Consider the following 123104-nt stretch of genomic DNA (forward strand, 5'->3'; position numbering starts at 1 on the left):
TAATTCTTTCCGAGCTGGTGTGGTGAAAATTATTATAAAAGCGTCAAAACTAGTAATTGCTCGAGTGGGGTGACTTATCTGTTTATACTTCGTCTCTACTGTAGTCTATAAACAACTACCATCGTGTAAATGTTATATTTTGTAGATACTAAATGACAGTGACCTACGTATGACAAAGTACTTGAAGTTAACGGGGTGTGTTCACTTGCGTATATGAGTTGTACGTGTTTGCAGTTTGTATGATAATATAACTGTTATCTCTGTTTCAGACCAAACGGGCTGACATACTGTTATGGTAAGTATGATGTCTTGTTTACACCTACTTACATTATATGTTGGTATCGTGTTATCAAAATCGTGTAATTATATTTAATTGTGTGGTTGGACAAGCCGGAGTTATTTGGTTCACTTTTTGTTTGAGATTATAAAATAAGTTTATCTCAAATTAGGTCGTCAAATATATCTTTTATTATAGAATAATATAGATTGATCTCTGAGGGTTGAGTCGACGATACTGTCTCACTATAAGTACTTCCGAGTTCCGATAGAATTAGTAGACAGTTTTCAATAAATTATTTATCAGTGTTGGTATTTTAGGGAAACGTGAGTAATTTAAGGTTTATAAATTACAAAGGGATTGAAAATTTGAAACCAAGCCTTCTATTAAGCGAAAACCCAACTGAATTACAGTTTCAGAAATACTTAAGTACGTAATATATAATACTTATGTTACACTGTAGGCGGTTTTGCCTACAGCTGAATCTAGATCAAGGGCTTGTCCAACAACGCGCGACTAGCTCAAATTGAGAGATTAAAGACACACAGACACACACAGACACAGACATATAGGTATTGGTAACACGGATCATAGGAACTGAACCTAGTATAAAACCCTCACCAAAATTAAATTTAAAAGCTTCGCATATTGGTTCATATCGTACAAGCACCATAATTTACCTCTGCAGAAATTCAAGTTCTGTTCGGATGGCGACTGTCCGCTGTGGGCGCTGGCGGCGCTGCACGCGCTCGGCAGCCTGCCCGCCGCCGTGTTCCGCGCGCTGCTGCAGCACATCGTGGACGAGCTGCCTGTGAGTACACAAGCCCTGCTCGGCCTGCCCGCTGTGGGCGCTGGCGGCGCTGCACGCGCTCGGCAGCCTGCCCGCCGCCGTGTTCCGCGCGCTGCTGCAGCACATCGTGGACGAGCTGCCTGTGAGTACACAAGTCCTGCTCGGCCTGCCCGATGTGGCCGCTGGCGGCGCTGCACGCGCTCGGCAGCCTGCCCGCCGCCGTGTTCCGCGCGCTGCTGCAGCACATCGTGGACGAGCTGCCTGTGAGTACACAAGTCCTGCTCGGCCTGCCCGATGTGGCCGCTGGCGGCGCTGCACGCGCTCGGCAGCCTGCCCGCCGCCGTGTTCCGCGCGCTGCTGCAGCACATCGTGGACGAGCTGCCTGTGAGTACACAAGTCCTGCTCGGCCTGCCCGATGTGGCCGCTGGCGGCGCTGCACGCGTTCGGCAGCCTGCCCGCCGCCGTGTTCCGCGCGCTGCTGCAGCACATCGTGGACAAGCTGCCTGTGAGTAGGTATAGGTACATAGTCTTGCCCGGACTTCCCTACTGGACATAACTTCAGACTTCTTTATGTACGTACTTACCTACATAGTTTTTGCTGTATGTGAATTTTAGAGGAAATAATAAAGTAGCTAAAATTATAGCGTTTGTTTAGTATGCTAGAAGTATACCTAGTATCGAGAAGTCTGTAGACTGTAGTCCGAAATAAAGTTACAATACTGCTGTTCACACGGAATATAATATTTTAAGACAGTTCAATTCAATTTTAAAAGACGCGACTAAATAAAGTTGCAAATGTGTGTTTATGGAATAATAAAATATTCACACAAAGTGTATTTCATATTCACGCATCCTTTTTTCTGCCCTGTTAGAGTTTTATAGCTACATTCATTCATATGTATATATATAAAAAAATACGTTTCTATATAGGTATGTTTCTTTTGTAAATAGTAATATAAATATTTCTGAGCAACATGTTCAAGAATAGGTAGACGCATGCATTTAGTTACATAGAGGCGGAAAAACGTCCTTTCCAATTTGACCACGCTTTTTGTGAGAAAATAGCATTTGGCTTTTTGCTATAACTAAAACCCACTATTCTTCGTCACAAGGTAATTTCATTGTGGATCTTTTGAAGATTCATGACCTTTAGTGATAAGTACAACGCACTTACTGCTTATTTTGCACTTACAACTTAATTACTACTTTGCTTCGCACATTTGCAGTTATATTTAATAACTAAGTAATTTGAACTCTCGATTTGGTGACAATGGAAATATAAATACATTTTGTTCAAGATTTTTCTCATAATTATATTTTATCGTCAGGGAGGCGAATTTTGAATTTCGATCGCTCGATTTCGTCACTCGAAAATCGGTAGAAATTGGAAATCAAGTGATCACTCGTGACCTATTGACCACTCGTTTCCAATTCTATTAGTAGAATTTAAATGCCTAGTAGTGGAGATATTACTGAACGAACTACACTAAATCGAGCGGTCGAGTTTTTAAAATTGGCCCCCAGTTAGTTGATTAGGTATAGTATTCGTACCTAAACTTTAAAAAACCCTATCCTAAACGATGCTGTAACTGTATGTAGGTACCATCGCCCACACTGTTACCTAACTGTCCATCGGTGAACCTTATGCCTTTTGTAATATGGTCCACCGATGTCCAGTTAGGAATGTTGCTGTTTGAACGGTCTGTATAAATTTAACATGAGTTTATGTTTCTAGGAAGACGGAATCATGGATATATTAAAGGACACTGGTTTATGTAAGTAACATTTTTATAGTGGTAACATATTTGTGTTTGTTTATAAAATAGTTATTTACAGTACATATGGTTCTATTTTCCCGAACTAGTGCGTAAAATAGCACTTTTCATGCGTATGTCAAAAGTTTAAAGGGCAAGGGGTAAATAACTATTACGATACATGTGCGGAAGAGAAAAAATTCGAAACGAATGGCGATAAATTAAAATACGACCGAAGGGAGTGTTTTAAATCGAAACGAGTTGCGAATTACCTATTCGCACGTGTATCGTACAACGTTTTACAGTACATATGGCCCTTTAAACTTTTGACATACGCACGGAGAGTGCTGTTTCCCGCACTAGTGATGCGGGAAAGTAGGACCATATTATGTACTGTAAAATATTAATCGATGTATGTACTTTATCATTGTAATTTGGACCATCTAAATAGATAATTTCCACTTGCATAAAAACTTTGTATTCATAATTTAAACGTACATACTTATTTTGTATGTATGCAAGGAACATTAGTGACGACATGAGTTCGCCGAGTTGTAAACGCACAGTGGAACTTGGCACCTATTGTCATAAAACTTAGGCTGTGCGAGTTAGTTCGGGTTTTACAAAGTTTCCGCGTCCCTCATGAAGGGACTAATTCACTCTATCTGAAATGCGTAAAGCCATTATGAAATTGTATTATCCTTTGATTGAGCCACATATAACACTATAGATTATGGCTTACATCCAAAAATAAGTGCTGAACAAGATATGGGTAAGTTTAGCTAGGTACGTTTCGTTTATAGAAATTGATAAACAAAATACAGTGAAACATCGATAGCATGAATCTCAAGGGAAACTCCAAAAACTTCGTGTCAACCAGGTTTCGTCTTATCGAAGGCATCATCTTAGGTTCTAATAGGTTTTTATTCATCTTAAAGAGGTTTCCAGTTACAGAGGTGAAATGCTTGAAAAATCGTGTTTGAGAGGTAGGTAATTATAGAAACTCAGAAAGTACAGTCATTATTGTCTGTTTCGAGTTACAGAAGTTTGTTAGTAAATATATAACTTCGAGTTATAGAGGTGGTAAAACAATACGACTATTTTTTCGAGCTGTAGAGGTCAAATTTCATTTTTCGAGTAGAAAATGTACTGAACAGTCGCGAAGGGAGTCGCTGGCTAGTGGCTACTTCGTCTTAATGAGGTTGAATATTTCGGGTTATGGAGGTTTTGGGCTCTGAAGGGAAGGGAATAGCATTTTATTTCGTGTTAACGAGGATTTCGTCTTATCGAGGTTCCAGTTAGCAAGGTTCCACTGTATCCATGATACACGTGCAAGTCAATTAACAAAAGGTTCATTTAGACGGTGCGAGAACTCGCATGCGAGTTTCATTAGATTGCGGTATTTGATTGGTCGGCTGAATGTAACCAATAGTCCTCAATGCAGAGGCGTAGCTAGAGGATATGGCGCCCGGGGCAGACACCAAATTTGCGCCCCCCCCCCCCAAACGAAATTAACTAACGAAACGAAAGGGTAATTTTTTTGCTTATTAAAGTTTACTTTTAATTTAGACAAATACAGTGTACCTATGTTTTTTTAGTACATCGGTTGCTAACAAGCTTACGATCCACCTGATGGTAAGCGGTCACCGCATCCTATGGACGTCTACACTCCAGGGGTGTTACATGCGCGTTGTCGAACATTTTAAAACTTATAAACTTCTTTTTTGGAGATCTCCTTAGACTCAAAAGTTCAATATCGCTTGTGAGTTTGGGATCGTAGACTATTCATAGGTACAGCGCGCCTTTGGACTGATTTGAAGGGTCCAAGGTGGCATCCAGGGGCTCCTGCCCAAAGGTGACAGCATTACTCAACATATGGGATCAGTCTACCCCAGAGTAAAGTAACGCCTTCCTTTATTGAGCACACCGAGTTTTTTTGGATACGAGCGCAGCCTACCCAGCAAGGTGGCTACGAAATTATTGGACGTCACTGATGGAGATGTCAACACCGATCGAGGCTCCCAATACTCCCTGACATGGGAAGGGAGTGCCTTGAAAAATGAGGTTTTCTTAGCGGTAAACGCGTAAAATTGAGTCTTGGTGGGGTTGAATTGGACTAGGTAAATTGTCCCGATCCCACAACGAAACTCTGGATAGAATGCTCTCGATACCTGACACAGGTTTTTCACGACATTCTAGTATCACAGACCGAGTGATGTTGGCACGGCATGTGTTATACAGGGTGGTCCAAACTCCAAACCTTGACGTCCAAAAATTTTTTTTACATTGCTCACGCTGTGGGCTATTAGAATAGGTATATATGTTAGCCGACTTTTCGTAGTTTTCGAGTTATGATTTTTATTACTTTACGGGCACAGTACACCTGCCAGTTTTGCGGTCGTGGTTGCCGCTCCCGTATTGGCTTATACAGCCATGAAAAACGTTGTCGCCCTGCCTGACACTGTTTGTATAGTCTGCAATAGACTGAAAGGCCTATGAATGAATAACTTTTGTTAAGAAATTCCGGGGTGAAGCAATTAATTTATTAAAAAAAACTATTGAACATTTTTTAATGTTTTTTTTTTGTAACATAATCTTTGACAAACGGCGCAGTTGCTAAAAAAAATCCGCATCCTCACTTGGCTGACTTGTTTTTTTGTTTTACGTTCAAGCATGTCAAGCTTAGATGTTTCCCTTACCTAAATAAATAAAAAATACAAGCGATTTCAAGGACTTTTGGTTATTTTAGAAACTGCTAGACCCTAAGTTTTTTAAAAGGTCACAATTTGTCAGAGTCTCTGGTCAAAGGAACTGAGGTGGAAAGCTTCGAAATTAGTAATTCATTAAAAAAATCCTCTTTTGTTATTTCTACTATTATTTTATGGGGTCACTTCCCCATCGCTATTTCATGTTATCAGTGCAAATACCACAGATGCGAAAAATACTTTATAAAAAGTATTTAAATACAAAATACAAATACTTCCTTGGTAATACTATTTCAAATGCAAAATACAAAATAGTTTTTGAATTTGTATTTAAATACAAAATACGAAATAGGTATTTTCAAAATACTTTTTTAAAATACAAATACTTTTCAATAAAAGGTACCCTGAGTAGTGAATACCTAGTCTGAATTAAAAAGTATTACTCGGAATTTCCGAGTTGAAAAGACTCTCTTTATTCTTTGAAATCAATCCTCTATCTAAAGTGCAAATTTCTAGTTGTTTGCTCATATTATCCGGTAGGATGTAGGTAGGAATGATGGTTTTTATCGGCCAACTTTTAAAAGCATTACTTTGTAATGTTTCACAGCTAGTATAATGCCTCTCGTTAGTGTGATGAAAACGTTTCGTTTGTGTTTCACCAGGGCAGAAAAGTTTGTTCTCCTCTCGTGCCTTGAAACCCTCCCAACACTCAAGATTCCACTTTTTTAACCACTCGCTACCCTTGTGGTCATGTGCGACGTTACTAAACAGATTCAACAGTTCCATGTTAAAAGAATGAGAGAGTTGCCAGGATTGTAACATCAGAAGAGATTGTAACTCCTACCTACATTACCTACCTACTGTAAAGTATTTTGTATTTTGAAAATAAAAATAGGTCCCAAAAACTATTTCAAATAAAATACAAAATAGTTTTCTTCAAAAGGTATTTAAATACAAAATACAAAATACGTATTTTGCATTTTGTATTTGCATTTTAAATACAAGTATTTCAAATAAGTCACATCTCTGGCAAATACCACGAACAATTATTAGAAGGCATAAAACCAAAGCAAAGCTTCACCCCGAAATTTCTTAACAAAAGTTAAAAGTCTCGAAAACTACGAAAAATTGGCTAACATACTCGTACATGGAGTATATTCTGATAACCCACGGCGACTAGTCGGCGAGGATTCTTAAAAAAATTTTTGGGCGTCAAGGTTTGGACCAGCCTGTGTACAGGGTGGCTAAAAAATAACTGCATTTCCGTTGCCAGGGAGGTTTTGGGATTATACTGAGCAACTTTTACTATAAGAGTCCAACCCCTAAGTCGCGAAAAAAAATTTGTCAGTTTTCTACATTTTGGCTGGTCCATTTTCTATGGGAGGGTAAACTTTTTTTCGCGATTTCGGGGTTGGTCCCGTAGTAAAAGTTGCTCAGTATAATCCCAAAACCTCCCTGGCAACGGGAATGTAGTTTTTTTTTAGCCATCCCTGTATATATAGTACTGTCGTCCGCATATCGATGAATGTCGTCGATAGACAACATGTCACAGATATGCAGCAGCAACAGCTATTCAAGCAGCCGGTATAGCCAAGGTTGCAATCGCTATCGCTTCGACAACGAAAAGCATTATGATGTCTCTCTATCACTCTTCCTTATTAGTGTGACAGTGACAGTTGCTTTTCGATCGCTACAGAGCGTAAGCGATTGGCATCTTGGCTACGCAGCCGGGTTCAGTCTCCTACGGCTCATATGCGCCTGCCGGACAAAGGGCTAGCGATCCATTTGCATAGGTAGTCTCTTGGACAGTCCATAAGATGGTAACTTCGATAGGAGACCCCTAACGGAAAAGACGCGCTAACACGGGACACAACTCTGAAACACTCGGCTCGCTCGCCTTATAAAACGAAAGCATAGCAACTCCCGCCGAATATCCCTCTGCTTGATAAGCCCCCTCCAGACTATGTGCGTGAATCGCGGCGCGACGTCGCGGAGCGAACATATCGCGAAGTTGACGTAAGACTCCACACTCGCACACTTCACGGCGATTTCGCAGTTTGGTTTGCGGCAATATGGCGGAAAAGCATCAGCTGATCGAGTTTAACTGTTAGTTATCTATGACATCATACGTGATTTAGCTGTTTTTCCATTTTGTTTTATTGTAAAACCGTAAAATATAGCTGCTTAATATAATATAATCATAATATAATTCATATTTATCTTGGCACTGAGGAGCCAAAATATTGTGTAATGTGGAGTCTTGCACGTTCGCGCTTCGCGTCTCCTTTGACGCGGGCCGAAATACCGACAAAAAACGGAGAACAAGGCGCGAAGGCGTGAACAATCTGCGAAATCGACGCCACACTAGCGTTCGCGGCTTCGCCCGCGATTCACGCGCATAGTCTGGAGGGGGCTATAGAAGTTTCTGGCATAGAGTATTCGAACTGCGGGATGGTGGGCAGTAGGGCGCTACCGTCGTCTTTCAAGGTCGAGCTCGAGACAAAAAGAGTACCTAAAAGATCGGCTTTCTCTTTTACGCTGTGGGCCACAGTGGTGGTAAATTTGACTGACAAGTTTCCCTGCTGCCTTTTGGCAAGGCGAAGAGGTAGTCTTTTGCCCATTTTGGCGCCCCCCCCTTGGACGGCGCCCGGGGCACGTGCCCCCTCCAACCCCCCCCTAGTTACGCCCCTGCCTCAATGTACTCGTATCTAAAATCGCATATTCGGTACGCAATCGCGCGCCGCCGCCGTCTATAGTTCGTTTTTTTTAGCATTAGAAATAAGGTAAACAATCTTGGTGTGTCTTTTAATTGAAAAACACATTTTAAAAATAAGTTACGGCAAATATGTAACAATTATGAATCTAATACGATCATTTATATTCTTCTGCTTTCATAAGTAATCGTTTTTGATTTTTAAAAAGCGGTTTTCAATTAAAAAACATGTCAAGATCGCTTACCTTCTTGCAAGTTCTTTCTAATGCTAAAAAAAACGAACTATAAATCAGCCCTTACTACGCTTACACTGCTACATGGTGGCCGGTAACTCACTCCTACAGGTTGGAGCATATAGGTAGATCACTGAGGTAAAGTCCGATTTGAGCAAAGCATTTTGAGATTCTTTTCATTAGACATTAAATATACCGTGTCGCATACCGTTGCAGCATTTTTCAGCTAATTTATTTAGCATTATTTACATAATAGGTATTACAATAACTGTACAATACTATGGCTGTACTTTTTTAGCTAAAGCTTGGCTAAACCTCTAAACGATTTGACTTGACAGGCGAGTTGGTGGCACTCTTGTTTAGGGACCTCGAGGCTCTAGCTCATCAAAATGCTGTTAGCAAAATTCTAACACATTGTTTTCTGATATGCAGTTGAAAAAAAAGTCCATACTTTTTCTCCCAAAATGATCAACACTACGATCAATATGGATTAAAAACGAATAATCTATTTTAGCGTCTCGTGAGGAATCCGCCAGAGCTGCAGCAGCCATTCGCTGGGTGTTGCGGCAGACTTGGCGCGGCGGCTGCGCCGGCTCCCAACTAACTCGTGATCTCCTGGTACTCGGTCTGCCGAGGACACACGCCTCAGCGCTGGCCGAAGCGGCAGACAATGGCAGGGAGGCGTATGAGGCCAAAATACTGACTAGCGGATTCATGGGTGAGTGCATAACTATTGTTATAGTCTGTTGCATATTTCTGTTCCGCGAAGCTGCATTCTGTCCTAGCTCATTCGTGACCTTCTTGGGCTGAGTGAAACCCAAGCCTGCGGTTGTGCGCTAGATTGCCAAGCCGCAACATTGCCAAAAAATACAGGTAATTATGGCGTTACCTATTCATAATGTCAACTCTAACAAGCCCTTGATAATCATTTATCTGTATCCGCCATTTTGACATCAGTGCTTGTTTACGCTGTAAGAATAAGGGGGGTTACCTGTTGGCTTAGAAAGTATAAAGCTGTGTAATTCAGTCAAAGTCAAATTAGTACGAGTAGGTACAGTCGCCATCAGATATATCGGAGCAGCCAAGGCGCTCACAAATATCTGAACACGCCTTTATTGTCAAGGCGTTAGAGTGCGTGTTCAGATATTTATGAGCACCCTGGCCGCTCCGATATATCTGATGGCGACTGTATTAACACAATAAATATTTTGTTTATTTCAGTCAACAGGCTGACAGACGTAACCACGAGCCCTGGACCCGAAGGAACAGTGGACACAATAAAGCTATCGCTACATTCGGAGGATGTCACTGGTGAACGCGCGCAGGACACCTTACTGGTTCACAAGTCGCAGGTGACGACCCTGCTTAATGAGTTGAAGCAGGCGTATCAGAAAATGGAAGAGTTGGATAATGTGGAATAGACGCACTTGTTAATTATACGTAGGTATATGTAAACTAATATTTAATTAAAATTAAGCTATTGTTAATTATACAGTATGTGTAAACTCATATTTTTAAGATCAAGCTAATATTTATTTGTATACATCGTGAGCCTCGATAACCCGATAGGTTTTACCCCATATTTCTGAAAAAATATTTATCTATTCATTAAGTCATTGATCTCCATTACTTGATTTGCTTATGTTTTTAAATAAATAATTTGCCATCGGAATCTGTGGTTAAAGTATAATTAAGTACCTACTGGCGCCTAAAGTTTTTGACAGTAAATGACTCATAATATAATTAAACGACATTCCAAGAAAGAAATATTTTTATTTTCTTTCCCTGAATTACCTTAATTTGCGCATTAAACAAACAACTTTGCATAGACTGCAGTGATAAAGAGTGGAGTGCCTGTGGAATGACTTTCATAGGAATTTGTCTTTATGTGGCTCTGACACTGCAAACTCTATACAAATAGTCCTCATTAAGGCGCAATTTTGTATATTACGTCAGTGGCAAACAAGCATAAGGCCCAGCTGACGATAAGCGGTTACTGTAGCCTATGGACGCCTGCATCTCCAGATGTGTTACATGCGAGTTGCCGACCCTAGTACACCGCACCCTCGATGAGCTCTGACAACCTTACTCACTGGCGGGAACACAAACACTATGAGTAGAGTCTAGTGTTATTTGACTGCGGTCACGGAATAATTAATAGTATACTACCGTACAGAAAGGAAACTTCCTACAAAAACGAAGTTTGATAGCGGTTCAGGGTCGAATCATGCTGGCCCTTTCTAATATATGACACTATATATCCCTTTCGGCTATTTAGGGTTGTCAAAAATCAAGTGATTATCTTATCTGTGGTCGTGCACGCAAAAGGAAGTCAAGTGGTGCCAACCCTAATAATTGCTCGGAGCAATGCTGGACGGCTACCGTGAAAAATGAAAATCGTCAATTGCGGGCGTTTTTCTCTGTCACTCTAATTACGCCTTCATTGGAGTAAAAGAGAAAGATCCCCGCAATTTGCGAATTTCTGTTTTCGCGGTAGCCCCTCTGAGCCGAGCGGAGCCGAGTTTGACCGAAGTCGGGAGTTTCGCACCCCTGCTGCGGTTTTCGGTATCGTGGAGAGTAGATCCCTAGTTGGGCACACTGCTCTTTCCTTCTTTATTTAACAACCATGTTTATTGAAAGAGAGCCAAAGCTTTTATATTAAAGGTTAGGTACTTACAAGCAGTTTGCAAAACGCGATCCTGATATGATACTAGGTACTTATTTAAAAAAGGATTTATGTGAAAAAAATTACATGTCACAAATTTCATCATCGCATTTATAAAATTTATCATCACTGTTCATCGAATTATGAACTTTGTTTCCTTCTCCCGTAGACATAAAATGACTCTTGTTAGGAGATTTTATAGACGGTCGTAAAACTGTCGAAGGCGTTAACAGCGCCATTTTCTTTTTACTCGCAAGTTGCTAGGTTTGATAATTTAGTTGCCTATGTTGATTATCTAGGCACTTTACGGCTTGTTGTGTATAATAAAATCATCGAAGTTATCATCTTCGCTCAAATCAGAATATGAAATAAATAAAAACCGGGCAAGTGCGAGTCGGACTCGCGCACGAAGGGTTCCGTACCATAATGCAAAAAAAAAACAAAAAAAAGCAAAAAAAATAACGGTCACCCATCCAAGTACTGACCACTCGCGACGTTGCTTAACTTTGGTCAAAAATCACGTTTGTTGTATGGGAGCCCCATTTACATCTTTATTTTATTCTGTTTTTAGTATTTATTTGTTGTTATAGCGGCAACAGAAATACATCATCTGTGAAAATTTCAACTGTCTAGCTATCACGGTTCGTGAGATACAGCCTGGTGACAGACGGACGGACGGACGGACGGACAGCGAAGTCTTAGTAATGGGGTCCCGTTTTACCCTTTGGGTACGGAACCCTAAAAAGACTATAGTTAGTATATTGGTATCATCATCCTGGCGTCAATCCCGGCTGTGCCCCCGCGCGGGGCGCGAGGACCCGGGGTCCGCCTTCCGACTCCTTCGTGTCCACTTTGCCCGATCTTCGGCGTCGTTGAGTCCGTTGGCACGCATGTCCTCCTTAACGACATCAAGCCATCGCTTCTTGGGCCGGCCTCTTCTTCCCGTACCGGCCAGTTCGTATATTGGTTAACGATTGTACATTTAGACTACCTACTTATATTACTTTAGACCTTATTTAGACTACATCACATCCCTCTTGGTTTTGTTTGGATTTGCTGTCTTACCTAGTAGGTATTTATTTACGTATAAGTAGGTAGTGTATTATTCTATGCGGTGCGTACAATTTACTGCAAACGAAATCCATCGACAGATTACAGTACGCAAACGGCCACCGAACTTTTAGATGAAACCAAATGAAACTATGTAATCTGCCTACTTATAGCCATCTACCGAATACTGTTGTACCTAGGTTTTCTTACGGTTAATGGTAGATGTCGCTGGTAGGCGTCACTAGAAGAAAGTAGCGTTCCAAAATGAAGAGGGTCTATGTTTGACGTTCGAGGGTTCGACGTGTTGCCTCTCTGCCGCACTTGTAAATTCGTACGTAAGTTTGACATAGAAGCAACACGTCGAACGTGGTTCGGGGTAGGCCCACAGACTACCTTTCGTGCAAGAGCACAGCGGGCCTACCGCGAACCACGTTCGACGTGTTGCCTCTCTGTCGCACTTGTAAATTTGCACGTAAGTTTGATAGGGAGGCAACACTTCGAACGTGGTTCGCGGTCAGACATAGCATCCGCTCGCTCATACTAATTCTATGTGCAAGAGTTAGATCAAGAAAAGTCTGCAGCGATTTTGGTAGCCCACACTTATTTTAAATGTCAAATTGCTATTCATCATCATCATCATCTCAGCCTATATACGTCCCACTGCTGGGCACAGGCCTCCTCTCGAGCGCGAGAGGGCTTGGGCTATAGTCCCCACGCTAGCCCAATGCGGATTGGGGACTTCACATACACCTTAGAATTTCTTAGCAGATGTATGCAGGTTTCCTCACGATGTTTTCCTTCACCGAAAAGCGACTGGTAAATATCAAATGATATTTCGTACATAAGTTCCGAAAAACTCATTGGTACGAGCCGGGGTTTGAACCCGCGACCTCCGGATTGCAAGTCGCACGCTCTTACCGCTAGGCCACGGCCCAGTTTTATAAAGTTACAAGTTACAAGTTTACAGGCGTTTACTGGCAACACTTGCTCCGTTTTTTACAATTTGCGTTTTATAAAAGTACTGTGTTACAACTTTACAGGTTACAGGTACAAGTGCCTGTAGCTCAACCATAGACGAAAATACGGGAGTTTTATAGTTTTAAACTCATAATCGAACAAGCGTTTTATAAAAATATTGTAAATTACAAGTGTAGATTGGTACACTTGTAACAAAAACTTACATACGTCTTGAGTCCTGTAACAGCACAACAGCAGTTACTTGTAGACTCGTTTTCTGAGAGATTTTAAACTTTACTCTTTATTGTTAAGCACCAACGCCAACGATTGTGCCAGGGCATGCATACTTTTCCATGCACTGACCTTATCAGTTTTTGTTAATGTATCTGTAATATATAGTAAATAGGAAATAAAGTGACAATATGTTTGATACTGATTTTATTGACGATTCGTTTTATTTTATATACTTGGAAATGGAAAGGGATTATTCCCGATATTTGTCGTTGATTTATTAGCATTCGTCTCTTTATTTAAGTATTATAGTGCATTCACATTATGGTAAAGTGTACTATTCATAATTTTCGATACACAGCGTATTTATCTTTGAGCCGCTACCGAAACGATACATGTAAAAAGGTGAAAGAGTACTTATTTACATGTTATTTACTTATTAGGTAAATATTTCATGAAATCTAACTTAATCTGAATCTGAAAACGGCCCAAAAAGTATATCCTTGGCATGGATCGCCGCTCTCCCACTCGATTTTTCCTTCATTTCTGGCCATTTTTCCAGTAATTAATATTTTACAGCAAACAATATTAGCTACGCATTATTCTTATTCTATATTATTATTATTCTACAACATTAGCTACGCAGATGATATGGTGCTGCTGTGTCCATCAGTCAGTGCGCTAGTGAAACTCTTAAAGGTGTGTGAAGATTATGCGGTCGCTCATGGTCTGAGGTACAACACAAGTAAAAGCGAACTGTTAGTTTTTAAAGCAGGTAACAAGGCTTTTGACGAACTACCACCTGTCAGCTTGTGTGGTGTCGCTCTTAAAAGGGTGACGCGCTTTAAGTATCTCGGACACTGGGTGACCGAAAATCTCCACGATGACGTAGATATAGAGAGGGAGCGTAGGGCGTTGGCGGTGCGTTGTACTATGTTGTCTCGCAGGTTTGCGCGGTGTAATGGGAATGTCAAAGTAACGCTATTTAAAGCGTTTTGCCAGACCCTTTACACGTGCAGCCTGTGGACAAATTATACTAAAAGAGCCCTCAATGCCCTGCGCGTCCAGTACAACAATGGGTTCAGGATGCTGTTGGGACTGCCTCGTTTTTGCAGCGCGTCCGGAATGTTCGCGGAGGCGCACACTGACAGCTTCGGTGCGATAATACGCAATAGAACTGCCTCTCTGATGCGTCGCGTGCGTGACAGTTCCAACAGCCTCTTGCGCCTAGTGTTAGAGTCACCTGCTTGCGCCTTCTGGAAACACTGGGACGATGTACATATGGGCTCCAGAGGCTTAGTATATAAGTTGTTATAATTTATTAATTTTGTTATAATTTTGTATAGGTTTAAGTACTAACATAATATTAAGGGAATGTATACTAACACTATGGACATGGTCTGAATTAAATAAATTGATTGATTGATTGATTGAAACAAAAACACATCATTTAGTAGAGCACCGAGTATCTATGACAGACGTTTTTTTTAAAATAGTGATGTCCTTTACACCTGTAGATTTCACATGTAATCGAGATTGACCGTGGTTCTTTACAACTGTAATAATTTATGTGTATTTATAAAACACCTGTAGCCGTTCACAGTGCATTACAGGTGCCTGTAGCCTGTACTCTTGTAACCTGTAACTTGTAATTTTATAAAACTGGGCCCGCGCTCCTTAATACAATTTTGGAACAAACCCTTATATTGGACTGACATTTACTTTGACAACTGTCAGCTGTCACTACTAATTGTCAGTATTGTCACTGTCGTACTCGTGCTGTTGCACCTATCATTTACAAATTATTTATAAAAGCTTCATTTGTCTATTAATAAACCTACTCATTACTTTTAGAACAGTTTCGACATTACAGAGGCGCTTAAAGGTGCAGTGTTTATACTACACCGTCGCGTAATACGCATCCCAAATGCGTACAATACACAAATATTTTCTCTCAACATAACATTGTTTTACTCGAAAATGTGCAGTAAACAGTTGACTATATTCTCAAGATACGCTCAAAATATTAGTGCCGCTTCAGGATAATACGATAAAGACGTAGTAATCGCCAGATCTATCTGTGCGTCGTGTACACACATCTATTCTTTGATAAGATTCCTATCAATATTTGTGTTCGAAATTTTCGGATAAAATGTGCTAATCTATTGTGTGAAGAGGTGATAATGCGGGTTAGCATGTTGTGAAAACTGTTTGGATATATTTAAATAGCACTTGAACGTTAATTTATGTTGTATTAAGAGTTGTTTTTAAGTCAATATGCCTGGGAAAATCAAAGTGAAGGTGCTAGCCGGGCGGAACCTGCCGGTAATGGACCGCGCAAGTGACACCACGGACGCCTTCGTGGAGATCAAGTTTGGCAGTGTTACACACAAAACTGATGTGTGCAGAAAATCGCTAAACCCGCATTGGAGCAGTACAGAATGGTATCGGTTTGAGGTAAACAAAAGATAATATACCTACACACAAGTAGAACAGTTAATATAACTTAAAATACACATTTTCAAGCAAGTTCCACTGGGATTAACTTTATTCTAGCATTTTTTTAACTTAAATATTAAATAGGTAGTTTTGAATTGTATTTAGTTCTGTCATTGATTTGTTTAGTCTAAAATTATGTTTTAACTCTACATTTTCATTACTAACACTAAGTATGTCTCAAAAGCTGCCTCTCAAGTTCCACTTTCATATTTTTTTTGACAGTGTGGTAGAAATAATGGGTTGTAATGATAAATATAGAATTTAGGTACAGCAATATTAAGTGTAAATTACACTCATGTTATAATTTATTTTTTATCGTAATGATAAGAGAGTTAATAACTACACTTTATACTGACATCTAGGCCATGGGTCGGCAAAGTGTGTTTGCTAGCCACATGTGGGTCATTGAAGATACAATGGTAGCTTTTCAGCCTCCCAAAACATTAATACTTAAGATTTAGATCACTGAAAACAACACCTGTGGTTCTTTAAGATGTAAAACTAGTGATTACCACTATATTTAGCTCTTCTTTTGAAATGTTTTTCAACCCCTGATCAAGGCTACATGTTTTAGAAAATGAGGTAAGTACCTAACATTATTTTATCAATAATTCAACCATGTGGTACATGGTAATCCAAAATTTAAAGTAATTGTGACATAGAAGCATCCCACATACCACTTGTAAAAGCATTATTGTTTATGTTTCACTAAAAGCAAATTCTTTGCCAAGCCATGTTCATTCTATAACTAAAATGGCACATGACAGAGAGAATCAATGTACATACATATGTATTATGTTTGACAATAATGCATGTCATTCATTCAAATTACCTATTCAACAACTAAACAACAAATCACTAAGTATGATTTAATATTTGAAAATACTTTAAAATGATACCTATGTTACAACATGAAAAACAATTAAATATTATAGCATTTTAATTTACCAAATTTCTGTTTTTAGGGTTCCGTACCTCAAAAGGAAAAAACGGAACCCTTATAGGATCACTCGTGCGTCTGTCTGTCCGTCCGTCTGTCACAGCCAATTTGCTCCGAAACTACTGGACCAATTAAGTTGAAATTTCGTACACATATGTAAGTCTGTGACCCAAAAACGGATATGTAACGTCAACAAATGAATTTTAAACATAGGGGCTACTTTTGGGGGGTAAACCATAAAATTAAAAATCAAAGTTTTGCAAACTATGTCGTGTTACATATCAAACGAAAGAGCTCACTGTGAGAATCTCAAATATATTTTTTTTATAAATTTACGATAAAAATTTTAGCAGTTATTCAAGAAAATAGACAAAAAATGACCATTCCCCCCCCTCTATCTCCGAAACTACTAAGTCTAAAATTCTGAAAAAAATACACAAAATAGTCCTTTACCTAAAGATGACAGGAAAACTTATTAGAAATCTAGAGTCAAGCGTGAGTCGGATTTAAAAACAAAAATGCGGTTTAGGTTTTTTTAGGGACACAGCCGCAATACTTTAAGTGAAACATGATGTAGACAGCTATTGCGAAGGCCCTAGGCCGATATTCGCATAAGGCCGAAGACCCGAAGCGTCCCGAAGAGGCGTGCCTTTAGCTTCAAGCGTGAGTTGGACTGTAGATAAAAAAACCGGGCAAGTGCGAGTTGGACTCGCGCACGAAGGGTTCCGTACCATAATGCAAAAAAAAAACAAAAAAGAAAAGCAAAAAAAAAACGGTCACCCATCCAAGTACTGACCCCTCCCGACGTTGCTTAACTTTGGTCAAAAATCACGTTTGTTGTATGGGAGCCCCATTTAAATCATTATTTTATTCTGTTTTTAGTATTTGTTGTTATAGCGGCAACAGAAATACATCATCTGTGAAAATTTCAACTGTCTAGCTATCACGGTTCGTGAGATACAGCCTGGTGACAGACGGACGGACGGACGGACGGACAGCGAAGCCTTAGTAATAGGGTCCCGTTTTACCCTTTGGGTACGGAACCCTAAAAATGGGACTAGGCTGTATCTGGCACACAGCCGCAATGGTACTTGTAGTACTGATTGATTAGGTTTCTAGGTATTGTCACGTGTTTTAAAAAGCACTATACAGGGTGGCCAAAAAATAAACTAAGTGTATTCCCGTTGCCGACGTGCAACCCCGAAATCGCGAAGAAAAATTTGGCTGTTTCATACGTTTTGGCTGGTCCGTTTTCTATGGGAGGATACATTTTTTTTCGCGATTTCGGGTCCCATAGTAAATGTTGCTCAGTAGGTATAATCCCAAAACCTCCCTGGCTACGGGAATGTGCGTATTTTTTGGCCACCTTGTAGGTATTATCTCTCTTCGGCCTTCGCTTTTAAAACACTTGCGGAAGTTGTAGGAAGTGCGACCCGTCGGACGCTCCGAGTTTTAAGCTCTACGCGGAGCCACAGAATAAATAATAGTACTAGGTACAGAAGACTCACTCTCTAACAAAACACGTCTGTCACGATCAGCACAGATATAGCCGCTAGGTGGCGACAGCGCCACGCGCGGCTTATGGCAAACCCCAAAATTGGGGTCGAGCGGATGTACTTTTAGCTACCTGTAGCAAAGCGACGAAATCGCGGAGTGAGACACGCCTGGCGAAGCTCGGTCTTCAGTCTTCGCATTTAGGCACTTGTACTATTGTTCGGCATTTAATTTCCTATCTAAGCTACTTTGCATATTTGCAGAGATATAAACCACGCCAGAAAACTTCATATTACATGTGTTGAAAACTTGATTGACTCATTCGGGTTTTTCAAGACGTTTCACTCACGTTACACGTACAAAAAAAATTTGTTGAAAATTGTGTGATGTACGGAACCCTTGAAACGCGAGTCCGACTCGCACTTGACCAGTTTTTTTCTATGAATGATACGATTTTTAAGTAATTTTTAATTTCTTGTTTTGCACAAATGCAGCCTGCACCCAACCAAAAATTAGTCTATTTAATTGAATTTAAACTGTTTTAATGTTTGATTAAATAACAAAATATTTTTTGTTTCATTTAAATGGCATATATATTGTATAATTGAACCACTCTGTGCGATATTGAGTCACTACAATTTTACTACAATTTAAAGTAGGTAAAGTAAAAGAAAACTAGACTGTACTTACTAACCTAGTCTAGGCAGATTCATAATATTTGGTTCCAAAACTTGGCTCAGATACAAATGCCATATGTTTGGTTTATTTTCGTAAATGTCTGGCGACCGTCTGCCAGTAGCTCTTTATTTGTGTTCTAAACAGTGTTATGGCTAAAATACGATTTACGTATAATGGATGATTGACTTTGATGTTCCTTTGTTGGAGATGTTTACTTCCATGTAATAACAAGATTATTATTATTACCTACTTACGTAAAACTTTCAAAGAAACTTTCAAATACATATATTATTTATGATTTATGAAACAGATTTAAAAATGAATTCCAATTTGTAGTATTTAAGGGTAAAAAACACAAACAACAAACAAATTTTACGTTAAAATACCGAAAACTGTTGTAGAGCTCACCATTCCCGGGTACCCTAGAACGCAAATAAAAGTTCAAAGGTACCCGGGAACGGAAAATGTCCGGGAATTTCGCACTAGTAATATCAATCTATGCCATACGGCCTGCGAATCTTTCACTTGCAGCCCGCGAGCTATCCTGGCTATTTGTATGTAATAATGTCTGATAAAGTCACACGTATTAACAAAGTGCGGCTCGCGTCAACTTCCTTAACTACTATGTGGCCCTTAGTTCCTAAAAGGTTTGCAATATAACACTTTAAACTCTCGCGTTTTGTACACATATTTAATTACACAAACTGGTCTACCGTGATATAATTTCATTGTTTTCATTGTTTCAAACGTCGGAATTAAAGGTAATAACAATGAAATTATATCGCGGTAAACCCGTTTGTGCAATTAAATATGCTAAAAGGTTGCTGACCGCTGGTCTATGGCATTTATCGCAGGTGGACGAATCCGAGTTGCAAGACGAACCGCTGCAGCTGCGCCTGATGGACCACGACACGTACTCTGCCAACGACGCTATCGGAAAGGTCGTCATCAGTCTTGCGCCGCTGCTGGCTAGGGTGGCGAACACGAAAGGAGGAGCCGCCGCGGCGCACGGAGGTATGAACCCTTTGGCAACGAGATAAGGTTCAGTTTACCGCACGCTGCCAACGACGCTATCGGAAAGGTCGTCATCAGTCTTGCACCGCTGCTGGCTAGGGTGGCGAACACGAAAGGAGGAGCTGCCGCGCCGCACGGAGGTATGAACCGTTTGTCAACGGAATAAGGTTGAGTTTACATAAGTATTAGCCGCACGAATAGCACAGAATAAATAATAAAGATATGTGACGTTCCACATAAGGTACCTTACCTTATGGCGGCTGGCGCCACGTCGCATATCGCCGTAAATAATATTGGAGCGGCGTTAATAATAGCGTAAGCGCCAACCGCCATAAGGTAAGGTACCTTATATGGAACCTACCTTTACCCGTGGGACGTCACATATATGTATGTAATTCCGTATAAGTCTAAGAAAAAAACGCACCTCGGAAGATCAAGATAATTTTATGCTCGAATAAATGGCGCCATACCTTTGGCCTATATTCGTGTAGATGGCGATACCGTTTGAAATTTAACAATTTTAACATATATGAAAGAATATGGGTCAAAAACAGGATGTTCTAAAAATATTTTTATTTTTAGTTTTAACCCTGTGTCGAAAGATGGCAGTAAATTTACGGTGACTACAAAATTTACTATGACATTCGTACCCACAGTCCCACAATAGACTTAATTTAGTAATGCAATAATATGGAAACGGATGACGTTCATGGAAATTTAATTATTTGGTGACCCTTTTTCATTGCTCCTTAGTCCTTAGGAATAGTGACGAGCAGTAATTGTCACTTTTTAAGGATTTACCTTTTTACCGCCGTAGACTGATATATAAGACATACAAAATCGGGCTTATTTCGCCGCGATCTGATAATAAATAAGACGTATGATAATTCGGCAGTAACTGGCCACTGTTAGTAATTGGCCACCCTAAACTAAAATGAATTCTATTTACCTATAAACAGAATTCATTTTAGTATAAGGCGGCTAGTTATTGAAGGCTGGCCAGTTATTGAAACCTTACTTATACTAAATTGAATTCTCTATGTAGATGAATAGATTAATTTTTAGTTTAGGGTGGCCAATTACTAACAGTGGCCAGTTACTGGCGAATTGCCCTAACTTCGTACCGCCGGCGACACGAGCAAGGTAAATTCTATGGCGGTTAAAATTACTAATCATATTGCTTATTTACAGGAGCCATGATGTCAGGATGGATCCCGGTGTTCGACACCATGCACGGGATCCGCGGCGAGCTGAACGTCATCGTCAAGGTTGAGCTGTTCTCGGACTTCAACAAGTACAAGACTTCCAGCTGCGGCGTGCAGTTCTTCCACTGTGAGTGCCCATTCCACCTATGAAATGTTACTACTACAGTCGTCATCAGATATATCGGAGCGGCCAAGGTGCTCACAAATATCTGAACACGCCTCTATTGTCAAGGCGTTAGAGTGCGTGTTGAGATATTTGTGAGCACCTCGGCCGCTCCGATATATCTGCTGGCGACTGTACGTGAGCCATACTGAAAGTTTCTGGATTCTTATTTTTTCTAAGTGGCCAGTCCAGGAATTTTCAGTACGACCTATATAAGTATACTCTGTCCCCTTTATTCATAAACGTTTACTAAAGTTGACTAGCCGATAATAAACGTTTGACCCTTTCCAACTTATTGGTATGATGGAATGGGACAAACGATTATTATCGGCTTGTCAACTTTAGTAAACGTTTATGAATAAGGGGGTATATCTTTAGGTATTTAAATAAAAGTAAACAAAATCTACCTTCAAATGGCTCCTTAAGCCAGTTGAGTTGAGGGTAGATGTAAACATTAAACACGACTAAATAATGCTGTGGCCAACAATACTTCTTCTTCGTCTAGCCTTTTCCCATATCGTTTGGTGTCGGCTCTCCTCGTCATTCTTTGCCAGGCATATCTGCTCTGGGTCGTCGAGACGTCTACTTGGGCTTTCTTAAGGTCTTTGTTTATGACGGACATCCAGGTCTATCTATGCCCGATCTTTTGGGGCCGATGTTGATGTTAAGGACTCGTCTAGTCATGTGATCTTCTGGCCTCCTCATGACATGGCCATACCACTGTGACCAATAATACTACATCTTGTCAGTAGAAAAAGGCGGCAAGTTTGAAAAATGTAGGCGCGAAGGGATATAGTCTTATAGGTACTGTATGTATCTGACCATGGCGCTTTAATTCCAGGGCTTGATTTTACTCGCTAAACTGAGCTACTTTTACTATGGGACCAACCCTAAAATCGGGGAAATTTTTTTGGCTTTTCCGTAGAAAACGTCGACATCTCATCAGCCAAAATGTATGAAAAAGTAAAAAAAATCGAGTTTTCGGGGTTGGTGCCATAATAAAAGTAGCTCAGTTTAGCGAGTAGAATCGAGCCCTGGATTTAAAGCCCGATGGTCAGTAACATTCAGTAGAAAATTTGAATTTCGCGCCTTTTTCTACTGACAAGAGTTGATTAACCATCTATATGTTAAAATTACTATCCAGGTCCGATGATACCGCCCGGTTACAAAGTCACAGCTATACACGGGTTCGTTGAAGAGCTGGTAGTCAATGATGACCCGGAGTACCAGTGGATTGACAAGATCAGAACACCGAGGGCTTCCAACGAGGCGCGGCAGGTCGCATTCATCAAACTGAGTAACCAGGTATTAACAAAAATAATGTTTAGAAACATTTTGTTTAATTTGTACTTATAAGAACAATTGTGGTGTCGCCTGAGACAAAATTAGATTTCTACACTTTCTTTCCCAGCTATATAAATAAATAAATAAATAAATATACCCCGTAAGGCGATTTTGGCATTATATGTGGATCCTCAGGCCGTTCCAGTTTGCGAGCGGGATATCGCTATGACCATGCATAGTAGGAGAGAGATATTCATGTCACGCCACAATAACTCTGGTCTCACTACCAACAATAGGTACCGTGATATACTATATCAGGAATTTGTGTGTCAATACTGTAAATAAATGACTGTATCATATTTAGGTACAACGATTGGTAGGCCTTAAGGCTGCCGAGTTGGGAGCCAACGCAGTTGTGGGATACCAGCAAGACTTCGATCTGGAGGGCGAAGCAGGCGTCGTTGCCAGAGCCATCGGTTAGTATTTTAATTTTAGATTAACCCAAATACAGCCGCAGTCGCACTCTGTTACAGTTCAATGTGACCCTTCATGCATATGTAACGCAGCTCATGCTTCCTACGCAGAGAGCCACAGATGTGCAGCATTCGCATTCGGCCAGGGGCCCGTTTGTCAAAAGCTTGTATCTTGTAATACAAGTGGAAGTCCCTTTCTAACAAAAGCTAAAAGTGACATCTTCACATTTGAATTAAATGTTGAATCAACAGGCACAGCAGTCAGCATCACCGCGTCGCCAACGGCCAACCAACCTCCCAGCGTGCCGCCCTGCTCGCAACAGTGAGTCTTATGGTCATTTAATATGTGATCCAATACCAATGATCGGTTCAAAAATGGTTGATGTTTACAAAACCGATACCTAGTTAGGAGTCAAAAATCGAATAAACAAAAATGGTTGCTCAAATGCACATTTTAATAATTGAAAACATAATCAGCTAGTAAAAGCACCGCTTTAAATGTGCATTTAAATGTCGTTCCAACTAAAAACAAACTATAAAAAATGAAATGTTTTAAAAATACTCATGAATTTATGTTTGCATGGTGTGTTGTGTCGCTTCATAACATAGACAACTCAATAAGTACTTGGACATTTTAGCGACCGATAACGAAAGTACGACCGATCTGAACGAATACTTCCAATCTCATCAAGAAGAGCTACAGAAATTACTGTATATACTCAATCCGAAAACATCTTCAATGCTCGACGAAACTGAGAATATTGAAGATGATGAGAATGAGAAAAGTTTCGAGTTATCAAGACAAGCCAGCATCAAAGGATACACAGGAAATTATTCTATTTATCAAAATGAATATGGCCCTCATGATAGCATGAGGCACTTGTCCGAGGATCAGACAGATTTGAACAGGCTTCTGAACCGCAATGACGATTACAATGATTCTATGGGGCCCTTGAAAAAGATAAAACAATTCAAAACCAATATATTTAGACTCGGCAGTATGAAATCACGAAAATCTGATCAAGCCGACGATACAATATCTATAAAGTCCAATGTTTCCGATACGTCAAAGATATCTTTATCCGATATAAAAAATGAGTTCAAAAAATTAACAAGATTAAAAACGCCCAAATTGCGGAAAGCTTTTGCTAATAAATCAGATGAAGGCATTGGTATGGCGTCGGTGCTCGCTAGATCAGTTATTCACGCTCAAACGAGTCTCGCACGCATCTCTGAAACTCAAGATTCTGACCCTTCTCCGAGCTCGACTTTAAGACGGACCAGTGAATCCGAGCCCGCTATTAATGTATCCGATGAAGAACAAGCTAACAGAGAATCGGAATCGTATGATAATAAATCTCTCGGTAGTGATAAGAGGACATTACCAGCTATAAAGTTTTCATCTTTGAAAAACGTGTCCACTGACGAGGAAGCAGAGCCAACCGAGGGTCGTCAGCGAAAGTTATCTGAATCTTGTCCGTCCACTCCGGTAGTTGCTAGAAAAAATCTTCTCAAGCTTCCTGGGGATGTTGGCTATTTCGGCTCAGTTTCGTCTGCCTTGTCTGCAGATAGCTCAGAAGCATTTTCTAGTTCTGAAGAAGATGACGAGAGCTCCATTAAAACAGATACTGAAAAAACATATGAAACTACAAGTTCAGTAGTAAAGTCGGTCCTTAATAACAAAGTGAATCCAGTTTTTATAGCACAAATGGATAAAAAATTAAGTGTGTTGGAATGTAATACTCCTGATCTTCAAGATGACGAAAATCAGCAAGTCATTGAAAGCGACACTAGTCCACGAGAATCATCTCAAGATACTCCTGAAGCAGATGAACGTGAAGATCGTCACAGCAATGATAAGAAAACAGAAATCTTGCCAGAAGCGTCGACCAGTGTTGAAGAAACCCACACGTTTGTAGAACCGAAATCTCATAATCTCCATTTCAAATTTCACAACCCATTCTCACATAAGAAGTTATCACAGAGCATCAGCGCCCCATCGTCTCCCGTAGAGAAGAAGGGCTTTGTATATCGCTCCTCATCCAAGATCAAACGCCAGATCTCCAAAATATCCAAAAGCAGCATGATGAAAAGCCTGTCTCATTATTCCTTGTTGCCGAAAAGAAAACACAGCGACCCAAAACCTGCTTTGAGCCAACCCGGATCAGCTTCTGATGTCCCTTCTAAAGCACCCAGCGAAACCGTACTAGGATCCGCCTTCCTGTCATATTCCGACTTACTTAGTCTTGACAAGGAAGGTATTGATACTAACAATCGTCTTCATAGAAGTGATGAATTCACGCATTCAGGGGTCTCTATGTATATTGGTTCTGAACCTGTTTCCAGGGCTTCTGTGAGCGGTCCATCTTCTCCTAACCATGGAAAAGACGATTACCATCCACATGAGCATAGAACTTTCAAGAAAAGACCAAATATTAATCCAAGTGGCTTGATTGCTACTGCCATGGAGACGATTTTAATTGATAAAGTACAGAATCTGCTAGTACCGGCATCGCCAAACCCAGCGCAACAGGACGAAAAGAAGTTCTTTGATGATGTCAACGAAAAATTAGAGAAAGTCGAAGAGGCGAGAAATAGAAAGGTCTTTGAAAATGAAACTATAAAGGCAACTGATACTTCATCTAAAGATAATGTAGAACATATGACAGATACAAAGGAAAACACACCTCAAACTATTTCTGACGGGAATAATGTTGCAGGTGATTCGGAACCTAAGCCACAGGAAATGTCTGCAGACATTTCGAATAAAACTATCAAACATTCTGAATCGGAAAAAGTTGAATTAGGTGACACAAACTATAAGAAACTTGTCAGGCAGGATAGTGTACGTTCAAACGAGTCGCATAAAATGTCCAACGAAACCGACTTTAACCTCGTTTCATCCGCTCCACCCGCGCCTATGTTGCAACACTTTCATCCGGTCCTTAGCGGCGTGCCCAAGTTAGCGACCATCCCCTCATTACCAGAGACTAGTGTAGACCAACCCGAGAGTATAGACACCGACGGTATATGTCTATGTAATGATAAGTGTGAGTGTAGCGACACTAACAAGGCTAGTGTGTGTGATAACTCGCATGCAGCGTGCGATGTTGACAGGGACAGGGAGCGGGACAGAGAGAAGAATGTTGAGAAGGGTTCGCCGAGGCACGCTCGGCACGAGTCGTACGGCAATCGGGACGGGATCGGCTCGGCGCAGGCGCACGCGCCCAACTCGTCGCTGGAGGCTGCGTCCACGCCGCAAGGGATTCACCGTCGCTCTTCGGATTCTGATCTTAGTGTTACACCAAAGGGTTAGTTAGTTTGTAACTTTTTCTATAAACATAAATTAAATCGTGCCTATCACGAGACATCTAAGAATACTGTCTACCTCACTTTACAAATCTCGAGGTCGATTTTTAAACTATATTTTTACAGCCTTTTTAAAATGATATTAAGTCTTTAAGATTTGAGTCTTGACTAAAGTTTAGACTTCTGAAGTTGGATGAAATAAAATCCTTACGAAGACTTCTTAATCTTCTTATTGAGTGATTTCGTGTATAAAACCAGGTGGTTCACTAAATGCGTCAGTCGGCAACACGGGCAGCGGCGGCGGCGCCATCTTGCGGCCCTCCATGAACAGCAACAACCTAGAGATGCTCGAGTACCCGTTCCTTACTATGTCGGAGTATCCTCCAGGCTTCATCGTTCACATTGGTAAATATCGGTTTTCCTAGGATAGCGGTGCGGCCATATAGCGGCCGTCTCCATACTAAATAATACGGCTAAATACGGCATGTCGTAGTATTTGTATAGAGACGGCCGCTATATGACGGCACCGCTCTCCTAGGAAACCAGTGCATAAGTGACGTCAAATCTATTGAACAATGTTATGAATGATGGTATTATGTTTAAAGTTTTCACTACTGTATATTGTTCTAGTTTTACAGTTTTTACACTGTAAATTCTACATCTATGTAAATTCAATTATAATATCTGGGAGACCGAGCTCGGAAAACATACGAAAACTCAAAAATTTGCGTTCTCCCAGAGATAAGACCTAGCTAGATCGATTTTTTGCCCCCGAAAACCCCTATATAGCAAATTTCATAGAAATCAGAGCCGGTTCTGAGATCCCCGAAATATATCCTCCTAATGCTCTAGTTTCCTAGGATAGCGGTGCCGTCATATAGCGGCCGTCTCCATACAAATACTGCGACATCAATATTTAGCCGTATTATTTAGTATGGAGACGGCCGCTATATGACGGCACCGCTATCCTAGGAAAACCGATCATAAGTCCTGAGTTCCTTTAAAAAGAACAAATTAAAATCAAAATTCGAACTATGTTGGAATAAAAGAAGGTTCCAAATTCAAAACTGCATGAATGACTCTGGGTCTTTAGGAGAATATAAATAAATAAATTATACTATAAGAATTGCTCGTTCAAAGGTATAAGATTATGATGATTTGGTTTCCCAGGCGGCACAGTTTGCGCCCGCTCAGTGAAGCTGATGGACGGCGGAGGCGAGAGTAGCTCTCGCGCGGCGTGGTGGGCCGAGCTGCGCACCGAGCTCAGGGCGCACGCGCGCGCGCTGCGCTGCAACGCCGTCATAGCGTACACCGAGACGGCTGCTATATGGTAACAGAATTACTATAGATGGTCAAGCAAATCTTGTCAGTAGAAAAAGGCGCGAAATTCAAATTTTCTATGAACCGATTTCCCTTCGCGCCTACATTTTTCAAATTTTCCGCCTTTTTCTACTGAAGATTTATTGAAAAATATTTACAATATTTGGTAGTAATTTCACAATTTGCTAAATGTTCTACTAGTTCTGTAGATGAATTCAAAGTATTGTACATAGATAACTATAATCACGCCTATTTCCTATGAAGGGATGGTCGCTAAAGTATTGTAACGATTCTTAAGAAAAGTATATATTCAGCAGTGGATATCTGTCTGAATGGTTTTCAGACTAGGGATCTGAACCGGTTTTTATTGGCAAAAACGTCGGATTAACCATATTTTTCGAATTATTTTACCCTCGAAATATAGGACTCAGTTGTGTTTTTAGGTAACATCTTCGCATTATTACATTGCTCAATTAGAAATGAAGTAATTGACAAAGAACGAAACATTCTGTTTTCGTTCCCATACAAACAATATCCAATCCGTGATTAAGACACTGTTCTTGTTTTGTAGTGAGGATGTATGCGTGTTATCCGCATCTGGCACGGCCGCAGTGATCGACCTGGAGTGCGGCTGGGAGCGCCGCGAGGAGGACTCGTGCTCGCTCGCACACGTGCCCTACTCGCCGGGCGCCGGGCCCTACCGCGCCGAGCTCTCCGTCTGCCAGGGCTGCAGGTATAAATAGCATAGTCGTCTATAATCTGGCACGGCCGCAGTGATCGACCTGGAGTGCGGCTGGGAGCGCCGCGAGGAGGACTCGTGCTCGCTCGCACACGTGCCCTACTCGCCGGGCGCCGGGCCTTACCGCGCCGAGCTCTCCGTCTGCCAGGGCTGCAGGTATAAATAGCATAGTAGACTGCATAGTTCCGCACTAGTTGTAAGGCTTGGTAAGTTGGTATGGTTGGTCAGAAAAGGGTAACCAAATTTAGGTGAGCAGGCAGGTAGAAGAGGACGCTAAATACAGGGTCATTTTTGGACCGTAAGCCATATTGTGCGAGGTGATTAGGTAGGCCATACTGAACAACTTTTTCTATGGTAGCAACTCCGAAATCACAAAAACTTTTTTGGCCGCTTCATACATTTTGGTCGACTGGATGTCGACGTTTTTTATGGGAAGGCTATTTTTTATTGGGATTTAGGGGTTAGTTCCATAGAAAAAGTTGTTCAGTATGACCTAACTTATCACCTCGCACAATATAGTTAAGGGTCCAAAAATGACCCTGTCTATTATCGACCACTACGATTCACCTCGCTGGCCGAAACCAGAAATTATCCAGATATCGTATACGCTGCACCAATGTCGCGCCGTTTCTGTGTGCTTTTTAGAGCCAGTTTATCCCAAAACTTCGTAAGCTCCAATGAAAAAACAATGGTCATAATGTCAGGTCCCAGTTTTTTCTATTGTATAAATTCAGCGTATGTTCCATTTTCACAGACGCGCCCGCGTCCCGGCGGTGCTGCTGGCGACGTGCGCGATGCCGGGCGCGCTGGCGGCCTACCGCGCCGCCGTGCCGCTCACGGCCGTGGCGGCCCGGGCGCGCCGCGCGCCGCCGCAGGCCGAGCCCGGCGCTAGGGACATCTCCGACCAGCTGCCCTTCCTCGAGTACGAACTGCACAAGCTGCTGCTGGCTAAACTGAGGATGCAGGTGGATGAACTATCTGAATCAGATGTGATATTAGTGTCCCTCTTAGGGTCGGTTGCACCAAACTGTTCGTATCGTTAAAGAGTTCGCTAAAGTTTATGTATGGAAAGTTTAATAGTAAAGCGTCGGGGCGCGCCGGCTGACGTTGATCAGTCTGTCAAATGTGGTTGGTGCAACTGGCCCTTAGTATGAATACTGATGTTAAACATCTTTGGTTAAATAGGACTCCATTGAACTGGGATGTTCCCTAGCGGCTCTTCTCTTTAGTAGTCGCTAGAAGAATAACTTTAAGTGTAACATCGCCCTTCTTCTTCCTATAGTCTGTATCTCTAGGTAATTAAATAAAAGTAAACAAACAATTTGCACCTTTTCGGGTAGTTATGACATTTATTGATTAACCAACCAAATACAAAACCGCCTGGATCAGTCACTGAACGGCGTGACATTAACCTACATTATTTAATCGCGTAATGTTTTAATTTACCCTCAACTGGCTTAAGTAGCCATTTAAGGATTATCTTTGTTTTATTTTACTTTAATACCGAAAGATACAGAGTATAACTCGAACCTAATTTCCAGGGTGCGAACGCTCTGTTCTCGTTGCAAACTCAAGTGGCAGTAGGGGAGCGATGCGTCATGGCGATCGCGAGCGGCACGGCCGTGCGGATCTGCGCGCTGCCGCCGCCCATGCCGCCGAGGATTAAGGTACCTTTGCCTTAATACGTACGTGCAGTCTTATACGTACAGTAATACAAAAGTCGTCCCTTTTTTAATCTGGCAAAAAGTCTCATATTACATATAAACATATACAGACTAACATTGATGTTCTTTCAAAATATACGGACGTAGAATCTGTGATTTACTCGTAATTAAATATGGACTAAATCCCCATTAACGTAATTATTTATTTCCTAGGCAACAGAAAACGACAAAGAAGCGTTAGAAATTCAGAAGGCGTTATGGGACGCCTTCACTGCCAATAAGGCAGCGAACGGATATGACGTTGGTAAGACAAACTACACTCTAACTCTAAAGGGGCCCACTGATTAACAGTCCGCCGGACAGTTAATCAGTGGGCCCCTTTAAGATGTACAAATTACTTTTAATACATTTTCGTAGTTATAGTTGGATAAATATAATATGCATCCATTCGGCATACAAGTTGTTCGAGAGATTGGTGCATAGTGTATATAGTTTGTCTAACAAAACAAAAGTAAAACCCAATACAATTCTACGGCTATTCTATGTAGTATGTATGTAGTTTTATACCGTAGGTTTTGATAAATTGAACAATTCAACTTTCGCTATCCACAGACACTAGTGCTAAGTGTACTCATATAGCCAAAAAATAAGGAAGTATTATTTTCATATACAGTCCTTCCCGAGATGAGCACGAATGTCGCCCTAACCGAAGCGGACGGTGAGCGCGGAGACGAGGCTCCAGCGCTCGACCTGTGCGCCGACAAAGACGCCTGCGTGCTCGAGCTAGATGAGGCGGAGGACGTAAGTCTAGAACAATATAGAATAAGGGCTGATTATCACGAACGGCGCCCTAACCGAAGCGGACGGTGAGCGCGGCGACGAGGCGCCGGCGCTCGACTTGTGCGCCGACAAAGACGCCTGCGTGCTCGAGCTAGACGAGGCGGAGGACGTAAGTCGAGTGTTATTCTAGAACGATATAGAATAAGGGCTGATGTTCACGAACGGCGCCCTAACCGAAGCGGACGGTGAGCGCGGCGACGAGGCGCCGGCGCTCGACTTGTGCGCCGACAAAGACGCCTGCGTGCTCGAGCTAGACGAGGCGGAGGACGTAAGTCGAGTGTTATTCTAGAACGATATAGAAGAAGGGCTGATTATCACGAACGGCGCGCTAACCGAAGCGGTGGGTGACCGGGTAAAGAGGCGCTAGCGCTCGTTCTTTGTGCAGCCATCAGACTCCTTTCGCTTGTTTGAACGATGTTGTGCGATTAGAGAAAATGTTAACAATAGTACGCAAAACTAACAACTACTACTTGTTAAAAAAAGAAACATAGGATAGTTAAGTACCCGTATTTAACGTACTATTTATATCATTTGGATAAAAAACCATGAATCAATTTAAATGTGACGTAATGCGATGTAATTTTTGACAGGTGGAGACCGCGAAGGTGCTGGCTAAGCGTCGCCCGCACATGCAGGTGTTCACCAACAGCTCCAGAGCGCTTCCTGGCGCGCCACCGCAGGCATTTGCACAGGTATGTTTCAAGGACCTATCTCGGGTCAAATACTTGATAGATTTTTTTCGACTTTTGCAGAAAAAAAACATTAATCGATTGAAATTTTGCTTTGTAAGGCACAACCGTTAAAAGCCAATTACCGTTTTCGGTAACTACCTATTAAACCTGTTTTTTCATTACATACACAGGTGTGGCGAGCTCGCCTCCAGCTGTCGGGGCAGGGCGGCGCCAGCACGGCGGGCGAGCGGCACGTGGCGCGCGCGCTGGACGGCGTGGCCTACAAGCTGCGCCGGCTCAGGCCCTGCGCGCTGCTCGCGCCCAGGATACAGCTCGAGCTGCCCGAGGTATGTATAATATAGGTGTGGCGAGCTCGCCTCCAGCTGTCGGGGCAGGGCGGCGCCAGCACGGCGGGCGAGCGGCACGTGGCGCGCGCGCTGGACGGCGTGGCCTACAAGCTGCGCCGGCTCAGGCCCTGCGCGCTGCTCGCGCCCAGGATACAGCTCGAGCTGCCCGAGGTATGTATAATATAGGTGTGGCGAGCTCGCCTCCAGCTGTCGGGGCAGGGCGGCGCCAGCACGGCGGGCGAGCGGCACGTGGCGCGCGCGCTGGACGGCGTGGCCTACAAGCTGCGCCGGCTCAGGCCCTGCGCGCTGCTCGCGCCCAGGATACAGCTCGAGCTGCCCGAGGTATGTATAATATAGGTGTGGCGAGCTCGCCTCCAGCTGTCGGGGCAGGGCGGCGCCAGCACGGCGGGCGAGCGGCACGTGGCGCGCGCGCTGGACGGCGTGGCCTACAAGCTGCGCCGGCTCAGGCCCTGCGCGCTGCTCGCGCCCAGGATACAGCTCGAGCTGCCCGAGGTATGTATAATATAGGTGTGGCGAGCTCGCCTCCAGCTGTCGGGGCAGGGCGGCGCCAGCACGGCGGGCGAGCGGCACGTGGCGCGCGCGCTGGACGGCGTGGCCTACAAGCTGCGCCGGCTCAGGCCCTGCGCGCTGCTCGCGCCCAGGATACAGCTCGAGCTGCCCGAGGTATGTATAATATAGGTGTGGCGAGCTCGCCTCCAGCTGTCGGGGCAGGGCGGCGCCAGCACGGCGGGCGAGCGGCACGTGGCGCGCGCGCTGGACGGCGTGGCCTACAAGCTGCGCCGGCTCAGGCCCTGCGCGCTGCTCGCGCCCAGGATACAGCTCGAGCTGCCCGAGGTATGTATAATATAGGTGTGGCGAGCTCGCCTCCAGCTGTCGGGGCAGGGCGGCGCCAGCACGGCGGGCGAGCGGCACGTGGCGCGCGCGCTGGACGGCGTGGCCTACAAGCTGCGCCGGCTCAGGCCCTGCGCGCTGCTCGCGCCCAGGATACAGCTCGAGCTGCCGGAGGTATGTATAATCCCACCCGCTCCTTACCTTTTCTTTTTCCTCCCGTTATCGCGGCATTTTGCCACGGCTCATGGGAGCCTGGGCTCCGCTTGACAACTATAATCCCAAAAATTGACGTAGGCACTAGTTTTCACGAAAGTGACTGCATTCTGACCTTCCAACCCAGAGAGGAAACTAGGCCTTATTGGGATTAGACCGGTTTCCTTACGATGTTTTCCTTCACCGAAAAGCCACTGGTAAATATCAAATGATATTTCGTACATAAGTTCCGAAAAACTCATTGGTACGAGCCGGGGTTTGAACCCGCGACCTCCGGATTGAAAGACACACGCTCTTACCGCTAGGCCACCAGCACTTCGACCCGGTCCTTACCTGCTTTGCTTATAACTAATTATTGGCACCTGAACGTGAGCTAGTCCAACGCTTTCTGAACGATCTCTCCGAGAACGCGCCTTTGTTAAGAATCTCGATGACACATTTTAGACTGGTTCTGTAGCGTTGGACTCGCTGGTACTCAGTAACCGTAGGGATCACACTTCTATGAAATTATGCCGTATAAACCGTTTTTTTTTTAAATACTATAACGCATTTTTGTCATACAGGATGAAATCCAGCTGGTCGTGTCCGGGGCCGCCATCCGGCTGGTGGATCCGAGCAAGGTGGAGCACAGTGAGAACGGCCACCCCCCGCACCCCGCCGAGGACGACGATATCTTCGCCCTGGACGAGGAACAGCTCTCCCAGGAAAGAGGAGGAGGAGGAGGAAAGAGCCAGGAGGAGGAGAAGACCGTCGTTCCGGCGAATGGACAAGTTAGTATAACTTACAGTGGCGGTACTTCCATACAAGCCCAAAAGCCGGGTTTGCCTTAGTTGCCTTACCGAAATTACGAGTAACAAAATATGATAATCCAGGTGCCGACGACGGTGTCGCTGACGTCGCTGTGCTACTGTTCGGGCGCGGGCACGGTGCGGCGCGTATGCGCGCTGCGGCTGCTGTTCGTGCGCGAGACCACGGCCGTGCGCGAGCTGGGCGGCCTCAGCGGGTTCCTGCACACCTTCACATGCGAGGTGACTCACCTACCCGGGGTCCTATGGGCTGACGATATTCCAGGTGCCAACGACGGTGTCGCTGACGTCGCTGTGCTACTGCTCGGGCGCGGGCACGATGCGGCGCGTGTGCGCGCTGCGGCTGCTGTTCGTGCGCGAGACCACGGCCGTGCGCGAGCTGGGCGGCCTCAGCGGGTTCCTGCACACCTTCACATGCGAGGTGACTCACCTACCCGGGGTCCTATGGGCTGACGATATTCCAGGTGCCAACGACGGTGTCGCTGACGTCGCTGTGCTACTGCTCGGGCGCGGGCACGATGCGGCGCGTATGCGCGCTGCGGCTGCTGTTCGTGCGCGAGACCACGGCCGTGCGCGAGCTGGGCGGCCTCAGCGGGTTCCTGCACACCTTCACATGCGAGGTGACTCACCTACCCGGGGTCCTATGGGCTGACGATATTCCAGGTGCCAACGACGGTGTCGCTGACGTCGCTGTGCTACTGCTCAGGCGCGGGCACGATGCGGCGCGTGTGCGCGCTGCGGCTGCTGTTCGTGCGCGAGACCACGGCCGTGCGCGAGCTGGGCGGCCTCAGCGGGTTCCTGCACACCTTCACATGCGAGGTGACTCACCTACACGGGATCCTATGGGCTGACGATATTCCAGGTGCCAATGACGCTGGCGCTGACGTCGCTGTGCTACTGCTCAGGCGCGGGCACGGTGCGGCGCGTGTGCGCGCTGCGGCTGCTGTTCGTGCGCGAGACCACGGCCGTGCGCGAGCTGGGCGGCCTCAGCGGGTTCCTGCACACCTTCACATGCGAGGTCACTCACCTACACGGGGTCCTATGGGCTGACGATATTCCAGGTGCCAACGACGGTGTCGCTGACGTCGCTGTGCTACTGCTCAGGCGCGGGCACGATGCGGCGCGTGTGCGCGCTGCGGCTGCTGTTCGTGCGCGAGACCACGGCCGTGCGCGAGCTGGGCGGCCTCAGCGGGTTCCTGCACACCTTCACATGCGAGGTCACTCACCTACACGGGATCCTATGGGCTGACGATATTCCAAAATAAACAAAAACCGGCCAAGTGCGAGTCGGACTAGCGCACGAAGGGTTCCGTACCTGTACGTAAATAACGGCAATTGAATCATGTTTGTTATATGGGAGCCTCACTTAAATATTTATTATATTTGTATTTGTTGCTATAGCGGCAACAGAAACACATCACCTGTGCAAATTTCAATTGCCTAGCTATCACGGTTCATGACTTTCATGAGATACAGCCTGGTGACATACAGACACAGACAGACAGACAGCGGAGTCTTAGTAATAGCGTCCCGTTTTTTACTCTTTGTGTACGGAATCCTAAAAAGTAAGAATCCACACAACACAAAAATGCGACCCATTCGATAATGAACAATCTATTAAAATCGCTGTTACTTACTAATGCTGATATGTATTGGTGGCAGGTGCTGGCAATAGCTCGCGCGTACACGGCGGCTTTGGGCGGCAACGCTCTGACGTCTTTCTACATCACGCAGCTCATGCTTCAAGACAACGCGCACAAGAACCAGGTACTGTTCCAACTTACTTACTATGGACTTACGCTCGCTACGAGCTTGACGCTTGACTCTAACGTATCTAATTGTCAGTCAGTGTTTGACTCGTACGCTGCGTAAAACATCACAGATGTAAGAAGATAGAAACAGGTTTATATTATAGAACGAAACGCTACAAATAATATACAATGTTACTTCGAAAATCATTACCTTTCAGGTTACCGTCCGAGCGTTTTAATGTTTAGTCGAGGGATTGCAGGACAGTTAGCAGCCTAGTTCATGCTACATTGGTTTCAAATTTATTAATTGTGCGTTATAAACACACAATATAAACAATTGCCTATATGAACTAAGGGATAACGAATGGTGTACATTTTAATAAAATAAAATAAAGTCGATGTAGCAAAATTGTATACGAACATTTCAAAAAAGCAACAAAAATTCATAAACTTTTTTTTTGCAGGGTCAATGTCTCCTGTCTGTAGGAGGCGACGTGGTGCACATGACGTATTAAGATGTTTTTTTATTAAATCTATGTAGATTAAAAAAACTTTAAGTAAAACCGTAAAATTAAAAGCGTAGTTATTTGTATGAAATCAGAAAGTTTTCTCTCTGGAATAAATTGTAATTTTCACTGTCAAATTGTACAGTGTGCTTGTTTGAAACAGCATTTTTGAAGCTTACAGACTTTTATAGTATCAGTACGACCATGACGAATATAATTTTCTCTTCTACTTCTTTATGATATTCCTCATGCGTTTTATTAAATCGTCCTATAATTAACCCGTCAATATTTTTTACTTCAAAAATGCAATGGAATCTATGGTTTAACCGGGCCAACGGAGTGTGCACTCGGGACACATGTTTCGTAAATCCTGTCAATTAGTAGTAATAGTAATTAAGAAACTGTATTATGTTATATTTATGTGCGACGGTATGTGAATCGTTGTTTTAAGAGATTGAGAGAGACTGGTAAAGTTATTATAAATGTTTCTTCAGTCGGTTTGTGTTTCGTATAGGTATGTAAAGTCCTTAATTGGTAATAAGCGAGACGAAACATATTTCCATTTACGTATTTGTATTAAATTCGGTAATATCCTATAAATAGACAAATCACCTAGGTATTCAGCATTGAACAAGCTTCTTATCGCAGCGATTTTTGAAACATTTTTCTGAAATAAATAATTGAGCTTGATTTTTCTTTGGACGTATGCACTTTGTTATATTTTTTTAAATTATATGTGAGGGCTATCCTATTATTGAAATATCTTAGTTATTTACAAAGTTATATTATATAATTCTTATTTATTAAGTGTTATTTATATATATTTACAAACCCTATATTTTAGTTTAATGCTTTCCACAGGTTTTATAGTTGAAATTACGTGAGCGGTTATTTAAGCGCAGTTTTTAATATAATTTTAACTCTAGGTACCCAAACAAATGCATGAAAATGACAATTAGAATAGTAACTCTCTATATTTAAAATTTACTTATAATTAGAAAAAAAAAGGTTTTCTTTAATTATAATTGAATACTTTCATTTTATATGGCATGTAAATTTTCCATGCTCAGAGTACTACTACCTACAACTTGTGCTGACGCCATAAGGCGTATTGTTTTTCTTTTGTGTACCTACTTGTCTTTGAATTTTGGTGCTATTTATTGTATCTGTCTGTTTGTGTTATACAAGACAAAAGAAGTTTTTGCAGTTATTTAAATAACAATGTATTTGTAGTCTACTCATGGACGTTACATGGCGGCTACAACAATTATTAGAACAGATACGTACCTATGTCGATACTAACCCTTAACATTCAGGGCTCATTTAGACGATGCGAGAACTCGCATGCTAGTTTTATTACCTACATTGCGGTTTTTGATCGGTCGGCTGAATTGGACGTAACCAACAGCAATGTAACTAAAATCGCATGCGAGTTCGCGCGCCATCTAAATCAGCCCTTATAGATTCTATTTGTAAAATTTGTAAAAATCATCGTTTCTTGATCCTGGGATTTGACTGATGCTTCTGGACACGAAATTCGTATGTGTTTTTTTCACAATTGACCGTAGGTATTTATGCAGAAAACGACTAACTAAATTTTTTGTCAATGCAGAAAGCGACCAAATCCCCTGAGTTAAGGCGTAAGTCACTTTGACAAAAATAAGTTGGTAGCTTTCTACAGAACTACGGTCAATTTAGGTACAGTCAGCAGCAGAAGTTGCTAAGCGGGCGAGGTGTTCTAAATTACCTTGACGCGCTCTTATTCTCTTAACAATAAAGTCGCGTCAAGATCATTTTGAACACCTGGCCCGCTTAGCAACTTCTGCAGCTGACTGTACAGGTTAAGGATAGTGTAAAGTGACCGACAATCATGCTGTTCAATGACAGTTATTAAGACAATGATATTATTAACTCACATTTATAGACGGGTCTAACGCGAATTTTATTCAATTACCTTGATTTACCGACGTTTCGACACAGGTTTCACTGGTCGTGGTCGCGGCTGACTGATGTCCCAGCACAATGTCAAAACAGACACAACGCAAAACGCGAAAGTTTAAAATATTATAATGATATTATGATACCCCCTTATAATACTCGTAGCTTGCAATTAGAAACTTGCAATATTGTTCACGTAATCAAATGAAGTAATGCGGTTATTTTGGATTGCTGACTAGTCGAAATATTATTTATCAGTGATCGATAATAGGTATGTATACCGAAATATGTTTTCCTTTCCACTGTGTATAAGTTAGTACTCTTCTACGTACAATCGTACATGTATTTTCAGCCAAACTGTTTCGTATGCTATTACAGATGAACTGCTTATACATTCTCAAGTTTCTCATATCAGGCCGCGTAGCCAAAATGACAATCGCTTACTCTCCGTACCGATCGAAACACAACTGTCACTGTCACACTAATATGGAAGAGTGATAGAGAGACATAATGATTTTCGTTGTCGAAGCGATAGCGATTGTAACCTTGGCTAGGCCGGGCCGGCAGTATTCTCAAATAATATTAATATACTATGCTTTTCATTCAATATTGAATACTAATTAGAGTAATTAGGGAAATTCGATTCAAATTTATAGAGTCAGATGATTAAATCACTCGAAAAAATCGATACTTATTTCAAGATCAAATGATCAATTAATAAAAGCAGGTTGACTTTCCGTCGTAATGAGAGCCGAGCCCTGGAGGCGTTAATTTACGTTTGAATACACTTCCATGACACTGCCTAACTCTAGTCTTAATCTACTTTGTTTGGCTGTAAAAACGTGTTCATGTTCCTCACAAGTGTATTGTTTTTATTATGGTATTTGTATTCTAGGAAAATACACAAATTATACAATATATTTTTGTTTTAATTACTATTTTACCTGATTATCGTGTTAAGAAGTTACTGCCACTGTATATGTTTATATTGTTCATCACATATCAACAAAAAACCATATTGAAGTATATAGATTAGCAATGATCGTACATTTTCCAGCATTTTTGGTGCAGCGGGATGGTGTTAACGGAATTGGTATGAATAATTTCAACCCTAATGATTAATTAGCGTTAATTACTTTAATATTAACCTTAATATACCATTACATTTGAAATTATTAACACCACTCCGCTGCACCAAAAATGGTGGAAAATGTACGATGTCTGTAGATTAGATTGTTATGGATTAATCATAGTACTTATATATATAAAAAACCGGGCAAGTGCGAGTCGGACTCGCGCACGAAGGGTTCCGTACCATAAAGCAAAAAAAAACGGTCACCCATCCAAGTACTGACCACGCCCGACGTTGCTTAACTTTGGTCAAAAATCACGTTTGCTGTATGGGAGCCCCACTTAAATCTTTATTTTATTCTGTTTTTAGTATTTGTTGTTATAGCGGCAACAGAAATACATCATCTGTGAAAATTTCAACTGTCTAGCTATCACGGTTCGTGACAGACAGACGGACGGACGGACAGCGAAGTCTTAGTAATAGGGTCTCGTTTTACCCTTTGGGTACGGAACCCTAAAAAATACACAGCTTAACTACACTACTATTTTGAAGGAAACTTTATTTGAATAAAAATCGCTAAGCTTGTCATAAATATGTATTTATTTAAAACATCATTAATAATTATATTTACTCTTACCTACAACGAAGTGCGACAAAATGTTGACAACAATATCGTTACTTATAATAACACAGCGCTAACATTTAAATTGGAGAGAGAGGTCGCTAGTCGGATACCAGACATAGAGTTAGTATAAATATTTATAAATGTTTTGGACGAAGGAGCGTGTCGGCGGGTGTCTTAGGCGCGGGGCGCGCGGGGGCCGCGGCGTCAGCGGCGGCGGCCGAAGCGCAGGAACGAGTGCACCACGTCTTGTCGCTTCATACCGGAGTCCAGTAGCTGGGGGTAGTCGCGCACCAGAGCTGGACAAAGAGACAGTCAATAATTTATCTTCAAGCACAGAGGGGTATAGTTAGATTTTTTTAAGGCGACCAAATGTTACTTAGCCTTTCCCTTAATTCAGACATCTTAATAAATTATAATGCGGTTATATATTGAAAGAGTGTATGTTGAGGAGTAAGGATAGATGGAAAGTTAGCCCTGGAAAAAGTTGTACAATTTTCAGAGCAATGAAATGCCTGTAGTTCGTTTGTAATACTAATCTTATCCGGGTGCCAGGCAGCTGTTGGTCGGTGAAGTTCGAGGTAGCAGCCGGCCTAGCCAAGGTGACAATCGCTATCGCTTCGACAACGAAACGCTTTGTAGCTCTATCACTCTTTCAAATTAGTGCGACAGTAACAGTTGCGTTTCGATCGCTACGGAGCGCTAGCGATTGGCATGTTGTCTACGGGGCCTGGTCTACAAAGGGGCTTTAAAATCAGTGTCTTGCTCTCAGAATCGCATTCCTTTTTGGTATCTTAAAAGCTAAGCCTAAGCATACTAAAGTCTGCGACTACTAGACTTTGATGTAAGTTTAGATCGTTAGCTCTTATGCTAATGTGAAATGTTTTCTCGTTGTCTACATGACAGGTATTTCTCTATATACACACCATTGCATCCGAACGAGACTGAAGTTTCGTAGAGAAGTCGGATATTGGACAGCGATCTTAAGAAAACAAAAGAAACAACTTATAGGTACTCTACCTTGGTACTCCGGCACCTGCTCTCCCGCCGCCTCGGCGTACAGCTCGAGGAAAGTGTTGAGCGCCTGGCAGAAGCGCGTGGCGCGTGGGTCGTCCTCCACGGCGCTCGAGCAGAGCTGCGCGGGCGCCGCCGCCGCGTGCGCCACCGCCAGCGCCGCCACTGCGCACAACGCCCATACACGACACGCGTCACCTCTAAAAAAATATTTAATATTTTAGTTAATATATGTACTGCAATGTCAATAACAGATCCTAATAACGGATAAGGGCGAGTCATAATTTTAAGGCGGGGTACCACCAGTGTGCGGCACAAGCATTTTTGTAGGTAGATACCGACTGAATATACCTTTAGATTAAAGACTGAATAAAAGCAAATATGTATATGTGACTGCCTCTAATTAGAAAATTGTAGTAGGTACCTATCAATAAAGTACGAAAATCTATCGATCTAATTGTCAATACAATTGGCTAGGCGATGATTATTTGTCAAAGTATCAATCGATCTTATTCGCATTACGCTCATTAAATTTTGAGATCTATATTATTTAATTATCTTAATTCCTACCTACTTATATTTTATAATTACGAATATTATTGTGATACATGTCTAATGTTCTACCAAGTGTATAATTTGATTAATTAGATCTTTAAGTTCAAAAAGGTGACGAAGATTCCATATTCATTATTCATCCTACTCGTACTTCTCCGTTTTGAGGTTGACTAGAAGAGAATCAAATGTCTTTGTACTACCTACCAAGTACTGCGTTAAGTTTTTCTTATATATTTCATTGTTATTGCTAAATGATAAGTACATATGAACATACAGCCTTAGAAATAGGTACATCAAACCGCAAGAATACATCAGATATAGTAATCCATTTTATATAGCTGTAATAAATGTAATAATATAATAAAAATAATAGCTGTAAAGACTATTTCGTAAATAAGGTTTTGAAATACCGAATCACTACACTATCTATGTGTGAGTCAATAAAATGAACACTCCATTATCCAACTCGTGTTAGGTATAAAGATGCTTTGATAAATCTGCAGAAACAATATTTCGTCATTTTTGCAGGATATGGTTCCATATTTACCAAAGTGGAATAGTAACGTATTATACAACCTACATATCTAAAACCTGGAATATAATGATCTCGCACCATGTTGAGGAATTTCACTGGAACTAAATTATTTAATTCAGGTGAATGCAATATATGATAATTGATAAAACAATATTTATGATTACGATAGTCTTTAATCATAGCTAAAACATTTATTACGATGAGCGATATGTAGGCCTCTAGGTCTAAACGCTTCTAACAAGGCACAATAGTTGAACACTCCAATTGCACTTTACTATAGGACGTACAGGTAGATGGGTAGGTAGGTACTTATTTGTTTTGTGGCCAATACTTAGTAATTTCACACTTGTTCAACATTTTCCTCAATCATAGTAAAGATACTTTAGCCAACGTAGCTTAGAACTCCGAGTGTCAGCGTCTTGACAAAGGTCATGCGTTATCGCTTCTCAGGTCAGTTCGCGTAGGGTGAAATAAAATTAGGATTTTTCCCACACGCCCGCCCGTGCCGCCCTCAAAGGAGCTTTTACGCAAAAAGAAACTACGTACATAAAGAATAACAAAGAATGCAAAAAGCATCCGCATTTCTTTGAGGGAGTCTCCAGTTACATAAAGCGCAGAATAACAAGGATATTATTATACGATATTGCGTATCAAGAATATAGTTATTGCATTTTCCTAGCTTTAACTACTAGCCGAGAAAACGTAACAGTTATAAATAATATTGTTTTATCACCCGATGATACCGAATATTAATAATATCTTTATTTGTAAACGGCTCTCCCAAGTTACTCCTATTTTATCCCCTGCTCTTTCAAACAAACTCATATGAAATAAAAAAAACCCACGCATCTAACTAAATATTGCACATACTTGGCTTCCAACATTTTCCACACATTGGTACATTTGGGTGAAACCGATCCGAAGAATTCCTAATATTACGTGTTATATTGGAATGCCTATGAGTAGAAACGCAAAACTTATTGCCTTTTACCAACCTTCTTTGCATTTAATTTATACGACGTTTTTGGGGACCCTCGAATATTTTCTTGAAACAATTACTTTCTTTAACACCTACCGAATCAAAGCGTAGCTACGCTACGTAATAATATAACAGCTTTACAAGCTAGAATGTACCTAGGGTAGGATTTATATACAGGTTAACTTTATAGAACATAATTAAACAATATCTTCTTTACTTAATCATCCCCACAAACAAGGCCGAAAAAGGACAACTCGGCGAGATAAGCTCAGTTTGTGAGGCTTTGCGGCGGCGTTATGCCCGAATTATCGCTAATACGTCCGAGCCGATTCGTCTGACACAGATATCAAGTTATTTTCGCGGCTTATCAAATTATGTCTGCTACAAAAGGCCCGATTCGGCTTGAGAAAGTGACGTGACGTGGTCATCATGCCCCTACTTACACGATCGGTGGCGATGCCACGTCAAAAATATCAAACATTGGAGGGTAAATAGTAAACAATATCCTGCTTCGCCACTAACAGCCATTGGAAATCAATTTAATTGTTTACCGGAGCATTTCACGCCAAGAGAACAGGGAAAAAGTGAAGTGAAGGTCTGAAATTCGGCAAGTAGGTAGGTACTCGTACATATATAAAGTATTTTTGAAAACGGTGAATTTCAAAGACGTGTCTTAATTATGCTTTAAAATATTTAAAAAAAACCTACACAAAATAAGATTTACCCTGCAGTGATTTCTTTCTTACTACTCACTCCAAATCCGTCGTTATAACTAAGGTAATTTTTGAGCAGGATACCTAGTTTTTACTTGAACTTTTGACCGGCGATGAACTGGACTGGACTGGTCTGGACCGGATTGCCCAATCACAATCCGGTCCAGACCAGTTCCTGTAATTAGGATTGAATTGGAAGCCTCTTGCTCGGCTACTTTTTCTTAGCTTAGGCCCTTTCACAGCAGTTGAGTATCTAATGTAAGAACTATGAAATAACTGGTAGATTCAAATCCCTGTAAGGATATTTATGTGTCTTTATCAAGAATATCTGTTACTGAATTATTATAGTATTGGCTTTGTGCATAGATTTAAGTTAAATAGTAGTTGAACCTACGAACTTTTTCATTTTGCCACCTCGAACGCGATCTTTGGAAGCGCTGGTGGCCTAGCGGTAAGAGCATGCGACTTTCAATCCGGAGGTCGCGGGTTCAAACCCCGGCTCGTACCAATGAGTTTTTCGGAACTTATGTACGAAATATCATTTGATATTTACCAGTTGCTTTTCGGTGAAGGAAAACATCGTGAGGAAACCGGACAAGGCTTAGTTTCCCCTCTGGGTTGAAAGGTCAGATGGCAGTCGCTTTCGTAAAAACTAGTGCCTACGTCAAATCATGGGATTAGTTGTTCAAGCGGACCCCAGGCTCCCATGAGCCGTGGCAAAATGCCGGGATAACGCGAGGAGGAAGAAGAAGAACGCGATCTTTGCAACCAAACGAACCTCGCAATTAGCCAAGTACCTACCACGTAACACGTAAGCAACTGTGAACTAGGGTTGCCAACCGTACTATATTATATAGTATTGTACTATATTTTGGCTCTCTGTACTATATACTTTTGGAAAAATATACTTACTAAATATAAATACTATATTTTCGATTAAACGTATATTACACTCATGTTTAGTATTTTATCTAATGTAGGTACTATATTTTTTTGAAATGTACTATATTTTGATGCCTTATTCTAGAAAATACTATGGGCCCGATTCGGATTTTGAAATAGACTTATATTAAATATCTTTTAGACATCACCAAGATATATATATATATACGATACGATATTTAGATCTCACCTGTCAAATTTGACATTTGCGCGATTCTGGAGATACTCTTGAACGATTTCCACAGGATATAACTTTCACATCTAATTCAATTCACATCTAATAGATATCTTACTCTATGTAACGTAAAAGTGACATTGGTTGCCTGAATTGCGCTGCAAAAGAGAACTAGTTGATACCTAAACTATAACGTATCTAGAATGGATCTAGTACGTGTCGTCTCTTGTGAATATTTTGAAGTTCGAATACGGCCAAAACGAACCAAAAAAAAGTTGGCAACCCTACTGTGAACACAAGCGCATATCTTATAAATACATGAAATTAGAATTTGCCAAAATTCCTATCTGATGAATTTCCTATGCTGCCCGCCTAGCCGAATGGTGCTATCTCAAAAACAAATTACTTTGAAAATGGAACTGTAAGCTATAGAAACTAAAGTATAAGTTAGCAATGTTTTCCACTGAGATAGCGCTATTTGGCTTAGGGTGGCAGTACGGGCCAATGTAGTGTAAAAATGCAAGTTTTAATGGTTATTTGGACCTCTATAAAATAAATTTGTCCTCTATTAACCCTTTGAACGCCAGGCGGCGCGCGAATATGCCGTGCCCCGGACGCCAGGCGATCGCGATTTGAACTTTACGGAGTCTCGCGTAAATCCCTATTGAATTGGCGAAGCTGACGGCTGTAGCCGTCGTTGGCGTCCTTGGCAAGACTTTCCGATGCCGTCCACACCCGTCTGTGGCGGCCAATGGGTTAATGAGAACCTTTATAATTGAAACAACCATTTCTTGAACGTCGTTAATTGGCACGACCTGCTAAAATGAAGAACCTGGTTAATTCACTCAAAATTGCTGGCCCCTTGAGATTCCAACTATCCAGGTACCACATACCATATATTACCATATGTACCATATATTATGAACAACTTTGACTAAAGTACAGTATAGGTACCTACATACAAAATTTATAAAATGGGTCACCGCCATAAAATATTCAGAGCATATTCCAATCTACTTAGGAGTTTAATATCGGCGTTATGAAGTACACTCAAATTAACAGTAATCGGGCGTGAGTATGCGAAGCACAACAGGGTGCCTAGCCAAGATGCCAATCGTTTGCCCTACGACAACGATACGTTATCTGTCTCTTTATCGCACTAATTTGTAAGAGTTATGTACCTAGGTATTATAAATATATGGCACTTAATTCTTTAATTTTTTTCTATAAAAACATCTTCGATGGCAAAAGAGTGCACGGTATGAAGACAACAGATTATTCAAATATGATCTACCGTTAAGGTGCTTTATGTTATTATAACACGGGGAACACCGATCCGTTCCAGTGTTTTCAAACTAAGCTGGTTCCATGGAACCACATTCTAAGATTTTCTTTCTTGAAAGAAATGAAACTATAAAATACTTGAGGCAAAAAGATTTTCATAGAAACTGGAACATATTGCTTAACGGGTTGATTAGTTAGGGTTGGACTTTAGTAGGTATGTCAGATTCGCAGTTTCGTATAAGTATACCTACTAAAATAATACGACCTTAAGTTTACCATGAAATATGTTTGAACAATATTTTTAAATTACTTCTTACGCAGATATGATGCAACTGATAATGCGTTTCAACGTCCTCAAATCAAAACAAAGCTATTTATAATCATGGAGGGCATGAGTAGGTACGAACACTATTTTATCAAATTAGTCATAAATTAGCAAGAATAAAGATAAATTTCAAAAAAAGAATAATCAATTTATCAAATTTATCAAAAAAACGATGATTTAATTATTTAGTATGAATATATTTATTAAATGTAACGCAACCCAACGTGCAAATACTTATTTAATTTACCTAATAAAATTACTTACTTGTCAAAAGACATCACATTTCCTTTAAAACTAAAAAACACGAAAAGTCTATTTTTAAAAATAACTTTAAGGGTTATACTTTGCAAAGCTTTATCTAATTCTATTTTTAACCGTCGCCGGTTGAACGGCATTGCAGTTTATCAATGCGATGCGTACGCGCCACCGCCGGTGACGCGGAAGAACTGGATAGGCCTTGTATTCTCATTGGTGGCATAAGCGAGAATAAGGGCTCATTTCATTTGACGACCGGTCTGGCCTAGTGGGTAGTGACCCTGCCTGCGAAGTCGATGGTCCTGGGTTCGAATCCCAGTAAGGGCATTTATTTGTATTATGATACAGATATTATTTGTTCCTGAGTCATGGGTGTTTTCTATGTATTTAAGTATTTGTATATTATATATATCGTTGTCTGAGTACCTACAACACAAGCCTTCTTGAGCTTACTGTGGGACTTAGTCAATCTGTGTAAGAATGTCCTATAATATTTATTTATTATATTTTTATTTATTTATTATTTATTTTATTATTTAGACGATGCGAGAACTCGCATGCGAGTTTCATTACATTGCGGGTTTTGATCGGTCGGTTGAACTGGACGTAACCAACAGTCCGGAATGTAGCTAAAATCGCATGCGAGTTCGCGCGCCGTCTAAATCAGCCTTATTGTCTTATTCTTAGTCTATTAAATAGTCTGCGACGTTTGAGGTTAATAATTTTTTAAGTTTAGGTTCTAAGTCAAGTTTAGTATCCTTTTCAACTAAATCAAAGATGTAGACATAGATTTCATCAAAATCGGTTCAGCGTTTATTGATTTCCCATACAATCCTACACCTTAATACCTTTCATTTTTAAGGTTTTTTTTTTGGAATAATAACTATCCTATGTTCTTCCCCGGCACTCAAACTATCTGTATACCAAATTTTATCTAAATCGTTTCAGCGGTTATTGAATCCCCATACAAATTTCCTCCTCCCTTTTCACACCCTTAAGGGATGATTATTGAGATTAAAAGTATGCTATGTTATTCCCTGGGACTCAAACTATCTCTGTACCAAATTTTAACTAAATGGTTCAGCCGTTTAAGCGTGAAGAGGAATTTAAAAAAAAAGATTTTTTTTCATATTTTATGTGTTTTTATTTCGGAATGGTGTCATTATGATATCAGAAATGAATTCGGCACCCCCGATTTATACGGAAACGATACCAAACTTGACCTAGTAGCTTAAATGATACAGATATCAAGATCAAGTTAAGAGCCCCCCCCCCCTAAAAATTTACATCAAAAATCTCGGTGGCTCCACTTCTTGAATCCATCCTTGGGTCCTAAGGACCAATCCTGCCAAAGGAAATCTCTTGTTCATGCAACGCCGCATATTAGCTCCAGCGCCATCCGCTACTAGGTAGTACATAACAATTCATACATGCTGTAGAGTGCCTATTAAAATATAGCAAAATCACGTGTCAGAAATCAAAATGGACCTACTTAACAAAAATAAAAAAACATTTGTTTTTCTGACATTAAAGGAATCTCGACCTTTAATTATAAAAGAACCCAATACATTTGTTATTTTGCATTAAAACTTTACTAAGAACAAAGAGTAACTTTACGCCACAGATGAAAACAATTTCGAAAGATTACTCGTACCTAACTCGTAAACAATTAGCCCCCTTATTCATAAAACTTTACACGCCTGATTTTGTTAAATTGTTTTATCCCTTTTTTACAAATACATAAGTCAAAATGACAGATAAGAACAAACGATTATTAGCTAATTGAGGTTTGTAGCGCGTTTATGAGGGGGTAGAGTATAAACTCGGTTCAAGCCACCATAATTCTATAGGTAAGTCAAAACAAACTGATTGTATTTCTAAATAAACGTACACATTTAAGTATCTAAAAGTAGAGTCTATCGATTACTTGCTAATCTCCAGGCTAATAAACAGTTCCTTATGCTTAAGGTAAATGATGACTTTCAGATTCCAAGTTGTCGTTTAGATGTGGAGTGTACGATATTGAATGATTCAAGGAGGATAAATAGCAATGTACAAATTGCAGAACTTTCCCAAAAAGAGGAAACGTTCTCGAGAATGTTCTCAGAACATTCCTGCAACATGGAAATTATTGTTTAAACAAGAGAATATACTTGAAATAAAGTTTAAATAGGCATTACTTAAAACAAAATGTTATTATGCATATATTATTGTCTTTTACAGTTAGCTATTTTGTTGATGTGATAAATTTACCAATAAGTTGCTTAAATTCTCACTGTATATTACAGACATGTATATTATAGACAATTTTTTCCAAAAAATTTTTTTTTGTTTCATTAGAATCTAGAGGCCTCTATCTCCCGCCATGCCAATTCTCAGCGCGCTCGGACCAACTTGAAAAAATTAAAAAAAGAAGTCGGCCATTTTGATTTTTTTTAATGCAGTTTGTTTTGTCTCGGGGCCCTCTATAACATTTGGTCGAGCACCCCCCAGCTATCACGCACCGTTTAAAAGTTGCCATACAAAATAAAAGTGGCCAGTTTTCCCGCAATTGTAGCATTTTTCCAAAAAAAAAATTTCATAGGTATCTAGGAGACCCCGAAATTCCGTGACCAAAATTTCAGCGCGCTAGGACAAAATTAAAAAAGTTTAAAAAAAAGTCGGCCATATTGAAAAAAAATGGCGGCGTCAAAAACTGCTAGGGTCCCTCTATGATATTTGGTCGAGCAACCCCTACCTAAGTCTGACCGTTTGGCCGGGCCGTCATACATTTTTCTGACCGGAAGCGGACGACCAAACGTCGGAATTTTCTGGGGGTAAGGACTACACCTAAACTATCGTGAATATTCATGGTATAAACTACGATAGATAAATAAATTCCCGAGACCGAGAATTTCTCATGTGGAAAGTTTCGCAACTTTGGAAAGTTCTCGTGCGTGCATTGCTAGGATAAACGCGCAAAGCTTAACGCAGATGACAATGCAATCGTTTAGGTTCCAAACTTGCCAAATTGTAGGTTTCAATTATATTAATTAATAGTACATTATTGTCGAGGCTCGGAAGTAGCTACTTGCAGGCTGAGGATTCGTTAATGGAATCCGAAGCCAGCAAGTAGCCTTCCAGCCGAGTCATATATAGTGCTTTTCTCAAAAATGGTGCAAGAAATATAAATAGCATAGAAATATTTTACAAAACCAACGTTCTTACGTATATATTTTCACAGAAAAAAGCCCTTGCCGCCTTTTTATTTTTTTAATAAAAAAATAGAAGTGTATTTTTCTGCCGAAAATACGCCAACCTATTTGAGACAACTAAATAGTCGCGGTACTAATCATCTGTTTGGCTGTTTAATGGGCCTGTGCCTTCATTTAATATGGCCATTTCAAATTTTAAAAAGTTTGGAACTCGACAAATAATGGAATTTGTATGCAACATTGCAGTCCCAAAAGCGAGACTGCAATGTTTTTAACTTTTTAATTTTTGAGTGACCATAAACTACGCGCTTCGCCACCTATTTTTTAGACGGCAAAGTCAACTTTGCCTCAACCTTTTGAGAAAAATACTTTTGCATGCAATTACCTTCAGTAGGTATTACCTAATAAACAACTTGAAATCTGTATACGAAGCGAACCAACTTGTAGTAGGGTTGAGAAATAGTTTTGGGGGGACACATAACTTATCCAAGGTTCCTTTATGAAACTACTAGATAAGTGTGTCTTAAACGTAATTCGTATAATACCTACCTTGTGGTCCATAAATAAATGTAGGTGCTTACTCAATAAAAGTTTAGTTAAAGTTACCTACTTATCTAACCTACTTGGTAAACATTTTTGATACGTCTTTCTACAATAATTTAAATTAATATTTAAATTTAATTAAAATGTTTTGATTGTACATACATATATTAAATTTAGTATTTTTTACTAATATACCTAAATACAACTTCACCTTTGTTTAGCGTGGTGAATGTAGTGCCTGCTGCCTGCAATTCGAACAATGCTTATTAAAATGTCACAGCGATACGATACCGACCTGTCAGTGTCCACAGTGACATTTCCTCAATCAAAACCGTCACTTTTGACACTGGTATCGTTTGGCTGTGACATCTTATAAGCATTGTGCGAATTGGGCCGTTATAGTTTGTAATATGGCAGCAAAGCAAGTGTAATTGGTTAGCCCAGATTGTGCGGTTTGCGCATTGCAGACTTGTTATTACTGGCCCGTAGGTGTCCTCTTCTATGCAATTTGCGAGTTGAAAGTGTACAAAACAGACGGCGCGATTCGGGAAATGATTTAGAGATTCACTAGATATGAAATAGTAAAGATATGTGACGTTCCACGGCAAAAGGTTCCTTATGGCGTCTGGCGCTTACGCTATTATTAACGCCGCTCCAATATTCAGCCGGTGCAAGGGTACCTTTTGCCGTGGAACGTCACATATCTTTACTATTTCATATCTAGTGAATCTCAAAATCATTTCCCGAATCGTGCCGAGAGTCCACAGGTATAGACAGGATGTTTAACATAGAAGCAAAAATGAAAGGTCATTTAAATCAGTTTCAAAACGACCGCACGTTTCTTTGAAATGTAAATATTTCATAAACTTATGAAATTGAGGCCTACACCAATTATGGTGAAAAGAGACCCGTATACATGAATACTAACTAGTCATTTGCATGTAAATAAAGTAAACTGTCTGTGCGTGCTGAATAAACTTTAAAGAAGTTGCAAGTTTTGGCTTACGGTCGAAAAGGCTGCTGAAGTGACGTACTAACTTGTGAATGTCACAGTGATAGGAAATTTGACTGATGAAGCGTCAAATAAACTTATTTACCGCCGGGTGGTAGATTGGCAAATACGTTAAATACTATGCACTAGTAAATATTTAGTTGGTACCTACTCGCAGAAATGCATCAGTTTAATCTAATAATATCTATCTGGGAGACCAAGCTTTGCTAGGAAAATATATGAAAACTCAAAATGCGCATTTTTCCAGTGATAAGATCCTAGCTATATCGATTTTTCTCCCCCGAAAACCCGCATATAGCAAATTTCTTCGAATTCCTTAGAGCCGTTTCCGAGATCCCCGACATATATACATATATATATATACACAAGAATTGCTTGTTTAAATGTATGAGATTAGGTAGATAAGGTCAAGGGTAACATAAGGTCTTATTGTGTTTGAGTATATCAAATAAAGCTGTACTTTCAGCACTTTAACTTCTGGGTCATAACCGTAAACGGAACATCCAAGGTAGGTATTTAGTTTCATACTCGTACAGTTTGTTCTTGTTTAACTTTTAAAGATTAAAGTTAAATACAACAAAGTACCGTTGTTACTTTATTTTATTATCTTAACCTTCTAGCGACCCGCCCCGGCTTCACACGGGTTAGCAAATTATACACTTAAACCGCATGAAAATCCGTTCAGTACTTTTTGAGTTTATCGCGAACAAACAGACGTGTTTGTTTTATAAGGCGTAGTGATATAAAAATGTTCACTATTCTCATATCACCAATATACCTAGTTGCAGATTCCATTAGGCTCCATATAGCGAAATACTTAAATCTTTTAGAAATCAATACATGCAAGATGACATAGGCAAATAAAATATAGGTAATTATGAACTGAACCCAGCGCGGCCACTCGTGAAATGAAATGAGTTATGTCGTTATGTCCTTTATAGTTGGTACTTACTTACTAAGGCCCACTTGCATCATCCCACTAGCCCGGGGTTAAGCGGTTAAACCGTTAACCCTGCCATGTTAACGGCAACCATGGTAACTCCAGGTTTAACCGGTTAACCCCGGATTAGTGGAATGGGGTGGCCTAAGAGATTGGGCAAGTGGGCCTAAGAGATTTAAAAACTAATAAAACAAACCAGTTTTTAAGGCGCCTACAATGCGATAAGTTATTCCACACTTGTCCACCGGCTTTGGCCCGACACCTTTAATACGAAGTAAATCAGGCGACTGTCACCCCGGGCTTTATTTGCCCCACGATGCCTCCGTAGTGTCCAAATACATCCTTATTTGATTCTCTGTTTACGCACACTTGTCTGAATTAGTTGTATTAAAGCGCGTCCATCAGAATACGTCTTCGTCTGTATCAATGTCAGGTGAAATTAAATTGGTAAATAAAATGTATTGCTTAGATTCAAAGCGGTTTTCAATAAAGTCACAGTAGATCAGTCAGGATACAAAAGCTCTTAAAACTTAAAGCCATGGCATGGGTAAAGTCAGTTGCAAAAATATCTACGTCTCTTTCTTAATCTCTAAAAAGTCACTAGCTAAACAACTAACAGATTCAAAACACAATTTCAACAATATCTCAAACTTGCTCTTCATTTAAAGTCTTTGCGCGCCAAAATGTGACAGCTGCGGCGGCCATGATGAATTAGGCTGCGTCCACATTATGCGTTACCACGAGCCCTTGTTAATTACATTGTGAACTAATTGCCAGCACAATAAATATGCCGAGCACAACTCTAGCTTTAACTGTTCCCTTTCGTTTACAAATATTATTTATGTTTTTGTGTGTTTACGGCGCGACGTGATTGCGTGGTTGCCCGTGGGATTGGGAATGTGGTATTTCCTCTAGTGAACTCTAGTGTAAATAATTTTTAAGAAAAAAAAACCGACTTCTATGGGGGCCGGTGAAAGATTATTGTAGATGGTACACTATGTAGAAAAGGAGGTAAAACCACCCACTTTTTTACTAGCATTTCGCTTCTGTAAGGGTCGTAGTTCTAGCCTAACCTAACCCACTTCTCTGATAGCAGTTCAGTTCTGTGAGGATCGCAGTTCAAACCTAACCTAACCCACTTAACGGCCCATGCGGTGCGGTGTACGGGGGTTTAAGCGGGAGGGGCTAGTAAGATTGGCATCATCATACTTATATACTTACACATTTTATGGTAGGTAATCATAGTGGTTTATTTAGTTAAGGTATCCTAGTGGTTTTCCGGGTCAAGGTCCGGGTCCGAGTCCGGGTCTGAGTCCGGGTCCGAGTCCGGGTCCGAGCCCGGGTTTGAGTCCAGGTCCGGGTCCGGGTCCGAACCGGATCCGGGTATGAGTCCGGTTCTGGGTCCGAGTCCGGGACCCAGTCCAAGTCAAAATCGAAATTCGTAATCACCAAATGTGTACTATGCGTTGTTGAAGAGTTCTATTCTGGTCATCATCAGCAGTTCCATTTCATCAAATGCGACAGTTTTTAATGTAAATGCTTGATTTTATGATGAAAATACAAAAAAATCTATGCGTATGCCTTTAATATTTGAGGAGTTCCCTCGATTCCTTATGGATCCCATCATCAGAACTCGAGCTTGACAAAAATGTTGCTTAAAAACTTAACTTGCTTAACAAACATAACGAAGAGGAAAAATCGCCAAACGTGAACTATGCGTCGTTGAAGAGTTCTGTTCTGATCATCATCAGCAGTTCCACTTCATCAAATGCGACAGTTTTTAATGAAAATGCTTAATTTTCTGATGTAAATACAAAAATCTCTATACGCATGCCTTTAATATTTGAGGAGTTCCCTCGATTCCTTATACATCCCATCATCAGAACTCGAGCTTGACAAAAATGTGCATTAAAAACTTAACTTGCTTAACAAACATAACGAAGAGGAAAAATCTCGAAACGTGAACTATGCGTCGTTGAAGAGTTCTGTTCTGATCATCATCAGCAGTTCCACTTCATCAAATGCGACAGTTTTTAATGAAAATGCTTAATTTTCTGATGTAAATACAAAAATCTCTATACGCATGCCTTTAATATTTGAGGAGTTCCATCGATTCCTTATGGATCCCATCATCAGAACTCGAGCTTGACAAAAATGTACATTAAAAACTTAACTTGCTTAACAAACATAACGAAGAGGAAAAATCTCGAAACGTGAACTATGCGTCGTTGAAGAGTTCTGTTCTGATCATCATCAGCAGTTCCACTTCATCAAATGAGACAGTTTTTAATGAAAATGCTTAATTTTCTGATGTAAATACAAAAATCTCTATACGCATGCCTTTAAGATTTGAGGAGTTCTCTCGATTCCTCATGGATCCCATCATCAGAACTCGAGCTTGACAAAAATGTGCATTAAAAACTGAACTTGCTTAACAAACATAACGAAGAGGACAAATCGCAAACCGTGAACTATGCGTCGTTGAGGAGTTCCGTTCTGATCATCATCAGCAGTTCCACTTCATCAAATGTCACTCTTTTGGATGTATATGCTTGATTTGATGATAAAAACCCAAAAATCACTATATATATGCCTTTAACATTTGAGGAGTTCCCTCGATTCCTCATGGAACCCATCATCAGAACTGGGTTTTGACAGAAACGGGACCAATCTGTATGCATATACATTCAATCAAAAAAATAATTTTCAAAATCGGTCCAGTAATGACGGAGATATGAAGTAACAAACATAAAAAATAAAAAAAATAAAAAAAATAAAAAAAATAAAAAAAATAAAAAACATACAACCGAATTGATAACCTCCTCCTTTGGGATTTGGAAGTCGGTTAAAAATAAAGCAAGCTATAGGTAGGTCCCACTCCCAGAACTAGAGCGTTTTATTGCCGAATATCTGGGAGAATGAGCTTTGCTCGGAAAATACAAAAACTCATAAATGCTCGTTTTCCCAGAGAGAAGAACTAGATTAATTTTTCGCCCCCGAAAACCCCGATATAGCAAATTTTATCGAAATCGTTAGAGCCGTTTCCGAGATCCCCGAAATATACGTATAAATTGCTCGTTTCAATGTTTTAGATATAAGATATTATATTATATGACATCGCAATTTTCAAACATCAAACGGGAACTCTGTTGCCTACATAGAATTAATAAAATATATATATAAATAGAGCAAATGTGTTTGCACTTATATATGTCTAAACAAAGTTTGATTGAATTGTATCAAAGGAACGAATTTCCTCGGGGAATGATCGGACGTAGGTACCTATCGCGACCACAAACATTGCTCACAGACGATGCCGGTAGTTTTAATTTTTAATAAAATAAGTATAATTAAAATATAAAATCCAGATTTGAAGTTGTTGCAAGTTGCTGTGAACCTTATACCTAAAATTTTTCTTTTCCAATTCCAGCTCACATTTACATATAGCGGTGTGATGATATTTAACTACTAGAATTTCTATATTCATATTTTTAATTATAATATCGGCAATTTCAGTAACATTTTTTTTTCAAAAAAAAATACAACATATGTATTAAAAAACACATTAGATACTCACACGAGCAAAAGGGGCTTTAGCTAAGTCACCTATAAAAGTTAAGGAGTCTTAGTTACGTCAGAGTCCAAAAAGTTTAAGAAGTCGACAAACAGGCCTATTCGAACACGCACTGAAATCAAACCGAATTGGGATCATATCAGTTAGCTGTCATTCGCGCGATTATTTCACTCACAAGCACTGCACAAGTATAGGTACAGTACAAGTGTATAAGTATGTATATATTTCTTTACCTTAACCCATTGCAATAAGGAGAAAAAATATATACATATTTATGCACTCGACCGTACATATTAGTGTGAGCGAGACGCTCACGCGAACAACAGCTAATACCTATACTATGATTCCAATATCATTCTAATATCGGTTTGATATCAGTGCACCTTCGACTTGACCTGCCGATGTGAAAAAACTGTAAGTACACAAAGCCGTGGAGCATGAAAACGGAATATATACAAATTAGATAAAGTATGAGTGCTTTACAAAGGCGACATGCTTCCGTGTTGTTCTTTGAACAATCTGGGGGGACACAAACCATGTTTGCATACAACGTATTTAGCAAAGCGTGAAGATAAGCTATTTTATAAATGTTGTTGTGGATATCCGGTAAGAATACAAAATATTTTCGCACAAAAATTTAGATTTTTTAAAACCCAACAACCAACCTACGTAAACAAAAACAGCATTGTCCAAAAACTACTACTACTACTACTAATAAGTACTCATTATTTTTGAGTCACACAACACGACACATGAGGTTGTGGAAAAACATGACACAAGTAATTAATTAAAATTAATAATCCATTCATCGACTTTAGTCATTATATCTACGATTTGATTCCAACTTTTCCTCGTTGTTTTTTATATTAAATAGCTGCCTACCTGAACCTTGAACCTATACATAGATATGAACATGTTAATATGTGCCTAACCTATTTTTAGGACTTGCGAGGAATAACTATTTATAATAATACCATTTACAAGAGTTTGAGTTTACTTTTGGAACTCATTAGTTCCCTGTTTTTTGGTAGCTACAACCTAACTTTTGCGGTTTAATAAAATGGGCTTTCATGTTATTTGCTTTTTGACGTCATTGTATCTAATATAATAACATAAATCCGTCCTTTGAACATAGCGATATTAACTTATTTGTTTAGGATTTTAGAACAAAGTTTAATTATTTACTTGCTTGTTTTGATGAAGTAGAGAGGACTTGTTGATTTACAGACACAGTCGGCGGCGGTAGTTCAAATCGTAACAAACCGAATTGTCATACTGAGGCTAAAAATACACTATCCTTGAATTGATACTGTCTTTAAGTAAGTTACGTTTTCGATAAGGCAGTATCTAATTCATTTATATAAATGCGGCTCGATTCAGGAAATGATTTACAGATTCACTAGATATGAAATAGTAAAGATATGTGACGTTCCACGGCAAAAGGTATACCTATGGCGGCTGGCGCTTAACGCTATTATTAACGCCGCTCCAATATTCAGCTGGGGCAATGGTACCTACCTTTTACATGTTACATGTTCAAAATGTTTTGTTTATTTTTAAAATTTTAACATTTTTAGCCTAACATTAAACGCACACGAAACAGTATCGGTGTTGCCCTCGCAGACTCCGAAACTGCCGTAACGACCAATTTGCCATTCAAAGCGATGCGAATTTAGATGCCTTTGACAAGTAAATTGTTGCCAGCAGGTGATAATGGGGTAATTTCCCCTAATTTAGGGAAAATGTTAAGGTATCAAATGTTAGACAAATTGCTTTTTTAAACGTTATGTCTCATAACAAAATTTTTTGTACGTACATTTTTATGAGTTTAGGAAAGCTAATTTTGTCCACCTGTCCTAGTTAATGTAAAATGTCCTATTTATATTGATTTAATATTACCTATGTATTTATACATATTTATTTATTTATTTATGAATATAAGCTGGACTTTATGTACAGTCAGCAGCAGAAGTTACTAAGCGGGCGAAGTGTTCAAAATGAGCTTGACGCGACTTTATTGTTAAGAGAATAAGAGCGTGTCAAGGTAATTTTGAACACCCCGCCCGCTTAGTAACTTCTGCTGCTGACTGTTCAGAGTCCGGATAGCGGGAGCTGAACCTGCCGAGAAATAGTTTTCTGTTTAACTAGGTAGCAAAGTTATGGTACTTATGGTTTATCCCTCTTACTAAAATTTAACCACTGAAACTTTAAACGTAGGTAATGAGCGTTTTAATTTTAAGGCACAACTCTGCTTTCTACTGAGTGAAACATAGGTACAATTTTTCATCTTAACACAAACATTATTCATGTAATCCAAATTAATGTTATTTATACGTGATATTTAAGTCATAATTTCATAGAAATTGTACGTTTAAAATAACACTTGCACTGCGTGGGCTATCAGAAACGCTGCAGACTTTTCTTGGTCTAACTCTATTTTAATTCTCAATGGTGGATAATGGTCGACATGGAACAAACCTATTTCAATATGCTTCGCGAAGGATCAAGAATGTTTAATCCATCATTGTAGTGCGAGTGTGGTAGAAGGGATCGGCATACTGAGCTCGCACGGCCTGCCGCAGCGCGTAAAATACCTAAACTCGCTCAACCCCGAAATGTAATAACGCTCTTAAATGTGCTAGTTCACGATGTTCCTTAAGATAGATACAGCACTTATTATTTTTCAGCTTAATATAGCTATATAACTTCGTTTATATTTTACATAAATATGTTTGGATACCTAATACATGTCTGCTAATGAAAACCTTTTCCTCCAGCGTAGTTTACATCAAAGCGTTAAGTTATATAGATTATAGATATAAGCAGGTGGGCACAATAGCCCCTTCATAAAGCTGCCAATAACGGCCTGTACACACAGGCAAATCCGCTAACAAACTCGTTATGAGGATATATGTAAGACGTTTTCTGTTTTATGGATTGTTTTGAATTTTGCTATGCCTAGTGAAAGAAATATTACCATGCAATTTTTAACAAAGTATTTCTTAGTACAAATCCACATTTGACCGGTTTTTATTGTGTGTAGGTAAATAAAATTCCAAAAAAGCAGTAGGCATGCAGTAACTACCTTTTAAGGCCGAGTCACACCGGCTGGCGTGTGCGTACGCTAAAATGTTGAAGCCGCACACGCACACGTCACGCAAGTGGTGTACCGTCTCTCATAAGGATCTGTATACTACAACGTCGCACGCGCACGTGGACGTCACGCACACGCAGCTGGTGTGCACAGGCCTTTATTGTTATGTTAACGTTAAGCATTTTATGTTTCCCCGTTAGTTCGGTTTCATCTGTCACCCTTCGGGTACGGATCCAAACAAAAGCAAAAATTGTAAAACAAAAGAGCGTTTATTCACAACACTTTAAACGCCTTGTCTTCGCCTTAAACAACACCTTCTTGTAAAAGAAAAAAATATTTTCCGGGAATAATTCAAAGGCGGTGTATACCGTAACTCATCAAGTCATCATGTTTCAAAAACCCATATCATAATTATTCGTTGTAAGTAAAATTTTAACACATACATTGAAAATTATATGGAAATTTATTGCGACTTTTATAGCAGTTATATTGCCGGAATCATAACAATTTAAGCTATTTCAATAATATCAAAACGGAATAAATACAGCGCAGTTAAATTTTATGTTACATTATATGTATCTTATACCTTTAAACGAGCAATTCTTGTTTATTTATTTATTTTTATATATGTATATATATGTTGGGGATCTCGGAAACGGCTCTACGATTTCGATGAAATTTGCTATATGGGGGTTTTTGGGGGCAATAAATCGATCTAGCTAGGTCTTATCTCTGGGAAAACGCGCATTTTAGAGTTATTATATGTTTTCCGAACAAAGCTTGGTCTCCTAGATATTGTAAATATTAAACTTTCCAGGAAGGAAAGGTGACTAAGTCCGACGCTATTGAAAAATAGCAGTGCACAGTGTTCAAGTTTCCTGCCTTAGAGCTTGAAAATCAAATCAATCAAAATATACTTTATTCATGTAGGCCTAGCAACAAGCTCTTATGAATCGTAATTAATCTTAATCTAATTATCAGAACAATTTATTGATGTTAATATTATTCCATAATAAAATTGGATTATTATACATGTCAAATTTAACACTAAGAATTTCACAAAAGGATCGTCAAACATTAAAAAAAAATTGTATAAAAAAATACTAGTCTAGAATTTCTAGAATAAAATCTAAATGTCAAAAAAAGCATAAGTAACAAACAAGTAGATAGTATTACATCGGAATATCAATTTCCTCATCAATAATCAAATATACCTAATAAATAAATAATCATTTCGAATAACAATTAATCCCACGTTGTATTATCATTCATGTAGTCCTGTGTGGTATAATAAGCTTTGGAAATAAGTTTACGCTTTACATAATTCTTAAATTTATTAATAGATAATTCAGTAATATGGTTTGGAAGTTTATTATAAAATCTTACACAATTACCCATGAATGATTTTTTAATTCTATGGAGCCGAGTGAAGGGCACTGCGAACTTATGTTTATTTCTAGTATTAATATTATGGATTTCACAATTTTTCCTAAAATTTACAATATTTTTATGTACATACAGAATATTCTCATAAATGTATTGACAGTGCACTGTCATTATGTCAATTTCCTTAAATTTATCTCTAAGTGAGTCTCTATGATTCATTTTGTATATTGCTCGAATAGCCCTCTTCTGCAGAACAAAAATGGTATTTATCTCTGAAGCACCGCCCCACAGTAAAATAGCATATGCCATAATGCTATGGAAGTAACTAAAATATACTAATCGAGCTGTTTTCACATCAGTTAACTGACGGATTTTGCTCACTGCAAAAGCTGCAGAGCTCAGTCTATTCGAAAGAGTAGCAATATGGGGACCCCACTGGAGTTTAGAATCTAAAGTTATACCAAGAAAAACTGTACTATCAACTAATTCCAATTCCTCATCCTTCACAATGACACTTGCTTGCACATGCCTTACGTTACTACTAGTGACAAACTTAATACATTTAGTTTTTTTCTCATTTAACATTAAATTATTAACATTGAACCAATTTACTACTTTTGAAATAGCATTGTTTACATCATTGTAAACTTGTTGCTGTCGTTTGACTTTGAAGATAAGTGAGGTGTCGTCTGCAAACAATACTATATCATGGTGGGTCTTAACAAGGAATGGCAAGTCATTTATGTAGATAAGGAACAGGAAAGGCCCCAATATTGACCCCTGTGGTACACCCATAGAGACCAATGACCCAGGTGATCGCTGTCCATTCACATCGACCCTTTGTATTCTACCATTTAAGTAGGACTTAAGTAAATTCAGTGCCGATCCTCTAACGCCGTAATAATGAAGTTTCCTGATTAATGTTTCATGACAAACACAGTCGAAGGCCTTAGATAAATCACAGAAGACACCTAAAGCATCTCGTGACTCCTCCCAGGCATCGAAAATATGCTTAATTAGCTCAACACCAGCATCGGTTGTTGAGCGACCCCGTGTAAAACCAAACTGCTTATTATGCATCAAATTATTAACGTTAAAATGTCGTACTAATTGAGAAAGAACTAATTTTTCAAAAATCTTGCTAAATGTTGGTAGCACAGATATCGGTCTAAAGTTAGTGGGGTCAGAGCTGCTACCAGATTTAAATAAAGGAATTACTTTACTATGTTTCATTAGATCAGGAAACTCGCCGCAATCAACACTGTTGTTAAATATAACTACCAAGTCAGGCGCTACAATTTCTACTAAGGATTTGACAGCATGGACAGAGACTCCCCAGAGGTCACTAGTTTTTTTGACATTAATTGATTTAAACGCCTTTATTACATCTGAGGTACAAACATGTTCAAAATGAAGGTCTCCACAACACTCTGGAGCGTTATCTTTTAATAATGTAACAGCAGATGAGGGTGATGAATTTAAATCCTTAGTTGTAGATACTGGTACCTCGGTGAAAAATTTTTCAAATTCTGTAGCTACTTCTAAATTAGAATCTATAATTTTGTTATCAATGTTTAGTTTAAGTTCTTTAATTGTGTGTTTCGAACGACCAGTCTCCACATTTATTACTTTCCAGGTTGCTTTAATAATGTCTGAACTACTTTTTATTTTCTGACTAAGATAATTTCGCTTAGCTATATGACAATCTACTTTAAACTTCTTCGAATACGCCTTCACATGTTCTTTAAATTCATCACTCTGATTAAACCGCCGTTCCTCATATAAGGCATACAGTTCACGTCTTCTTTGATGTAAGTCCGCAGTAGCCCACTCACTAAAAACTGATGCACCACTAACTACGACCGATTTTGAGGTGAATATCGCATTATAATGATTCATAAAAGTGTGAAAGAATGAATTATACATACTATTAGGACTCATATCGGAAGACAAAAAGGGTAGCGCCTGAACTAAACTTAGCTTCATTCTTTCCACGCGGTCCGAGGTTACTGGTACAAAAGTTATTTGTTTTCTCATAGTATTTTTCCTAAATGCCTCAAATACCATTAATTGACCTAAGTGGTCAGATTCTAAATTGCTGATAACTTTTTTAGCAATAGGAAAAATATCTGTGAAAATATTATCTATACAGGTTGCACTAGTAGCAGTCACTCTAGTGGGCTCCATAAACATGTGGTTGAGATTACAAGATTTAAAAAGATTCAATAATCTACAAGACATTGTTGAATTTTCCATAATATTTACATTAAAGTCGCCGCATATAAGCAATTTCTTACTAGAAGATGATATTTTACGTAGGGCAGATTCCATTATGTTTTCAAATAATTCAAAATTACTTAATGGCGGCCTATACACACAGACAACAATAAATTGCTCTAATTCAACTGCACTTAGTTCTATAGTCCGTTCAACAGACATGGATACAATGTCCTTACGTTCCTTAAATTTTAACTGACTATTTAATATAATTAATGACCCACCATGTATGGAACTAAGTCTGGTGAACGAACTTCCCGCCTGGTGATTATTAAATTGGGGCATTAATTCATTATTATGTAACCAATGTTCAGTAAGACATAAAATATCAATATTAAAATCATTCAAAAAAAGTTCAATCTGCAAATTTTTTCCTCTAATACATTGAATATTTTGATGCACCAGGTGGATATACTTTCCATGTTTGCAGTATTTTTCATTATATTTATTTAAAACTAAATTGCCAGAGACAGAATCTTTTGTCTTAACAGCTATAGTTTAAATCTATTAAATCATTGGTTATGACTGGAACCAATTCCAAGTTCATACTGGGCTGCTCAATAGGAGCAGAATTGTCTGCCAAATTCTTGGCAGAAATGTCAAGTAAATAGGATAGCGATAAAGCTATTTGTCTTTTATAATAATTTGAAAGGCAACACTTGCCTTTAGTCAAAAACACCATAGGCATATGGTATTTACTAACAAAATTGTTAGTGTCAATAATTATGCTAAACTTACTACTATATGTACAAAGATTATATAGAGATATATTTAACTTATGTCTTAGTGGTATTTTCTGCCTCTGACATTTGCTCACAATAGGGGAATGTGAAAAAAATAATTTCATGCACTGCAAGCGAGTATAACTGTTCAAAGTATTTAATTAAATTATTTTTGTTCACATTACCCCTATTCCCCATAAGAATAAGCAGTGTTGTCTTAGAATTCATATTACTGTCATTTAAAATTTGTTTTAAGATATTTTCAAAGCTACTGTGAGGCAGACAATTGCTGATTGTACTAAGTCCCTTTAGGTAAAAGCTTAAAAATCTGAAAGAAAGTCTGAAAGAAAGGGCAAACAGCTTAGCGCATCTCGAGAGAGTCTTCTAGCACCTCTTTTCTAAGCGAACTGGGCAGTAGGTCGGTAGTCTATATGTAGGTTCTTCCTACTTTAATGTCATATAAATAAGGGTTACCTGCATTCAATTTTACCCCTTTCAACACTTAGGGCCCGATTCGGATTTTGAAACAGACATCTATTAGATATCTTTTAGACATCACCAAGATACGTATACGATATGTTTAAGATCTAACCTGTCAAATTTGACATTTGCGCGATTCTGGAGATACTCTTGAACGATTTCCACAGGATATGACTTAGTGATCCAATTCACATCTAATAGATATCTTACTCTATCTAACGTAAAAGTGACATTGGTTGCCCGAATTGCGCTGCAAAAGAGAACTAGTTGATATCTAAACTATAACGTATCTTGAATGGATCTAGTACGTGTAGTCTCTTGTGAATATCTTGAAGTTCGAATACGGCAGTTAGGATCGGTCGCACCAAACCGTCTGTCCCGTCTGTCACCGTTAAATCGTTCGCTAAATTTTATTGTATGGGAAGTTTCATAGATCTCTACTGCGTGACGTTGATCAGTCTGTTAATTGCGGTTGGTGCAACCCTTAGGTAACAATAGTAAATAATTTAATACGACAGTTTCAAACGACGGCCTGTAATGACATGGTAAATTAGTACTTCCAAGGTTTAATTTGAAGCTAGGCTCGTTACGTCATTGCGGATACTCGTACCTAATATAGTTTTCGCAAAATGTAGCAAAAATGCATCGAGTTATATCACGTACATATATTATGCACATAATGTAGTTTTGTACCACCGGCGTATTATGGATGGCTTTATCCATCTTTATCCACGTGATAAAATAACTGTCACTTTTTAACACCATGGGATAGAAAGTGACGGACGCCGTTTTATCACGCTATCACGTAGACAAGAACGACCATCATATCCGTACTGGGACCGATGTTTATTGAATTACTATATTTAAAGGCAGCATAAAATACTGATTTTATCAACACCCGTTCACGGAAATAGGCTATAAATACGTGGGAAGTGATTTTACGCAGTGACTCTCTTATAAAATCAACCCTTAAGGTATGTACGAGTTCCTGCTTATTGATGTCATAAGGTATTTTTGAAATTTCCATTTTGAATGGAGCCATACAGAAGGTCTGACGTATACAGTGCGCATATAACTCCAAAATGTTAAATAAATCCTTTTATTATTTTATAATTATTTTATTTTACGGACATTGATGTGAGTAAAATAAAAGCTTCAGACCTATTAGCTACAAACAAAATTATCGTTTGAAATAAAGCTTTTTTGTGGTGTAATGTGCCAATGTATAAAGTAAAGTGCCCTCAAAATGGATTAGTTAAATTGGAATTAAATAGGTATGATCAATATATTTAAACCTATTGCAGGAATCTATGATATAATTACTATTACTATTTACTAACCGCTCCTTTGCAGAGTTTGACACTCCTTAACTCCGTATTAGGCGTCAGAAAACTTACAACGTATCTAGGCATACAAACCTAACAAAAATTGCCAAGAAATTGGATGCCCCACATTTTTATATTCTTTATTTTTTCGAATACTTACACAGTGAATTTATTTTTTTCAAGAAGGGACCATTTTTACATTTCTCGATTTAGAATTAAATTATTGGGTAGATAGCTAGGTAGTAATAAAATTAAACTTCTAGCTTGTAAACAAAACACGTAATTACGAGTGCAATCTGGAGGCCAAAACGCGAAGGGCTGACAGATGTCGGGCGGCTGTAGGTAATTCTGTAGCAAAAACGGCTCCTAAAAATTCCGAAACTAAAACGCAGAAAGAAATTGCGTGGAACAGCATTCTGTATCTGTATCTAATTATCTAGCCGTTTTTTACACTACGAATATTTCTATAAAGGAATCTTACAAATTCCAAGAAATCATCAACGTGGAGCTTTTTAATAAATATAAACTGACAGACATAGAAACCAACACCTATTAATAGTAATTAAAACACGACACAGTGATGTCACTTGTTAATAAACCAACATTATGAATTTTAGTGACTGCAATTCATCTATCTATCTATATATATAAATGCAAGTGTCCTGACTGACTGACTGATTCATCAACGCAGAGCCGAAACTAGTACAAAAGCCAGAAAGTCGAAATTTGCACACCAGATTGTATTTATAAAGTGTACAAGAGATAAGAAGCGATTTTGAGAAATTCAACCCCTAAGGGGGTTAAAAAGGGGATGAAAGTTTGTATGGGGTTAAAGTTTTCTTTTAAGCTAGGAATTTGAAACTTCGTATAAAGATATATTATTAAAATACAAGAAAAGTAATTTCAGCGTTTATGAAAATTCATCCCCTAAGGTGGTGAAAAAGAGGTTGAAAATTTGTATGGATATCAAAAATTTTTTCGAGTGGTGGACTTGAATCTTTGTATTTAGGGTTATTATTAGAATACAGGAAAAGTAATTTCAGCGTTTTGTAAAATTCATCCCCTAACAGGGTTAAAAAGGGGTTGAAAATTTTAATCCATTACAAATGCTTTGAAACTTCTTAGAAAGGCATAATAGCCGATTACAAAAAAAAAGTGATTGAAATGTTTTTGGAAATTCAACCCCTAAGGGGGTTAAAAAGGGGCTGAAAGTTCGTATTCGGGTGTAAATTTTATTTTAAGCTAGGAACTTGAAACTTTGTAAAAATGTATCAAATTCAAATACAAGAAAACCAATTTCAGCGTTTTAGAAAATTCATCTCCCAAGGTGGTGAAAAAGGGGTTGAAAGATTGTATGGATATCAAAAAAATTTTTCGAGCGCGGGACTTGAATCTTTGTATTTGGGGATATTATTAAAAACCAATAAAAGTAATTTCAGCGTTTTGTAAAATTCATCCCCTAACAGGGTTAAAAAGGGGATGAAAATTTGTATGGGGTTAAAGTTTTCTTTTGAGCTAGGAATTTGAAACTTCGGTAAAATATATATTATTAAAATACAAGAAAAGTAATTTCAGCGTTTTTGAAAATTCATCCCCTAAGGTGGTGAAATAGGGATTGAAAGTTTGTATGGATATCAAACATTTTTTCGAGTGTGGGACTTGAATCTTTGTATTTAGGGATATTATTAGAAGACAGGAAAAGTAATTTCAGCGTTTTGTAAAATTCATCCCCTAACAGGGTTAAAAAGGGGTTGAAAGTTTGAATACATTACAAATGGTTTTGAAACTTCTTAGAAAGGCATAATAGCCGATTACAAAAAAAAGTAATTGCAACGTTTTTGGAATTTCAACCCCTAAGGGGGTTAAAAAGGGGACGAAAGTTTGTCTTCGGGTGCAAATTTTATTTTAAACTAGGAACTTGAACTTCTTGCAAAAAAATTTATTAAATTAAAAAACATGAAAACTAATTCAAGCATTTTTGAAAATCATCCCCCAAGGTGGTGAGAAAGGGGTTGAAAGTTTGTATGGAGATCAGATATTTTGTGAGAGCGGAACTTGAATCTTTGTATAAGGGCATAGGTACCTATTATGAGAATACAAGAAAAGTAATTTCAGCAACCAACAACCAAAATCAAAATCCACTTGACTTAAAACTTCATACAACTTGCTAAAAAATAAAAGTACTTATTTAATTTCAACATTGCTTGGATATAAAAATTATAGGTACGAAAGATGTAAAATGTTGAAGATACGATTCCACGCGGACGAAGTCGCGGGCAACAGCTAGTACTGACATAAATAAAAAATGTGTATGTATCCCGTCCCGTCTTAACGCTACAGCGTAGCGCGAAATAAGTAATTTCGTTAATGTAGCGTATTTTGGCGTAGTGGGAAAGAAAAATCAGTGTGCATCTTTTAGATCGGAAACTATGACTACTTACGCTATTATTTATTTATTTCATTTAAAAAATTTAATCAGGCAAATTTTGCAGCGACTGGCGGGAACATGCACAAAACCGTGACGAGTGGCGGAAGAAGGGGGAGGCCTTTGCCCAGCAGTGGGACACAAACTAGGCTATTGAAAAAAAAAAATCAGGCAACAAAGCCCATATTACAAGTACCTTGCAGATTAACAGATACATATATTTAATGATATCCACGCGTTTTCCCGATTCTTTTTTTGCAATTGTGTTATATAGGTATTTAAATAGTTTGATCGCAACAATAGAATTTCGTGTGCCCCTGTTGCTCAAGCTCAGCGCTCAACGAAATCTGGCATGAATAACCCAACTAGCAACAGGTGTCCCGGCATGCTCCGCGAGGCAATTCACATAATGCCGTATTCGAACTTCAAGATATTCACAAGACACGACACGTACTAGATCCATTCTAGATAATTTATAGTTTAGATATCAACTAGTTCTCTTTTGCAGCGCGATTCGGGCAACCAATGTCACTTTTACGTTAGATAGAGTAAGATATCTAGTAGATGTGAATTGGATCTCTAAGTCATATTAATCCTGTGGAAATCGATCAAGAGTATCTCCAGAATCGCGCAAATGTGTAATTTGACAGGTTAGAATCTTAAACATATCGTTATCGTATCTTGGTGATGTCTAAAAGATATCTAATAGATGTCTATTTCAAAATCCGAATCTGGCCCATAGGCTGCTATTACCTATTCATTCTCCTTATGTTTTAAGCATTATATTGCTCTGCACAGTCTCTTCAATGGTAATAACTCAAAGAATTCGTATTACAGGGTGATTCGCGAAATCTGACACCTGTATTGGTATACAGTCAGATCCACCATTTTATTGATTAATATGATACACACATAGATATTTTTGGCTACAAATATAATGACCACCAAAAAATACTTTGGTACCCTAAATAAAAAAAATCATGCTTACCAAAAAAAATTACTGAACACCAAAAAAATAAGGCCTAAAATTACAAAAGTACCACCGTTTTAATTACGACTGCACTTCAAATTGTATTCGAATACCAAATATATTGAATGATTACCAAAAATCATTAATGATCACCAAATCTTGAAGACCAAATTAATGCGATATTTTCACCTAAATAAACACTATGATTACCAAAAAATTTATACATATTACCAAATAAAGTAAAATGCTGCCAAAATTATTAGCCCCTCCCGCTCAACCCCCCGTACCCCGCACCATATACCTATCTAACCTAACCTACTTTTCTAGGAGCATACTGAAATGCTACTAGAAAAGTAGGTTAGGTTTGTACTACTATCAGTTAAGTGGGCTAGGTTAGCACTGCGACCCTTACAGAAATTAATTGCTACTATAAAAGTGGGTTAGGTTAGGTTTAAACTGCGACCCTTACAGAAAAGAAATGCTACTAGAAAAGTGGGTTAGGTTAGGTTTGAACTGCGACCCTTACAGAAACGAAATGCTACTAGAAAAGTGGGTTAGGTTAGGTTTGAACTGTGACCCTTACAGAAACGAAATGCTACTAGAAAAGTGGATTAGGTTAGGTTTGAACTGCGACCCATACAGAAACGAAATGCTACTAGAAAAGTGCGTTAGGTTACGTTTGAACTGCGACCCTTACAGAAACGAAATTCTACTAGAAAAGTGGGTTAGGTTAGGTTTGATCTGTGACCCATACAGAAACAATTGTGGTTACAATTTTGGTGGTCATTTACTATATTCGGGTTTACAATGATTATTTTGGAGTCATTTGCTTTAATAGGATAGCAAGATTTAAAAATTTGGTTATAATTTTACATTAAAATGGAGTTCTAATTTTGGTGGTCATTTACTATTTTTGGGTTTACAATGATTATTTTGGTGTCATTTTATTTAATAGGATATCACGATGTGAAAATTTGGTAATCAATTGACATTAAAATGGGGTTTGAAATTTGGTAATCATTTACAATTTTTGGGTTAATAATGATTAGTTTGGTGTCATTTCCTTTAATAGGATAGTAAAATGTAATAAAATTGGTAATCATTTCACATTAAAATGGTGTTATAATTTTGGTGATCATTCATTATTTTAGGGTGGTAAAGTACATTTTTGTTGGTATTAAATTTTATTAAATCTGGTGATCAGTTAAATAGCAGCCGATATTTTTATTAACTCATTTATTCCATTCGTGCTAGCTCTTGTAAATCGACCTGTGCCCTGTTTATTAAAAGCTTGTAACTTGTAATACAAGTGGAAGTCCCTTTTTGACAGCTTTTGTTAGAAAGGGACTTCTACTTGTATTACAAGTTACAAGCTTTTGATAAACAGGGCACTGCACGTACAGTCAGCAGCAGAAGTAACTAATAGTTTTTCAGGCAACTTATTTGTTGTCGTTTTTTTTTCTTAGGTACTTAAACGGTAGCAAAGTATTAAGGAGATAGAAAAGATTCGAATTCAGTTTTAAAGCATAACGTTAGAATCTTATTTGTATTATAAAGAAGAGAATAGAGAATGTTTTAATCATGGACATAGGCAACTCGAAAGTTTAATCCAATATTATCCTACCAGTCATTAACTACTTTTTCCTTTGTAGTATTTTATCCGCATATTTTCTTAACTGCGTATTTTAAGATTAAATTTAAACAGATGCCTACCTTCAATCATTAAGCAAGAAAACTTATTAATAGCAAATAATTGCAATTGACATTTTATTTCGAATAAAACGTCATCTCGACTGATATTAGAATTGAGGTCAAATCAAAAGTCCGTTGCTTTTCAGAGATATTCTAAATTTTGATGTCAATATCGAATTGAAATTGATGTTGTTATTACACAATAAGTATGTACATAATGACATTTCTACAAATAAGATATTTGTTTTAACAAAACAGTTATTCAATGCTGCCCGTAATTTGCGGTTTTTGAACGCATGTTAGTGGGTTTATGATATACGTGCAGATAAAGGACCGTACATTAATTACATTATATACACGGTATTTGAATTACATGTGTAATTCAAATACCGTGCTACTTAGTAGTTCGTTTTTCTCCTCATTAAATGTTGTAGTATAATTTATTCATTTAAATATTAGATTCCCGATTATTATAAATAGTCTGTTCGAGATCCTGAAAACGGTGAAAAATAAAGATACTACTCCTAATAATACGTGTGATACCTCATAAAATTCGTCATGATGTCTAGAAAAATGTATTCCAAGCGTGTATTAGCACACAAAAAAAATATCAAAAATCTAAAACAGACTAAAAAAAGTCTTAAAAAATGGAACTTCTTTTATATCATAGATATTATTATAATATTTAGCAATGTAATAGCCGCGTACTACGCGGATCGAATGCTGCCGGATTCAGGCCATAAACACTGATTATGGGGAAGCCACAAATTTCATGTTATTTATGAATCGTGGATTTTTGCCTCAAAGCTTCTTCCGGCACAATTTTTCCTCAAATCGTTCTCGCCTCAATTATCAAGGATGTTAAGATAAAATATAATATACTTTGGTGACACATACTATACACATTATGTACATTGAAGGCAGTTCCCTTTTTTTCAAAGAAATTAAATGGAATTATTTTGGTTGTATATTTTAATTTTAATTCTTTATCGTTTTTTTTTTGTTTTTTACTTCACTTAGTTAAACTAGATAGTACGTGTCTATTTCTGACATATTAAGTTACACTATGATATCTACCAGTTTCAGCAACACTACGCAAATTAATCTATTTATGGATTGAAAACCTTAAGTACAGTTTACATTTTCTTATATGTATCGGGGTCCATAGTCTAGAACATCTGGAGTTACCTTACTTGTGATACTGGATACAATTAATTATCACTACACGCGTCTGTCTGTTTTTGGGTTTGTTCGCGATAAACTCAAAAAGTATTGCACAGATTTTAACGCGATTTCCACCTATCAATAGAGTGATTATTGAGGAAGGTTTATTAGATGTATAATTTGTTAACCCATGCGAAGCCGGGGCGTACAAAAAAACAAAAGTAATTGTACAAAAGTAATTGTCAATGTCCCACCTTTGCAGTCCAATTACCAAAAGGCGAGATATACAGAATGTAAAAAATACGGGTGTTCCTAATACGCCTAATTCCTTATTTTATCGCCCTACCTGGTTTGTGGAGACGTGGTGGTCTAAATTCAGATCAATATACATAAGCCGTAAAAATATACTTATTTTGATTATTATAATACTTATCCATATTGTATTAGGTAGGTACCACAGTAAATAGGTACAGTCAAGTGTAAAAATATGGGTGTAGACTCTTACTGAAAAATATGTCCCATAGTTCTTAATTCGCTGACATAAGAGCTATGGGACATATTTTGGAGTGTGATTTGTGCACCCATATTTTTACACTTGGCTAAGCAGAATCCGATAAAAACAGTTCAGAGTTCTATTGCTTTTCCTAGTAGTTTTATCGTCGTCGTACGACACGTAACAATAGTTTCAAAATAATAGTTATGGTTAATTGCAGGAAAGTGTTTATTACGAGTTTTTTTTCTAGTGGAATAAAGTTAAATAAATATACCGGGTGTGGCCTGTAATACGAGCAAAAAATTAAACTGTAGGCTGTACTCCTCATACTGACCAACATTTGTTCAGCAACTTTTAAAAATAACTTGTGGTTTGATTTTTAATACACTTTAAAGTTTATTCTACGACGCAATGTATTGCGAATTTTGTTCTGTTTAAGGCGTGACAAGCAACGTCAATTACAATGATATGGCGTGGCGATGGCGTCCATTGAAGGTAATATTTATTTTGTAAGAAAAATAGGGAGTCTAAATACTTCATAATTTTTAAAAGTTGTTGAACAAAAGTGTCACCGTTTGAGGAGTACAATCTATGTTTTAATTATTTGCTCGTGTTACAGGCCACACCCGGTATACATTAATTTACTGTTTAAATAATTTAGATATATCTAAAAATAACAAGAACAAAATCATATTTAACATTAAGAGTAGTAAATTTATGTTAATTGAGAAATATGTATAATGTTCAGTGATACAAAAAAAAACAATATCTTGTACCTACACTACTACGAGTAAGGGATGTTGATGTTGCATCCATCTCAACGGCAGTCCGTGCATACAATGAATAGAACATTAATATTTATTCATGTTAAACAGAAATGAAGAGCTAAAGATATTTTAATTAATTATTTATTTGATGCCACGGAGTCTGCATACTTTAAGGCATAACTTTATAACTTTCTAGAAACTTGTTAAAAAACTATAATGTAAATGAATATGAAAGTTTGTTTGAAGTAATATTTTTCTATGCATTAACGCATTGTCTGTGCTGCTTTTATTTTATAAATGTTAATTTTAAATTATTATTGTTTTTCACTCAATATGAATAAACCCGTTTTAAATTATGAAATAACACGTTTTAAAAATCATTTAGAATAAGAAATGTGGACTTACCCCATTGCGATTGCTACGGTGCTACGGGCTACGAAAGTTGCTACGAGAATGACGCGCAGAGCCGCACGCTTCCCCTCTTATATACTCGTAGCAACCGACCACTGACATAACACAATATTATATAGGACATTATGCATAATGGCAATCTTAACATAGTATCATTTCAATTCGTATTGGTTAATTTAAAGGCTTGTCCTTAGAGATTAATTGTTTAATCTATCAAGGTTTAACAGAGACTTTTAATTTTAACTCTTCGTCTAGAAGTCATTTCGGTACTTCATAACTTTTCTTTTACTACTCATAATATGTATTAAAAATACATTAAATAATAATATTTGTTTATAAGGTAATAAAGTTGTTTTAAAAGAAGATGACAGCGAATATAAGAAAATATTGACAAATTTCAAATATTTCTGTTTCGGTAGTTGAATTTGAAACTTCATCCACTTAAAAGTTAACTCCACGCCTTTACCACCTTTGCTTTTGTTGCCTTGGAAACACCCTGTTAAAAAGCATACGTATCCGATTAAGTGAAAAATCGGCCAATAAAATCATAAATAACAGTTAAGGATGACTCACGTTAGACCGGGCCGTGTCCGGCTGTCCGGGTCGGAGCTTCAGGGGCTTACTTTTCTATGTCATGACAGGTTATCATTCATGTGATGCTTTCCATACAAAACGATGCCCCGAAAGCTTCGGCCCGGACACGGCCCGGTCTAACGGTCATCCTTTAATCGTATTTCGTTGGTAAAATACTACTATCTCACTATACTATACTTAATAGGTATTTCTTTTTTATATTTTATAATTATTTTCTCTTTTAAATTTGTAAGGTGTGGTCGGGTAATTACGAAAGGAATAAAACTAATAAAAAAAATAGGGGATAATCCCGAAAACAGACTCTTATTACAACGGAAAATAAGTGATTTTTCAATGATATCTTGAATTACCCAATTTCCGAAATTACCCGTATACACCGACGAAATACACCCTATTACCTTTGGTTACCTGAATGTAAAGTTAGATACTTAATTATTATTTGTTACATTCACCTCAACTTTAAAGCAGACCACTGACGAGCCTTCCAAATGGATGCCATTACAATGGATTCATCCAAATGGACGGCATCCTAATATTAAACATTGTACGTTTTTGACATTCACTGACCGATTTTGGATTGCAGTCACGCTATTTGGACTGTTGGACGGCAGCCGTCAGTGGCCACCTTTATGGCCACACCGACATCACGCGCTTTGATTGACTATTTGGTGACAATACGGGCAGTGCCGATGTGATATGTGTGCGATATCCTTTATACGTGTATCATGTAAGCCAATTATAGAAACATATTTACCAATAACTTTTAACAACATTTAAATCTAATAACTTTAAACGAGATTCTTGTATATTTATTTATTCATTTATGTATATCTCTCAGAAACGGCTCTAACGATTTCGATGAAATTTGGTATATATGGGGGTTTTCGGGGCCGTAAAATCGATCTAGCTAGGTCTTATCTCAAAAAATTTAGTCCCAATATGAATTTTACTGGATGAAATACGTAATATTGCTAACAATATTATTAATGGTAAGTATTTAGTTAGTTGGGGTACGATATTTTTTAGTGTGTATTAAGTTGAAATAACAAATAGATATCTTATATAGCTACGTATGAATATAAACTTAGGTTAACCTCGTAAGTCCCAATGTGCTTTACAATATCCACTCTGTTTCAAATTAGAACCTTTCATAAACTAAATAAAATAGTATTTCCTTTGTTTCGTTCCTTTCTTAAACAAACGAAACTCATCCCACAAATAATATAAACAAGGTTCAAATTAAAAATAGATACATTTTGCATGGCGGGACGGGCCGCGTAGCCAAGATGCCAATCGCTTACGCTCCGTAGCGATCGAAACGCAACTGTCACTGTCACACTAATATGGAAGAGTGATAGAGAGACATAATGCTTTTCGTTGTCGAAGCGATAGCGATTGTAACCTTGGCTAGGCCGGCAGATAGGAAAAGTGCGGCACGGCGGAATCGCTTTTACCCTTTGTCTAAAACAAAAGCTGTTTCTAGATTTGCCATATTTAATTTGCTCCATTTGACTTTTGATTTTTTTTTTAATAATCATTATGTGCTCGAAGTTGTTTGCTTTACAAGTAATGAAACGTTCATACCGGGGGATCTCGCCGAGTAACAATCGTAAACAGAAACCGCCCATTGAGACTAATTTTATTAATTCATAAGCCATAATGTATGAAAATTATGACGCGACTTTTCGTCGCATCTGTCATTCCATAGCAAATTTGGCTGCGTTTCTACCAGAGATGAGCGAGGATGCGTAGCGAGGGATGTGTTTTTAAAAACCGGACAAGTGCGAGTCAGTCTCGCCCACCGAGGGTTCCGTACTTTTTAGTATTTGTTGTTATAGCGGCAACAGAAATACATCATCTGTGAAAATTTCAACTGTCTATCTATCACGGTTCGTGAGATACAGCCTGGTGACAGACGGACGGACGGACGGACAGCGGAGTCTTAGTAATAGGGTCCCGTTTTGCCCTTTGGGTACGGAACCCTAAAAACCAATAGAATCACTACACGCTGAGCGAGGAAAACAAATGAACTGATTCTATTGGTTCTTAACAAACACTTCCCTCGCTACGCATCCTGGCACATCTCTGGTCGAAACGCATTGTATCTAGCAAGAAAACTAGTACCAGACAAAGGGCCCGATTCGGATTTTGAAATAGGCATCTATTAGATATCTTTTAGACATCACCAAGATACGATAACTAATGTTTAAGATCTAACCTGTCAAATTTGACATTTGCGCGATTCTAAAGATACTCTTGAACGATTTCCACAGGATATGACTTAGAGATCCAATTCACATCTAATAGATATCTTACTCTATCTAACGTAAAAGTGACATTGGTTGCCCGAATTGCGCAGCAAAAGAGAACTAGTTGATATCTAAACTATAACGTATCTAGAATGGATCAAGTACGTGTCGTCTCTTGTGAATATCTTGAAGTTCGAATACGGCCGGCCAAGTACATATAGACTTTATACTGCCCGATTCGAACTTTAAGACACGTCAAATATTACAGCTAGATACGATATGGATTAGATATGTCCGTGTCAAAAGTGACATTTTTGTTTGAAGAAACGTCACATTTGACACTGACATATCTAATCCATATCGTATCTAGCTGAAATATTAGACGTATCTTAAAGTTCGAATAGTGCCGATAGCACAGAATAAGTAATAGTTACTACCGTACAGAAAGGAAACTTCCTATAAAACCGAAGTTTGACAGCGGTTCAGGGTCGAATCATGCTATCACTTTCTAACATATGGCACTATCCCTTTCGGCTATTTAGGGTTGTCAAAATTCAAGTGATAATCTTATTTGTGGTCGTGCACGCAAAAGGAAGTCAAGTGGTGCCAACCCTAAAATTGCTCGGAGCAATGCTGAGCCGAGCGGAGCCGAGTTTGGCCGGAGTCAGGAGTTTCGCACCCCTGCCGATAGTCATCTTATATCATCATTCTCTTGCCCTTGTCCCATTCACTTGGGGTCGGCGCAGCATGTCTTTCTCTTCCACATCTCTCTGTCGCCCGTCATTTCAACATTCACTTGCATTCGTTTCATATCATCTCTCACACAGTCCATCCACCTTTTCCTCGGTTTTCCTTTTCTCGTACTTCCCTCCACATTCATTCGTAATACCTTTCTCGTCACATGACTTTCATCCCTCCGCATCACATGCCCGTACCACGCTAGGCGATTTGCCCTTACTTTTTCTGTTATCTTATATGGCAGATGGTTAGATCGTTGAAATCATCGGTGTTTTCGCAATCATTTCGGCAACAAAGGGCAATCATCGCAACAGGGCGCCATCAATGCTGCGTTTCGCTCGATGTTAACGGGCTAGGAGTGTCTGATTGAAATACTTAACGTTTCGCAGAATATTAAGCTATAGATTTTCAGTGATGCGAAAACGTAAAGAGGCAGGAAATTTGAGACACAAAACATATGGCGCTCCGCATGAAACTTGCGAAAGAAATATGGCCGATGCCCGGGTTTTTACCTTTTATTCCAGAATCATTTTTTTCTCGTCGAATTCCTCGGGTATATCAGTAGATAGAGCTAGAACAAGAATGGTACCTTGACTCAACTCCGAGTAGATCTCACGCGCACCAATTAATATAAATTATTGGAGCCGACTCTGGATTAAAAATTTGTTAAGATATTTATCTTGTTTTGATAAGCCCTTATAAATTGCTCATTTCATATCATTAGGCATCTCGCTCACTCTTATTTAATAGAATCCATATGATTTCTTGAAATAGAATCATCCTCCATAATAGCACTCTTGTGCTAGTTGTGCTAACGAATGTAGCACAATTATTCTTTTTCTTGAAAATTAAGTATACAGACTTAACACTTACGCGCTGAATGTTAGCTGCAGGTGTCACAATAATTATTTAATTATAATTTTTTAATCACTTAGCGCCACTTCCACCACTAACCCGGGGTCAAGCGGTTAAACCGTTAACCCAGTGTCAAATTGTACTGGTAACCATGGTAACTTAAGATTTAACCGGTTAACCCCGGATTAGTGGAATGGTGCAAGTAGCGCTTAAAGGTTACACTTTGTAACCAAATATTTCTAATTTTAATGAACTAAAAAAGACTTAAATAATAAAAGCGTGTTTTAATTATAATCGGCAGTTAAAGAAACATTATCCTATCGTCTTTGTCAAAGACGCCAATTCAAACTTACACTATGACATAAATAGTATCTAAATGATCAGTCGCGCATGCATTTCGCTCTTACTTATCCGTACATGTATTGGCGCAAGCGAGACGCATGGGCGACTGACATCATATAGATATAATTTTGATGTCACAATGTAAGTACGAATTGGCCTCAAAGGTAAGTAAATCCTCAGAGAATAGTCTCCGTAACATAATATATAATTATACCGGTGTCACCTGCAACGGGTCGAACCCTAACGAAGAGAAACGGAGAGCCCGCCAGACAAATAAATGCGAGTCCATTGGTCCTTAAGTAGCTTAGGTCTGGAAAACTTCAAGCCAGCGTGGCTTGTGTTTAAAAATAACTTAACACAAGAAGCTGTTTACACTTTATTTACATAATTCTTTTAACGAATTATTAAACTTGATAGTTTTGAAGTAATTTTATTTCAGTACAGGGACGTGGTTATCTTTCTTCTCCGAATTCCGTCCACCAATTAGTAATGTAGAAATTTCACCGCAATAATAAATACGTATAAATCTAATGATGAATGAACAAGTTTCAGCACAATAATATGAGAGCAAGCGGTATCTTTCTTTTTATACTTATTTAAAATCTTATCTTATCTTTAAAATGTTTTGACGTGTAATGTATCCGTGCATTTACGAAATAAATTTTTTTAGGTTTAAGATTCTTTATTTTCATTAAGAATTTGACAATTCACTTATATGAGAACTTAAAACTACACAAATACATTTATTTTGCATGAAATTAGCGAAAGAACTAAATAATAACATGGAGGGTATTTAAACATACAGTAAAATAAAAATCTGCCGACACACAAAACAAGGTGATTAGTGGTGCATCGATCGTACGGTTAACATTCCATCTACTTGAGATGTACAAAAACGATTTGCAGTTGACAGTAAGCTAAGCTAAATAAATATGAAATATGAAATAAAACCATACAGGGGCCATTCATCGAACAATATTGTAGACTATTAGGTCACTAGGTATTATTTAAAATTGTCTTGTCATGGAAACCCATACAATTTGACAGTTTCGATTTGACCGGTTTGAAAGTCGTACTCGGTTACTTTAACCTTTAATAAACGCCTATACTCTGTATCTTTAGGTTTTTAATAATTTGTACATTTTCGGGTAGTTAGAACATTTATTGGCTAACCAACCAAATACAAAACCGCCTGGATCTGTGACTGAACGACCTGATTTTAACGTACATTATTTGATCGTGTAATGTTTTCAACTACCCTAAACTGGCTTAAGGAGACATTTGAGGGTAGATTTTGTTTACTTTTATTTAAATACCTGAAGATACAGACTATAGGACTGTTAATTTAATACCTACTTACAAGTTATGCATAACATTTCCCCACACGTCGGAAGGGAGCGTCCAGATAAAACCATCATAGATAATATAATAAACTGTTAACTGATAAGCTGACCATTAACTCGGGTGTTTATCAATTAAGCGACTGACGTTGGAAGCTGATAGATTGTACCACGTGTTTGTACCACATGTCGAATGTGAATAGTGCGTAGAATAAGCCATTAGAGCATTTAATAACCGAAGCCGCCATTAAGAGCTTATCCCTCTGCCGAAAATCTTGCATAATTGTGCAAACTTTTCTATGGGCTGACGTTTATCTGACATGGCTATTTGTACGTTACGTATAGCCATACATTTGACGTGCCTGTGCCCCGCAAAAATTGTAAGACTGTTTTGTACGGAAAATGACATCCAAGTCTCCAGATATTAAATGCTCTAAGAATAAGTCACTCCACGATGCCGACATTTGTAATTTCGTGAAAATAATTAAGGCCCAAATATTTTATTTATATTTTCTGCAGTTGTATGAATTAAACATGTAAGCGTAGCCCAAGACGCTTAACTGGCTTAAGCTTACATGTATATTTTAAGTTTAGTATTTTTTTTTTAGGGTTCCGTACCCAAAGGGTAAAACGGGACCCTATTACTAAGACTTCGCTGTCCGTCCGTCCGTCCGTCCGTCCGTCCGTCCGTCTGTCACCAGGCTGTATCTCACGAACCGTGATAGCTAGACAGTTGAAATTTTCACAGATTATGTATTTCTGTTGCCGCTATAACAACAAATACTAAAAACAGAATAAAATAAAGATTTAAATGGGGCTCCCATACAACAAACGTGATTTTTGACCAAAGTTATTTTTTTTTAATTAAAGTTACAAGACTATATGGTTGGATTTGGGGTTGAACAAATGATATTAAAATTTTACAGAAACGGTTTTTTTTTCATCTCTCTAGCTCTAAAAATAAAGATTTTAGACCCGGGTCAAATTTTAATTTTTCATTTTTTGATTTTTTTTTTGTCCAAATCGGTCCCAAAAAAGGTCTATGTATACGGAAATGCATTAATCGTTTAGTACTTAGTACTAACGTCAGCTCAAAACTGAAGTCCATTTTGCTTTATCTCTTACCGTTTTCGAGATATATCGTTCTGAAGGTACGAATTTACGAAAAAACTTTGCTATTAACTCCATCAGGCCACAAAACAGATAGGTACAGAAATCAATCTACATACAAAGCGCGCTCGAGCAACGCACACATAGACACTGCTCACGGACACGATATCTCGGACCGGTTGGGACCACTGCGAGCGGGAGTGCCATCCGCTTGAGACACGCGTCTGTGAACTTTTTTGTGCAATAATGGAAAAACAAAACAAAAAGTTATTATAACTGTACAGTGGACGGTTGTTTAAATTCAACATTAACCTGTGAAGTGTCGTTTTTTAAGCTACCAGTGGTTTCAGAGAGAATGAGAATGCGCATTTATTACATTGTACATGAGAATGCGTATTTATTACACTTTAAAATATAATAATCGTGAATTTCGCCTATCTCGAAATCATCGCAAGATATTTTCTGTGGCAAATTTGTAATATAACAATGACATTAAAATAAAAATACCTATTTGAGTTATTAATGTTATTATTAATTTATATTTCCATTCTTCCCGTTTCATCCTCAACAATAAATCAAACAACTAGATACGAGATACGATACGATAGACACGAGTGCCACTACCACGATAGTTTTTTGTGCATAAGTCATAGTTCGCAACAATCGCAACCCTAGAGCGACCGCCGAGCGTAGGTATGAAAAGTAAAGTACATACATGTGATTGACTTCTGTTCCTATCTGTTTTGTGATCAGGCGCTGATGACTTTTTGTATGGATATATTGAAATCCGACTCGCACTTGACCGTTTTACATAGATTATTTTTTTTTTTGTAATTTCGGGTTAGTAAGTTCGGGTCATGATTTATATGGTAATCATCATCATCATCATCATCATCATCATCATCATCATTTTCGCTTTCAGTCGCCCACTGCTGAGTATAGGCCTCTCTTCGTGTACGCCACTTATATACATGCATTTATGTGTACCTATGGTAATATTTAGTAAGTGACATGGCATAATGTATATTGACATAATCTGTCAAACTGTCAAATTTGTTTTTTTTTGTCAAATTTAGTGTAAAGTATTATATTTTGTCATAGTTTAGTACTAAATGTCAATGTTGGGTAATTTTTTGTAGACTGCATTTCTCATCTTAAGGGCCGGCAACGCACTTGCAGCCCCAGTGATCGCTGTGCTTATGTATTTTTGGGCGAGTTTTTGGGTTTCGTATGGGAATATTTGGTACAAAGGGACATGTTACAGTGTCCCAGTGTATATTGACATGATCTGTCAAACTGTCAAATTTGACAGTTTTTGTCAAATTTAGTGTAAGATCATATTTTGTCATGGTTAAGTACAAAATAAAATTACTTAAATATTATTATTGAATAGAATAGAATAGAATAGGTAATTATATGGTAATCATCATCATCATCATCATTTTCGCTTTCAGTCGCCCACTGCTGACCTATAGGCCTCTCTTCGTGTACGCCACTTATATACATGCATTTATGTGTATGGTAATATTTAGTACAAAGTGACATGGCATAATGTATATTGACATAATCTGTCAAACTGTCAAATTTGTTTTTTTTTGTCAAATTTAGTGTAGAGTATTATATTTTGTCATAGTTTAGTACTAAATGTCTAAATGTCAATGTTGGGTAATTTTTTGTAGACTGCATTTCTCATCTTAAGGGCCGGCAACGCACTTGCAGCCCCAGTGATCGCTGTGCGTATGTATTTTTGGGCGAGTTTTTGGGTTTCGTATGGGAATATTTGGTACAAAGGGACATGTTACAGTGTCCCAGTGTATATTGACATGATCTGTCAAACTGTCAAATTTGACAGTTTTTGTCAAATTTAGTGTAAGATCATATTTTGTCATGGTTAAGTACAAAATAAAATTAATAAAATATTATTATTGAATAGAATAGAATAGAATAGGTAATTATATGGTAATCATCATCATCATCATTTTCGCTTTCAGTCGCCCACTGCTGACCTATAGGCCTCTCTTCGTGTACGCTACTTATATACATGCATTTATGTGTATGGTAATATTTAGTACAAAGTGACATGGCATAATGTAGGTATATTGACATAATCTGTCAAACTGTCAAATTTGTTCGTTTTTGTCAAATTTAGTGTAAAGTATTATATTTTGTCATAGTTTAGTACTAAATGTCAATGTTGGGTAATTTTTTGTAGACTGCATTTCTCATCTTAAGGGCCGGCAACGCACTTGCAGCCCCAGTGATCGCTGTGCTTATATATTTTTGGGCGACTTTTTGGGTTTCGTATGGGAATATTTGGTACAAAGTGACATGTTATAGTGTCCCAGTGTATATTGACATGATCTGTCAAACTGTCAAATTTGACAGTTTTTTTGTCAAATTTAGTGTAAGATCATATTTTGTCATGGTTAAGTACTAAATGTCAATGTTGGGTAATTTTTTGTAGACTGCATTTCTCATCTTAAGGGCCGGCAACGCACTTGCAGCCCCAGTGATCGCTGTGCTTATATATTTTTGGGCGACTTTTTGGGTTTCGTATGGGAATATTTGGTACAAAGTGACATGTTATAGTGTCCCAGTGTATATTGACATGATCTGTCAAACTGTCAAATTTGACAGCTTTTTTGTCAAATTTAGTGTAAGATCATATTTTGTCATGGTTAAGTACAAAATAAAATTACTTAAGTATTATTGTTGACAGATACTGTCAAATGGGATGTTGTTTGACAGAATCTGTAAGAATCTTGAAAGTTGAAAGTTTTTTAATAAATATTAGGGATGTACCGACTAGTCGCCGACTAGTCGGGAAAGCCGACTATCCGGCCACATTTGTAGTCGGCGATTAGTCGGCGACTAGTCGGCAAAAATGGCCGATTAGTCGGCACTTTATTAGTGAAATAAAAACAGAAAAAAAAACAATATTTACCATATGTTTTATGTTTATTTTACTAAAATACCTATTTAGGGTGCATACCTACGAAAACTTTTGTTCATATAATTGACCGTTTGGTCGTTATCGTACGTTGGTGGACTGATGTTTTCCTCTATAGTCCGTTTTTTTTAGCATTAGAAAGAACTTCGCAGAAGTAAGCTTGTGGTTCCAAATCCGGCACTTTTAGCGGTAATAATTTGAAGTAAATTATATGTATTGACCATGCTACATTAGATAATTCAATAATTATTGACAATTAAAGAGCCCGATAAAAACTGCACGCTTGCTTCTGTGGAGTTCTTTCTAATGCTAAAAAAAACGAACTATACAGGTCGATCTCAACTGATTCGTGTAACTTCATGTGCCAGTTCGATAGTAATTTTTTTTAAATTCAGTTTTTGTTTTTTTAATGGTGGAGCCATGAGGAACTATTAATGTTATTGCAAAATTTAGAGACTTAGTTAGGGCACGTTGCTCGTAAAGACGCTGACCACAGGGGATAGGTTCTTAACTGGCGACTACGTACGGGGAATAGAGCCTTGGAAATACCTCCTACAAACTGTACTGACGGTATGCTCGGGATCGCAAAGTAAAAGAACTAAAGACAGAAATTGAACGAAGATTCTTGTGATAGGTCTTTGAACCTTTTAGTGAAGTAGAACACCTTTTAGCCAAGCTAAATTATGATGAATAGCGCAACCAAAGGAACAAAACTATTGTTTTTCACCTGAACTTATACGAAACTAATGATCTGGCCGACTAGCCGACTAGTCGGCCGACTAATCGGCCATTCGAGCGCCGATTAGTCGGCTAGTCGGCTAGTCGGCCAAATCAATAGTCGGTACATCACTAATAAATATGGATCTTGCTTACGCAGCGTCTTATGTAGGCGAACATCGCGCGATCCCGAAGCGAAACGGCGGGACGCGGCGCGAGGCGGCTCAATCAATCCTTTGATGCCCATAGAAGTGTCCTATGTAAGCGATGTCGTTGTGACCGCGGTGCGGCGCGATTTGATGAATGCTGATGGTCCTCGTTATTATGCTCAAGGCATTAGTCTTAAATAGTAGGTACTTAAGATAAGGTGTTGTATAGTAATCAAAGTGAATGAGGTTCAGTCGGCACGCGTTGATGTCTTTTTAAATTTTGTTTGTTTCATAGGAGTTTCTTTAGGAAATTTTGTTTTTAGGGTTCCGTACCCAAAGGGTAAAACGGGATCCTATTACTAAGACTCCGCTGTCCGTCCGTCCGTCCGTCACCAGGCTGTATCTCACGAACCGTGATAGCTAGACAGCTGATATTTTCACAGTTGACGTATTTCTGTTGCCGCTATAACAACAAATACTAAAAACATAATAAAATAAAGATTTAAGTGGGGCTCCCATACAACAAACGTCATTTTTGACCGAAGTTAAGCAACGTCGGGTGGGGTCAGTACTTGGATGGGTGACCGTTTTTTTAGATAATGGTACGGAACCCTTCGTGTGCGAGTCCGACTCGCACTTGGCCGGTTTTGTTGTTATTGTTCTGATTTATAGCGCAAAATTACCTATTAATATTACTAAAAATATTTTTTTAATATTTTTATATTTTATATACCTATTATTTTTTTTATATTAATAGGTAGAAATTGTAAATTTTTTATTCAACGTATGTATTAAAACATATTAATTACACAAACCATATATCTAGTTATACCTACAATATATATACAGTGGTACAACTAAACGAAATTAATAACTAGCTTAAATCTAAAATAGGCCCCTGAGGCATTGTACCAAGGATGCTGGCGGCATTTCCCCGCTGTATCGCAATACTGATACGTTGTGCGAGGTAGCCGCCAGCCCTTCGGTCACCAGTTACGTCAACCAGACGCTTCGCGATTTCTGCGAACAACTTACGAGCGCTGGGACCCCATGGACCTAGAGTTTCAACTCCAAATGGTACAAAATGGTACTCTCTACCGAGGCTGTTATATTTGTTACGTTTTAGAATTTCGGCGCTTTCCGCCGCCCCGCCCGCTTTTACAGTAGTCCGTTGGAGGTGGGACGGTGCCAGCGTGTCTACACAGGTAGCATCCCACACCAGCATCCGTCCCAAGCTCCAAGGAACTAAAGACACCCCGTCGGGCCTCTTGCCATCATCTCTGATAATGCCAGTCGGCTCAAGAAGAGCAGGCACATTGATGGTGGCAAGAGACCGACGGATTATGTCATTAAGCGACGCGTGTCTCGAAAAACGGCCTGCACTTTTTTGACAAGATAATCCGTGGTGTCCCAGTCGGTCCACGTCTGTGCCACAAGAGCATAATATGTGTGGCGTACACACCGAAACCCCGAGTCGCAAACCAGTCGCCAGTCTAAGGGAGGCCGGATCCAAGCAAGTACCAGTATTGGGCGAAGGATGGGCATGTAGCCAGTAACCGGCTTCCCGGGTTCCGACCGCCAAAAGCCTCGCGCGGTCTGGACCTGTATAGTTGTTTAGGAGAGTATTGTAGGTTAAATCACAGTAAACATTATCCCAACTCCTTTGTGAATTTGGGTTGTCTGGAAATTGTTTGCCTGGGCAAGCAATTTTAAAAGCATTTTTGGCGTCCCCAAAGCCCGCGATCTCACAGTTTGTGGGCAAAGCCCTCAAGATATTTCCTATGAGACCAGACGTGCTATGAGTGGACGCCAAAAAGGCTGGGGAAGCCACACTGGAAATTTTGCGAATTCCTAAACCTCCAAACCGAATAGGGAGGGACGCTTGAGACCAGGAAGGCTCACTTAGTTGAATGTTTAGAATCGTATCTAAACTAATTTTGATCAAATCATCTATAGGCGACAATAAATTTGGATGTTTCCAAAAAGGACAACAGCGGAGCACATAAGTAAATTTAGGGACAAAAAGGCAGAATTTAAGAATCACAAGAGCATAATGAGGGCTAATTTCGAGTAAGCGATCCGTGTGACTTTTGAATTTAGTTATGGAGTTAGAAATATAATCGGGAAAAGATTCTTCGAATATAGGAGAACCCAGGAGGCAAAGAAAACATAAAACATACCTAAGTTTGTAAATTTCTGTACCTAACCATATACTAAATCTAATATAAACAGCAAACTAAAAACAATGATTTACATACATAAACTATTAAAAACAGTTGGTCTCCCTAGAATGTCTAATCTCAAACGATGTGGTTAATATGCAGGAACGCGCGTCGCATCTAAGTTATATTTAGTTTACATAATTCCTTGGTTAACTAACAGACGCAGAATAACCCTAAACTTGAATATTTCGTCTAAGTTAAATTTTTGTTGTATGTAATTTTATGAATGAATAAACATTTTTATTTCATGTGGAAAATCGAGAAACATCTGCTGCCGCGTTTAGCATGACAGCTTCATAACTTAAAAGTGAGAAGGTACTATATCTGAACTATTTTAAAAAGAAATTAATCGGTTAAACAAGATATGGTTGCCTAAAGTGAGGCGTCCATATTAGAACTTGATTAAAGTTTTAAGATAAGTATGCCAATGGGAACATTGGCATACTTATCGTAAAACAAATTGAAAACATCCCCTCCACAAGTCTAAAAAAACCGGGCAAGTGCGAGTCGGACTCGCGCACGAAGGGTTCCGTACCATAATGCAAAAAAAAAACAAAAAAAAGCAAAAAGAAAACGGTCACCCATCCAAGTACTGACCCCTCCCGACGTTGCTTAACTTTGGTCAAAAATCACGTTTGTTGTATGGGAGCCCCATTTAAATCTTTATTTTATTCTGTTTTTAGTATTTGTTGTTATAGCGGCAACAGAAATACATCATCTGTGAAAATTTCAACTGTCTAGCTATCACGGTTCGTGAGATACAGCCTGGTGACAGACGGACGGACGGACGGACAGACGGACGGACGGACGGACAGCGAAGTCTTAGTAATAGGGTCCCGTTTTACCCTTTGGGTACGGAACCCTAAAAAGCAAGGGATAATAATTTAGCCTTGCTACTGGTGAGTCCTGGTATCCTCCATCGTTCAAGCTCGCATCCTCACTTTCTTTGGACACGTTTCTCGACGTGGAGATGTATCCATAGAGCGACTGGTGGTGCAGGGCAGAGTAGAAGGTACCCGAGCGCGAGGAAGGTCGCCCATGAGGTGGACGGACCAAATAAAGGCAGCAATGGACGGCCACTTGCACGAATGCGCTAAACGCGCAGCCGTCAGGGAGGAGTGGAGGCGAGCCGTCAAACGTGCCACAAAGGGAGACTTCCAATGATGACCACGACCGCTCTGTCAAGAGTGTCCCGATCAAGAAGAAGAACTGGTGAGTTGTACCTACTCGTACATATATGTTATACCTACCTATATACCTTATACAATTACTATGTAATCAAGAAAAACAGATAATGTAGGTATTACAAATATAAAGTTATTTTACTCGGCTTATTGACATCCTAAAGGTGATTCTAGGTGCTTACCAATCATTTTACCTCAATAAAATATTTTTTGTCCGTAGTACCTAGGGGCTATTCATAAATTACGTCATTTCAAATTAGGGGGGGGGGGGGTCTGGACATCGGATGACGGTAGCATGAAGTAGGAGGAAATGGGGTCATTTGGAGCATGATTTTTGGATGATTATAGGGGGGGGGGTCTAAAATCGTCAAAAAACGATGACGTAATTTATGGACAGCCCCCTACCCAATCTTTACGCCTATAAGAGATCAAATAAACAAAAATAATTCTAATCTCACGTTCCAAATAGAAGCAAATTACATTCGTTTCTACTAAAAACACACGTATATGTATGTATACCTACATATTTTATTTCTGTTTAATTTTATAGCAGTCTTGTAAGATGTTATTAAGCCACTATTGCATTCTAGCGACATAATGTTATGTGGAATATGTTATGAGTTGTGAGAGATATTACGGATCTTATGAGTTTAGGACTAAGTATGTCAGCTTATTGTAAAATCGTTCGGGAGTAGCACAGAAAGGCGTCTAGTACACATGATGTACCTACATTTTATCAGCCTGAGACGAAACGCACTGAGGGTTAAAAAAAATACGAGAACGAGAGAGATGCACTACACAGAATGTCAAATCAATATCAAATCACCACAACGTGAAGTCTACAGAGCCATCCGTAGAATAGTCGATTTTCAAAATTACTTACCAGTTTCAAGCCGAAGGCACATTTTATCGAAACAAGTTACAAACTCAAATAACTTCAAAACCAATGAATTTAGACCCTTGGTTGAATTGACTTATGGTTGACTGGACATTGCAAATTAACTGTAATGATTTTCCCATAATTTTAACTCAGGTACTTACTTATACAATTTGTAATAAAAAATGTATACCTTTATATTTATACCTTATATTAATAGTCACCTACAATTACAGTGTCACCAACTGTAATTTATTTAATCGTCCTTTAAGAATAAGTAAAAATAAAAAGAATATATTAAAACTTATAACATAGTTACAAGTTATGCACTTAATCATAGCAGTTTATTTAATTTAGTGTATTCCTGATATTTTTTTACCACTTTATTTTTTACTTCGGAGTTTAAAATGTCGAAACATTATTTTGACCAATTGAAATCTAGCTCATATTAACAGGGCTCATATTAATATTAAGATACATCTTACAGTCTGACAAAAACCTACCTACAAATTAATAAGTGGCATTACTGTAGTGTCGTCCCGTTTTCTTAGATCCTTTGAAAGTAACGACACTACAGTATTAGTACTTTTTAATTACTACTCTTTTTATGTCAGACTATACGCCATACGGTGCACCATTCGTTAAACCTCCTTTGAAAAAATAATCACATAATACTATAATCTGAATAACTACTACTAATAAATTTAACTTAGGATCTTCTATTCTGCACTCTCCTTTAGGAAAAATATTTGAAGCGTAGGAAAATGAGAAGAATCTCTATTAGATAATATTAGTAGGTAGTTAAAATTCAAAGAGGCGGGAAGTTTTTTTGCGCCGACCATACATTATACATACACACATAAGTACATTACATTACACACATACATTACATTTACATTATTTACACTGTAAATCTGTTATTGTATTTTTCTTTGTGGTGCAATAAAGTGTATTTACTTTACTTACTTACTTCTTTACATTAATATATCGTCGGATGACAAGCAAAAGTCACTAAGTACTATCAAAAAATTAAAGTAACAATGCACTTTATTACACTTGTAACACGGTTTATTGTCCAATAATTTCAAAGGTGTTAGTTAGTGAATTTTGGTTGTCACCCGACGATATTTAGAAATTAGAATACATGCAATATACCTTTGACATTTTGAATAACAAGCTTATTCGTGACACTCAATGTCACCTGAATTTATTTAGAGCACATACACTATTCAACAAAAGCGTTAATTTTATAAACTTTCCCATCATGTTTCAACCATCAGTCCCTAGTCTCGAGATACTACCTAAAGTACCTAAACAAAGGGCAATAACTAAAGCTACCTTCCCAAAATTCCATCGGTGTCATGTACAGTGCCGTTCAAAAATGCATGGATAGATGTCGAACGTAATGCCTTAATATTACGATTGAAACAATCTCCATGCAATTTTGAACGCCAGTACGAGTATACCTACAGCACAATCGCGTATAAAGGGAAATCGGGAATGAATATCATATTTAGTAGAGGCCTCGCAAATCCGCAATATCTCTTACATTCTTCATATATTAAAGTTATTGGGCTATATACGGGGTGTGGCCTATAACATGAGCAAATAATTAAAACATAGATTTCACTCCTCAAACGGTGACACTTTTGTTCAACAACTTTTAAAAATTATGAAGTATTTAGGCTCCCTATTTTTCATACAAAATAAATATTATCTTCAATGGACGTCATCGCCACGCCATTTCATTGTGATTGACGTTGCTTGTCATGCCTTAAAAACATAACAAAATACATTGCGTCTTAGAATAAACTTTAAAGTGTATTTAAAATCAAACCACAAGTTGTTTTTAAAAGTCGCTGAACAAATGTTGGTCAGTACGAGGAGTACAGCCTACAGTTTAAATTTTTGCTCATATTACAGGCCACACCCGGTATATGTAGGTAGTACAACAGCGTCATGCGTTTCGTGGTTTAATATAACCATACCGTAGGCTGACTACGAATTGGTGGATAAATAACGTTAAACGAGGGCTCAGTGGGTTATCCTATGGAGTTTCATTAATACATGCCTACAATACCTCATAACAAAAATAGGGAGTACTAAAATAGCTATAGCGAAATAATACTGAAAAAATATTTGCCTAAAAAATCATTTTGAATCAATAAATTTGAATTTTGTAAGGAATGATTCCATCATTTTTATGGGTCTGCACTGTCAGACCCACAAAACATGCTGATGGTAGGGTCTGCGCGGAAAGAGAAGAGTCGTGTAATATACAGTGTGGAAAGATAAGTCGGGCCCTGAAGGGAAACTACCTTAAATCCTTAAGTTGGCTCATTTTACTTAAAGGAGACATTCCTTTATTTTTAAAAGGAAACAAAACTGCATTCGAAGGTTTTTCTTTTTTTCTTCAATTTTGCTTGTCTAAAAATATTTTTAAATACTAAATATTCGATTTTATGGATATTTTGTACGACAGACGAGTGTAAGACTTAATGTTTCTTGGAGAAATGCCATCATTAACATTAACTGTATCGACTAGTAGAAAAAAATAGCGAGTATTTATTTTGTGGAAGTTTTACTCGGTTCGATTCCCGGTCGAGACAAGCGGATTTTAAAAAATCTTTAAATGAAATTTTGTTTCTTTTTAAAAATAAAGGAATGTCTCCTTTAAGTAAAATGAGCCAGCTTAATGATTTAAGGTAGTTTCCCTCCAGGGCCCTACTTATCTTTCCACACTGTATACCTATGAGCTATTACATTCTACAACTCTTCTTTTTACGCACAAACTATAGCTACTAAACTAAGTACATTAAAAATCACTGTCACTACACCTTATAAAACAAAGTATGTCCGCGATAAACTCGAAAACTACTGAACAGATTTATGCAGTTTTCACCTATCAATAGTGATTCTTGAGGAAGGTTTAGGTGTATAATTTGTTAAGTGCAAAGCGGGCGGGTCGCTAGTTTAAAATATTGGTTAGTTAATATCTACGAGCCTATAATGGCTCCTCTACACCATGAGCCATGATGGGCAATTGCAAATAATTCCGATCGTGTGGAGGGCATAATGGCCTATACTGGCCCGTGATCGGCGATGACGGCGATGATGGGGCGTAATCGCCATACTGTCGGTTTTCGGGCAAACATCATAAAAGTGCCGGCAATAATTGTGCGCGTGGCATCGATCGTCTCCCATTCTGTAATGGATCATCATTGCCGATGGTGTAGGTAGAGACTGTAGATGAGCCATGAGAAAATGTCGTCAAATTATTGGGCAATAAATTGTCTGTCACCATAATCACGTTGTCCTAATCACCCACTTTTGTCGAAGCCTAAACAACCCGGAGCATTACTTTGTAATTTGTCCGCAAATTGCTTTTCGCGTCGCAAACAAAATTAGCCCTTTGAGCGGCGACAATTATAGTTGCAACTTGTTACTATCTCTTGAAACACACGAAAGATACTCTTCCGGCTCTGTTCTTATTAATTAATTAAATGTTAGTATATTTATATAATATGAATTTAACTTATACGCTTATACTTGATGAAACAGAGTTTATATTATGTTATGACTATGAGCCCATCAACGTGTACACTAGCGCCGCTGCTAAATAATTGTGATTTTAAATTTAACGACAGATATTTAAAAAAGGGGGCCGCTGCGGACAGTTTTTAGGGGGCTATTATGTACTTAAGTACCTATCGTCTCGTTTGGCGCCGTTCAAAATCCCATACAAAAATAGACTTATCGGAAACGCGAACGCTCGTCAGGCTATCTAATGATTTGTACACTATGCTGCCCCCTATAGTTCAATGCACGCCCCTTTCGGTTTGGTGCTGGTTTGGTGTGAGCAAGGTGTGAGTCAAAGAGTAGTAAGTATTGGTGTGTGTACAAGTTCGGTTTGGCCTGCTTGTAAAGATTGACAGATGTACATTTGTTATGTTACCTACAATATAATGACATTAAATGACATAAGTAAAAAAATCACAAAACTTCCAATGTAAAACTACGTTTAGGCAACTATTTATAACTAAATTCATGTTTTTTAATCATGTTATTCTAATTACTTTCACAACTGCAATACTCAGTGCTTTTATTCCTAATGTCAATAGTATCGATCGCATTATAACTACATTAAATAATTCCAAATTTCGCGTAAAAACGACTATAGTAAACGGAGAACCTGCGACCATAGGACAAATGCCTTATTTAGTGTCGATCAAGGTTACCCGAATAAAACTACAAAATGTATCTGAAGATGGAAGAGCGTTATATGTATGGGACAATTTATGCGGGGGGAGCATCATACAACGTAGCAAAGTGCTTACGGCTGCGCATTGCTTTGAGTTCAACAACTTTTTCGCGGTCAAACACACAAGTGCTCTAAGAGTCGTCGCAGGCAGCTTGCAGAGTGAGGCAGTGCACACGGGCGACACGGTAACCACAGCCAACATGCAGTGGAGAGGGGTCCAGCGATTACGGCTGCATGAGCATTTCAACTTCCCGCTAAACGATATAGCGTTAATAATAGTAGATATGCCTTTTCGTTTCAACGCAAATGTGAGCTCCATACGTTACACTAAGAGGGTAATTGACTATCCAGAAATCTGCAAATCCGGTGGATATGGAGATCTGAGCTTTAATCCTGATTTGAGGCTGCGGTCATCTGTTTTAATGGTAGCTCTAATCAAAACAATGCCGCGATGGCAATGCTCTGGAATCTGGGAGATGGATATGAATACATACATTTGCTCGGAGTCGGTTATCTCTGATGTGGCGCAGGGAGACTCGGGCGGGCCACTGGCCTGTACTGGGACGCTGGACCCGAGCGAGGTACATGGGCAGGATATATTGTTGGGAATCGTGAGTGGTAAGAGCATCGACAGGACGACACTCTTCACGCGCGTTTCTTCATACACAGATTGGATTGAGAGTAGTTCAGGTTCTAAATTAATGAGTAACTTTATGTTTCTTTTATTAATGCAGTGGATTTTTCAAATATATACAATATTACTTTGGTTTCGTGATTTTTATGAATTGTTACAAATATTACACGCGTCTGATATTCCCTAGTTAGGTAATTTTTTCATACATAAAGTATTATTCGAATCATAAAAGATTGACATAAGGTAATTGAAAAATAAAAACTTACTTTGCCTGGAATTGCCAAAATCAATGTTTTTAATTACATATTACATTTCAACTCAACTAAAAATCCAAATCTCTCAATTTATTTTTATTTTTAAATATATTGGTAGCGTGGGCGATGTTGCGTGGACTTTCGTTATAGCGTGGTGGGGTCAATCGCGGAAGGTCTAGAACGCAAAATGACTACAGTAATATTTTGCCTATATCGCTATTACAGTTCGTTTTTTTAGCATTAGAAAGAACTTCGCAGAATTAGCTTGAGGTTCCAAATCCGGCACTTTTAGCGGTAATAATTTGAAGTAAATTATATGTATTGACCAATTTGACCATGCTACATTAGATAATTCAATAATTATTAACAATTAAAGAGCCTGATAAAAACTGCACGCTTGCTTCTGTGGAGTTCTTTCTAATGCTAAAAAAACGAACTATAGTCTACATCGCAAACGGTCTAGAACGCAAAATACCCACTTTTTATATCACCACATTTTACATAGGTAGGTTAGGTTCGTTAGGTATCTTCAAATGGCCGAAGGCCAAACAGCACAGAATAGGAGCCCCGTGGAAGCTAAAATGACATTTCATACTATGAAATGTCATTTTAGTCTACCGAATAAAAAAATAGACTTTACTTACAATATTATTTAGACATGTAAGTACAGCACTGGCCACATACGCTTTTAAGGTGTTGAGGGGTAAGATACATAACCCCACAGTGCTGGGCTCACTGGGACTATTGGTGCCTCAAGGACCTCGACGGCGTGCGCCACGCCTGCTTGCTCGCCCGACCGCGCGTACCAACTTACTGGCCAATTCACCTACTGTCAGGGCGATATTAATATTGAATGAAGTATCTACTAAAGTAGACTTATTTAACTGCACCTTGACTGAGTTCACAGAAGCTACAAGCCGCCAACTATGTTATTTGTGATATTGTAAATTTTTTTATGTGTTGTTAAAAATTGTTAAAAAAATTGTTAATAATGTTTAGTTTTTTATAAATATGTAATATTTATTACGCGTTGGACTATATAGTCTGTAAGTGATATGTATTATTTTAAATAATAATAAATAAAAATAATAAAATCTATAGAAAACTCCTCCCTAGTTTCGCAAACTTCTTGCACAAGATGCTAAATAACGTAATCTACTATGATAACGTCAATGTCAAATACAATAATTTGTTGAATAACCTGCCAAAACAGTATAGAAAACATGTAGAAATCTAGAAATACATACTTAACAAAGTTTTGTAATTTAATGCCCGTGAATGTACCTGCACATCGTTGTATATTGGTCAATAATTCTGCAAACATGTGAGACAGAGCGAATTATAATGACTCTAAAATACTCTTCGCATCGTGTGAAGCACGTAATAGTAAACGGAGAACCAGTATCCAGCGGCGTAGTTCCTTACATCGTATCCATTAAGGCAGGTCAACACATAATCAATAAACTATATTCATATAAGAACTTTTGTGGTGGAAGCATTATCACCAGGGAGAAGGTCCTCACAGCCGCTCACTGTTTCGAACGTAACAACTTCGCGCACGCAAGAAATCCATCATCACTGGCAGTGGTCGCAGGAGACCTGAGAAATGTCATCATTGTAAACGAATTCATTTCGAACGAAAAGATTCAGTGGAGAATAATCAGAAGCGTTGTTATACATCCATACTTTAACTTTCCTTTGGATGACATAGCGGTGGTGTTTGTGAACTCGTATTGGAATTTCTCAAAATATATTGAACCTATTAAAATGGCCAGGCATCCAATAGATTACCCAGACAGGTGTTATGCAGCCGGTTACGGAAGAACTTCCCACGCTGAGCAGAGCAATAGATCAGAAGTCCTTCTTAGAGCTAAAATTGATATAATACCGAGAACCAAATGTACCCAAATTTGGGAAATACCAATGGATGACTTCGTTTGTACCAGCTCGGTGTATTCTGACGTAGCAGTGGGAGATTCAGGAGGGCCCTTGGTTTGCCGAGGCACGACGGACCCGGAGGAAGAGCCTGGCAAGGAGCTACTAGTAGGGGTGACCAGTGGTAAAAATTTTGATTATACTAGTATTTTTATGAGAGTATCTGCTTACGCAGACTGGATCGACGACGCGAATCCTTCATTCGCGTCGTCAATCCAGTGTTGCTTGCAGAACTGGTGTCTTTTATTCTACATTTATTTCTTGCTTTTAAATATATAGTTCGCGTTACGACTTGTTGTTTTATTTGTTCTATCTTTACTTAATACCTCTACATTGGAATCAGCCAATTATATTCTAAATTAGCCCTAAGCATGCCCATTGAGATGTTAAAAACCCTCTTTCCTCGGACTCCGGTAATTACTTTATGCTAAACTCTTCCTTCTGTTCAGAATAGGTGCTGTTAATTGACTTTCCACCAGAAAAATACTACGTAATCTAGATGAGAAATGAACGGGTGAACTAACGACGTCATAAAACTAACCCTTTAGGTGTCTTAACACTTATAACACTTTTCCAGACATAGTGCACCTTGCGACCAAATACTCGCCAATAGAATTACAAACTTAGGAATTTGATTTAAGGTTCATATTCGATTGGTCTTTCGGGAGGAGGAAGAAAAGTAACTTATCATTAAATTAATCATCAAAGCTGCATACATTGTAATATATTTGCAATTTTTTGAAAAACCTTGTAGTTTGGTGCGGCCTGGAAAAGGGTTGTCTTTATAAGATCTAGGTCGTTAACGGTTTAACAATACGCCGACACTTTTAACCTTTCACAAGCGTGTGGTGGTCAAAATCGTGGGTTCATTCTAATCTTGGTAGTTATCTGTATTATGACGAAGCCTGCGCTGTGGATCTGAAGGTACCTATGCTGTTATTAATGTTGTTTTTTTTTGGGTCAATAAATTGGTTTATTTGCATTAGTGTTATGAAGACAAGTTCTCAAAAAAAAAAGACTAAAAATTCGGTCAGGATCCTTAAGTAGGTATCGTACATAGACAAGTGGTTAATGTCGGCCCGAAATTCTTTTGTTACAATACAGTATCGTTTTGTTTTACTTACCTATTGGCTGCGTGCGAAATGCGTGATGGTGATGGGAAAAATACAAACGACGACAACGCACGGCGTAGAAAAAGTAATAATATAATGGGTGGATATCTACATACTTTTTGACTCTCTTTTTACACGACTGCCCAAAAAAATGAATGTATTGTTTTCAGGGTTCATGTTTGTATGTGTGAGTTTCTTTTTAACCGACTTCCAAATCCCAAAGGAGGAGGTTATCAATTCGGTTGTATGTTTTTTTTTTTATTTTTTTTTTTTTATGTTTGTTACTCCATATCTCCGTCATTACTGGACCGATTTTGAAAATTATTTTTTTGATTGTATGTATATGCATACAGATTGGTCCCGTTTTTGTCAAAATCCAGTTCTGATGATGGGATCCATGAGGAATCGACGGAACTCCTCAAATCTTAAAGGCATACATATAGTGATTTTTGTGTTTTTATCAACAAATCAAGCATATACATTCAAAAACGTGACATTTGATGAAGTGGAACTGCTGATGATGATCAGAACGGAACTCTTCAACGACGCATAGTTCACCTTTGGCGATTTGTCCTCTTCGTTATGTTTGTTAAGCAAGTTAAGTTTTTAAGCCACAATTTTATCAAGCTTGAGTTCTGATGATGGGATCCATGAGAAATCGAGGGAACTCCTCAAATTTTAAAGGCATGCGTATAGAGATTTTTGTATTTTCATCAGAAAATCAAGCGTTTTCATTAAAAACTGTCGCATTTGATGAAGTGGAACTGCTGATGATGATCAGAACGGAACTCTTCAACGACGCATAGTTCACGTTTGGCGATTTGTCCTCTTCGTTATGTTTGTTAAGCAAGTTTAGTTTTTAAGCCACATTTTTGTCAAGCTCGAGTTCTGATGATGGAATCCATAAGGAATCGAGGGAACTCCTCAAATCTTAAAGGCATACGTATAGAATTTTTTATATTTTCATCATAAAATCAAGCATTTACATTAAAAACTGTCGCATTTGATGAAGTGGAACTGCTGATGATGATCAGAACAGAACTCTTCAACGACGCATAGTACATGTTTGGTGATTTCGAATTTCGATTTTGACTTGGACTGGGACCCGGACTCATACCCGGATCCGGTTCGGACCCGGACTCGGACTCGGACTCGGACCCGGACTCGGACCCGGACTCGGACCCGGACCCGGACTTGGACCGGGACTCGGACCCGGACTCTGACTCAGAGGACCGGACCTTGACCCGGAAAACCACTATGATACCTAAACTAAATAAACCACTATGATTACCTACCATAAAATGTGGGTATGATGATGCCAAACCCCTCCCGCTCAAACTCCCGTACACCGCACCGCATGCGCCGTTAAGTGGGTTAGGTTAGGTTTGAACTGCGATCCTCACAGAACCGAACAAAAGTGGGTTAGGTTTGGTTAGAACTGCGAGTCTTACAGAAATGAAATGCTACTAGAAAAGTGGGTTTGATTAGGTTCGAACTGCGATCCTCACAGAACCGAACTGCTATCAGAGAAGTGGGTTAGGTTAGGCTAGATAACTACGACCCTTACGGAAACGAAATGCTACTAGAAAGTAGGTACTGGTTTTACCTCCTTTTCTACATAGTGCACCATCTACCATAATCTTTCACCGGGCCCCATAGAAGTCGGTTTTTTTTTCTTAAAAATTATTTCGTGTAATATCAGATACGTCAGATACGGAAAAGTTACTTAGACTATAAAATACAATAAAACGCAATACGTCGATATAAAATAAAACTATTTATTTACTTTTATAAACAATATAAATCGTCTTTTATAAAATACAGTTCGGCATTAAATACCAACTATAGGTACGAAGATTAATACAACATTTGTAAACTCCATCCCAATCCAATTATACGAAGAAAAAAATTATTTCCAGTATCAAATCAAAATTAAGAATTGTTATTGATGGTGGTCCAGCTATATTCTATAGAATTATTTATTGCTCCACAAAAGAAAGTAGGGTCAACCGGGATAAATGCGTCTCTTGGGGTAAAAGCGTCTTTTGAAGATATCGTCCAAACGCAACATATTATAACTATTATAGCCGTCTACACAAAAATTTCAGTGACCACACTTCGAATTGGGAGGGTTGCAATAGTTCTAAAATGTTCCATTTAGAAGAAACGTTTAAAAGACGCATTTACCTCAAGTGACGCATTTACCTCGGTTGACCCTAGTATATTGGTTTTTAGTGTATTAAATTTTTTCGTTAATTGGTCTGGAATGGGCTGTATAGAACTTGAGTGTACGCATACCATACTATGGCCAACTCATAACATGAACATAAGTTTAAAGGTTGGAGTACGCCAAATAGCTCGACACCAGACCAAAACGCCGCCCTCACTCATCCGCTCGCCGTCAACTAGTCGTCTTAACAATGGACAAAGGATTGATAGCCGTTCGGGGCCAGCTACAAATCGAACGAGTATACCTTGCGTATGTACGTAACACAAGCGACTCAACGCTGTGAATACGGCTACGGCTAGTTGACGTCGCGCTTGCGTCGGGCGACAGTGCCTATGTGACATCGGCGCCTAGGGGGAACCCACGGGCGGTAAACGCGCCGTTGCCGCGCGACGCTAGCGAGCGTTGACGAGACGATGCCGATAAGTGTGCATCACAGTGTAAGAAGTTTTCTATAAAGAATACTAAGCGGATCGGGTTGAGGCGGCGATGGTCCGGTTCCGAGCTCTTTGGTGTACTTAAAACTCATTTTATGAACGAAACTTATTACATTAAATATAGAACAACGTGTAGCTATACGATTTTAACTGTCACTTAAATGTTTAACCCTTTGACCGCCACGCCGATCGTGTGCGGCACACCGTCGTGATTGTTAGAACGCACTAGGGTTGATATTGGGAAGTAGACGTTGTAGCCTTTTGCGTCTATTACAGGTTTTTGGCGATAAAAGGGTTAAGCACTTTAGGCATTCGTACGAGCGATTGTGGGCAGCATACTAGATACAGAATGTTAGTTTGAGCTGTAACTCTTACACTATGTGTATTGCTAGTTTGTTATTTATATATTTTTACAACCAACATACCAATTCCCTTCTAAATTATATCGTCAACTATTTGTACACCGCAAAAATGACGAATTGCACACGTTGAATTATTTTGTCTGGCCTCATCACCTTATAATTGTAAATTATTATTTAGACAGTACAAATATTGATATTTAATCGTTACTGTCAATGATATGCAAAAAATTACAAAAGTAATAATAATAAAGTCCATCATTAGGTCATTACAAACTCAAGTAGTACTTCGAAATCAGCTTTTCGCCATTTCTACGATGTACCTACTTCAAATAAAACAATTCCTCTTTATATCATTCTTTGATACAATATTGCAGAAACTACGAGAGAAGACGAAAGTGCGTGTGGATATCGATCTCTAAACCAGATTACCATGCATTCGAATTCTCAAGCATTCTATATCTACCTTCTCTCACTGGCCATCACGCACGCTTGTGCCTATACTACGTATTTATTTTTTCTTACTTTAATGATATCATAAGATTTCAAGAATATCTAATGCAACTACTACAGCCAATTGCTGTGAATTGTGTATTAATGGTGATCAATAAATGCTCTTTTTAGGGCCAGTTGCACCAACCGCAATTAACAGACTGATCTACGTCACGCGGCAGAGATCTATGAAACTTCCCATACAATAAAATTTAGCGAACGTTTGGTACAACCGACCCTTAATCATATTCATTAAGTGCATCCGACATTGGATTGAGCAAATGCTGCGCCTTTAAAAGATGGCACGTATATACATATAAGTAGTTATAATAATTTTGAATACTTGTTGACGTATATGAATTTCACTTAATTCCGTAGATAAAAAAGTGATAATTAAATGCGTGACTCAAGAATTTAACTTAAAATATAAACATCTATAAACAATTGTCAAGGCAAGTTTAATATTATAATACTACTGAAAGTAATAAAATATTAAGGAACATCAAAATTATCTATGTCCCCAAACTATGGTAAGTATACTAATTTGACATTTTATTCTTTACATAAATCATATTCTATGCCATTTTGGGTGGACTTATGCAGTTTTGATATGCATCGACACAAAAAAATTATATTGATATTAAATGTCTAATCATGAAATAAATTAATAGTGAATGATTTATTTTAATACATGGAAACAGTCGCAATAATTTTCATTTATCATTATGCATTTTTGGCTAGTTTGTTCTAAATCATACGGATTGTAATCTTCAAAATAATATTCCTAACAATAGTTAATATATTTATGCAAAATCTCCTAAATAAATTCATTAAATAGGGTTTAACCGATTTTTTTAAATGTCAGTTTATGGTAAAATTAGCAATTCATAAAAAAAGTAATGCTACCCAAAAAATAACCTCAAGTCAATAAAGAATGAAATAAAGTTGGTATATTGCTTCAGGTTGCTTCACGAATGCTGACACGAATGAAATGAACGAAATGTTCACTGTATGATACATTGTATTGATACAGGCCGCGTAGCCTACATGCCAGTCGCTTACGCTCCATAGCGAACGAAATGCAACCATGCAATGATAGAGACGCATAGCGTTTCGTTGTCGTAGCGCAAGCGATTGTTACCTTGTCGTATCGGTATACAGTCAGAGCCATCTTGGTTGGTTAATATGTGATACACACATAGAGGTTTTCATTCACTCATTCATTCCATTCGTGCCAGCTCTTGAGAATCGACCTCAACCTATTACCGCTACTACTTTATCATTGTGTTGTAACTTTCATAAACTTGGTCAAGCAGATCTTGTCAGTAGAAAAAGGCGGCAAATTTGAAAACTGTAGGCGCGAAGGGATGTCGTCCCATAGAAAAATTGAATTTCGCGCCTTTTTTTACTGACAAGATTTGCTTGACCAGCTATATACAGCATAAGTACATACATCTTTTATTTGTGCCAAATATAGCTTACACTAAAGCCCAACTGTCGTTCTGTGATATAATACAATAATTTACTAATTGATATCAGTGAATATTTTTTATTAATATGACAATGTTCAAAGTAATTCAGTAAAAAAATCACTTTAATTGTAGGTAGCTAGTGTGCGCATGACTGCCAAATAGGTACAGTAATTAATCTCGAGCCCGACTTACGATAAAGTCTATATGATAACAATAACTCTTACACTAAATTAAAAAAATGAAGAATTCACTTAAAATTAATATAATACAAAGTCAATAAGTGCACGAAATGAATTCAATTGGAATAATATTATCATGTTAACAATAAATGGGGTATTACAAGTGTTAATCAATTCGTTTATATTTATAGAAACTTGAAGTAGAATTTCGATATAGTGATTAATATTTTCACGATTATTTCACATAGTAATAAAATAAGGCGGGACTAAAGCCGACCACTGACTAACAGTCCGCCGGACGATATCGGCCGGTCAGTTGTTCGTAACTGTCAAATTTTTGTTCTAACTGACAGGCCGATATCGTCCGGCGGCCTGTTAGTCAGTGGTCGGCTTTAATCGCGTAATAAATCCATTACCCTCCATTCCGTTGGACAGTCGAATAATACATTTTAAAACAACCCACGAGCGATCTTTCTGTTAGGTTAGACCAAGAGGGCAATGTCGCTCACGAGACGTCGGAGGTAGGTATGTTACGCAATTAAGCCCTTTTATTTAACAATCCAATTGGACATAGTTTAGCAAAAAGGATCCATACTCGAGTATGCCATATAAATGAATGATTTCCCGTTTTAACTGTAAGTTCAAAATGTATTGACAGACGTTTGTGGATTCGATCCTTTTCCCAAAATAAAATAACGTCCAATTTGATACTAAAGGAGTGTTTTTTCATTCATAGTAGTCAGTAAATTTCGCTTGTTGTCAAAGTTTCATGGGTTATTAGGATTTGATTAATATCTATAAATATGTTGGTAAAGGAATGTACACACCTCACTTGTCCTGCAGCTGGACGTAGTTGGCGGGGAACAGTCCGTACGCGCCTTTACACATGCCCTGCCACCAGCCTTCGTCGATCTGTACACAAAGTAAACAGAGTTAAATAACACTAAAATTTTTTTTGTAACAAGTGATGAATTTAGTCGGAACTCCCAGGTTATATCAAATTTAATAACCTGTTATTAAAATCAGAATATTATGCCCACAGTATGTACTCTGTAAATTATTTTTTTTACAAAAATTAGGCTTTTAGGAATGTAACTGAGCTGTTATAGTATAGAATAGTGTAGAATACAGAATCGTTGTGCAGCTCAAATCGGTGCACTTTACAAGTGATTGTGTTTGTTTATGTGTGGTGATTGCGTGCTCATTGTAAACGCTTCATAATGCGGTGTCTGACATTAATGACGGAGTAATGACGGACAGACAGACGCACGAGTGATCCTATAAGGATTCTGTCGAGGTACGGAACCCTTTTAATAATAATGTGGTGTCAGTGACGGGTGTGACTCACCATGACGATGTTGGTGATGATGTCGTCGGGGTCGAAGCTGATCTCGTCGGGCGCGGCGGCCTGGTAGTCGTAGAGCGCGCGCGCCGTGTAGCCCTCCTCGTCCTCTTCCTCCGCCTCCCCGCCCTCCTCTCCCTCCCAGCCCACCGGCGACATCACTATAGTGACTCACCATGACGATGTTGGTGATGATGTCGTCGGGGTCGAAGCTGATCTCGTCGGGCGCGGCGGCCTGGTAGTCGTAGAGCGCGCGCGCCGTGTAGCCCTCCTCGTCCTCCTCCTCCGCCTCCCCGCCCTCCTCTCCCTCCCAGCCCACCGGCGACATCACTATAGTGACTCACCATGACGATGTTGGTGATGATGTCGTCGGGGTCGAAGCTGATCTCGTCGGGCGCGGCGGCCTGGTAGTCGTAGAGCGCGCGCGCCGTGTAGCCCTCCTCGTCCTCCTCCTCTCCCTCCCAGCCCACCGGCGACATCACTATAGTGACTCACCATGACGATGTTGGTGATGATGTCGTCGGGGTCGAAGCTGATCTCGTCGGGCGCGGCGGCCTGGTAGTCGTAGAGCGCCCGCGCCGTGTAGCCCTCCTCGTCCTCCTCCTCCGCCTCCCCGCCCTCCTCTCCCTCCCAGCCCACCGGCGACATCACTATAGTGACTCACCATGACGATGTTGGTGATGATGTTGAAACAACTATTATTTAGGGGTACTAATATGGAATATTTTCTTAATTAATTAAGGAAACTAGACAATATGGTTAAATCATTTATTTAAATAATTTCAAAATTAACCCGGAGAGCCTTAAGGGCCTTAATGACAGGAACTTAAGGTAAACTAGCTCTTATCTAAATAACATGAGCATCAGACTCTTATTTAAGTGTTGAGGGAACAGTTATGGGTATAGCGAACTCTTTTTAAAAATGTTTTGGTAGATGAGGGCGCCAGAACCAGCATCTCTGATTCAGTAATAAATATTAAATAAAGGGTCGATCTAACCTCCAAAACTTCGAAAGACCGTAAACAATACAACCGCCACGTTGGCCAGGAACCTCTGCGTGGAAGTATGGAAATGCCTGGCACAGCTCCTTGCCACTGGTAGCTCGGCTTGCAGAAGCTGGCATGTTGAGGCCACCCCGTAAACTTGTAATAAAGACGGTAAATCTTGAAACCCTGAAATTTATAAAACTACTAAGTAACGGAACAGACATTCACAGAATCGAATAAATATACTGGACTGCGAGTAGGTCGCTGCTTACCCGGGGCAGACAATAAGCGGGCGTAGGAAAGGACTTGCATAATTTCAATGCACCCGGGGCTTCAATTTCCAGGACGATTCACATCCAACGAGCTGCAATAATATAAAAACAATCAGCACTGCACTAACAAATCCATCCAAAACAATTAAGGAATCGACGAGCTACTTACGATTAGGCGGCTTAAACCGCGATATAGGTAGAAGCCATCAGACGGAACCAGGCCGCTGGCCAAAGGAAACGAACCACCTTGCTACGATCTCTTCCAAATCCAAAAAGAACGGCTAGCTACGTGGCGAGCCATCGGTGACAGATCAAACGACGGGGTTACCAGAGTCCGAACGGGGCTCGGGCGAACACTACATGACTTGACAAAAAAAACGCTTTCTTTCCTATTTAGTTTGCTTAGAATAATATTGAATACAACGCGCCGACGAATAAAAAAAATATTTGAAGACAATTTTAATTTACAACCTGCGATTAAAAAAACCAAAAATGTAGGAAGGCACCGAAATTATTTTTAATCTAGCAACCCGGACCATGTTGTTATCGACTGTGTTCGCTAGATGGCGTTAAGGGTATCAAACGAATATGGGTCACATACTAAACAGTATTAAAAAAATGAAGAATTAAAATTTTGTTGTTACAGTGCTCCCCTACCCGAAGAAAATTTTGACTACGGCAAAATTTTGAGCTGGTCCCCAGCTCGCAAAACCACCCGCGGAAAGTACCTAGACAATTACCTACCGCTAGAAAAAAAACTAACTAACAAAAAAAAATCGAACCCACGCACTAAACCAGACTTACTTTATAAAGACTTGACGTACGCAAGTAAAGCTCTAAGCTACATTACCACGAAACATCGCATCACGTATATTCCTTGGTGGCATAACGAACGGCCCAAGCCGCGGGTTATGCGTCCAAGAGATACAGCGGAAGACGGCATATAGCCAAGTGAAATTTAATATAACTAAGATCGGTGACTGCTACTACAACTAATTCAAATATACCTAGCGCGCATATCAGGCCGTGACTGTCAGACGTCACAGGTCTGAACGCGGAAATCAGACAATAACACAACACAATGATACGTTGACCAGCTGTGTCTGAACGACAAGCAGACGGTAACGTTCCAAACAACACGAGACACACAAGGAAGTCGACTGTACAGGCTCCATTTCAGGCAATGCAAGTCTGTCAGTGTGACACACAAAAATCCGATGTTTGCGGACAACGCTTTAAGGCGTGTACCACAGAACAACCCCCTAACATCAACATTAACGTTCACGCATATGATTTAAGTCATACCGCAAAGCGTTAACAAAGAAGATGGCACTGCTATTAAGAGCTTGACGGTTTAAAATCCGCCAAAACCCGACCAGCCAGTGCCGATTGGAATGCTGGTTTAAAACGCCAGCACCCCGGTAAAACACGCGAAGAGTCTTTAAATCGTCCTCTTCGCCCACCAACAACAAACAAACCACGTGCCTGAGTTACGTTTGCTCAGACACGATCGAAAGAAAGTAAGTAATACGTAAACAAAACTCCTGCACGCATCACATAAAAAAAGAAAACTCCTACCGAAACATCAACAAAAAAAACGCGCAATCACCGATAATTAACTAATAAGTAAATATTTACTCCATCTAAGGTAACAACAATAAGGAAAAACTCGATTTAAGTCGAGATAATAGATAAGGAAAAGTAGGTAATAAACATAACTCCCGTACGAAACAATTGTTAAAACTACTACAATAAGATTCGACCTTAAAGGTAAACCGCTATTTGAATATCGGCAACAACAATAATTGTGACTGACTGTACCCAACCACATCAAGAAACTATTTAATATTAATTTTATTTATTTTAAACTTTAACTTTTAACTTCAACTCCAAACATCCCGTAATAAATTTAATAATTGAAAACACCTGCTGACTGTACTTCACTATAACCTCCAAATTTGCTCCCTCAAACTTTTTACAACTCCACGTTTATAATTAATAAAATATCGTTACATTTTAAACAGGTGTACCGTCAACTAAGTACAAATACAGTAACCTCCCACCGAGGAAGAATAAAAAACTTAAATTGAAAGAACACAAGTCTTACAGATTGGTACAGAACTGTCCACTAACATTACACCTTTGTATTTTTTTTTAAATTAAAGTAAAAGTTAACTTACGTTTAACATTCCACACACTATTCCACTAGTTGCAATTTAATTAATAATCTTTACACAGTACAACGCAAGTAATAGATAAATATAACTCCACACTCATTTAGGTACATGCCCTAACCTATAAAAGTATGCTCACATGTGGTAACAGTATTAACTTACACGGTTATGTAATATAGTTAAATTTTAAATTAAAAAAAGGTAATAATCGGTTATCCTGAACACAATACAAGAATACAAGCAGCACCGTTTCTACCAAAAATAAAACTCCCTTTAGCTAACACACTGTGACCAAAGAGGTTCGCTAACATTGCCCCACGTTGGGCGCCACTGAAACAACTATTATTTAGGGGTACTAATATGGAATATTTTCTTAATTAATTAAGGAAACTAGACAATATGGTTAAATCATTTATTTAAATAATTTCAAAATTAACCCGGAGAGCCTTAAGGGCCTTAATGACAGGAACTTAAGGTAAACTAGCTCTTATCTAAATAACATGAGCATCAGACTCTTATTTAAGTGTTGAGGGAACAGTTATGGGTATAGCGAACTCTTTTTAAAAATGTTTTCGTAGATGAGGGCGCCAGAACCAGCATCTCTGATTCAGTAATAAATATTAAATAAAGGGTCGATCTAACCTCCAAAACTTCGAAAGACCGTAAACAATACAACCGCCACGTTGGCCAGGAACCTCTGCGTGGAAGTATGGAAATGCCTGGCACAGCTCCTTGCCACTGGTAGCTCGGCTTGCAGAAGCTGGCATGTTGAGGCCACCCCGTAAACTTGTAATAAAGACGGTAAATCTTGAAACCCTGAAATTTATAAAACTACTAAGTAACGGAACAGACATTCACAGAATCGAATAAATATACTGGACTGCGAGTAGGTCGCTGCTTACCCGGGGCAGACAATAAGCGGGCGTAGGAAAGGACTTGCATAATTTCAATGCACCCGGGGCTTCAATTTCCAGGACGATTCACATCCAACGAGCTGCAATAATATAAAAACAATCAGCACTGCACTAACAAATCCATCCAAAACAATTAAGGAATCGACGAGCTACTTACGATTAGGCGGCTTAAACCGCGATACAGGTAGAAGCCATCAGACGGAACCAGGCCGCTGGCCAAAGGAAACGAACCACCTTGCTACGATCTCTTCCAAATCCAAAAAGAACGGCTAGCTACGTGGCGAGCCATCGGTGACAGATCAAACGACGGGGTTACCAGAGTCCGAACGGGGCTCGGGCGAACACTACATGACTTGACAAAAAAAACGCTTTCTTTCCTATTTAGTTTGCTTAGAATAATATTGAATACAACGCGCCGACGAATAAAAAAAATATTTGAAGACAATTTTAATTTACAACAACCTGCGATTAAAAAAACCAAAAATGTAGGAAGGCACCGAAATTATTTTTAATCTAGCAACCCGGACCATGTTGTTATCGACTGTGTTCGCTAGATGGCGTTAAGGGTATCAAACGAATATGGGTCACATACTAAACAGTATTAAAAAAATGAAGAATTAAAATTTTGTTGTTACAATGTCGTCGGGGTCGAAGCTGATCTCGTCGGGCGCGGCGGCCTGGTAGTCGTAGAGCGCCCGCGCCGTGTAGCCCTCCTCGTCCTCCTCCTCCGCCTCCCCGCCCTCCTCTCCCTCCCAGCCCACCGGCGACATCACTATAGTGACTCACCATGACGATGTTGGTGATGATGTCGTCGGGGTCGAAGCTGATCTCGTCGGGCGCGGCGGCCTGGTAGTCGTAGAGCGCCCGCGCCGTGTAGCCCTCCTCGTCCTCCTCCTCCACCTCCCCGCCCTCCTCTCCCTCCCTGCCCACCGGCGACATCACTATAGTGACTCACCATGACGATGTTGGTGATGATGTCGTCGGGGTCGAAGCTGATCTCGTCGGGCGCGGCGCCCTGGTAGTCGTAGAGCGCCCGCGCCGTGTAGCCCTCCTCGTCCTCCTCCTCCACCTCCCCGCCCTCCTCTCCCTCCTAGCCCACCGGCGACATCACTATAGTGACTCACCATGACGATGTTGGTGATGATGTCGTCGGGGTCGAAGCTGATCTCGTCGGGCGCGGCGGCCTGGTAGTCGTAGAGCGCCCGCGCCGTGTAGCCCTCCTCGTCCTCCTCCTCCGCCTCCCCGCCCTCCTCTCCCTCCCAGCCCACCGGCGACATCACTATAGTGACTCACCATGACGATGTTGGTGATGATGTCGTCGGGGTCGAAGCTGATCTCGTCGGGCGCGGCGGCCTGGTAGTCGTAGAGCGCCCGCGCCGTGTAGCCCTCCTCGTCCTCCTCCTCCACCTCCCCGCCCTCCTCTCCCTCCCAGCCCACCGGCGACATCACTATAGTGACTCACCATGACGATGTTGGTGATGATGTCGTCGGGGTCGAAGCTGATCTCGTCAGGCGCGGCGGCCTGGTAGTCGTAGAGCGCGCGCGCCGTGTAGCCCTCCTCGTCCTCCTCCTCCACCTCCCCGCCCTCCTCTCCCTCCCAGCCCACCGGCGACATCACTATAGTGACTCACCATGACGATGTTGGTGATGATGTCGTCGGGGTCGAAGCTGATCTCGTCGGGCGCGGCGGCCTGGTAGTCGTAGAGCGCCCGCGCCGTGTAGCCCTCCTCGTCCTCCTCCTCCGCCTCCCCGCCCTCCTCTCCCTCCCAGCCCACCGGCGACATCACTATAGTGACTCACCATGACGATGTTGGTGATGATGTCGTCGGGGTCGAAGCTGATCTCGTCGGGCGCGGCGGCCTGGTAGTCGTAGAGCGCCCGCGCCGTGTAGCCCTCCTCGTCCTCCTCCTCCACCTCCCCGCCCTCCTCTCCCTCCCAGCCCACCGGCGACATCACTATAGTGACTCACCATGACGATGTTGGTGATGATGTCGTCGGGGTCGAAGCTGATCTCGTCGGGCGCGGCGGCCTGGTAGTCGTAGAGCGCCCGCGCCGTGTAGCCCTCCTCGTCCTCCTCCTCCACCTCCCCGCCCTCCTCTCCCTCCCAGCCCACCGGCGACATCACTATAGTGACTCACCATGACGATGTTGGTGATGATGTCGTCGGGGTCGAAGCTGATCTCGTCGGGCGCGGCGGCCTGGTAGTCGTAGAGCGCCCGCGCCGTGTAGCCCTCCTCGTCCTCCTCCTCCGCCTCCCCGCCCTCCGCGCCCTCCCAGCCCACCGGCGACATCACTATAGTGACTCACCATGACGATGTTGGTGATGATGTCGTCGGGGTCGAAGCTGATCTCGTCGGGCGCGGCGGCCTGGTAGTCGTAGAGCGCCCGCGCCGTGTAGCCCTCCTCGTCCTCCTCCTCCACCTCCCCGCCCTCCTCTCCCTCCCAGCCCACCGGCGACATCACTATAGTGACTCACCATGACGATGTTGGTGATGATGTCGTCGGGGTCGAAGCTGATCTCGTCAGGCGCGGCGGCCTGGTAGTCGTAGAGCGCGCGCGCCGTGTAGCCCTCCTCGTCCTCCTCCTCCACCTCCCCGCCCTCCTCTCCCTCCCAGCCCACCGGCGACATCACTATAGTGACTCACCATGACGATGTTGGTGATGATGTCGTCGGGGTCGAAGCTGATCTCGTCGGGCGCGGGCGGCCTGGTAGTCGTAGAGCGCCCGCGCCGTGTAGCCCTCCTCGTCCTCCTCCTCCACCTCCCCGCCCTCCTCTCCCTCCCAGCCCACCGGCGACATCACTATAGTGACTCACCATGACGATGTTGGTGATGATGTCGTCGGGGTCGAAGCTGATCTCGTCAGGCGCGGCGGCCTGGTAGTCGTAGAGCGCCCGCGCCGTGTAGCCCTCCTCGTCCTCCTCCTCCGCCTCCCCGCCCTCCGCGCCCTCCCAGCCCACCGGCGACATCACTATTGTGGGCTGCCGAGCCATCTGGATACCAAAAACAACACCTAAGTTAATTTAAAGATATGGTTATGATATGATTCAATAACGTAGAGGAGAAGACCGCCAGGCTTTAGTGGGACTGGATAGGTCATGTCTGCCGCATGCATCCGGATAGGTGGGCTAATATTACCACCAAGTGGATGCTGCAAAATAAGCGCGGACGTGGCAGGCCCAAACGGAAATGACGGGAAACGGAAACAACGGGTGTCGTGGAAATCAAGGGAAGGCCTTTACCCAGCAGTGGGACACTATAACAGGCTATTAATAAAATTAATAAAATCAGATATCTAAACCATTTACAAAGATCATTTCTAAAGTTAAATAGATTCGAACCACAGAGGACTGCGAAGGATTCGTACGCTATGCCGTTACGCTATTAACACAATGATGCGAATTCGCACCTCGCTCTGGGATATGCGCGTGATAGGGCTATGCGCGTATTTTGCGAAGTTCCCCACTCGCACACGCGGCGCGAATCCGCATACAATGCGAAGGTCGCCTTAGGTACCGAGACCGAGGCCGCGAGGTGGGAAACCGAGACCTTTCTGAAATCTAATCCCTTAACCAACTAATAGCTCTGACTACTGACCTCTTCCTTCTCTTTAGGCTGCACCAGCGTGACGTCCGGCAAGTTAACCTTCTCCTCAACCGGCTCGGGTGTCGGTTCCCGTTCAGGTTGTTTTACCGGTTCTGGTTGTCTGATTGGTTCCGCTTGTCTCACCGGTTCCGGTTGTCTGACCGGTTCCGGTTGTCTGGCCGGTTCCGGCTGCCTGACCGGGTCCGGTTGCCTAACAGGCTCTGATTGTTTGACGGGAGCTTCGCGTTCTTCTTTCTCTAACCGGTCTTTTTCCTGAAGTAAAAGAACTCTAATTTAAACATTCACGATTTTTACACATTATTGTATACGAAAACGGGATTCGCGCAACTAGAAGATGTTGACGTCACCTTTAGTCAGTCTTCTCCGAGACCACGGGGGACGAGGGCAAAGCCGTCATCGAATCGTCGGGGGTAATTTTAGAACTTATTAGGGAGTAAGTCCATTATCGTAAATAATAATAAAAAATGACCACTGAATTAATTTCAAATTACGCACCAATATAAAGACCCTATAAGCCTATAACTTGATACTCTTAAGGTGACAGTCCATTTCCAACGACAGCTGCACTGCTGTTCATTTTACTATGGAAATTGACAATGACAGCGACGCGTTCAGTACCGGTAGTGCAGCTCCGGTTAGAAATGGAATGTTACCATTATTTTTACATTCAGTGGTTGGGAGAAAAAAGTGTTAGTAGTATCTCACCTTTTGCGATAAATCCTTGTCCATTTGTAGCCTCTGTTGGCGTATTTTCTGCACAGACTGCAATGCTTCCTAAATAAACAACATAGTTTCTTAATAAATGTCTGTCAATATACGCGTTCTTCATAAGTATGTCAAATCTAACAAGCTTCCTCTATTTTCAAATTTGCGTTTGTTAGAAAGATACAATATTTATAACAAGGTTTAACTATTTTTTTTTTAATAGGGAGTAAGATCTTATCATTGTGGACAATACTTTCATATTGCGTCGTTGCGGCGTAGGACGATCGCATTTTTATCGCTTGTCACCATGACTGTCACGTTCTTACAAGTATGTAAGTGCAAAAGGGACGCGCATAGTGATAGGCGATAAAAATGGAACCGTGCTGCGCCCGCTGAATGTGAACAACTGTGATATAATGACCTGTTCTTTCTCCTTGGCCATGTTCTCAAACTTGGCGCGGATGGAGCCCGGCTTGGCGCCGCCGATGTCGGGCTTCTGTTTGGTGTAGTTGGTGCCCACACTGCCGACCTCGTCGAAGCGGTGGGCGGACTTGTCCACGCGGTCTGTCTCCACGCCAAACTTGCCACCGAAACCCTAATGTTCAAAAAATTACAATACAATTGAGATTTTCACCAAAAATAACGATTTGTAAGTCATCGAACATATGTGACGTCACACGGGTAAAGGTTGGCGCTTACGCTATTATTAACGCCGCTCGAATATTATTGCGGCGCTATGCGCAGTGGCGGATTTGCCCTAAGGCACAGTAGGCCCGGGCCTAGGGCGGCAAGATATTTAGGAGCGGCAAATTGTGACAAAAGATTCGCTGATGGTAAAAAGAAATAACTCAAAATGTAGTCAATATTATGGGTGCCTTGAAAGGGGCGGGGGCCTGGGGCCTAGGGCGGCAAAGACTGCAAATCAGCCACTGGCTATGCGACATAAGCGCCAGCCGCCATAGGGTACCTTTTGCTGTGGAACGTCACATATATAAGATTATACAGTCTCGTATGTTTCCACGCAATAAGTACGTAACACAATAAAAAATATGTCATGATATAAACTACATTCATACATCGTAATCTCCAGAAAACCCGCACCATTACTGGGTACTATAAGATTGAGCTGGCTCGTGGCCTATATCCGCGCGATCTTTGAAGATTATACTAAGACTACTAAGACATAATAACCTTTTTGTGGTCGAGCTGGCTGGCGTGCGCTGGTGCCTTCTCGTGGTGGTCCCAGCCCACCGCCGACGCGTCTTGCCGGTCCGTCTGCACGCCGAACTTACCCCCGAACCCGCGCGAGTAATCTGGTGAGATACAAGTAAATATCAATATAAGAAACGAAACTCATCTAGCCTCGAAAACGAGTGTTTATTACAGTGTCATGGTTTCTGAGAAATTAAACACTTTTATAGTTGAATGAGTTCCGTGAGGGTAGTTAACTACCTTTCTGTGAGTCGTGCGGGGCGACCTGTTCGCGGTGCTCCCAGCCGACGGCGGCGGCGTCCTGTCTGTCCGCTTGCACACCGAACTTGCCCCCGAACCCGTGGGAGTAGTCTTTCTGGGACGAATGCTTCTCGATCTGTTCGCGGTGCTCCCAGCCGGCCGCGCTCTGCGTAAGCATTAAATTATACTATCATATCAGCAAAAACTATCAATCACTTTCAAAATTACAAAGTTGATATACATCAGTTTAGAACAGTTGTAAAATATTTTGCAGAACTTGAAAGATAGCATATAATATTGCTGTCTGAATTAAATTTCTAAATAAATAATATACGAATAACCCAAGACTATTTTTAAGGAAATACACAAATATCTTAGTATAATTATTTGCCCTTTAGGCTAAATTCATTATTTCTTCTAAATCCTGACTCCTGTATATCCGAACAACTACCAGTCCCCTATTCAAAAAGAAAAATCACCTTATCAACGCGGTCGGTCTGCACGCCGAACTTGCCCCCGAAGCCCTGCGAGTAGTCCTTCTGCGACTCGTGTTTCTCCACTTTGCCGATGTAGTCATGCCCCACCGCGCTGGCGTCCATTCGGTCGGTTTGGACACCGAATTTACCTCCGAAACCTACAAAAAATATGTGTCAATAAATACACATTTAACGAACAATAAAGTTGTTGAACAATGTGTTGATAATATTAAAAAGCTCATTCTCTACCTACACATTATTTTTCAAACTTTTATGTACACACATAAAGATAAACAGAATCAGAATTATTAGTTGTTCGTTGTTCAGTTGTTTTCCAATGTTATAATAAATGCCTCTGTTCTCCTTGCACCATTTTTACATGTCTCTGTTTGGCCCGATGGTTGACTGGTAGAGAATGCCATTAGGCATTAAGTTCGCCATTTGTACATTATTTTTATGTTTTGTGCAATAAAGTTTAAATAAATAAATAAATAAACCCTTTATGATGCGTTCAAAACCGCAAATGACGGCCAGCATAAAGATACTTAAACTATTTTGTTAGAAGAAATCTGTTATTTGTGCTTAATAATAACCAGGGGTGCGAAGCTCCTGACTTCGGCCTAACTCGGCTCCGCTCGGCTCAGCATTGCTCCGAGCAATTTTTAGGGTTGGCACCACTTGACTTCCTTTTGCGTGCACGACCACAGATAAGATAATCACTTAAATTTTGACAACCCTAAATAGCCGAAAGGGATAGTGCCATATATTAGAAAGGGATAGTATGATTAGACCCTGAACCGCTGTCAAACTTCGGTTTTGTAGGAAGCTTCCTTTCTGTACGGTAGTACTATTATTTATTCTGTGTAATAACGCTAATTTTAACGATATAATGTAATGACATTGAAATTTCTAGCATATCAAAAACAACACATCATAGAGTACTTATAAATATGTGTGTAGGTAGATAACGCAGGGTATGTAGCCGTCACATAAACTACTATTATAAGCAACAACTAGTTAAACCCACCTTGAGCGTAGTCCTTTTGAGAGACGTGTTTCTCGACTTGGCCAATATAGTCGTGGCCGACAGCAGACTTGTCCATCCGATCGGCCTGCACGCCGAACTTACCCCCGTAGCTAAAAATATGAGTTTGATTTATTTAAATATGTAAAATAATAAGCTACCCAGGGAGATGAAACATGATCCTATAATTGGATGGGCCAGAAATTTAGTCACTTTACCAGGCTGGCATTACAAAAATGACAATCGAATGTCAGTCTTACTCATCGAAAATAGAACACAACACATGATTGAAGTACATATGTGGGACATATATATCCCTTAACCTGGTAAAGGGTTAAGGGTACTGCACAGAATAATTTTCTACATTCGTAAGTGAACCATTATGAGAAAATGTTAATATTTATAATATATGTTGATATAGTTTAATATTGCAGTTACTCTAGTTTTATTTTAAGCAATATCTTCAAACATTAATCGAACTGGGCAGTGCTAAATCGTCCTGATAACGGGAAAATTCAATGGTGTTTCCTCTTTCCTCATTAAATAGGTAGGTGTCATAATTCACAGTACCACTAATAAGTATCACTTATTGAAAGTCATGTCTTTTTTAAGATAATAACCATCACAACGCTCGCTAACTCAATAAACACAATTCCTACTTTTCCCATCATACATGTATAAAAAGGGAATCCATTTAAATGACGTATAACATCTATTTTATCGGTGTTTGTAAATATGCAGCAAAAGGCGGGGGATTAACAATACAACAATGAGTTATACATAATTTACATTCCCGACTTCCTTAATGGAGGAAAATACGCATAAAATACGCGCCTACGAATATGATGTCGACGAAAGGTCGCCATTAATCAGCTCCATTGAATTTGAAGGCGAGGTAATTTAGGTAACCGTGTAACAATCAGGTACCTACAACTTAAATTATTAACTAAAACAATAAAAGTGGGCAAATATGAAAATGATTTACTGAAACAATAAAAATTTGTAATAATTTAATATTAATATTCTAAATCAATTAGCATGAAGCAGTGAGCGATATTATTTTCGGACAAGTAATTTCTCTTAGAAAAAGTTCTCGTCTGCATTATGAAAACTCAGCGATAAACTTATGTTGCTCTGTTGTTGTTGCTACTGTTGGTGTTGTTGTTATTTATATAACCAACCTAATTATTTATATAAGCGCCGAAATTCTAAAACGTAATAAATATAAGAGCCTCGGTAGAGAGTACCATTTTGTACCATTTGGAGTTGAAACTCTAGGTCCATGGGGTCCCAGCGCGCATAAGTTGTTCGCAGAAATCGCGAAGCGTCTGGTTGACGTAACTGGTGACCGAAGAGCTGGCGGCTACCTCGTACAACGTATAAGTATTGCGATACAGCGGGGAAATGCCGCCAGCATCCTTGGTACAATGCCTCAGGGGCCTATTTTAGATTTAAGCTAGTTATTAATTTCGTTTAGTTGTACCACTGTATATATATTGTATGTAAATAAATGATTTATTTTACCAACCTAATTAACAATGTCAACTGTACAAAAAGGATCATATTGCATAATTGCAAGGAAGGAAGGAAGGATTTATGTATTAAGATGAATCCTAACTTACCCATAAGAAGGCTTGGGCCCTTGCTCGTATTGTTTCTTCTTGGACAACGTGTCCGCCTCCAGCACCTCCTCACGGAGTTTCGCCATACTGCAAGTAAGTACGAACAAATGTTCAAAAACGGTAACATCAGCAACACTCTCAATAGTAGACCTTATATCGTTGCAATAAGGTATATATATTAGGTAGGTTGATGATGGTATGATCAGAAAAAGTTATTAATTTTGGGATCCATTTCAAATGTAAGATTCAAAAGTAAAAAGTCAACATAGTTTGCAGTATGCATTGACGACAGACACCATGCCATTATGGCAGTTAGCTACCGCCATAATGGCCAGTCGAAATTTCTCGAGGGTTTAATGCAATCTTTGAAAGGCTAAGCGCCTGTGACAATTACTCAAAGCAAATGCAGAAGACGCTGGTTTTCCATAGGCATCTTTTTTTTTCTGTGACATCTATTTGGTTTATCCCTACTATTCTTCCTCCCGTTATCCCGGCATTTTGCCACGGCTCATGGGAGCCTGGGGTCCACTTGACAAAAAATCCCATGATATGATGTAGGCACTAATTTTTAGCGACTGCCATCTGACTTTCCATCCCAGAGGGTAAACTAGGCCTTATTGGGATTAGTCCAGTTTCCTCACAGTGTTCACCGAAAAGCGACTACTAAATATCAATATTTCGTACATAAGTTCCAAAAAACTCATTGGTACGGTGCCCAGGGTTTGAACCCGCAGCCTCTGGATTTCAAGTCACATGCTATTACCACTAGGCCGTGTCAGTGTGTTCTGATTCTGCAATAGGAGCTAATATCCCATCTTTAATCTCTGTATAACTCTGTATAATAATATATTTACTTATCACTTCCCGACTGATGACACGCGATATGAGCCAGACAATGCAAGTGCATTGACTTTTCTGATTTGATAATTTTACCTCAAACAGGAAGCGAGTCAATAAAAACACTTTCATTTAGGTGAAGTCTTAAGAACAAGATATTTGCATTTCAATGCAGTAACACTTGAATACTGAGTTTAATCGGTTCAAAGATCGAGAAATGAGGATTTGTAAAATCATAAATTGTGTTGATATCACTCATCTTTATCTAGAAATCACTAGACATATTTGTTATGAGTATGAGTAAGTAAGTAATATTAGTATTTTTTTTATATTTTGTCGTTTATCTGCCTTTGTATTATCAGTAGCTGCTGTCTACAAGATAAACTCACTCTATAGCTTCGACGTTTCTGCCGCCAGGCCCCCAGCGCTGCTCGTGCTCTGTGACGTCGTTTATGAAGTCGGGGTCCGTGTCCCAGTCGTCGGCCTCCGCCGGAGCCGGCGCGGCCACGTCCGTGGCTGCTTTCCACATCTGATAAGACATTTTACATAAAATAATGTTTCAATGCTAAAAACCTTTAAAGTAAATGGAGTAATGTTATCATGTAGATAGTGAATGTTGCATAAATGACTCACAGTTTCTAACCACAATATTGTGGTTAGTCAGCCTCATTACTAGACTTTATACTAACTATAAGACGCTAAGAAACTATAAGGAGGAATTAACCATTAAGAAATTAGTTAAAATGTAAAACTTACCATCTTGGTTGTTAAGGTTAATAGTATCACTAGCTAGACTAATCTAATATTATCTTGACGTTTCTTAACGATGTATTTTGTTTACAGCTAGAACTCCCACGTAGTTTTAGAGTGACTAAATTTCTCCACACGTATGGACAATATAATGACACAGCTTGCGTGATTTTAATAGCTAGAAAGATGCCGTGAGACAATTCCGAGAAAATGGATTCAATTTGTATGTTTTTGCCTTTAAAAGCATAAAAAAAAGGAAAATTTACCTTGTTTAGCCGGTTTTGTTTATTTCTTATGCGTTACACAGCAATATTCGCAGTCATGTAGGCTTGCACGAACTTAAATATACGGTAGTCACTATTTTATTTAAGTGCGTAGGATTTGTCAACTAGATTTTTGGGTTTGAGGAAGGGATATTTAGAAAACAAATTGGGTGTGGAGGGTGCTGTAGCCTATGCCTACAGCGTCACCCAGTAATTAGCGGTTGACAGTTGACACTGACAGATCGGACAGCTGACAGGGCCCAGTTTTATAAAGTTACAAGTTACAAGTTTACAGGCGTTTACTGGCAACACTTGCTCCGTTTTTTACAATTTGCGTTTTATAAAAGTACTGTGTTACAATTTTACAGGTTACAGGTACAAGTGCCTGTAGCTCAACCATAGACGAAAATACGGGAGTTTTATAGTTTTAAACTCATAATCGAACAGGCGTTTTATAAAAAAATTGTAAATTACAAGTGTAGATTGGTACACTTGTAACAAAAACTTACATACGTCTTGAGTCCTGTAACAGCACAACAGCAGTTACTTGTAGACTCGTTTTCTGAGAGATTTTAAACTTTACTCTTTATTGTTAAGCACCAACGCCAACGATTGTGCCAGGGCATGCATACTTTTCCATGCACTGACCTTATCAGTTTTTGTTAATGTATCTGAAATATATAGTAAATAGGAAATAAAGTGACAATATGTTTGATATTGATTTTATTGACGATTCGTTTTATTTTATCTACTAGGAAATGGAAAGGGATTATTGCCGATATTTTGTCGTTGATTTATTAGCATTCGTCTCTTTATATAAGTATAGTGCATTCACATTATGGTAAAGTGTACTATTCATAATTTTCGATACACACCGTATTTATCTTTGAGCCGCTACCGAAACGATACATTTTAATGTAAGAATGTGAAAGAGTACCTACTTATTTACATGTTATTTACTTATTACGTAAATATTTCATTAAATCTAACTTAATCTGAATCTGAAAACGGCCCAGAAAGTATATCCTTGGCATGGAACGCCGCTCTCAACCACTCGATTTTTCCTTCATTTCTGGCCATTTTTCCAGTAATTAATATTTTACAGCAAACAAAACACATAATTTAGTAGAGAACCGAGTATCTATGACACACGTTTTTTTTTAAATAGTGATGTCCTTCACACCTGTAGATTTCACATGTAATCGAGATTGACCGTGGTTCTTTACAACTGTAATTATTTATGTGTATTTATAAAACACCTGTAGCCGTTCACAGTGCATTACAGGTGCCTGTAGCCTGTACTCTTGTAACCTGTAACTTGTAACTTTATAAAACTGGGCCCAGTTGTCTATGTCTGTTAGTTTTGTTTATGAGATCCACAGTGCTGCTGCAGATCTGAAATCGGTATTTTTGAAAATAGTCCACAGGATACTTTTTATTTCTATACAAAAATGTTCTTCATGACTGGTCTGGCTAACCAAATCATAACAAAACAAAACGTATTTTAAATAATTAGGATATAACCATTATAATTTTATTATTAGTAAGGATTATAACCAGGATAGTTACAATCCTTATTAATAATCGTTATAATCCCAATTTATTGTATAAATAAATTATATTCTGTCAAGCCATTTCCGTTAATAGAAAAAAGCGGCAAGTTTAAAAAAAATGTAGGCGATAAGGGTTATCGTTCCAAGGAAAATTTTAAATTCGCGGCCTTTTCTAGTTTTATACTGACAAAGTTGTTTGACAGACTTTAAAATTATGTCCCATATAAGATACGAGTCTAGAGCGTAGGGAAACCACACATGCCTGATTTAGGGCAAATGGTTTAATACGTCACTTCTGCAGTTCACTGTACTTCTACTTGCTACTTCCACATACATACATGCACACTCAGTGAGCGTACCTTCTTATACTTTGAAACACGAATGCTTTCGTACATGTGGTGACCGTGGTGCATTGTGCGTGTTCGTAAGTATTCCTCACGAATAGAATTCGTTAAAAAACGTGTGCAATATGTAACTTACCTTACAGTGCATCGATGTTAAAGTATCTTAGACATAGGCGTACCCAGCATTTTTTAAAGGGTGGGGCAGAAGTATGGTTACGTGCCTTAATTGTTCCTAAAAATTTTTAGCTTCTCGTCAGACCACAGACCAGGGTGGGGCAAGTTGCCCCACTTGCCCCACCGTGCGTACGCCTATGGTCTTAGATGTTCTGTTCGGGGGCTTATTACATAATAAATAAAATACAAGCTAATACTTAACATTTTATTTTTTACAAATGTATACTTTAGGTTTTTCCCCGTACTTCATAATTCATTCATAATTCATATATTTATTGCATCCATGGTAAGTACACAGGTGTTACATAGGTAATAGTTGTTTCACATGGGCCCTGGTAGGGCACGGCAATATTCTTAAATCTAAGGATTGAGTTTGTATGTAGGTACCATTAACAATGTCTAATTTCATTTTAAATTAATAAATAGTTGTAAACATTATGTAATTTTTAGGAACGTCAATAGCAAATTATCAAATTATATGTCAATAAAAATAATAAGATTAAATATCCATGCTTAAAAAAAAAAAATGTTAGGTACAGTTTATGTCAAAATATCAATAGGTATATAATGTTAATTTAAAACTAATTTATATAATTCGAAATTGAGTCATGTCTAATAAATATACTTAACTACATAATAATTACATTTCATCCTCCAAAAAATCATTCAGATTGTAATAGCATTTATTGATTAAGAAGTCCTTCAACTGCCTATTGAATAGCGTGTCTGATGTTTGCATTTTAAGGTCGTCGCTGATTTTATTGTAAATTTTGATTGCCATCATGTTTGGGCTTGATTTATGTAGCTTTAGTACAGAACTTATGGGTGGCGCCAGGTTATTCTTAAATCTACTTTCGAAACGTCGAGGACGGTCGGCAATTTTTGGGAAGAATTCCGGGTATTTCCTGACGAACTTGCAGATTTCTAAAATATAAATTGATGTCAACGTCAAAATTTTGTATTTAATAAAGTAGGGTCTGCAATTGTCGGAGTATGTGGTATTGGCTAGTATTCGTACACACTGTTTTTGGAGGACAAATATATCGTTTATGTCAGTACTGTTTCCCCAAAGAATTATCCCATAATTGAGCCATGAGGAAGCATAGGCGTAGTAGGCAGTCAAAGCGCATTGAAAGTTGGTAGATTTTTTTAGTTCTCTAATTACATATATAAAGCTAGACATTTTATTTTTGATTTTATTTAGATGTGATTTCCAGTTAATATGAGAATCTATATCTATTCCAAGAAGGGTAAAAGCGTCTACACACTCCAGGGTTTGTCCATTGAATGATATATTTATATCTAATGCGTCTTTTTGGTAAGGCCTGAACTGTATAATTTTTGTTTTTGTAAAATTTATGTCTAAGTTGTGGTCAGTGAGCCAGTCTGTTAGTTTGGTCAATGTATTATGAATGTCACTTTGGAGGTTTTGATCATTTTTGCATGACATTAACACAGAAATATCATCCGCAAAAAGTACGCACAAGTCATTCAGGATCATTGGGAGATTGTTTATATAAATTAAAAATAGTAAACAGCCGATACAGCTTCCTTGGGGGATTGAGTGTTCGACTACTTGAACCTCCGATCTTACGTAGCTGATCATACCTGTTTTATTGTCATTGTGTTGTATCTCGACATATTGTTTTCGGTTATCTAAATAAGACGTAAGCCATTTGTGCGCGGTACCCCTAATTCCTATTTCATGTAGTTTGTCAAGCAGTATTTTATATTGCACCCTATCGTAAGCCTTCGACATATCTAAAAGAACACCAATTGCATACTTTTTTTCGTTTAAAATATTATATACTTCCTGCATATATTTATAGACGGCAAGTACAGTCGATCGGTTCCTGCGAAAACCGTTCTGACTATCGTTAAAAATGTTGTACTTTTCGCAGAACGAGTTTAGGCGTTTACACATGGCTAATTCAAAAATTTTTGAGGAAGTAGGTAATAAAGCAATCGGCCGGTAGTTATTAGGATCGGTCTTAGGGCCCTTTTTGTGGATTGGTTTTATGATGGATGTTTTTAATTGATCGGGAAATATTCCATCAAAAAAAGATTGATTAACCAGCATATAATAAGGCAGTGTCAATTCGTCAGCGCAGCTCTTTATTAATTTCGGCGGTAATTCGTCGATGCCGTAACTACTTTTGTTTTTTAGGTGACGTATAATTCCATTAATCTCGCGCGGCTCGACCGGTTTCAGATACAAAGTGTTGAGTGTGCGGGGTCCCGGCCGCCCGCGCGGCTCCTCTCCCCCGGTGACTCGCCCGACTGATGCAAAAAATGTATTGAGTGCATTAGCTACCTGTTTCGGGTCCGACGTAAGATTGGTGTGGATCGCAAGTTCGATATTATGTCGTGTTTGTTTAGCAATTTTGTTGGTGCGTTCTTTTATTATCCTCCACATTGTTTTTGAAACGTTCTCGGTTTTTCGCATTTCTGATATGTATTGGTTCCTTTTTGATTGTTTGATGGCTCGCTTAAGAAGTTTTCCATATTGTTTATAATGTTTGATAAGTACCGGATTTTTTGTGTATGTGACTAGCGTTTTTAGGAGTCTTTTGTTATTGCACGATTTTTTTATTCCCTTTGTGAGCCAGTTTTTCTTAAACTTTGATTTTACATTTATTAACTTTTTTGGGATGCATCGATCAAGAATTTCCTTTAATGTGGTTTCAAAGATGTCATAATTTTTATTTATGTCATTGTTCGTGTCAAGTTTTTGTGTCCAATCTATTTTTTGTAACTCTAGCTTAAATGTTGAAATATTTTGTGAGTTAAAATGTCGTTTGTATATTTTCCACGGGATGGTTTCTTGTTTCTGCTGTTGAAATGTAATGTGTGTATTTATTATTGTACCTTTATGATCAGAAAAACCGAGATCACGCACGT

At 39.3% G+C, this 123104-nt stretch overlaps 6 protein-coding genes across 8 annotated transcripts; 4 read left to right on the plus strand and 2 right to left on the minus strand.

Annotated features, from left to right (window-relative positions):
- The first annotated feature begins 1360 nt into the window (after positions 1–1360).
- LOC134667622 (uncharacterized) lies at positions 1361–10233 on the plus strand. 2 transcript variants are annotated; one of them, XM_063525050.1, is made up of 4 exons: positions 1361–1451; positions 2803–2842; positions 8987–9190; positions 9694–10233. In XM_063525050.1, the coding sequence occupies exons 1-4, from the start codon at positions 1362–1364 to the stop codon at positions 9891–9893; spliced, it is 534 nt and encodes a 177-aa protein (XP_063381120.1). In that variant the 5' UTR covers position 1361; the 3' UTR covers positions 9894–10233. The 2 variants fall into 2 exon arrangements, with proteins under 2 accessions (XP_063381120.1, XP_063381128.1); XM_063525058.1 differs by lacking the exon at positions 1361–1451 and adding an exon at positions 1482–1572.
- A 4913-nt stretch (positions 10234–15146) lies between these two features.
- LOC134664955 (uncharacterized) lies at positions 15147–38999 on the plus strand. The gene is made up of 27 exons (XM_063521726.1): positions 15147–15832; positions 19841–20000; positions 21192–21332; positions 22513–22673; positions 23017–23128; positions 23378–23447; positions 23735–26436; positions 26693–26839; positions 27605–27764; positions 28326–28487; positions 29248–29458; positions 30035–30160; positions 30371–30461; positions 30831–30958; positions 31588–31689; positions 31860–32015; positions 32052–32186; positions 32223–32357; positions 32394–32528; positions 32565–32699; positions 32886–33041; positions 33644–33850; positions 34152–34307; positions 34351–34506; positions 34550–34705; positions 35549–35653; positions 36102–38999. Exons 1-27 carry the CDS (start codon positions 15653–15655, stop codon positions 36150–36152), a joined length of 6336 nt encoding a protein of 2111 aa, XP_063377796.1. The 5' UTR covers positions 15147–15652; the 3' UTR covers positions 36153–38999.
- A 734-nt stretch (positions 39000–39733) lies between these two features.
- On the minus strand, positions 39734–73085 carry LOC134671107 (myosuppressin-like). 2 transcript variants are annotated; one of them, XM_063528893.1, is made up of 3 exons: positions 73016–73085; positions 40796–40989; positions 39734–40074 (listed from the first exon to the last, which is right to left on the minus strand). In XM_063528893.1, exons 1-3 carry the CDS (start codon positions 73018–73020, stop codon positions 39983–39985), a joined length of 291 nt encoding a protein of 96 aa, XP_063384963.1. In that variant the 5' UTR covers positions 73021–73085; the 3' UTR covers positions 39734–39982. The 2 variants fall into 2 exon arrangements, with proteins under 2 accessions (XP_063384963.1, XP_063384957.1); XM_063528887.1 differs by lacking the exon at positions 73016–73085 and adding an exon at positions 46562–46601.
- A 16527-nt stretch (positions 73086–89612) lies between these two features.
- Positions 89613–93430, plus strand: LOC134665033 (chymotrypsin-like elastase family member 2A). Its single transcript, XM_063521848.1, has 3 exons — positions 89613–89654; positions 90342–90364; positions 92548–93430. Exons 1-3 carry the CDS (start codon positions 89613–89615, stop codon positions 93428–93430), a joined length of 948 nt encoding a protein of 315 aa, XP_063377918.1.
- Positions 93431–94460: 1030 nt separating this feature from the next.
- Positions 94461–95711, plus strand: LOC134665108 (transmembrane protease serine 7-like; the record flags this gene model as incomplete). The annotated part of the gene is made up of 2 exons (XM_063521973.1): positions 94461–94481; positions 94977–95711. Coding segments are annotated over 2 exons (756 nt in total), but the record flags the coding sequence as incomplete, so codon positions are not given.
- A 2591-nt stretch (positions 95712–98302) lies between these two features.
- Positions 98303–118341, minus strand: LOC134666252 (src substrate cortactin). The gene is made up of 12 exons (XM_063523407.1): positions 118136–118341; positions 117509–117648; positions 116283–116369; positions 114664–114773; positions 113640–113794; positions 113161–113326; positions 112900–113021; positions 112130–112303; positions 111709–111777; positions 110995–111255; positions 110214–110390; positions 98303–102622 (listed from the first exon to the last, which is right to left on the minus strand). The coding sequence occupies exons 2-12, from the start codon at positions 117646–117648 to the stop codon at positions 102539–102541; spliced, it is 1545 nt and encodes a 514-aa protein (XP_063379477.1). The 5' UTR covers positions 118136–118341; the 3' UTR covers positions 98303–102538.
- Between the last annotated feature and the right edge of the window lie 4763 nt (positions 118342–123104).

This window comes from Cydia fagiglandana, chromosome 1 (genome assembly GCF_963556715.1).
Source record: "Cydia fagiglandana chromosome 1, ilCydFagi1.1, whole genome shotgun sequence".
Classification (NCBI taxonomy): Eukaryota; Metazoa; Arthropoda; class Insecta; order Lepidoptera; family Tortricidae; genus Cydia; species Cydia fagiglandana.

Excerpts from the sequence above, each read along its gene's own strand:
- LOC134667622 (XM_063525050.1), top strand. The coding sequence starts at position 1,362 with ATGTGGCCGCTGGCGGCGCTGCACGCGCTCGGCAGCCTGCCCGCCGCC. Across the intron at positions 1,452-2,802 it reads ACATCGTGGACGAGCTGCCT|GAAGACGGAATCATGGATAT; the intron begins GTGAGTACACAA and ends TTATGTTTCTAG. Across the intron at positions 2,843-8,986 it reads ATTAAAGGACACTGGTTTAT|CGTCTCGTGAGGAATCCGCC; the intron begins GTAAGTAACATT and ends AATCTATTTTAG.
- LOC134664955 (XM_063521726.1), top strand. The coding sequence starts at position 15,653 with ATGCCTGGGAAAATCAAAGTGAAGGTGCTAGCCGGGCGGAACCTGCCG. Across the intron at positions 21,333-22,512 it reads CGGCGTGCAGTTCTTCCACT|GTCCGATGATACCGCCCGGT; the intron begins GTGAGTGCCCAT and ends ATTACTATCCAG. Across the intron at positions 34,706-35,548 it reads TGCACACCTTCACATGCGAG|GTGCTGGCAATAGCTCGCGC; the intron begins GTGACTCACCTA and ends TATTGGTGGCAG.
- LOC134671107 (XM_063528887.1), bottom strand. Across the intron at positions 40,075-40,795 it reads GCAGGTGCCGGAGTACCAAG|CTCTGGTGCGCGACTACCCC; the intron begins GTAGAGTACCTA and ends CTCTTTGTCCAG.
- LOC134665033 (XM_063521848.1), top strand. The coding sequence starts at position 89,613 with ATGTTTCAACCATCAGTCCCTAGTCTCGAGATACTACCTAAA. Across the intron at positions 89,655-90,341 it reads GTCTCGAGATACTACCTAAA|GCTGACTACGAATTGGTGGA; the intron begins GTACCTAAACAA and ends ACCATACCGTAG. Across the intron at positions 90,365-92,547 it reads GACTACGAATTGGTGGATAA|CATAGGACAAATGCCTTATT; the intron begins ATAACGTTAAAC and ends AGAACCTGCGAC.
- LOC134666252 (XM_063523407.1), bottom strand. The coding sequence starts at position 117,648 with ATGTGGAAAGCAGCCACGGACGTGGCCGCGCCGGCTCCGGCGGAGGCC. Across the intron at positions 114,774-116,282 it reads GGGCCCAAGCCTTCTTATGG|CTACGGGGGTAAGTTCGGCG; the intron begins GTAAGTTAGGAT and ends TCATATTTTTAG. Across the intron at positions 113,022-113,160 it reads CCCGCACGACTCACAGAAAG|ATTACTCGCGCGGGTTCGGG; the intron begins GTAGTTAACTAC and ends GTATCTCACCAG.